Source organism: Rattus norvegicus, chromosome X (assembly GCF_036323735.1).
Source record: "Rattus norvegicus strain BN/NHsdMcwi chromosome X, GRCr8, whole genome shotgun sequence".
Classification (NCBI taxonomy): domain Eukaryota; kingdom Metazoa; phylum Chordata; class Mammalia; order Rodentia; family Muridae; genus Rattus; species Rattus norvegicus.
Window position 1 is genome coordinate 34,069,403 of NC_086039.1, and position 106,265 is coordinate 34,175,667.

The 106,265-nt window shown below is 41.8% G+C and overlaps 1 protein-coding gene, 1 long non-coding RNA gene, 1 other non-coding gene and 2 pseudogenes across 6 annotated transcripts in view; 3 read left to right on the forward strand and 2 right to left on the reverse strand.

Moving 5' to 3' along the window:
* The window catches only part of LOC108349165 (uncharacterized), a 3,338-nt gene extending 2,006 nt beyond the window's left edge, over positions 1 to 1,332 (forward strand). Inside the window, exons 2-3 of the long non-coding RNA XR_001842648.3 lie at positions 193 to 289; positions 1,209 to 1,332. This is a non-coding gene — a long non-coding RNA (uncharacterized LOC108349165). The remainder of the gene's footprint in view (positions 1 to 192; positions 290 to 1,208) is intronic.
* A 16,549-nt stretch (positions 1,333 to 17,881) lies between these two features.
* Appbp2-ps1 (amyloid beta precursor protein binding protein 2, pseudogene 1) lies at positions 17,882 to 19,184 on the reverse strand (annotated as a pseudogene).
* Positions 19,185 to 32,330: 13,146 nt separating this feature from the next.
* On the reverse strand, positions 32,331 to 32,808 carry Pin4-ps2 (peptidylprolyl cis/trans isomerase, NIMA-interacting 4, pseudogene 2; annotated as a pseudogene).
* A 20-nt stretch (positions 32,809 to 32,828) lies between these two features.
* Positions 32,829 to 32,935, forward strand: LOC120099556 (U6 spliceosomal RNA). The gene has a single exon (XR_005498700.1). It is a non-coding gene; the product is annotated as a U6 spliceosomal RNA (small nuclear RNA).
* Positions 32,936 to 37,150: 4,215 nt separating this feature from the next.
* On the forward strand, positions 37,151 to 97,249 carry Car5b (carbonic anhydrase 5B). Of its 4 annotated transcripts, none has more exons than XM_006256859.4 (8): positions 37,151 to 37,300; positions 49,629 to 49,820; positions 60,289 to 60,486; positions 70,292 to 70,410; positions 71,886 to 71,981; positions 74,142 to 74,204; positions 75,204 to 75,359; positions 95,304 to 97,249. In XM_006256859.4, the coding sequence occupies exons 2-8, from the start codon at positions 49,679 to 49,681 to the stop codon at positions 95,481 to 95,483; spliced, it is 954 nt and encodes a 317-aa protein (XP_006256921.1). In that variant the 5' UTR covers positions 37,151 to 37,300; positions 49,629 to 49,678; the 3' UTR covers positions 95,484 to 97,249. The 4 variants fall into 4 exon arrangements, with proteins under 4 accessions (XP_006256921.1, XP_038955585.1, XP_038955584.1 ...); XM_039099656.1 differs by lacking the exon at positions 37,151 to 37,300 and adding an exon at positions 43,395 to 43,535; XM_039099657.1 differs by lacking the exon at positions 71,886 to 71,981.
* The last annotated feature ends 9,016 nt before the right edge of the window (positions 97,250 to 106,265 follow it).

Below are 106,265 nucleotides of genomic sequence, written 5' to 3' on the forward strand. Positions count from 1 at the left end.
CAAGGGAAATGGGTCAGCCTCAATCCATGATGGTGACTTGGCTCAGCCTGCCAAGGGTGTAAGGGAGGAGGTAGCAACTGGACCTTTGAGAGAGTTCAGTGGGCTCTTGCTTTGGACTGTCTCTTTTGGCTTGGAAGAGCTTCATGGAAGAAGCTCCCAGGTAAGAGATCGGGATTTTCTTTGGGCTTGCAGGAACAAGAGAGAAGCATCTGGCAGGACACAGGCGAAACAGGATTCAAGGAAAGACAGCTAAGGAGCCCTCTTGTGTTTGGATGAGCTCAAGAGAAAGGTAGACTAGCTCAGTAGAATGACACTGAAAGATTTCTAAAGAGCTAGCCCATTAGTTCTAGAATCAGGCTTGTAAATAGATATGTTGTATATAGTTAAGAAAATAGTTACCTCGCTGAGCTAGCAGGATTTTACTACCGCTCCTTTTCACGTGTCATTTATTGGTATAAATATTATACAAATTGAAGAAGTTAAGTCTTACACACAGGGTTTTCCCATCAAAGGAGAGTTGTACAACCTGTTATCTGCCCAGAAGGCTAGAAGTGAACATGGTTAATAGCCTGGTGATCTCTGTATTATCTGTGTGTCCCAGACCACATCAGCTTCTCCCCAAGGCCCTTATTGAGAGCTTGTCAATCTATAGAAACTATCTTTATGGAAGGTGTCACATGTGGCAAATCTATAAAGACCAATTTTATGGAAGATGTCACATGTACTTACAGAGTCTCAATGTAGCCATGTCTTAAGATTTATTATGCACATAGGATTGAGTTAATTATCACCAAGAAAATTTTTCACCAAATTGTGCTGTGCTTAAGTATGCCTAAATAAAATACTCAGGGTCAGACTCTTAAAGTTTGAACCAACACCAGCTACTGAATTGTGCTGAACCAAACAACCTTTATGTCTCCTGCAGATTGTTACTCTGCTAGCTGTGGTGGTGGCAGAGACCCCTACAATCAACAAACAATAATAGAAATAATTAGAAACAAAAGAATAATATATAGTTCTTCTAGTTATATATTATGTGAATGGTGCTTTGAATGAGCAATGTCCATTATAGTCTCAGATATTTGATCACTTGGCCCTAGGTATGGTGCATTCGTGGAGGTATATAGAAACTTTAAGAGGGGCAGCCTTTTTGGAGGAAATAGGGTCACTGAGTGGGCTTTGAGCTTTAAACCCTTGCCCTCTTCTAGTTCTCTCTCAGCTTCCTGTGTGACCAGAAATTCTCCTGATTCCACTGCGCACTGCTATGCCTCCTCTGCAATTACGAATTCTCTCACAGGACCTGGAAGTCAAAATAAACTCTTCCTTCTATAAGCTGCTTTTGGTCATGATATTTTATCCTAGCAACACAAAAGTAACTAATACAATGTGCAACTATGACATTTCCATGCTGTTTCTTCTAATGTGAGTACTCAGAGTAGCTCCAAGATTTGCACAAAAAGTAATTTGTTGTCATTTGATATACGGTGTGATGGTTTGATTAGGAATGGCCCCTGTAGGTTCATATGTTTGAATGTTTGGACATTATCGAATAGTGCTACTTGAGAGGGATTAATAGTTGTGACCTTGTTGGAGGAAGCATGTCACTGGCACTGGGCTTTGAAGTTTCAGAAGCTCAAGCTGTAAGGCTCGAAGTGAGTCTTAACTACTGGGAGATTCCACCCCCCCCCCCAAGTGAGACATGAGAAAGGAGTTCGATGCAAACACTAGAGCACTAGAGGTTTATTTTCCGGTGCGTCGGGGTCGACCTTCAATCAGCCCCTCATGGCGAGTGACTAGAAGGTGACTCTGAATGGCTATAACAAGCAGTTTTTATACTTTTTAGAGGTACAGGTTACTTCAGCAAGGTTACAGTTTAAATTTATTGGCTAGCAAGCATATGATATGCATTCGAACTCTTATCTGGGACCAGAGGGTCAGGTGACAGTCAGTACATTCTGTGGTTTTTCAAGAATGTCCCTGCTACTTCTGAGAACCTTGTGGAGAATGGAACTTGGCCTAGCCTTGACCTGAGGCAGGAAGCTGGTACTTGGCCTAATCTTGACCTAAGGCAGTGGATGTAAAGCTGGTGAATGCCCCTAGGGTCCTTCACAGGAACCCCATAACCTACCTACTTTCTATCAGGCCAAGCCTCTTAATAGCTCTTACACTTTAGTAAGGACTAGGGTCCTTCAAAGCCAGGCCCAGTGTCTCTCTTCCTGTTGTGTGCAGATCCAGATTGAAATATAAACTCTAGACTCCTTCTTCAACACCATGTCTACCTGTGTGCCACCATGCTTCCTCCCATGCTTTCCCACCATGCTTCCTCCCATGCTGATAAACCTCTGAAACTATAAGTAAACCCAGGTTAAATGCTTTCCTTTATAAGAGATGCCATGATCATGGTATCTATTTACAATGATAGAACACTAAGACATACGCTTTCATGTAATTCAGGCAGCCCTGAAGTTACTATGTAAGGAGAATAATCTCTGAGTTCTTTCATCCACCGCTGCTGGGATTACAGCAGTACATTCCGTCATTTATTTTATACCAGTGCTGAAGATTAAACCCAAAGCCTCATGCATACTAAGAGAACACTCTTAGCAACTAAGCCACACTTCCAGCTCCTGAGATTTTGTTGTTTTGTTTCCATATAATAAAGTGCAATGTTAACAACGTAAGCAAATACAAAATTTTTATTTTCAAGATGTTAAATATGTATGGCGCAGATGGAGCCACTAGTTGTTTTGTCCAATTATTTTTTAGTCAATAAGTCATATTAACATATACAAATGGCTTCTTTAAGGAGATAACTAAAGAGAAGTAAAAGTGCTTATTCCCTCTCCTTAAGCGTGAGAAGCCTTGGCTTGAAGGTAATGCTCAACAAATTGGCTCCACTGCCATTTGTCATCGGTGGAAAAAGCCAACACTATCCAAGAGATGCTAAGAATCAGGTTCTTGTTTCTGGAAATCAAAAGGACTGAATGGGAGCTGGTTGCTGTTTACAAGCACAAGACTGTTAATTCCCTTAACTTGCTGTGGGTACAAGAGCCTGTTGTTCCTTTGTAGATCACAAGATTCATCCCTAAGTAAATACAGGGGAAGCCCACATTATGTGGCCCACCCCATTTAACTCGGAAAGAGTCTCCACTGCCTTACACTCTTCCCCTCTTACTGAATGGAGGAAATAGGGAAGTCAATGAAAGTTTAAACTTATAGCTCCTACAGAAACCACCTTCAATGTTTTGAAATTCCCATGAAACAATTGTAGGAGATCTTGTTTAAATCTTAACTGTAAATAGGTAAAACAACCTATTTTCTATTGTCTATGTGTGTACACACATATGCAGATGGTGGAGAAGCAACCTCAGGCATCTACCGTGTTTTGAGAGATGGTCTCTCATTTATCAGGTAAACTAGGCTAGCCAGTGAATGCCAGCAATCAACCTGTCCTTCTTCCATTGACTCCTCAGTCCCAGAATTAGAAGGGATACTACTGTGACAGGCTTATTGTCGTATGGGTTCTGGGAATCAAACTCAAGCTAAGCACATTACCAATTAAGCTACCACTCCAGTCCCCCTCCCACGTTGCTGTCTTTAATCTAAAACCTTAGCAAATGTTGAATACTGTGCTGCATCAAAATCAGAGACTTCTACCAAATCATTGTTTTTATCCAGCTTGCATTCTGGTTTTAAGCAAATTGAGCGGATCCAACAAGACGGCTCAGCAGGTAAGAGCATTTGCCACCAAGCCTGATGGCCAGAGTTCGATATCTATGGTCTACAAGGTAGAAGAGAGGACCAACTCCCACTGGCTGTTTTCTAAGCTCCACACGTGCACGTGCCGAAACACCCTCCTCACAGTAAATAAGAAAAATAGCAATTGTGTTTTAAGAAAGAAATTGAGCAAATAAAAAGAAGACAATTGGATATGAAAATTTGTAAGCAGATGCAATGAGTAGAATGCCAGTAATCCTTGGGATGCCAAAGTGGTGAGGTCACTTGAGCCCATGTCTCCAAAGAGGACACACTAGAGAGGAAAACACACACACGCGCGCGCTACTTATTGAATTCAAGGCTAAACTGAGCTATATAAGATGCTATCTAAAATTTTTTAAACATATTACAAAGTGTTGTTAAAATGATCATTTCAACATATTCCCTTCCTAACTAAACTAGCGTCCTTTAGGATCCAGCTATGGTCATTGTAGAAGCCAATAGCTATCCTGAAACAGCCAGGAGCTAATGGTTTCAGACTGCACATATGGTCTCTGGACAACCAGATTCTGTAGGAAAGTCGCCCTAGAAAATCAATAAGACAAATGCCTGAGATGGTATTCCAGCAAAACATTGAGTGTGAAGACTGAAATGAAATTCAGATACTTTACAGATATTACATATCTCTTTGAGCCATTTAAAATATTAAACTATTGCTACCCAGTGAGCACTTGGCCCTCAATCTGTGATACCTACCCATCATTTTAGTCTGTGCTCAGTGGGTAGTATGGAACTGTCTGGAAATAGGACAGATTGGTTACAACTGTGATTCCAACGGCAGCAACACAACTGCCCAGGCTAACCCCCATGTACAGGTGTCTTATGTTCACATATGTTTCTCTTCATATAAGGATAGCAGTTATATTGGACTAGAGTCCAGCCTACTTGAAGTGGAAATTTAAAGGTTCTTTGGAAAGTCAATTGTGTTGGTTGGTGTTTTGCTGGAGCAAATGCATGAAGGAGTGTTTTCCTGACGCAGGCACAGATGAAAGGATGCTTTGCTAAAGCAAGCACATGAAAGGACATGTCTTGAAGGATTCTTCCCTAACAACATGCATGTATTAGTCCACCTTACATTGCATAGTTGAGCTCCATTTGTCAGGACTCCATAGAGAGAAACGCACCGAAAAACATCTGGTGCTGTGCTGGCAGCTTCTTGTCAATTGCAAGGCCTCCATCTGATTGATAGAGTGATGTCAGCTGATCCAGACTCTATTTGAGGTTTGCTACTGGTGTACTGATGCACAACACATGGTAAGACGAGACCCATGAAGGACACCTGATTTTTGGCGGAAGTATAGATAGGACTCAACAGGTTTCAAGAGGGACTTGTTGGTAGAGCTCACTCTGCTATGCTATGCTTCTGGTCTTGCCTCTTAGCTGACCTTCTCTTTGTTGAGAGAGGCACAGCGGAGAATGTCTCTTGGCATCCCTGCTGGTACAGATCCCTCCTGCTGACTCGTGCCAATTTGACTGAGGCCTGACTGTCTCTGTTAGGTAGTTCCACTGCTGCTGCTATCCAGACACTGCTGAACTGGACTGCTAGTGTATCTGTTGAGTGTTTGTGAGTGGATCGAGCTGCCTCTACTGATTCCCGTGAACTGAACTGCTGATTTCAATTAAAGTGTTTAAGAACCGTTATTAAAATTAGGGTTTGAAAAAGTAAACCCTATACTACTGACCACAGTTTTACATTATCTACTCGAAGACCCCAACTTCAAATAGACGCATTCCACTGTACAGAGAATTAGGATTTCAACCTCTAAACTAGGAGGTGAAATAGCTCAGCCTGTAATAGATGCCATCCAGGATGAGTGCTGCCCATGCTGGTACCCCCCCCCAAAAAAATCTCTGAACCACATCTGTATTGGTCAGGCTCTGGCAGAGCCTCTCAGAGGACAGCTATACCAGGCACCTGGCAGCAAGTATGACTTGGCATCAGCAATAGTGACTGGGTTTGGTGTCAGCAGATGGGATGGAGCCCTGGGAGGGGCAGTCTCTGGATGACCTTTCCTTCAGTCTCTGCTCCACTCTTTGTTCCTGCATTTCCTTTAGACAAGAGCAATTATTCTGGATTAATATTTCTGAGATGGGTGGGTGGCCCCATCCCTCAACTGGGGCCAGTGCCTCTCCACTCGATATGGTCTCCACAGGTTCTGTCTCCCCTTTTGTTGGGTATTTCAACTAATGCCATCCCTGTTGGGTCCTGGGAACTTCTTGGGTCCCTGGCATCTGGGACTTTGTAGTGGTTACCCTCAGTGCCCCCTGCCACACTACTACACACCTTTGTTCAATTTCCTGACCCTCTATACTTCTCCCCAACCCCTGTCTCCTCCCCCATCTGAACCTGCCCCCCTTTCCCTCCTCCTCCTCCTCCTCCTCCTCCTCCTCCTCCTCCTCCTCCTCCTCCTCCTCCTCCTCCTCTCTCCCTCCCAGAGCCCTCCCTCCCTCTACTTCCCGAGATTATTTGCTTCTGAGTAGTACTGAAGCATCTGCACTTTGGTCTTCCTTCTTCTTGGGTTTTATATGATCTGTGAGTTGTATCATGAATATTCCAAGCTTATTTTGGCTAATATCCACTCATCAGTGAGTACATACCATCTATGTTCTTTTGTGACTAGGTTACCTCATTCAGGATGATATTTTCAAGTTCCATCCATTTGTCTGCGAATTTCATGAAATGATTGTTTTTAATAAATGAGTAGTACTCCATTTTGTAAATGTACCATAATTTCTGTATCCATTCCTCTGTTGAGGGACATCTGGGTTGTTTCTAGCTTCTGGCTATTATAAATAAGGCTGCTATGAACATAGTGGAGCATGTGTCCTGGTTATATGTTGGAGCATCTTTAGGGTATATGCCCAGCAGTGGGATAGCTGGGTCCTTGGGTAGAACTATTTCCAGTTTCCTGAGGAACCACCAGACTGATTACCAGAGTGGTTGTATCAGCTTGCAATCCCACCAAAACCCAAGGAGTGTTCATCTTTCTCCACATCCTCTCCAGCATCTGTTGTCACCTGAGTTTTCGATCTTAGTCATTCTGACTGGTGTGAGGTGGAATCTCAGGGTCGTTTTGATTTGTATTTCCTGATGACTAAGGATGTTGAACATTTCTTTAGGTACTTCTCAGCCATTCAGCATTCCTCAGCTGAGAATTCTTTGTTTAGCTCTGTACCCCAATTTTAATAGGGTTATTTGGCTCTCTGGAGTCTAACTTCATATATATATATATATATACATATATATATACACATATATATGTATATATATGTGTGCATATATATATATGTGTGTGCATATATAATATATGTATATATATATATGTATATATATATATATTGGATATTAGCCCTCTATTGGATGTAGGATTAGTAAAGATCTTTTCCCAATCTGTTGGTTGCCATTTTGTCCTAAAGATAATGTTGTTTGCCTTACAAAAGCTTTTCAGTTTTGTGAGGTCCTATTTGTTGATTCTTGATATTAGAGGATAAGCCACTGGTGTTCTGTTCAGGAAATTTTCACCTGTGCCAGTGTGTCTGAGGCTCTTTCCCACTTTCTCTTCTATTAATTTCAGTGTATCTTGATCCACTTAGACTTGAGCTTTGTACAAGGAAAAAAGAATGGGTCGATTTGCATTCTTCTATATGCTGACCTCTAGTTGAACCAGCACCATTTGTTGAAAATGCTATCTTTTTTCCTGACCATAGGTGTGTGGGTTCATTTCTGGGTTTTCAATTCTATTCCATTGATCTACCTGCCTGTCTCTGTACCAATATCATGCAGTTTTTTTTTTTTATTAACTTGAGTATTTCTTATATACATTTCGAGTGTTATTCCCTTTCCCGGTTTCCGGGCAAACATCCCCCTCCCCCCTCCCCTTCCTTATGGGTGTTCCCCTCCCAACCCTCCCCCCATTGCCGCCCTCCCCCCATAGACTAGTTCACTGGGGGTTCAGTCTTAGCAGGACCCAGGGCTTCCCCTTCCACTGGTGCTCTTACTAGGATATTCATTGCTACCTATGGGGTCAGAGTCCAGGGTCAGTCCATGTATAGTCTTTAGGTAGTGGCTTAGTCCCTGGAAGCTCTGGTTGCTTGGCATTGTTGTACTTTTGGGGTCTCGAGCCCCTTCAAGCTCTTCCAGTTCTTTCTCTGATTCCTTCAATAGGGGACCTATTCTCAGTTCAGTGGTTTGCTGCTGGCATTCGCCTCTGTATTTGCTGTATTCTGGCTGTGTCTCTCAGGAGCGATCTACATCCGGCTCCTGTCGGTCTGCACTTCTTTGCTTCATCCATCTTGTCTAATTGGGTGGCTGTATATGTATGGGCCACATGTGGGGCAGGCTCTGAATGGGTGTTCCTTCTGTCTCTGTTTTAATCTTTGCCTCTCCCTTCCCTGCCAAGGGTATTCTTTTTCCTCATTTAAAGAAGGAGTGAAGCATTCACATTTTGATCATCCGTCTTGAGTTTCGTTTGTTCTAGGGATCTAGGGTAATTCAAGCATTTGGGCTAATAGCCACTTATCAATGAGTGCATACCATGTATGTCTTTCTGTGATTGGGTTAGCTCACTCAGGATGATATTTTCCAGTTCCAACCATTTGCCTACGAATTTCATAAACTCGTTGTTTTTGATAGCTGAGTAATATTCCATTGTGTAGATGTACCACATTTTCTGTATCCATTCCTCTGTTGAAGGGCATCTGGGTTCTTTCCATATTCTGGCTATTATAAATAAGGCTGCGATGAACATAGTGGAGCACGTGTCTCTTTTATATGTTGAGGCATCTTTTGGGTATATGCCCAAGAGAGGTATAGCTGGATCCTCAGGCAGTTCAATGTCCAATTTTCTGAGGAACCTCCAGACTGATTTCCAGAATGGTTTTAACAGTCTGCAATCCCACCAACAATGGAGGAGTGTTCCTCTTTCTCCACATCCTCGCCAGCATCTGCTGTCACCTGAGTTTTTGATCTTAGCCAATCGCACTGGTGTGAGGTGAAATCTCAGGGTTGTTTTGATTTGCATTTCCCTTATGACTAAAGATGTTGAACATTTCTTTAGGTGTTTCTCCGCCATTCGGCATTCCTCAGCTGTGAATTCTTTGTTTAGCTCTGAACCCCATTTTTTAATAGGGTTATTTGTTTCCCTGCGGTCTAACTTCTTGAGTTCTTTGTATATTTTGGATATAAGGCCTCTATCTGTTGTAGGATTGGTAAAGATCTTTTCCCAATCTGTTGGTTGCCGTTTTGTCCTAACCACAGTGTCCTTTGCCTTACAGAAGCTTTGCAGTTTTATGAGGTCCCATTTGTCGATTCTTGATCTTAGAGCATAAGCCATTGGTGTTTTGTTCAGGAAATTTTTTCCAGTGCCCATGTGTTCCAGATGCTTCCCTAGTTTTTCTTCTATTAGTTTGAGTGTGTCTGGTTTGATGTGGAGGTCCTTGATCCACTTGGACTTAAGCTTTGTACAGGGTGATAAGGATGGATCGATCTGCATTCTTCTACATGTTGCCCTCCAGTTGAACCAGCACCATTTGCTGAAAATGCTATCTTTTTTCCATTGGATGGTTTTGGCTCCTTTGTCAAAAATCAAGTGACCATAGGTGTGTGGGTTCATTTCTGGGTCTTCAATTCTATTCCATTGGTCTATCTGTCTGTCTCTGTACCAATACCATGCAGTTTTTATCACTATTGCTCTGTAATACTGCTTGAGTTCAGGGATAGTGATTCCCCCTGAAGTCCTTTTATTGTTGAGGATAGCTTTAGCTATCCTGGGTTTTTTGTTATTCCAGATGAATTTGCAAATTGTTCTGTCTAACTCTTTGAAGAATTGGATTGGTATTTTGATGGGGATTGCATTGAATCTGTAGATTGCTTTTGGTAAAATGGCCATTTTTACTATATTAATCCTGCCAATCCATGAGCATGGGAGATCTTTCCATCTTCTGAGGTCTTCTTCAATTTCTTTCCTCAGTGTCTTGAAGTTCTTATTGTACAGATCTTTTACTTGCTTGGTTAAAGTCACACCGAGGTACTTTATATTATTTGGGTCTATTATGAAGGGCGTCGTTTCCCTAATTTCTTTCTCGGCTTGTTTCTCTTTTGTATAGAGGAAGGCAACTGATTTATTTGAGTTAATTTTATACCCAGCCACTTTGCTGAAGTTGTTTATCAGCTTTAGTAGTTCTCTGGTGGAACTTTTGGGATCACTTAAATATACTATCATGTCATCTGCAAATAGTGATATTTTGACCTCTTCTTTTCCGATCTGTATCCCTTTGATCTCCTTTTGTTGTCTGATTGCTCTGGCTAGAACTTCAAGAACTATATTGAATAAGTAGGGAGAGAGTGGGCAGCCTTGTCTAGTCCCTGATTTTAGTGGGATTGCTTCAAGTTTCTCTCCATTTAGTTTAATGTTAGCAACTGGTTTGCTGTATATGGCTTTTACTATGTTTAGGTATGGGCCTTGAATTCCTATTCTTTCCAGGACTTTTATCATGAAGGGGTGTTGAATTTTGTCAAATGCTTTCTCAGCATCTAATGAAATGATCATGTGGTTCTGTTCTTTCAGTTTGTTTATATAATGGATCACGTTGATGGTTTTCCGTATATTAAACCATCCCTGCATGCCTGGGATGAAGCCTACTTGATCATGGTGGATGATTGTTTTGATGTGCTCTTGAATTCGGTTTGCCAGAATTATATTGAGTATTTTTGCGTCGATATTCATAAGGGAAATTGGTCTGAAGTTCTCTTTCTTTGTTGGGTCTTTGTGTGGTTTAGGTATAAGAGTAATTGTGGTTTCGTAGAAGGAATTCGGTAGGGCTCCATCTGTTTCAATTTTGTGGAATAGTTTGGATAATATTGGTATGAGGTCTTCTATGAAGGTTTGATAGAATTCTGCACTAAACCCGTCTGGACCTGGGCTCTTTTTGGTTGGGAGACCTTTAATGACTGCTTCTATTTCCTTAGGAGTTATGGGGTTGTTTAACTGGTTTATCTGTTCCTGATTTAACTTCGATACCTGGTATCTGTCTAGGAAATTGTCCATTTCCTGAAGATTTTCAAGTTTTGTTGAATATAGCTTTTTATAGTAAGATCTGATGATTTTTTGAATTTCCTCCGAATCTGTAGTTATGTCTCCCTTTTCATTTCTGATTTTGTTAATTTGGACACACTCTCTGTGTCCTCTCATTAGTCTGGCTAAGGGTTTATCTATCTTGTTGATTTTCTCAAAGAACCAACTTTTGGTTCTGTTGATTCTTTCTATGGTCCTTTTTGTTTCTACTTGGTTGATTTCAGCTCTGAGTTTGATTATTTCCTGCCTTCTACTCCTCCTGGGTGTATTTGCTTCTTTTTGTTCTAGAGCTTTTAGGTGTGCTGTCAAGCTGCTGACATATGCTCTTTCCTGTTTCTTTCTGCAGGCACTCAGCGCTATGAGTTTTCCTCTTAGCACAGCTTTCATTGTGTCCCATAAGTTTGAGTATGTTGTATCTTCATTTTCATTAAATTCTAAAAAGTTTTTAATTTCTTTCTTTATTTCTTCCTTGACCAGGTTATCATTGAGTAGAGCATTGTTCAATTTCCACGTATATGTGGGCATTCTTCCCTTATTGTTATTGAAGACCAGTTTTAGGCCGTGGTGGTCCGATAGCACGCATGGGATTATTTCTATCTTTCTGTACCTGTTGAGGCCCGTTTTTTGACCAATTATATGGTCAATTTTGGAGAAAGTACCATGAGGAGCTGAGAAGAAGGTATATCCTTTTGCTTTAGGATAGAATGTTCTATAAATATCCGTTAAGTCCATTTGGCTCATGACTTCTCTTAGTCTGTCGACATCACTGTTTAATTTCTGTTTCCATGATCTGTCCATTGATGAGAGTGGGGTGTTGAAATCTCCCACTATTATTGTGTGAGGTGCAATGTGTGTTTTGAGCTTTAGTAAGGTTTCTTTTACGTATGTAGGTGCCCTTGTATTTGGGGAATAGATATTTAGGATTGAGAGTTCATCTTGGTTGATTTTTCCTTTGATGAATATGAAGTGTCCTTCCTTATCTTTTTTGATGACTTTTAGTTGGAAATTGATTTCATTTGATATTAGAATGGCTACTCCAGCTTGCTTCTTCTGACCATTTGCTTGGAAAGTTGTTTTCCAGCCTTTCACTCTGAGGTAGTGTCTGTCTTTGTCTCTGAGGTGTGTTTCCTGTAGGCAGCAGAATGCAGGGTCCTCGTTGCGTATCCAGTTTGTTAATCTATGTCTTTTTATTGGGGAGTTGAGGCCATTGATATTGAGAGATATTAAGGAATAGTGATTATTGCTTCCCGTTATATTCATCTTTGGATGTGAGGTTATGTTTGTGTGCTTTCATTCTCTTTGTTTTGTTGCCAAGACGATTAGTTTCTTGCTTCTTCTAGGGTATAGCTTGCCTCCTTATGTTGGGCTTTACCATTTATTATCCTTTGTTGTGCTGGATTTGTAGAAAGATATTGTGTAAATTTGGTTTTGTCATGGAATATCTTGGTTTCTCCATCAATGTTAATTGAGAGTTTTGCTGGATACAGTAATCTGGGCTGGCATTTGTGTTCTCTTAGGGTCTGTATAACATCAGTCCAGGATCTTCTGGCCTTCATAGTTTCTGGCGAGAAGTCTGGTGTGATTCTGATAGGTCTCCCTTTATATGTTACTTGACCTTTTTCCCTTACTGCTTTTAATATTCTTTCTTTATTTTGTGCGTTTGGTGTTTTGACAATTATGTGACGGGAGGTGTTTCTTTTCTGGTCCAATCTATTTGGAGTTCTGTAGGCTTCTTGTATGTCTATGGGTATCTCTTTTTTTAGGTTAGGGAAGTTTTCTTCTATGATTTTGTTGAAGATATTTACTGGTCCTTTGAGCTGGGAGTCTTCACTCTCTTCTATACCTATTATCCTTAGGTTTGATCTTCTCATTGAGTCCTAGATTTCCTGTATGTTTTGGACCAGTAGCTTTTTCTGCTTTACATTATCTTTGACAGTTGAGTCAATGATTTCTATGGAATCTTCTGCTCCTGAGATTCTCTCTTCCATCTCTTGTATTCTGTTGGTGAAGCTTGTATCTACAGCTCCTTGTCTCTTCTTTTGGTTTTCTATATCCAGGGTTGTTTCCATGTGTTCTTTCTTGATTGCTTCTATTTCCATTTTTAATTCCTTCAACTGTTTGATTGTGTTTTCCTGGAATTCTTTCAGGGATTTTTGCGATTCCTCTCTGTAGGCTTCTACTTGTTTATTAATGTTTTCCTGTGTTTCCCTAAGTGTGTTCATGTCTTTCTTGAAGTCCTCCAGCATCATGATCAAATATGATTTTGAAACTAGATCTTGCTTTTCTGGTGTGTTTGGATATTCCATGTTTGTTTTGGTGGGAGAATTGGGCTCCGATGATGGCATGTAGTCTTGGTTTCTGTTGCTTGGGTTCCTGCGCTTGCCTCTCGCCATCAGATTATCTCTAGTGTTACTTTGTTCTGCTATTTCTGACAGTGGCTAGACTGTCCTATAAGCCTGTGTGTCAGGAGTGCTGTAGACCTGTTTTCCTCTCTTTCAGTCAGTTATGGGGACAGAGTGTTCTGCTTTCGGGCGTGTAGTTTTTCCTCTCTACAGGTCTTCAGCTGTTCCTGTGGGCCTGTGTCTTGAGTTCACCAGGCAGCTTTCTTGCAGCAGAAAATTTGGTCTTACCTGTGGTCCCGAGGCTCAGGTTTGCTCGTGGGGTGCTGCCCAGGGGCTCTCTGCAGTGGCAGCAACCAGGAAGACCTTTGCCGCCCCTTCCGGGAGCTTCAGTGCACCAGGGTTCCAGATGGTCTTTGGCTTTTTCCTCTGGCGTCCGAGATGTGTGTGCAGGGAGCAGTCTCTTCTGGTTTCCCAGACTTGTCTGCCTCTCTGAAGGTTTAGCTCTCCCTTCCACGGGATTTGGGTGCAGAGAACTGTTTATCCGGTCTGTTTCCTTCAGGGTCCGGCGGTGTCTCTGGCAGGGGTCCTGCCGCTCCTGGGCCCTCCCCCACGGGAGCCCAGAGGCCTTATACAGTTTCCTCTTGGGCCAGGGATGTGGGCAGGGGTGAGCAGTGTTGGTGGTCTCTTCCGCTCTGCAGCCTCAGGAGTGCCCACCTGACCAGGCGGTTGGGTCTCTCTCTCTCACCGGGTCTGGGACCATGCAGTTTTTTTTTTAATCACTATTTCCTGTAGTATTGCTTGAGGTCAGGGATGGTGATTCCCCCAGAATTTCTTTTATTGTTGAGAATGGTTTTTGCTATCCTAGGTTTTTTTGTTATTCCAGATGAATTTGAGAATTGCTCTTTTTATCTCTGTGAAGTGAGTTGGTATTTTGATGGGGATTGCATTGACTCTGTAGATTGGTTTCAGTAAGATGGCCATTTTTACTGTTATTCCTGCCCATCCATGAGCATGGAGGATCTTTCCATATTTTGAGTTCTTCAGTTTCTTTCTTCAGAGACTTGAAGTTTTTGTCATACAGATCTTTCACTTGCTTGATTAGAGTCACACCAAGGTATTTTATAATGTTTGTGACTATTGCGAAGGGTGTCATTTCCCTAATTTCTTTCTCAGCCTGTTTATCCTTTGAGTAGACTAAGGCTACTGATTTGTTTGAGTTAATTTTATATCCAGACACTTTGCTGAATTTGTTTATCAGCTGTAGGAGTTCTCTCATGGATTTTTTTTTGGTTGCTTATGTATGCTATCATATCATCTGCAAATAGTGATATCTTTACTTCCCCCTTTCCAATTTGTATCCCTTTGATCTTTTATTTCCTAATTACTTTTGATAGAACTTCAAGTACTATGTTAAATAGATAGGGGAAGAGTGGACAGCTTTGTCTTGTCCTTAATTTTAGTGAGATTGCTTCAAGTTTCTCTCCTTTTAGTTTGATGTTGGTTATTGGTTTGCTGTATATAGCTTTTATTTTATTAAATTTAGGTTTGGTCTTGAGTTCCTGATCTCTCTTATATTTTTAACACGAAAGGTTATTGTATGAGAACATTGAACCTCACAAAATAATAGTAGGAGACTTCAACACCCCACTCTTACCAATGGACAGATCATGGAAACAGAATCTAAACAGTTTCCAATGAGATGATTATGTGTTTGTTTTCTTTGAATTTGTTTATATAGTGGATTACAGTGATGGATTTTCATATATTGCACCATGTCTCCATCCCTGAGAGCTGGGTTCTGATGTTGCCAAGTACCATTGGTTTCTGTTGCTTATATTCTTGTGCTTGCATCTCGCCACTAACTGGCCTTGCTGTGTCTGACTGGAGCCTGTCCCTTCTGCGATTCTGGTTGTGTCAGAACTCCTGGGACTCCAGGTGTCTCTGGGATCCTGTGATTCTGGGATCCTATGGTCCTATGATCCTGGTTATGTCAGAGCTCCCGGGAGTCAAGCTTCCTCTGGGTGTTGTAGGAGTAGGTGAGGAGCCAGAGCCCTGGGTCAGCTCTGGGCACAGGTGCAATCCTGAAGGAGGCACCTGTTCTTAAGAGACTTTCAATCCTCTTTTGCTTTATATAGGTACCTTTTCCACAGAAGAGGGTTGATCATGGAGGGCTGTAGCCTCCATGCTGTATGGCAGTGCATGCGAAATGCAGCCCAGTACTTGAACTGCATCTTAAACATTCTGCTTCATTAAGCAGCCCTCATTACTTATCTGCCCCACCCCCACCCCGGCACACACACACCCTTGACAGCAGTGTTGTTGATCTCATAGGACCTGGCAGCATGATCAGTCAGCATGTCTCTCCATCCAGGGCACCCTGCCAAGAGCCAACTTCTCTGCCTAAAGCCTTTACCCCTTGTAGGGTCCATGTTAATTCTGTCTTAGTTTAAATTGATACGCCACAGAGAAGCCATGTTCTGACTAACGAAGAAAGCCCATCATTTCACGTCATTATCAAGTCAGTCAATAGTGATTTTCCTTTGTAACAGACGTTTACTTCCAGTCTCACCACTGGGCTACGGACACCTTGAAGAGAACACCTTAAGGTCACTTAAAACAGCCAATAATCTGCTCCGCTTTGCAATGAGAAATAGTGTGTGCCATAAGCCTAGTGACATCTGTTATTTATGTGACCTATAGTTTGTTGCTTTTTCATTAAAAGGTGAAGAGAGTGGCAAGAGGCTCCATGGCATGGCTTATGAGTCTTTATTCCATGATAATTTCCATTAGCATCTCTCTCTTAGCCACTGTATGTAAATATGAAATCTTGGTGAGCAGAAAGAGTCCCTATAGCCTTTCCAAGTATCAACAAAATCGGTAGCCATCACTGCCTCTCCTCAGCAGTCTCACTGACCATTAAACCCTGAGGGGGTGTTTCATGTGTCACTAATGTCTATTTCACTCAGAGATGGAATTTCTACTATTAGCATATACCCATTGTGCAAAAATGGCTTTCATTAAGATGTTTTCATACATGTACTTCTGTTCATATTCATCCTCTCTCCTGTCCTCTCCCCTCATATTGGTTCCTTCCCTTCCTCTTCACAAATAGTCCCCCTTCTACATTCATCATATGTATGTATTAAATATATTTTATTTTATGCTTATAGGTCTTTTGGTTTGCATGATGGATATTTGTGTACCATGTGCATGCCATCAGTGCCCACAGAGGCCAGAAGCAACCAGATATTCTAGAACTGGAGTTATAGATGTCTGTCACTTGCTACATGGGTTTTGGGACCTGACCCTGGATCCTCTACAAAAGCAGCAAGTGTTCTTAAGCACTGAGACATCTCTCTAGCCTGCCCCCCTATGAGCCATTCAGTTGTGAGGGAAGGCTCAGGGATCTTCACAAGAGTGGGTAGAAAGCTTGCAAGATGAGGAGGTGGGTGATGACTCCAAGATAACAGTGTTTTCTGTGTACAACAGAACAGTTGCACAGATGAACTCATAGAAATCGTGACCACATACCCAAGATCTGAGCAAGTTCAAGCCAGACAAAAATCCCAGCATGGAGGGGGAGGAGATGGGCCCACATGCCCAGCCTTAGTGGGGAACGATTGCCTTTTGTTAGCTGCTGGGAGAGGGAGAGTCAGTTATTGAAGGGTGTGACCCCTGGTAGTTTATGCACTGGGGCAGGCTCCATGCCCAAGAGGATTTGGGCAATAACATGAGTTTGTTGGGTTTTGTTTTTGTTTTTAAGGTGAGAGAACATTGGGTAGGTAAGGAAGTGGAAATTGATCTGGAATGAGGAATTAGGGGAAGTGGGTGAATATGATCAAAATACATTTTTTGAGATAAGGTCTCTTTACACCGCTCTCGTTGTCTTTGAACTCACCCTGTAGGCCTGGCTGGCCCCAAACTTACAGAATTCCACTTGCTTCTGCCTCCCAAATGCTGAGATTAAAGGCATGTATCACCGGACCCAGCCTTGTATGAACTTGTTGAAGAATTAAGAGTAATACTTTCCAAAGAAAGGAGTAAAGATATTGAGCATGTTTTCCTGTATTTGTTACCTATTTAGATTTCATCTTTTGAGAATTCTCCATGCATTTATTGTCATGTGATAGTTCCTGGGGCAATATAAAGAAATGTCTGTTACCTCTACATAGAGAGGGCACAGACAGACCAAAGAAAGGATTCTAAGTCCAGATTGGTGAACCAGTGAGTTTATTGCATGATCCATAGGCAGTTTTACCACTGAGGAGGTTCCCCGAGAAGCTTACACAATCAGCCATATGCAAGCAAGAATGTGTTTCCCCACTTGTTCCCCTCCACATCACAAAATTGTTTATCTCTTCCATTATCTTGATCATAATCCTCATTATGATTTCATGGAGGAGGCTGGAAAGACGACTCAGCACTTGCTGCTCTTGCAGAGGGCTGGAGATCTAGTTCTCAGAGGCCATATAGGCTCTCAACTGCCTATAACTCTAGTCCTCTTCTGCCCTCCACAGGCAGCCCACACACATGGTATCTACTCAACATAGACACATACACATAAATAAAAATTAATGATCAAAATGGTTTTATGAAGGCTCTTGGGAGTCTTGCCCCTCCCTTCATGAAAACATGTTAATAGGCCAGATATCAAAAGGGTCTCCCACATGTGACTGCAGCTGCTCTGACCTAGTCATATGCTTCCGGAAGCAGCATCTGCTCCAGCTCCTTGTTATGACAGTCAATTGCAATCTCCTCTGAAATAAGTGCTTTCACCCTCTTTGAAGAAGCCAAAAGAAGATGATCTTCAGGTAGGATATGGGTAACGATCCAATGGCTGTTTCGGCATGAAATAGCACATTATCGAATTTTCCAGAGCCGTACTGGTGACCATATGAAGAGTAAGCCAGGTCTTCATGAACTGTCGCTACATGAATATTTTTGTCACTAAATGCTAACTGTCCAATGTGGAAGGCTCCCTGGTAAATTGCAACAGACTGGCAGATATTGTCTACAATGAAGAAGTAGAACCCATAATCTTAGCAGCGTGTCAGAGTATTTTGGGTGTTTGGATCCAAAATGATCTCCTGCCAATACACTACATGTTTAATTAACTGTTCTGCCTTCTTAAATTCATGCTCGACTACACAAGCCTTAGAAGTTCGTCTTAAAACACCCACCACAACTTTGACTGGTAAGCCTGCTGTAATTTCCTCCACTGCCTGAACACACCATTTGTATGCCTCGTCATACTGGCTTTCTGCAAACAGGAGCGCCCATAGTTCTCCGTAGAGAGCAGCTCTATTTGCTTGCTGGCCATGTTTTGACAGCTTATCCATGTATGTCTGAGCTAATTTAAATGTTTCTTCACCTAGATGATCTTTGCAATTTCCATTTTGCACACGAAGTAACCTCAAGCAAGGGAGCATCCTGTAGAGTACACAACTGAAAGCAGGACAGAAAAACTTTCGCAGCATCAGCGTACCAGCCTGCATCGGGAAGAAAGCCACCTAAGACAAAGCCAACCTGGATGGCTTTCTCCTTTACTGCAGCATCTGAGCCTGCTATGTAAGAGCACTGTCTACTGAAGGAGTAGGCCAAGACAGAAGAAACCTTAAACACCATGGTCCATCAGAGCCTGAAAGCAATGGTGGAGCAAGTGTCTTTCACCCAAAGCTCTCACAACTTTAGCAAAAATTCCCAATTCACAGAATTCACTGCCCAGTTGACATACGCATCCCTGTTGGTAAAGCTTGTAGTAAACTTCAAACTGGATATTCTTAGTCAAGGAGTGGATGTTGAGGCGCGAGCGGATGTAGTTGTCCTTCACGGTGGAGATGGCAGTGTTGTACAGAGCTTCTGGGATCCACTCGACTCCATGGCCGCCATCTTCCCTGGCTCCTCTTCTGCCTCCTCTTGCAGCCCTCCACCGTCCTTCATAGTGAACTCCTGTGAGGCTTCTGAGGGGTGAGACCAGACTCTGTGTCTTCATACAGACAGAGGACAGAAGGTGGTGGTATAGGATATCAGGATGAACACAGAGCACCACAAAACTAAGAGCCTTACATTCCCAGCAGGCACTCCTTTTTTAAAAACAAACAAACAAACAAACAAACAACCCAAAAACCAAACCAAACCAAACCAAACAAAACGGAGTCTGGTGTGACCCAGGCTGAACCTTAAACTTATTACATTACCAAGGATGGCTTTCTTCCCGATGCACGCTGGTCCAGTGATGCTGCGAAGGTTTTTCTGTCCTGCTTTCAGGTTTGTGTACTCTACAGGATGCTCCACTGGTTTTGAGCATTGAGTGTTGTGCGAGGTTACTTCATGTGTGAAATGAAAATTGCAAAGATCATCTAGGTGAAAAAACATTTAAATTAGCTCAGACATACATGGATAAGCTGTCAAAACATGGCCAGCGAGCAAATAGAGCTGCTCTCTACGGAGAACTATGGGCGCTCCTGTTTGCAGAAAGCCAGTAGGATGAGGCATACTTCTGATCCTCCTGCCTTAGCCTCTTGAGTGCTGGAATTCCAGGCATGTACCACCAAACCCAGTATATGTAGTTTTAGGAACTGAACTCAGCTTCATTCATGTTAGGCAAGCATTGTTAACTGATATATCCCCAGACTGTTAAATCCTCATTTTAGTGACTAATTTTAAGGTTTCCTTTACTTAAAACCACGTTGACAAAATAAGGAAAAATCGATTGGACTTTCACTCTCTCCCTTTTTCCTATCCCCACTAAAGGAGCAAAAATATAGCAAGACCTGAAATCTATAATCTAGGTGTCCTCGTTAGCCTTCACTGTCACATCCTAGAGTCACCTGAGTGTAAACCCCAGTTGAGGGATTATCCAGAGGAAATTGGCCTATCAGCATGCCTGTGGTGGATTTGATTAATGTAGGAGGGTCCAGCTCACTGTGGGCAGCACCATTCCCTAGGCAGGAGATCATGACCTGTATAGGAAAGCTAGGTAAAGATAAGCCTGAAAGCGAATCAGCAAAGAGCACTCCTCCATGGTTTCTGCTTCAAATTCCTGCCTTGAGTTCCTACCCTGACCTCCCTTAGTGATGGACTGTGACTCAGAAGTGTAAACTGAGTAAACTCTTTCCCCTCTAAGTTGTTTTTGGCTGTGGTGTTTCTCCCAGCAACAGATTGAAACTAGAACATTTAGAAATCAGAAGACCATTGTTGATCAGTAGGGCTCATATGCTGTTCATAAAAAAGTCCCCTTGACAAAATGCAGAGGTGGAAGACGTGTGTGGTTGAGAACAGAAGGGAGTAAAGATGAAGATGTCAGCCATCTCTTGTCAGAACAGATTTAAATTGTTTTTTGAATATTAGGATTTCTTTCCTGGTCCCCTGTCTTGTCATAGGTTTATTCAATCCAATAACATGAGTTGTCTGGTGATCTGTAGGAGTCCTGTTTTGTTTCACAGAATACAACCCAAGCTACTGAAATCACAGCACAGTTAAGAGTCTGGGGATGGGTCTCCTGCCAGTGGAACCAACTTATCTTGCATAAATGTAAGAGGTTTGAAAGCTTATGTGCTGGAGGTAGTGTTTTCTACTAGAAATCTTAAATGGATCATGAAGCACGGAACATATGGACTATGGAGAAAACATAATGTTTAGAAGATAAGAGGAAAGAGATGCTAAAACTAAATGCACGACTTGCAGTTCTACTCTCAAATAAGGAGTTTCTTAAGGGTTCTTAAGAAGACAATGGGGGAAATATGTACATACAATTACTCATAGCAGCCCAGTCGCTTACCACATTTGCCACTAGTGGCTATTCAGTAAGTGCATAGAATGGAATTAAACAGCTTTACATTCCATGTATGACTTTACTAGCCAAGTGACAGTATTTGTCATTAATTCAGATGTCTATTTTGCAATATAGATTGAATACTTGAAGACAGGTATGAGAGATGGTACAGCAGTTAGGCGTACTGGCTGCTCTTGCGAAATGCTTGGATTTGATTCCAAGTATCCATGTGGTGGCTCACAACTGTCTATACCTCTAGTTCCAGGTTATCTAACACCTCCTCTGGCCTCCTCCAGCATCAGGCATCCATTTGGTGCACAGACATACATACATACAGGCAAAACACCCATACACATTTTTAAAAATGAAAAAGTAAATACTTGAAGCACAGTCATTGTATTAAGCATTTCTATTTTAATCTGGTACTCCTATAAAACATGGGATGGAATTCTTTTACGAGAAATTTATGTTTCTATTCTTTTTTTTTTTTTTTCGGAGCTGGGGACCGAACCCAGAGCCTTGCACTTGCTAGGCAAGTTCTCTACCACTGAGCCAAATCCCCAACCCGCAAGAAATTTAAAAATCATTTATTCATGTGTGTTTGTGTGTGTGTGTGTGTGTGTGTGTGAGAGAGAGAGAGAGAGAGAGAGAGAGAGAGAGAGAGAGAGAGAGAGAAAGAGAGATGTGTTTGGGTGCCCATGGAAGCCAGAGAAGGATAACAAATTCCCTGAAGTTTTAGTTATAGGTGTACGCTAACCCATTGTGGGTCTTGGGAATTCAAATAAGTCCTCTAATCCCTTAGGAATAATCTATTCATGCGTAAGATAACAGTAAGAACGAAAGAACATCCAAATCCATAGCTGTTTAAAAACTGCTTGTAACCTCAGCTCCAGGGGATCTGACACTCTTCTCTGGAGTCTATATGCACTTGTACTTACGTATTTTTAATAAAAAAATTATGCAATAGGGCTCATTAATAAAGTCCAATGTTATTAAAAGCATGTAAAATTGAACAGGCAGAAATCCTGCCTACTTCTTTATCTCCCAAAGCTGACCTGACCAAAGTCTTACTTTAAAAGCATTTTCTCGTAAAGGACTGTCCAGAGCCATAATGGGACAAGCTAATAACTAGCAGGTGATCTCTCTGAGATGGCCTGCTTCAGATTACTATATAATCTGCAAAGGTTGGCCCTTATTAAGCATGGCTGTAAGGGAATTCATTTTAGGAAAGAATCCTGCTATTAGTATGCTTTTCCCCTTTGGAGCAGATCTCTGCAGATCTACAAAGATGTACTGTCTTGTAGTGATGCTATAGATGTCTATGTAAATAGATGACTTCTTAAATCTTAATGATATCCTATAAGAATTCCTAAAATTATAACGGTGATTATTAAGCTCTTTTATAGTGGGACTGCGATTAGGTCCTTTTTCTGGTAGTCAAACTGCAGTGAGAACTCTGCTAGTCTGCCAAGTGTCACCAGTTAATTGCTCTTAGATGGTAACCAGACTTTCTCCTACTCAGAGCACATTCCTAGAGGTTGTAAAACAATTAACCAAAGGTCCTAAAATGGAACTAATGATTTATTATAGGTGATAGGACAGAAGATAAAATATTGACTCGGTTTATCTATACAAATCTTCACTAATAACAGTTATGGTTTTAACCCTTCAGTGAACCTGTGGAGCTGAGACAGGTGATGGATGTTTAGCCAGATAATTACTCCTGGGGGGTATGCATGCAAACATTCTCTGTTGGAAACTTCTATTTCAATTTATGATTTGATTTTTTGTGTGAACTTGTGATGAAATTTGTAACATGTAATCATGTATTTTGAAAGATGTGTAAGTCCTGAGGACAAAGAGTGAGAGAGGGCATGGAGAGATGGCTCAGCAGTTAAGAGCACTGGCTGTTCTTCCAGAGGTCCTGAGTTCAACTCCCAGCAACCACATGGTGGCTCACAACCATCTGTAATGGGATCTGATGCCCTCTTCTGGTGTGTCTGAAGGCAGCTACAGTGTACTCACATACATAAAATAGATCTTAAAAAAAAAAAAGATATGAGTGAGAGATAGAAGGAACTTTTTTGCCTTAGGAGAATTTTTTGCCTTTCCTCGCTTAGAGTAGAAACTTTTTCTTTTTCTCCACTTAGAACTTTTCCCTTTCCCCACTTACGATCTTTCCGCTTTGCCCCTTAGATAGCTTTCATAGGAAGCTTTTTACGACTTAGTAATAAACGCTGCAATCACTTTTCAAAATATCCCTTTCTCTTCCTGCGACCCCCTACTAGCAGGCTAAAAGCCCAGCAGTTCCTGCTGAGATAGAACAAAGGCTATTCATCCTTTGCTATTTTAGGAAGAGGTGCTAAGTGCCAGAGATTGCAGTTTCTGGCCTCAGGGGGAGAGAGAAGACAGGTCAGCTACAGTAGCATAGTAACTTAGACTTAGATAAGTAAACTTTTTATTATACAGCAAACTTAAATATCTCGGAAGATAAAGTCTTACCCTCTCCAGACACTCTTCCCCCTCCGAAGCCTCAAGAAGAACCAACAAGAATAAAAAATAAAAAATAAAAAACCCTGCAGGGGCAAAGGACCTGACTTAGGTCATCCCTAGAGTTCAACAGTAAAAGTCTATGTATGTATATACATACATGTATATACCTTTAATCCTAGCACTTGGGAGGTAGATGCAGATGGATCTCTGAGTTTGGTCCAGCCTGGTGTATGTTATGGGGGAGTGGAGGAATCCCCTAGTAAATGTGTGTTGAACACAGTCATGTCAAGAACCTTAGTGTCTCAGGTCCATGGGAATAGGAAAGTCTTCCCGAGGTGAGGCACAGAGGGATGGCAAAGCTGCCTTCTGGTCTGAGTGTCATAGATACAAATACTAATAATGTCAACCATGACTTTTTCCTCCCTGAGGCCTGTGCCTTGAGAACGTTCCCTTATAGATACCTCCTATTGAGATTAGTTAAGCTTGCCTCCTTGTAGAGCTGTATATATGAACCTGCCTTCTTCATTAGATGTATAAAATAAATGCACTGAGTTTCCTGCTTGCTGTTGGTGGTACATCTCCATCAGAGAGCACATGGCCCACCAGATCCTGGCTCTGCTCTAAGAATTCATTTGTCCTTTCTTCATTGCCTTGTTTCCCCAGTTAAGTCCCCAAGCAACACAAGACATAGCACCACATAACAAGTTCCAGGCCAGTCATGGCTACACTACATAGTGAGACCTTATCTCAGCTCTTATCTCAATCCTCCAATCCTCTCAAAAGTCAAAGAACAATGTTGTGCAATAGAACTTTCTGCAGTGATGTAATGTTCTGTGTCTGAAATATCCAGCATTGTTGCCAGTAGAAAGAAGTGAATACTGAACACTAAAAAGAGCTGCAGATAACAAAGTATACCAGAGACAATGAGATCTAATACTTAACACAGCTAAAGTGAACAGAAAAGAAATCTATAATTAAATGGCCCCAAGCATTACTAAGAATTGACCTTCACTCATGTTATATGGTTTGATTGGTCTTCTTTTCCTCTTCCTCCTTCCTTTAGTTTTTTGAAAGAGGACCTTACTATGTAGCCCAGAGGCTGGCCTGCCTCTGTCTCCCTGTTGTTGTTTTGATTATGGGCATATGTTGCCATGACTTTCAGTTTAATTTTCATTTCTAAAGTCACAAAAAGGTCACAGGCCCAAATTTCAAGTCTTCGTATGTCTAGACATTAGAAGAAATAAATCCTTTAAACCAAAGGCTCACACATAAGACTCTTCGCCTATTTCTGTTTCTTGTTGATAGAGTTCAACATTCCCAATAGTCGCCAGAAAAGAAATGAACAGGAAAACGTGTTGGTTGAAACACAAGGCATACAGGAAAAATAACTAACCTCCACTTAAAGCAGGCTTGGGATGTAAAGTGAATAAATAAATTAATGGGAAAAAGAAAAAGCTGAGTCTTCTCTGGGGGAGTTTCTTGGCATAAAGTTTGTCCTTTGCTACCAAACTATCTGGTTCATTTAAGGGCTCTCCAACTTGGGAAGCACATGCCATTGCTTTCCGTCACTCATGAGGAAAGGACAAGTGGTCCAGGATGTCCTCATTTGTGTCCCATTGGGAAGGTCAACATCCTGAGGCAGCTCCATCTTCAGACAAAGGGGCTTGTTTATTTTGTCTGCTTTGTGTGTTTAGTGTGTGTGTATGTGTGTGGTGTGTGTGTGTGTGTGCATGCCCACTGGGGATGTAGGTCTGTGTTTGTGTGTGTGTAAGCATGTCATGCTACAGGTGTACAGGTCAAAAGAGAACTTGGGTGAGTCAGATCTCCCCTTCTACCATGTAGGTCACAGAGATTGAACTCAGGCATGGGGTAAGTGTTTTTGGTTTTGTAATTGTTCTATTGAAGCAGGATCTTACTATGTAGCTCCAGGCTGGCCTAGAAGCTACTTAGTAGCCTAGGCTGGACTTAAACTCCTAGCAATTTTTCTACCTCAGTTCCCTGAGTATTGGGATTGCAGATATGAACCACCATGCCCAGGCAAAGGAGATGTTTTTGTTTATCTCCAAAGACTGGTAGTTGTCTAAAATCAAAATTAATAAAATGGAGTCATGCATAATGGTAATTCTATTTGTGCTGTCCCAGTCTGGTGACTAATAGATGACTACTGAGCATGTTTTAAGGTTGTTGGGAGCAATGGCATGAGGAGAATGTCCCTTTCCCAGCTACCCTGACTTACCTGGAACCTTGTTACCAAAACTGAAATCACAACCAACCTCTGAGCTGCTCTGAGATCTAAGATAGTGGGATTATGAGCTCTCCCCCAGTGGGCATTCCATCAACCGTGGCAGTGGGAGTGCCCTGGGGTCTATGCCTGGGCTTTCCTCCCTCCCCCATGGCACGTCCTTCCTGGAAAGTCGTGAGTGGGGAGATGAACTTGGATGGCTCTGAGGTTAAGTAGGACATTTAGGTTTTGAAGCAACAAGGAGGAAGCTATGAGCAGGGACACATCTGTTCCACTTCGAGAGACACGGTGGGGGCAGGATATTGTTGGAGACGGCTCTTTCTCCACCCACTCGAGGAAGGCTTTTACCATCTCCTCCACCTTGGCACCGAGGTCACTGAGAGAAGAAAAGCTGTCCCAGAGGAAGAGGCAGCCAAGCCAGCCCAGCCATTCTAGCAATGACACTGTTAAATGCAATGGAAATTTCCCAAAGGAAAGAGCTGACCTAATTCCCGGAAAAAAAAAGAGAGAGAGAGAGAGACTAGATGAGAAGGAAAAGACAATACACACAGAGAGATAAGGATTTAGTCAAGGCACAGTGGCGTGTTACTGACATGCTGTTCACATTTCTAAAGTCCCAGCCCTTTCGAGGCAGGAGGATCAAGAGTTCAGGGCTAATGCAGGCTGTGTCCTGAGGGCAAGGCCAGTCTCAGCTATCGATAGTGAGACCATTCAAAAACTAAAGGGAGGGAATCACTTTGCTTTCTTCATTCTTATAAATATTCTAGGTTCAGATAAATTTTCACACATTTTGATGAGTGTTTTTGATAATACATTTAAACTAGAGAGTGTCCCGATATGCAAAAAAGTAAGATTTTAATCTGTTCACTTTTTTCAAAAGGGATATATCAACATACACATTGTTTGTGGTATATGAGTGTCCATTTTCCCTCACCAGATGTTACCAGTCCTCAGATCCTAAATTCTAGCAAAGCCATGGTATAGTAATATATGAATTGTTCACTGATTTGGACTCTCTGTTTCACAATAATGTTGAATATCACTATGTATTGAAGGGTAATGGTTATTTCCTTTGTATACATTGTGTAACTTATCTCTTGCTCCACCCCCCTCATGACAAGTTCCTTGTCCTCAGTGTTATGGGTGAGTACAGACATTCTTTGCATGTTCCTAGATCACTTTTCAATTTGTCATATGGTCATTGCCCTGATTTTTATGTCTTCTATAAGTACCTTAAAATTTCTTTCCTTTTCAGGGTTGGAAAGATGGCTCAATGGTTAAAAGCACTGGCTGTTCTTCTGGAGGACTCAGTTCATTTCCCAGCCCCCACGCGGAACTTTTCAATTGTCTGTTAACTCCAGTTCCAGGGGGTCTGATGCTCTCACATATGCATGTAAGCAAAACACCAATGCGCATAAAAGAAAACTAAATAAATCATTTTGGGGTGGGTGGTGAGGTGGCTCAGTAGCTAAGAGCACTGGCTGCAATTTTTAGAGGTCCTGAGTTCAATTCCCAGCAACCACATGCTGGCTCACAACCATCTTTTAAAAAGAATCTGATGCCTCTTCTGGCATGTAGGTGTACATGTAGATAAAGTACTCATACAATAAAAAATCACCTCATTCAACACTAATAGCTAGTCACTAAGACTTTTGTTCTTTTGTTCATCATTTGTTGTTGTGTGTAGATTTTGAGACAATGTTTGACTCAATAGTCCAGACTAGTCTTGAATTTATAGTGATTTCTCCTGCTTCAGCATCTTGAGAGTCTGGGTTATAGTAAGTAAAACTAATTTAGATTTAGTGTTTTGTTTAACTGGAGTAACCACTACCATTAAACGATGACATTTTTCTTAGTGTGTGTGTGTGTGTGTGTGTGTGTGCGCGCGCGCCCGCCTGTGCAGGTGCCCATGCCCATGCCTGTACCATGTCTGTACATGTACATTAGAGTACTGGTACAAGCCAGAAGAGGGCATCAGATACCCTGGAACTGGAGCCATCTGATGTGGGTGCTAAGAACTGAACCCCAGTCCTCTGCCAGAGCAAAAAGTACTCTTAACCACTAGGTCATCTCTTCAATTACTATTTTTTGGGCAGGGCAGGGGCTTGTTTTAAGTCACAGTTTCACATATGTATGTATGTATGTATGTATGTATGCATGCATGCATGTGTGTTTGGATGTATCCCTGGCTGGCTGCTACCTCACTATGTAGATCAGGCTGGGCTTAAACCCACAGAGATCCACTTGTCTGGGTCTCCTGAGTACTGGGACCAAAGGTATGTGCCACCACTCCTGGCTTCATTTTTCTTATTCTAATGGGAAAGTTTCCATTCCACAGAATCTGGTGAATCACGATTTAAAAAAAAAAAAGAGATGTGTATTGGCTGAGCATGTCACAAAAACTCAGACAGCTGATGCAGGAAGATCTCAGTGTGAACTCTAGCCTGAGTTATATAGGCAGATCTGATCTTAAAAGTACACAAACACACATATATGCATATGTGACATATGCTTTGATTAAAATATCCTTTTATTACTACTTCACTTAAATTATTATTATAAATAATTGATTTTTAAGCTATGCATGGTATTGCATACTTTTTAATCCCAGCACTCTGGAGGCAGAGGCAGGTAGATCTCTGTGAAGTTGAGGCCAGCCTGGTCTACACAGCAAGTTCTAGGCTAGCCAGGGCTACATAGTCAGATGCTGCCCTGAGAAAAAGTATAAGTATAGATAGGTTCCTCGTTATTTATGTGTTCATGCTGACTTGTTTGCCATACCCTTACATTTCTTCAGGTCTGAAGTAAAGTCAAGGCTAATAATCATAATCATAGTGAGCCTCCATGGATTACAGTATGTTGTTTGGTACAACTTATTTTTTTATTTTATTTTTTTTTCTTTTGATACAGGTTCTCACATATCCCAGTCTGGATTCGAAGTTGTTCTCTAGCCAAGGATGACCTTGAACTCCTCATCTTCATCCTCCTGCTTCCACGGTTTCAGTTCTGGTATTGTAGACATGTACTAGTATGCACAGTTTTCACAGTATTGGGGTAGAATAGAACACAGTAATTAGTAATGGCAGCATGTGTATATGTGGCAGGAGGCACAAACCAAGAAATTTTGACAAGGTGAATCTGCAGGGCTTCTAAGCCACTGAGAGTGGAGGGGAGGCAGCAGATAAGAACCATTAGGGATTCTGGCTGAGGGAAACCTGGTGGACAGTAGTAACCCTGTTCTCTTCATGGAAAGTAATGGAGTCATGTCAGCTGAGGACATGGCTCAGTTACAAGACATGGCAGGGCAGCAGGGCTGGAGGAGGCTGCAGAGAGGTCCAGCTCTTACTATGGCCCTGTGGCCCTGGTATTCACTCATCTATTCCAAATGAAAAGTACAATGAGATTTCATCTTATGCAGTTAGAAGAGACATTTTCAAAATGCTGATAGAGCTGATGAGAAAAGGGAACCCGAGCTTTATACACTGCTGAAAGGGATGTAAATGAATGAAGACACCAGGGGAAACAAAGTGGAGGCTCCTCAAAAAACTAAGGCCAGAATTTTCCTGTGATCTAGCCATACCACTCTCGGCTATGAAGGAGATGAAATTGGTATGTGAAGTTCACATCGGCCCTGCCGTGATCTACTGCAACACTATACATAGTAGTTGTCTTAGTCACTGTTCTATTGCCGTGAAGAGACACCATGACCAAAGCAACTTATAGCAAAAAGCCTTTAATGGGGTGCTTGCTTACAGTTTCACAGCTTCAGCTGGTTAATCCATCATCACCATGACAAGGAGCATGTCAGCAGACTGGCAGGCAGGCATAACCAATATGAACTTTGATATTTCTCCCCCACAGACTAACTTTTTTTGTTTACTTCATGGAAAGTTAATCACTACTCCTTGGAAATAAAAATTAACCCAGACAAACTGGGTGTAATTTTTGCCAACATTATATTCTGTAAAGTTAGTTTGTATGTTTTCATATGGGTATGGGTGATTTGCCTACCTGTTGGTCTGTGCAACATTTGCATGCAGTGCCTTCAGACACAGAGGAGGGCATAGGATACCCTAGAACTGGAGTTGCAGTTTTGAGCCACAAGATGGGTGCTGGGAATTGAACCCAAGTCTTCTGGCAAAGGACAGCCGATGCTCTCTTAACCTCTGAGCCATTTCTCATCCCCCAACACTATATTCTTTAATTTTTTTGAGACAAGAGCTCTCTACACAGCATTGACTGTTATTAGAACTCACCAGACTGACCTTAAACTTACAGAGCTCAGCCTGCTGAGCAATGGGGTTTAAAGGCATATGCCCACCATACTGAACGTACTGGCTAGTTTTATGTCAACTTGGCACAAGCTATAGCCATCATGAGAGGAAGGGATCTCAGTTAAGAAAATGCCTCTAGGAGATTGTGCTGTGGCCTATAGGGCATGTTCTTAATAAGTCATTGATGGGGGAGGGTCCAGTGTACTGTGGATAGTACCACCCTGGGCTGGTGGTCCTGAGTTCTATAAGAAATCAGGCTGAGCAAGTCAGTAAGTAGCACCCCTCCCATGGCCTCTGCATTAGCTCCTGCCTCCATTTTCTTGACCTATTTGAGTTCTTGTCCTGACTTCCTTTGATGACGAGTAATGATGTGGAAGTGTAAACCAAATAAACCATTTCCTGCCCAAGGTACTTTTAGTCATGGTGCTTCATTAGAGTGATAGTAACTCTAACTAGGACATCCAGCTTTTCTTTTTGGTGAGCCTTTTGAATACGATAGTTTCATATGATTTTTCTCTTCTTCACATCATTCCCAATAACTTTTAGGCTTTGTAGGATTCCAGTTTACAATTAGAATTAGTTGATCATACTCAACCATCAAATAATCATAGGATCTGAGAAATATAAAAATGCACAAAATTTTAGGCCCTGCTTTCCAGGAAATTTCAGTTCATTCTATCAAGAGAGGAATGTTAAGGGTGTGAAAAAATGCTAGGGACACCTATGAGGGTAAGAATCCAAAGCTGTGGACTGTCACTCTAAAAAAGCAATAGAATGGTTTCTCACAGGAGGGGCTAATCACAAGAGAACTCAAGAATGTCAATTCACAAGAAACTGAAAATAAGTACCCATAGAGGCAGGACATGGACATGGCCAACTCAAGGAACTGGCTGGCTCAGAGGAACATGGGAAGGGGTGGGGTTGGTGTAGGTACTCTCATGAACCAAGCCAGGTTGGGTTCAGCTCTTAGAGAACAGAGTGGATTGTCTAACACTGGCCTTGGGGTGCAGGGTGAGTGAAAGTATGGATGTGGAAATGGCTTCAGTATAAATGACATGGGAAAAGACCATAGAAGTCACAGAGATCTACCTGCCTCTACCTCCTTAGTGCTAGGATTAAAGGCATGCGCCAATATGCCCAGCTCAACTTTATATTCTTAAAGTGAGACTTTAAGAAATCTGTAAGTTCTTATTTGTGGGTCTCAGCCTATGAATGAGCATTGTCATAGAGAGTTATATACATTAATAACCATACTGAACTTTTGTTAATTCTGGGACATTATGTTGAAATTTTTAGGTGCTATTGACATGTTATGCTTGCTTGTCTAAAATTCTCACATCTGTGCGTGGAAGTGGGAGGCAGGGACTTTTGTCTACAATTACTAATTTGACAGACTGTTGGAGTTTACTCCAAAATGTTTTTGCCATGCCCATCCAAACTTCCTTTGCCTTCATAAAGAAGTGTTGGGTACATTAGGGCATGTGGTGGCTTGAATGAGAATGGGATCCATACATTTATGTTTGAATGCTTGGTTCCCAGTTTGTGAAAGCGTTTGGAAAGGGTTAAGAGGTGTGGCCTTGTTGGAGGAGGTTTATCACTAGAGGTGGTCTTTGAGGTTTCAGAAGCCTGTACCTTTCCTAGTTAGCTCAAAATGTAAGCTCTCAGCTATGGCTCCAGTGCCATGCCTGTCTGCCTGCTGCCATGCTCCCCAGCATGGTGGTCATGGACTCACCCTCTGAAACTGTAAGCAGGCTCCCAATTAAACTCTTCTATAAGTTGCCTAAGTTATGGTGTCTCTTCACAGCAATAGAAAAGTAACTAAGACAGGCCAAATATTTTTTGTTTACCTTCTGTCATTTTCATAACAGAACCTTAAATTACTCCCCAATACATAAAGCATATAAATTATTCAGTACACCCACCCTCGCATATTAGCTATTGTTGATGTTGAGCTCTCTGCCATGGTGCAGCTGTCAACAGCCGAATGCCGAGAAGTGCTTTTGAGAACTGCAAAAGATGTTATATAAGATTTCTGTTGCTACAAATCTGAAATGCCAGACCGGTTGTTTCATGCACCTACTCAGCCATCCAGTGGCCAGTAGACATTGTTAATCAGTCACAGAACTTTTTCCTTCTGAGAATAGACTCACAGAATTTCATAGCAAATCTCACTCAGGCAGCCACTCTGAACAGATCAAAGTTGAAATGTGAATTGAAACCTACTTGCCATCCACAGGACAATAATCGAAATGCTCCCATGGTTAAGACGGCCCATTCTGGAACTGTGCACTCTACTTAATTAGCACAACCATTCGAAGAGTACAGAGAATTAGCTAACTGTAGTATGCTTCCTGATTATAACAGTGGTGTACTTGGAAGGAACCTGTGGCAGTTCCTTTGAGAGTCAGCTCTGTCCTTCCTCCATGAGTTCTAGGGATCGAGTTGGTGCTGTGATTCTTTAGGATACATATTTGCGCTTAGCTCACAATATCATCCTCATTAGAATTTGAGACTTTTCTTTGTACTACATTTTTTTCAGTCTTTCATGTAATTTTATTTTCTCCCTTTAACCATAATAATATGATATCCAAATTTTGCCTTAACTGGTGGGTCTCTAAACACAAGCTTATCCATCCCACTTATAGGCAAGGCAAAGGCTGCTTCTTGAATGGCCTCACCAAGTCACCCCCTTGTCTGGCTTTATTTTCACTATATTGGTTGGCCACTTCAGTGAATCTCATCCCAGACTTTAACTTTTCCATGGCTTCCATGATTTTTCCCATGTTTTTCACATAGAATGTGTCTGACCTTTACTGAATTGCCACCACCTTTAGGACCCTAAGACTTCTTGTCGTGCTCGCTTCGGCAGCACATATACTAAAATTGGAACGATGCAGAGAAGATTAGCATGGCCCCTGCGCAAGGATGACACGCAAATTCGTGAAGCGTTCCATATTTTTCGGGAAAGGAAATAACACTCGAAATGTATATAAGAAATACTCAAGTTAATAAAAAAAAAACAACAACAACGGAAAAAAAAAAAGACTTCTTGTCAGCACTGTCACTCCCAAAGGTTGCACCTCCTTTTCCCTCTTTTCCAGAACCACTTTTCCCCTCCGGCTGCATCTCTTGAGCTTGCGGTTGAAGTCTTCTGTACTAAAATTTAAGAAGCACTATACTTTAGAAAATCAATTGAACAAATTGTATTGGGTGCTTTCACTGTTTTTTTTTTTTTAACCATAGTATCTGATGGAAATAGCTTAAGAGAGGAGAGATTTATTTTCCCTCACAGTTCCAGAGGGCTCTTTCCACCATGGCAGGAACGGTGTGGCAGTGCAAAATAGTTCATAACATGGCGAGCCAGGAAACAGACAGATGAGGAATTCCACTTGTTTTGGTTTCCTCTCTGTTATGATGATAAGACGCGCTGGCCAAAACAACTTAGAAGAGGAAAGGATCTATTTGGTTTATACTTCCAGGTCACGTCCATCATTGAAGGAGCTCAAGCAGGAACTTGAAGCCAGGACTACTTTCTGTTCCACCTTCAACCCAAGGAAGTAATTTATAGCCAAAGAAATACAGCAGAAACCATGGAGGAACATCTTGGGTGGGCTTAATTGCAGACTCATGCATAGCTGGCTTATTGTATATAACCCAGGACCACATGCCTAGGGATTTGTGCAGCCCATAGTGGGTTTGGCCATCTACATCAACTAATAAGGAAGTTCCTCGCAATCATGTTCACTGGCCAATATGAACTGGACAAGCTTAATGGAGACGGCCTTCTTAGGTGACTCTAGGTCCATAAAATTGACAGTTAAACTAATTAGGCCACCAAGTTCTTGGCTTGCTTTCTACTCTGCTCTTTTTATTCAGTGTAGATCACCAGCCCATGGTATAGTGCTGTGTATATTCAGGGTGGGTCTTCCCAGTCTTCTCCTATGTGATTTTACATTCACCTACACAGGTATGTTTTAACATCTTCTATGTGATTTTACATTCAGTCAAGCTAACAAACCACAATGGTGGTTTTAATCTTTGAATACTAGAAGGATATTAAAATTGCCATCATACCCTTGATAGGAACAGATGGAATGCAGAGTCAATCTGTCAGCCCATTTTTAATAAGGATTTTTTTCCCATTGTGTTCAGAAACCTGATTTTTTTCCCCCTTAGTTTAAAATCGTGTTACTGACTACATTGTTTTCTATTTTAAAACGCTTATGGACGTTTTGCCTGCATGTATGCCTGTGCATCATGTGTGCACCTGGTGCCCGAGGAAACCAGAAGAGGGCATTGGCTTTACTGGAATTGGAGTTACATATGGTTGTGTTCTATCGTGTGGGTGCTGATAACCAAGTCAGGATTCTGTGTAAGAGTAGGAAGTCCTCTTAACTGATTAGCCATCTCTCCAGCTCTCAGAATTATTTTTGACCAAATAGCTGGACGCTGTGTTGCAGCCAAGTTATTAAAGTTATAACCATTACATGGGAAATTATGCCAAAGGACTTGACCTCTTTAAAACTCTTTGTTTTTCTATTATTTTCTATTCTCTCCCAGAACAAAATCTGACTTTCTCACAACTGTCTGCTTTCTCCCACAATTTCCCACTACCTGCTAACCCCCTATACCTTTTGGGAGACAAGGTCTCACCATGTATCCCTGACTGGCCCATAGACCATAGACCAGAGTGGCTTCAAACTTGCAGAAACCTACCTGCTTTTGCTAGAATTAAAGGTACATGCCATTGCGTTAGGCTTCATTTTCTTCTTATTTAACAATTAATTTTTCTCCCACAAGTCCTCATTTACTAATAATATTCTTCATTCTCACTCTTCTCTAATTACCTACCCAGACAACTTTCCTCTCTACCCAACAATTCCTCATTATGTTCTGAAGCTCTTTCTCTTACATAGTTGTAATAAAAGCATGTCACAAATGAGGCCAGGATGAGGTTAATCAAGAGTTCTGTTGTAATGTGTTCTTTTCGCTGTGTTCCTTTGAGGACAACATTTTGACGGCTCTCACCATCTTTAAGTCAGAAATGTAATGGAAGGAGAGGAAGCAAGAAAGAACTGATGTGCAATCCTAATGTTTTTATTATTGGGATGGGAAGGAGGACAGCCAGCCAGTAAATCCTATAGCTACGAGAGCAGAAATTGTGTCTTTGTGTACATTTGAAAAGGTGGGTACTCGCTAAAGATTTATGGGGGGTTTGTTGTATGAACAAGTGTACTAAGTACTATAAAATGTCCTTCTGTGTTCGCTACCCAGTAATATTCTTCCTAATGGGATAGAGAAGACCTGTGATGTGAGAAATTCAACGCATGTTACTGTATATGCACTTTATGTTACCTAAACTATGATTTGAGATAGTACATATGTGCTTGTACTATGAACAGAAAGCAATAGATGTTCGGTTTTATTATGTGCTGCTCTATTTGTAAGCAAAGTTGCTTTAAGAAGTAATTATAGGGGTTGGGGATTTAGCTCAGTGGTAGAGCGCTTGCCTAGGAAGCACAAGGCCCTGGGTTTGGTCCCCAGCTCTGAAAAAAAGAACCAAAAAAAAAAGAAGTAATTATAATTAGCAGTGGGTTATACATTTGATACTTGCTATTTTTCTAAAGATAAACTAGTTTGCCTCTTGTGTGAGATACCTGAAAGCTTTTTTAAAGAGATGTATTTTTAGGGGCTGGAGAGATGGCACAGAGGTTAAGATCACTTCCTGCTCTGGCAGAACATGAGGGTTTGGTTCCCAGCACCAACATGGCAGCTCATAACCATCCATACTTCCAGTTCCAGGGATCCAACACTCTCTTCTCTTCTCCATGGGCACGCATATGGTATATATATATATATATATATATATATATATATATATATATATATATATATATATGTTTACAAAACGCTCAAGCATATGAAGAAATTTTTTTACCTGAAAAAATTGTTTTAAGGAAAAAAGTGCATATTCATGGAATTGAAGAGAAGGACTTGTGACTATTAAATCCTTTCTACCTATCAACTCCTTGCTACATCTTTCTTTTCGATTTTTTTTGGGGGAGAGGAGTCATCACATCCCAACCTGAGTTGGGGTAACATCTAACCATCAGCACCTTGAGGTTCGTCTTGTTTGCCAGAAGAGGATCAACACCATAAATGTGATTTGAATGAATAAGTCAAAGATTTAAGTACAAGAGCAGCAAGCTAGTTGTAACTTCTCCACTTTTCTTTCGGGGCAGGGGACTGGAAGGGGGAAGGATAACTGAATGCATACTCTCAGAGCACTGAGTCACAACCAGAGTTTCAGTTTAATGTCAAAACAACCAGTCTCGATATAGTAAGAAGGTGCTTGTCACCTAAGAAAAATCATCTGTAAGAGACTACAGGAAAGACTTGAGCCTGTCTGTTTGCTGCCTCTGCCTCTGCCTTGCATTTAAAGTTAGATAAGGCCAGTGTACTAGAACACAATGCCATGGTCCTGCCTTTTTAAGTTAGGTTTTTATAATTTATTTTTATTTTTAAAGTTTATTGGTGTTTTGTCTGCACGTGTGTCTTGTATGAGGGTGTCAAAAGCCCTGGAACTGGAGTTAGACGGGTAGGAGAGCTGCCAAGTGGATGCTTGGGAGTTAAACCCAGGTCCTCGGGAAGAAGAGTCAATTTTCTTTTCCACTGAGCCATCTCTCCAGCTCCTTTCTCGTTTTAAAAGGATATACAAACCGGCTGGAAGAACCATGAACCTACAGTTCAAGTTCAGAGGATGTTTAGAAACTTGGGTAAGTTGAGCTGAATGGTAATGGGAAAGAAAGCATCCAGCATTTCTTTCCCTAGTGATGTCGCCTCTCCCTAGCATGTCAAAATCATGATATTCTAAAATGGATGAAACTTGAGGAAAGACACTTTTTAGACCAGGCTTTTAGGCCAGCATTCTGATTTTATCCAAGAAATGTTGCTTTTATCCCAGAAACGTTGCCTGTGGCAGGCAGAGAAGGGAGCAAGCAGGGTTGACCCGGGTTGGGAAGTTCTCCTTCCCCCCTCCCCTTCTGAAGGAACTCAGAGGCGTGGCTCGGGCTGTGGGGCGTGGCTTAAGTAGAAGCGGTCTGTTAAGCCAGAGTAGAGGCACGCCAGGTCTAAATGGGGCGGGATTAGGGCGGTCCCTAATGGCTCTTGCAATGCTAGAAGTGCCGGGGGCGTGGCTTCTGGGAGGCGTGGCGCGGGTGCCAAGGGGCGAGGCCTTGATGGACAGTAGCCAGTCGCAGCTCCTGGGAAGCTAACTTGCGGGTGGCACTTGTTAAGGACTGTTGGACAAACGGAGAAACGTCCAGGTAAGGATGGGCAGCCTAACGGAGTGGGAACCTCAGGGAGGTTGAAAAGACTCAGAGAGGACCGCAACTCTACTCCCGACAAATTCGGCAGTGACAGCTGTTGGTTCTGCTAGTCGTGCCTCAGTTCCAGCGAGGCTGACTGGGCTTCATCCTCTCTGCCCTAACCCCTTTTCTTTACTATTGGGAGTCACCAGAATCCTCCACATTTTTTTTTCACTTGAGAGAATTTGGGGGGTGGGGCACAGGAGGAGCAGTCCCTTGTGAGGGCATGTTGCCAGAGTTGGTTGAACCTAAGTAAAAATGTTCATCCTGTTTAAAAAACAGCTGGGAGACATGGGTAATTGCTATCAGTTCCGAGGTTGCATAGAAACTGAGGCACAGTTAAGACTCTGGTGTTTTCTTCTTCATCCCCACCCCCACTTAGCCCGGAGCTGGTGACAGGCTCACAGCCATCCCTAAACTGTGGAGCACTATCACAGCACTGCTTGCAAAAATCAGAAACTTTTTCACTGTAGCCTTAACTTTTTATGCCACGCCCTAGACCTAGAGGAGAGCTACCTCAAAAATATAGAATGGTTGGTAGCTGTTATTGTTTGCAACATTCCTTGTTAAGTATTTCTGCCCTGGGGCTGGTGGCAGCTTTTCGATATTAATTTCAGTGCCCTCCCTTTATATGTTTGAGAAACATTTGGCGCTAATGGGCACACCTTAGTTCTGGACAATGCGTGCCTTCTTAGCCGTTAAAAACTACATTGCTCTCTGCTTCCTGGTCTCCTTTGTCGGTAATCTGGTGTCTTTACATGTTCAAAGGCTTGGCTAGATTATGAACAGAACAGAAGTAAGCTCCATTTTTTTCTTGTGGGTGAAACTGCCATGGATCTCTGAGCAATCCCTGCACAATACCCAGAGTAGCTGATGTTCACAGGACATAGAAATTTTTTTCTTATTCTTAGGAGTTTGTCCTTAATTCACAACTTTTAAAATCAGGCTAGAATGCCTTGAGAGCCCAAAGCAGCAAGGTACCACTCTCAGATGGGAGTCATGCTCCCAGGGAAAAAGTGGGTGAGAGGAGGAAACTGGGCTTGCCAATCTCAAGATTTGGCAAGATAATCTCTAATTCAGATTTGAGGAGTTGCAAAAGGCCTGCTTCCTTTTGAAATCAGGAGTCAATCTAATGAGAAATGCACAGTTTCTTTCCATGTGATTGTAACCTTTATTCAGAGTACATTTTCTTTCTGTCTGCTTTTCACAGAGAAAGTTAAATCAGGCAGAGTTCACATGACTTATCACAGTAAATACACAGTTCATCAATGATTCTTTAGTACCTTTTCACACTTTCTCCTCTATACATTTCTAAGTCTACAAAACATCAGACATGTCAATAAAATCCAAGGGTTTACATGAAGAATCAGTGCTAGCAAAGGGCACATCTGTGTGGAAAACTTAGCTTCCCCATGGCACATTGGTACATCTCTCTGAGCAAATGGAGACATGGGTGACTTTTCATGAAACACAGTAATATGTTGTGGTAGATCATGTGATATGTTTGGTAGTTAAACTTTATTTACTGTTTAACAAGATTGGACAGTATGAGTTCAATAAGTAAGTTATAAATAACTCTCAAGAAATTTACTTTCAGTTTAACAGAAAGGATTGACCGTAGATCAAGAATTGTTATAGGTAGTGTAGCCTAGCAGTAATTAAACTGAATTTCTACTTACTTCGATTTTCTTCAAACTCTGTTCATGCCTGACCATCAACTTTCAGTTCTGTCTGGATTCATTATTCCTTTGTGGGCAGGTGCACCCTTAATTGTCCCTTTCTGCCAGCCTTCCTTGGTACACCTGTAACTCTTGGAGGGAGTTGATTTGTGTGTGTGTGTGTGTGTGTGTGTGTGTGTGTGTGTGTGTGTGTGTGTGTGTGTGTAGTTTTGTTAACTTCTCCTGGGCACCAGAAATGCATTGCCAACTACCTTGGAGCTTTCCTCTTGGCTCTCCCCTTGGTGTCTCCAATTGGGTATAATAGATGGTAAGACCGCCATGTTTCCTCGTTTCTCATGCCAGGTTCTGTTTCTCTGTTCAAGGATTAATTTTTATTCTGCCAGCTGTACACTCTTGATGCCTTCTTCTATTTGTTCATTGAGTGTGAGCCCTACTCCCTTCCTTTTAATATCAAACTAGCATTCTACCACTGAGCTACATTCCCAGCACTCTCAGGGCCATTTTGTGGCTGTTGTTCATTTGCTTTTTTGGTTTGTTTTTCTCTGACTGGCCTGGAATTTGCTCTGCAGCCAAGGCTGATGACAAACTCATCATGATCCTCCTGCCTCAGCTCCCCAAGTTCAGGGATTATAGATGTGTAACATATGCAGCTCCAAGGCAACTTTTAGTATGTAATAGTAAGTAATTATTCATTCATATATATCATACATATACATAATATATATCATATATCACATATATATCATATATATTCCTTTGGTCAAAAAATCCTCATTTTGCCCTCATTTTCCTGAGAATACTGTTCTCAGCCTGGGACAACTTTTTTCACCAGGTAACATCTGGCAATGTACAGAGATAATTTTGTTTTTCCAACTCTGGTGTAGGTGCTAGTAGTTTCTAACTGAAGCCTAAGATAGTAGGAATGCAAATAAACACCCCACCATTCACAAGACAGTCCCTAGAAACCAGAAGTCTTCTAGTTAACAATGCCAATTTTGATCAGCCTCGATTTAGAGAAAGAGCCCATTATTATGGTCAAGAAATCTACAGTATGTGACATCTGCCTCTGGATCTCATTGGCTCCTTGTTTTTTTCCTGATCACTTTGCTTTGGCCTTATTAGCCTCCTTACTGCCCCTTTAATATGGCCAGTGTGTTCTTACTTTTGGATCTTGCACAAACATTTTGTTTACTTAGAATTCCCCTTCTTGAAGCTATTTAATAAAAGGGGTATTTAACAGTACCCCTTTCAGTCCATATCTCAAATGTCACCTTGTCAGTTAGGCCAAATATAACACTCCCAGTCCGGTGGCACTCCAGATTTACTATGTCCTGATCTATAGTTCATTGAACATACTTGAATAGAATCTATAACTGACTACTCCATAACTACTTGTTTACTATCTGTTTCTTCCTATTAAAACCTAAGCTTCACATCTTTGCTTTGTTCCCCTGAGCCTAGAAGAGTGTCTGGCATTTAACAGATGTTCAGTTGCTATATTGAAGAAACTAAAAACGAACAAAGGGTGACTGAAATAATCACATTCTCCTTGACTTCTCTGGCTCCCCTCTGCCTGCTGCTACCTGTCCTGTGCTCTGCTGCCAGAGCCACCAGAAATCATCCATTACATGGAAGGACATCCAAAACGCTTCTAGCCACTTGGACACTTGTGTTCTCCCAATTGAATCTCAGATCCTCATCCAGCCCTGCCTTCCACTGTAAGCCCTGCTATCTCCTAGGCCAGTGCAATTTTAGGTATTCATAGAAGACTTGGGGTGCTGGAAAGGAGGTTCAGATATCTTTTCACCTAGTTTCAAGAAAGAGATTTTGAATTAAGTATATTTAATAGTAATATATAAATATATCTGTGGCCTCGTGCAATATATGTGTGTGTGTATATGTGTTTGTATGTATGCGTATGTGTATGTATGTGCACATAAACGCCTGTGTGTGTGTGTGTGTGTGTGTGTGTGTGTGTGTGTGTGTGATATAACCCAGGCTGGACTTGAACTCCCTACATAGCTCTAAGGATGACTTTAAAGTTCTCCTGCCTCTACTTCCTGAGTTCTGAGAACTAGGACAATAGGCCTGAGCCACCATGTGCTGTTTGTGGGGTGCTATTGATCAAACACAGGGCTTCATACATTTTAGGCAAGCACAGCACCAGCTGAGCCGCACCCTCAGTCCTGTTGTTTGTTTTTTTCCCCATAGAACACAACAGTCTGAAGAGTCAGGGCCCCGTACAGGGATATCAGCAACAGAGGTACAGATTTCCAGAATACTGCAGGTCCTTCTGGAGAATTACAAAGAGTGTAAGGGTAACCTTAGGTCTTCTTAAGCCTTCCTGACCCCTACCCCTAAGAAAGCCAGTCTTGATCTGCATAGGCCTTGCTTCTGGGACAGGACCATGAGCCTGTCACATGACATACAACCCTGTTACCTGACAGGGTGATTGTTGAGTGTGAGGCATTCAGCAAGGTGTCCTAAAGGCCTTTTGTTCATTCTCTGCTTGCCAAATAACCCAGCCTTACGTCAGGGGTTTCCTGATGACTGAGTGAAGGGATGAAGCCATAGGCAAGACTTTTCTTGGAAGCATGCTAACAGGTCTAAGGTCCCCAGAGTGTACCTGTGCAGAACCTTGTGCTCTGGCCATGTGTATGGCCATGCATGTGTTTGTTCAGTTCTTGTGCCCAGCCACTGTACCCTTGGCCTTGTCTTATCACAACCTTCCATTTGAAGGCTGAGCTAGCATACTCCTTCTCTTGAGTACACACTGTACCTGGTATTATGTTTCCTGAACGTTACTAAGTCTCCCACTTACACGGTTAGCAAGAAAGGAGTCAGTTTGTCTGTGGAGCCTTTGCCTATGTACCCAACACTGCCATTGCTCGAGGGATAAAGCTAAGTTCTGCCCATTTCCACATCAATTGCCCTCCTTGGCTTTGGTGCCTAATCACCCACCCTCCTCGTGTCACCACTCTGTCGGAAACGTTCCTTGTCCTTCTCTTTACTCTCACCCCTCCTGTTGAATCCTCTCTGATGCCTCTACCCTGAAACTTAGAACCCCTGCCTCTTGTGGTCTCATTGCACTAAGCTGTGGCTGTCATTGCATCTAGGCTTAATGAAGAGATTCCTGTTCTATTACACTGGCCACAAAGGAAGAAACAGACACATAGTCTAGAGATGAGCAAGGGGTGGGGAGGAGGTATTACTTAATAAGTACAGAGTTTACACTGGCGATGAAGAAATTGGTTTGAGCACAGATAGGAGTGATGGCAACATAGCTTTATGAATGCTTTTGAATTTGTAGAACTGAAATTGGTTAAAATGGTAATTATGCATGTTTTATCATACATTTTTAGAGGTAGGAAGAAACTAAAGTATTTGGTTTTCCTCATAGAGTGCAAGTTTTGGGGGTGGGGAGCTGGCATATTCCTTCGTCAGTGTGGAAGTACACTGCTGTCCACTGTGGCTTCAGTGTGGGAATGCAACTCAATTCAGAGAAAGCACAGAGCTGAGCAAGTTTCCCTTATATTTCCTGATAGTTTTGAAATTCCACATTAGTTTCAAATCAGTTTTATAGAGGAAATACAGAGTGGTTGCAGTTGTTTGGTATTACTGGCTTTTAAAAATGACATTTAAAATCATCCCGAACTGCTGGCTGTAGCACTGCAGGCCTAGACCCCAACACTAGGGACAAAGGAGCAAAGATTCCCTGTAGGTTCAAGACCAGCCTGGGCTGCCTAGTGAGTTCCGGCCTGAACAGGGCAACAGAGTGAGACTTGGTCTCAAAAAAAAAAACCTAAAGTGAGGGGAAGCCAGGCATGGCTATGCATGTTTTTAATCCCAGTACTTGGAAGGCAGAGGCAGGTAGATCTCTCTGAGTTCAAGGTCACAGTGGTGTATGTAGCCAGTTCCGGGCCTGCCAGGGCTACCAAGTGAGTTAGACATTCTCAAAAAACAAAAACAAAAGAAAACAACAACAACAACAACAACCACACATACACACACACATACACACACATACATACACACACATACACACACACATACATACACATACACACACACACACACACACACACACACACACACACACACACACACACACATATGCAGAAAGCCCCAAAATAACAATCCAAAACTGATATCTTCTTAGTTTTCGGGCTGATATCATGAATAGCATTTTGGCTTTGGATCATACTAGCATTTGTAGTATTTATGTAATGCTAAAGTTTTCAGAGTTTCTTCTCATTATTTGCACTGTTTGAACTCATGGTGTTATTGAACAAATGTGCTTCCTGTTCCTCTAGTTCTGAATTCTTGCTTAACTTGCTCCCCCTCCCCGCCCCCGATCCCACCCCTAGCCAGGGTAGCCTTAGATATCTTGGAACTAGTTCTGCAGACCCAGGCTAGCCTCAGATTTACAGAGCTCCACATCCTCCTGCCTCCAGAGTGCGAGGATTAAGAGTGCTTGCTATGGCCGCCTGGCTGATTCTTGCTTAAGTGTAAGGGTAAGTCCTAACCTCGCGCTCTTCAATTCACATAATCATTTTATTCAACCTCAGTGCAGCCGAACAGTATACAGTTTCAGGCTAAACATAGATTTCCAAGTAAGAAAGTAAAGTTTTTAATCTGAATTCTCACCCAACCTTAAGATGTTTACTCTAAGGTTGATACTGAGCTCTATAGGATTAATGGGCTTTGTGCTAGTTTTCTTAATGTTTTGAAAATTTGATAGTTTTCATGTCCTCTTATTCACACCATCAGAGGTGATTCTATTTACTTTTTTTTTTATTGTGAAACAGGATTTTTTTCCTATGAAAATACAGCCACAGGGCAAATTAATAAGATATCTGAGCTTTGCTTTAAAATAACTCAGAGAGGGGCTGGAGGGAGAGCTCAGCAGTTGAGAGCTCTTAGTGCTGATTCGGAACACCAAGGTTCAGGTCACAGAATCCACGCCAGGTGCTCACACTTCAAATAACTCAAGCTTGGTGGTGGTGGTGGTGGTGGTGGTGGTGGTGGTGGTGGTGGTGGTGGTGGTGATAGGGATCTGACACCCACTTCTGGCCTCTGATGCTCCTACATGCATGTGGTACACACATACACATACACATAATCTACACAAGTAAACTTTAAAAATCTTTAATAGGACCCAAGAGGAAGTGGAAGTTTTAATAAAATCATGATTATTAGTGGATAGGTAATTGTTGAAATAGAATGTTGGATCTGTAGCTGGGTTTAATACAGTATTTCCCATTATACAGTCATCCTTTAATATTCATGGGGAATGATGGTATGAAATACTCAGAAACCAAAATCTGAAGATGCTCAACTTTTTTATATAAAATGATATACTCAACATATATACATATATTGAAATATCTTATAGTCCTCTGTAAATGTGCTTAATTTTAAGTACTTATTATGTTAAATATTTTCATTTATTTTTTTGTTGTCCCCTTTTTGTAAAGAGTCTTACTAGATAGCCGAGACTAGTCTCAAATTAGAAATCTTCTTACGTCAGCCTCTCAAGTGCTGTCACTATAGGTTTGTGCCCTGGCACCCAGTGAAAAACAAATTTAAATTATAAAATAATTCAAACCGAATAGAAGTGTTATGTGTCCAACACAGGTGCAATTCTTTTAAAAATATTTTTGATTCATGTTTGGCTGAATCCATGCATGCAAGTACAGCGGCCCCACTATATGAAATTGAAGTTTTCCATAATAAAAGACTAAGAAAAGAAAACAGAATCAGTTGATGAATTGAGGTGGTGAGTGGGCTATTGTTCTGTAAGGCTGCTCAGTTAATTCAGTTAAAGAATATATTTGAAAACAAGCTATTATGTTAAGACACTCTCAAGATAGTGTGTGTATCTTCCTCAGTTATCCTTTTTTTTTAAAGACAAGGTTGGGAGACCTTGAACTGAGAGTTCACAAGTTGACTAGATTAGCTGACCAACAAGCTGTAGAGATTCTCTGCTTACCTCGCCCTGAGATTACAGGCCTGCTCTGCAACCCCCACCTTTTTACACAGATGCTGGAGATTGGCTCAGAACCTTACACATGCACACCAGCTGATTTACGGGCTGAGCGGTCTCCCCACCCCTAGCATGCCAATCTTTTTATAGTTTCTTACAAGATTATGTTCAAATACTGAATCAGGCTTGGTATATGTGCTTTATCCAAATATATATACATTCAAAATCATGATAATATAAAAAAATTGAGTAACTTTGGTTTGAGAATTTGAAATACCTTTTGAGCTAACTTACACACAGTTTAGAAATCGCTTGCGTAAAACCCCTAGGACGAGAGTCAGGACTAAAAATGAGGACTCTCACTGGCTTTCACAAACTTATTTCTCTTCTTGTTTGAGGGACGCCCTTTGCTGCTCCAGGATGTGCATTTGACAAAGTGATGCTCACTGCATGCTGGCCACTGGGTGAGAGGCTGCCTAGGGCGTTGGTTTGTTGACATTTAACTGTTCTGCTTGGAGCCTTTGACTACCCCTTGTAGAGTAACTATGGGAAGTAACTCTGCTCTTGTTTTTACTGGACACCGCTGTGGTTGCTGGTGACTTCTCTCTCCTTTTACTTAAGGTTCCCCACCTTCCTCCCTCATAGATGGAAAGGAGCAAGATTAGGGATAGCAGTACAGAGGGCAACAGCCAGCTTCTGGCTACTGGTTAGCAGGGATGCGCTTGAAGAGGAGAGGGGAATAGAATCGCATCCTTTGCTTCCGTGCTTTGTCACTGGAGGGAGGGGGTCAGGAGGCCAGTTTTCTGCATGTGTAATTTTCATTTTTTTCATCTTACATTCTTCCTGGGAAGAACACTTCAAGTCTGTATTGAAATACTCCTGGAGACTCTTCCAATTTCTTTCTCTCTCTCTGTCTCTCTCTGTCTCTCTGTCTCTCTGTCTCTCTCTGTCTCTCTGTCTCTGTCTCTCTGTCTCTGTCTCTGTCTCTGTCTCTGTCTCTGTCTCTCTCTCTCTCTCTCTCTCTCTCTCTGTGTGTGTGTGTGTGTGTGTGTGTGTGCACGCACACCTGTGTGCCTTTGCTCCCTAGGCAAGCTCAAACCGTTGAGGGCTGCCTTTTCCATCACCAGCTGAAACTGTGCTGTTGTAAATGGTAAACACCATCCTGTGAAATGGTTTGCTGCATCTTTCTCTGGTTCTTGGCTGTATAAAAATACAAACGTTGAGATAAAAAGTCCCAACTTCTTTAAGTGAAAAATTCAGTGGCACTTAAACTCTTCACAGTTTTGGCCAACCATCACCTCTATTTAGTTCCAAGATATTCCATCACCTCCAAAACAACCCCTTGCCCACTAAGTGTCCCGTTACTGCTTCCTTCTCGCTCACGTCCTAGCAGCCATCAGCCTCTGTGGACAGTTTCCTTTTCTCAGCACTACTGGGGGTTGGCTCAACCTCATATAAGACAGCGCAGACCTCATGGTAAGACCATGCATTTTACTTTACAACATATGAGAAATTCTGCCCACTCTGTTTCAGCTGTGACATGTACAGGATGTTAGGTTGTATTTTGGTAGTCATTCTGAGCAAGACTATTTTAAATTCATATTTATTATTATTTTGATGCATGGGTGGGTATGTATACATGTGTCAGTGAGAGGACAAGTTCTGCAACTTTCCAGACATGAGCTTTGTCTTTCCACCATGGGGATCAAACTCAAGTCCCCAGGCTTCTATGGCCTTGACCTTTACCCACAGAGCTCTCTCGTGCTCTCCCATGTCCCTTTTTGACATAGGGTTTTATGTAGCTCAGGGTGGCCTCAAACTAACTATGTAACCAAGGATAGTTTTGAATTTCTGATCCTACTGCCTCCATTTTCAAAGTATTGGGATTATAGGCACATAGCATTACACTGGCTTTGATCAACATTTTTCCATCTTTAAAACACTCGGGTCCCAAAAGATGTTTAGCATGTCCCACCAGTTAACAAGTCTGGTGTAGATTGCATTTGAAGTAGAAATGACAAAGCCATTGACTTTTTTTAAAAGGTATTTGTTCACCACAATATCCTCGTTTAAAACAAACAGGTACTAATGGCATATTTTCTTGTTTATGTTTTAGTCAGCAGTGGTGGTAAAGACTAATGTGTAAATGTGAGTTTGTCCTAGTTAGCATTACCTGTCAACTCTGTTATGTCTGTATCTATAAGGGATTGTCTTGACTATTAACTGATGTCAGAGGGCCCAGCCCACTGTGGGCAGCACCATTCCCTGGGCCATCCCTGGGTCCTGGGCTATATAAGAAAGCTAGCTGAGCTTGAGCCAGAGCATGCCATCAAGCAAGCGAGCCATCATGCAGCATTCTTTCATGGTTATCTGCTTCAAGCTCATGCTTCAGTTCCTGCCCTGATCCACTTAATGATGGACTGTGACCTGGAAGTGTAAGCTGAAATATACAGCAACAGAGAGGAAACAGGCTTTTTCCCTCTAGCAGAATAACATAAAATCATGTATCAGGATTTACTATCTTTGTATGACTTTTGTCACTCTGAATCACAATATCCAACACAGTATCTGGAACAAAGGAAATGATATGATAATAAATGTTGAAACAGCAACAAAAAGCGTTGAGAGAATTCCCACCTTGAGTGCCTAGGTTGGAGTCACACTCTGGGATTTTCTTATTAGATTAGCAAGACTTAGTGGATCTTTTAGGTCCTAGAAGAAGAGATATGAGATGCTCCTCTGAAAGGGTATATCAAAAATATAAACAATGCGGTCTGGGGGTATAACTGTGGTAAAGAACTTGCCTGGCATACTTGAGACCCTGGGATAGTTAACACTGCAATAAATAAAACAAAACAATACAAAACAAAACAAAATCCTAGGAAAGACCATTAGTACTGTTCCAAATGTCTCAGTCCTCAGTTCTTAAAATTGGTATCAACAACTTTACCAACTATAAGGAAACCTTCTCAAATCCTCAAATCCATGTTTTATTATTATTTTTTGATGTTATGTTGTATATAGGTATTTTATCTGCATGTATGTCTGTGTACTACTACATGCTTATAGAGCCTATGGAGACCAGAAAGAGGGCTTTGGATCCCCGAGAACTGGAGTGACAGATAGTTGTGAGCCACCATGTGGGTCCTGGGAATCCAATCCAAGTGTTCTGGAATAGCAGCCCATGCTGTTAACTGCTCTCCAGTCCCCAAACCCATGCTTTGTAAGGCACTGCCCCCAAGAGATGCAGCTCTGACCAAGAAAGATACAACTTCTCCCACTTGGGGCTTAGGCTCTGGGTAGAATGGAATTGTAAACTGCATTTCTCATTAGCTACTTAGTGCGGCTGTGATAAGTACCAAGAAGAGGATGTTAGGCTAACATGGTGAGCACAGGGTCAGGGGAAGCATTAAGGAAGTGGCTCTGTAATCACTCACAAAGGTAAGAAGGGATTGACCAGGCACAAAAGGCAGAAGAGTGGCTTTAGGAATGGATGTGGTTTTGAAAGAGGTCATTCTTTTTTTTTAATTTCAGAACTTGTTTGTTCACTTGTTACAAGCGTTTTCAGGAGAAGTTAGTGAAGCAATAGTGGGCCAGGGGTGAGGGACTGCTGGAAGGGAACCCTTCCGAGTTGATGTCACCAGAAACTGTGGACCGTGTAGTGAATACCTTGCAAAGCATTGCCTTTGAGACATTCACAGTGGATGTGTGAGTGGTAGACACAAAGTTCAAGACTTAACATTGTCCATGTCTCCTGCGTTCCAGGGCCAGTTTTACATGAAAAACTGGCAAGAGTCACAGGTTATACTTAAGCTTAGATTTCAAAACCACCGGCAACTAATTTGGCAGGATGTATTTACTGTTGGTTTTCTTTTTAAGATTTCTTTATTTATGTAGGTGAGCACTCTACATGTATGCCCTTATGACAGAAGAGTATGAGACAGAAGAGGGCATCTGATCCCATTACATGGCAGTGAGCCATCATGTGTTCTCTGAGAATTGAACTCAGGACCTCTGGATCAGCAGCTAATGCTATTAGCTACTGAGCCATCTCTCCAGCCCTTGCTGTTGTTGTTTTTGTGGAGTTTTTTATTTATTTATTTTTTGTTTTGTTTTTTTAAAGCAAGCTCCTTTCAGGCAGCCTGAATAAGAAAATAAATCATTTCTTTCTGGCTATTTTTTTTAAGGAAGCCAGAAAGAAATGATTTATTTTCTTATTCAGGCTGCCTGAAAGGAGCATTAATCATTGAACTCTTCCCATATATAAATACCATACTGGATAACTAATTACGACTTGAGACAATACATTTTCTTTTAATTTGAAGGAATGGTAGGAACCACAGTCTTTATTTATATGTATGAAGAAGAATCTTTTCTCTGGGCCTCTAACGTTTGCCAACTCTGAGGGAACTGCCAAGCTCTTGAGTCAGTCCTCCCTCAGAGCCCTGCATGCCACCAAGGCACTCAGTTTGAAAAAGAAGAGTGAATGAACTATCACCTCTCCTTGCCCCTCCCCCACATCAGGATGGGAACCAGCCTTCCCAGTGTTGTTCTCTCCCAGGTTTCCTTGTGCTTTTCGCTGCTTGTCACCTTTAGCTTTCCTTCCTCTGTCCTCCTCCAGGTTTTAGGCTCCTGAGCTGTTTAGTCATTGCTGAGTGTTCCAAGCTAAAGATGACAGTGATGAGTCACCTGAGAGTGAGTCTACAAGTCTCTTCGTGCACGCTGCTGTGGAGACGGTTCCGGGTTCCGAGGTTGGTGCCACTGAGGTCCTGCAGTCTGTATACCTGCACATACAGAACCAGGAATCGAGCCTGTGAGTACTCCACTCCTTTAAGAGAGTAAAAAGGTTGGTTGCTAATCACCTGTAGACATTCCAGTGTGGGCTCCTACACCTTAAGAACTGTGAAGGTGACTGTAAAGACAGCAGACATGGAAAGTCCTTTTCCACCTGTTTTAGCGTGCTAAATGATAGCATGCTGAAAGGGAACAAGGGCTGTGAAGATGGTGAAATGTCTTCAAGTCTGGTATCTTATCTCATTCCCTTTGACTAAGGTTGACTTACAAACTACAAATTGTTGCAGTGGATTGATTGTCAGTCAGTTAGTCAGTCAGTCTGTCTGTCTGTCTTTTGAGACACAGTCTCTCTGTAGCCCTGGCTACCCTGGAACTCTCTCCGTAGACCAGAGTAGCCTCAAGTTCACAGAGATCTGCCTGCCTCTGCGTCCTGGGTGCTGGGACTAAAGGCGTGCACCACCACTGCCCAGGTGTTGCATTTCATCTTACGTTTATAGAATTTGCATATTAGGTTTTGCAAGTGAGCCATTGTGTTCATGCTCCAAAATATCCCGTGTGGCGTTATAAATCCAGGAGTTAATTCTAGCTGACCGTATTGCCAGTGTGTGCTCTGCTGTAACCATAGGAGATGAAATGAGGCTGCGTATATTCTTCCTTCAGTGCCCTGCTGCTCGCCTGAGTTATTGCCCATGTCATGGTGTTGCAGGGATTGTCTACCTTAGCACGGGTGCAGGGCTGTGGGGGAATATATTTACTCCCTTCATCCCAGGCTCCCATCAGCCCCCCCCCCCCCCCAGTCTTAAAACCCAAAAGTAGACAGTTCTCAATGAATTCTAGGGAACAAAATTGCCCTCTGGAGAAGAACCGACCATTGAGATGAGGAGAAAGAATGCTGTGTACATTTGTGACACGGTTCATTTGAGTTTATGGGCAGATGAGGTCGCTAACTATTAGCACTGAAGAGGAAATTTCCACTCCCAGAAAACAAAACAACTCAACAAAGCACCATACAAACGTTTTGAATGCTGGTTTGCAGTGAGACCTAAGTTTCTCCCTGACTCCAGATGTAAAAGATAGGTAAAAGAAAAACATTTGCCAATGACAGTGTTAATCTCACTTAAGCCTGGGATTCTGAAACTGCTCTATAAATCTATGTTAACTGAAAGTTCCATTACTTTCAACCCTGGGTGTCTTCTCATTAAAACAAACTGGCCTGAGTCATAAAAAATTTCTGCTCGTTGGGTGTGGCTTCCTACAAGTATGCCCACATACTAGCCAGAGTGGCTTTCTGTGTATTCAGTACTTTGTGGTCTATGGCCTGAGGTGGAAAACATTAGTTATACCCATCCAGCTACTAAAGTTTTCTTCTTTTATTTTTTAGCAGAAGGTTAAAAGTTACACATCTAAAATCCCGTGTGCTGTGACGTTAGGACAGTATTTGCAGCAGATGGTAGTGACAGAGAGGGCCAACCTTCCTTGATTAAGACTCAGACATGTTGTTGTTTCTGAGTTTGTGGGGAAAACTGGGCAGTTTCCTTTTGTTTGACCCTTGGCACATAACAGCATCCCAACCCTTTTTTGGGCAGGAGAATATCTTTGCTGCCCCACTGATCATATTTCCCTGTCTGCAGACCTATATCCTACCCCTGCATAGTCGGAAAGACAATACTCATTGTTCCTGACAACTCAATAGCCTGCCAGAAGGCTGGCTACTCTGAGACAGGAAAGGATGTTAAAGATTAGAAATTCAGTTCTGGCTGCTTCTTTTTAGTGTCATAATCATTCTTATCTTCATCCTGTTTGTCATCTTCATAGATTCGGTACTTGTGTCAGAGGTCAAATCTGACCATTTTATCCACTGTTTGTCTGCTCTTACGTAGCTTCTGACTCCTATAGAGCCCAGGATGGTCTTGAGAAATTTTGGTTTTTGTTTTACATTTATTAATCTATCTATCTATCTATCTATCTATCTATCTATCTATCTATCTATCTATCATGTATACAGTGTTCTGTCTGCATGTATGCTGTATGCCAGAAGAGGCCATCGGATCCTGTTACAGATGGTCACGAGCCACGATGTGGTTGCTGGAAATTGAACTCAAGACCTCTGTGCCATCTCTTTAGCCTTAGGCTGGCTTTGAAATTTGGATAATCTTCTTGCCTTAGTCTCTGGGTGTGCCAGTGTGACAGTCACACATCTGTACACCCAGCTTCCAATCTGACCTTTATAACATAAAACAGACCAAGGAATAAAGGAAGTAGGAGATTGTGGAAAATGCAGAAGCTCATCGCCATTCACCTTCTTTCCCTGCCAGTAATCATGGCTGTCTATTCAAATTTCGGTTTACTGTTTTCCTGAGATGTAATCAGGAACTCTTAAAGACTTAATAGACTGCATACCTATTGCCAGAGATGAAAATAAAATTAGTTTCTCTCAGAGTGCCATTTACCTTAATTGTTACATTAAAAAATTAGGCATAAGATGCTAAAACACAGGAAAATGAATTTGATGACTTAGTGATGTTTAATTAATGAAAGGCATAAAGAAGATGATGAACAATAAAAATGGGACAGATTTGTTATTACATTAGTGTTACTTAATGGTCTCCATCTTTCTCTAGTTATTTCTTTAGTCATTTGGATTTCGCTCTTTTTGAGACAGGGTTTCATATACTCCAGATCGGCCTCAGACTTTCTGTGTAGTTGAGTTTGCCTTTAAATTTCTGATTCTCCTGTCTCTATTTCTTGAGTGCTGGGATTACAGCTGTGTATCACATCTGCCTTCTTTTATACAAGGCAGAGGAACATTAAAATTATTGACCTGCACTATATCAAATACAGCCATTAAAAAAAACATGAAATTACAAAGATAAAACAAAAGAAGAAACAAATGACAAAAAGGAACAGAAAGAAATGTCACTAGTCTCATGTATTTACATGTCAATTTAAATTCATTAATATTTTAGAACCCTGTGTGCATAATAGTTGGCCATACTCGAAGTTTCCATCCTCAAAAGAAATTCTACTGAATGTTTCTGTATGGAGTTTTCACAACATTGTTTTATTTATGATGCTTGCTCAGGGGGCTACAGAGATTGCTTAACTAAGCTGCTCTTGCAGAAGACCAACACCCATGTTGGACAGCTCAAGCCCCAGAGGACCTGTCACCACCTTCTGGCCTCCTTAGGCACACATACCATACAGAGACACAAGAATAAAAATACATACATACGTATGTATGTACATAGATACATATATAATCTGATGGGGGAGAACAGCTTATTTAGGTAACTCTCTTTAAGAAGCTCATACTTGGGTATGTCTTGTTCTAGCCTTGTTTTTTTTTAATTGTAACTTCCATCCATAAAATTCTATATTAAACCAGTAGCAGTGGCACATGCCTTTAATCCCAGCACTTGGGAGGCAGAGGTACCAAATCTCTGTGAGTTCCAGACACACAGTAAGACCTTGTCTCCAAAAAAAAAAAAAAAAAAACCTACATTAAAAATGTCTTTTAACTTGAAGGGGCTCAAGACCCCATATGAACAACAATGCCAAGCAACCAGAGCTTCCAGGGACTAAGCCACTACCTAAAGACTATACATGGACTGACCCTGGACTCTGACCTCATAGGTAGCAATGAATATCCTAGTAAGAGCACCAGTGGAAGGGGAAGCCCTTGGTCCTGCCAAGACTGAACCCCCAGTGAATGTGATTGTTGGGGGGAGGGCGGCAATGGGGGGAGGATGGGGAGGGGAACACCCATATAGAAGGGGAGGGGGAGGGGTTAGGGGGATGTTGGCCCGGAAACCGGGAAGGGGAATAACAATCAAAATGTAAATAAGAAATACTCAAGTTAATAAAGAAAAAAAATTTTAAAAAAAGAAAGTAAAACTAAAAAAAGTGTCTTTTAATAATCTCCAGTTCTGTTAATAATCTCAGTTTAGCTGGGCGTGGTGGATGGTGGCTAAAGCTGTATACGGTAATCCCAGCATCAACAAACAAACATAATTAAACAGACAAAAATAAATCAATAAGCACATTTAAGACTTTGTTCTTTTATACATTTAATTTCATTATATTGATTCGTGTGTGTGTGTGTGTGTGTGTGTGTGTGTGTGTGTGTGTGCGCGTGCGTGCGCGTGCCACATGTGTGTGGGTGCCCTCTGGGGCCACAAGAGGGAATGAGATCTAATGGAACTGGAGTTACAGGTGGCTGTGCGTTTCCATGTTGGTGGTGGAAACCATGTTTGAGTCATCTGCAAGAAGGCAGGTGCTCTCCAACCTATTTAACGGTCCTTTGGTCGGTTGGTTGACATTGCCTTTTTATGTTTGATATGGCAGACAATGCTTGTGATTCCAACACAGGTATTCAGAAATGTAAAGCAGGAGGAGTGTGGATCCAGGCCAGCCCGTGTTACAGAGTGAGAACCTGTCTCAAAACTAAACCAAACCAAAACGACATTGTTGGGATGGAAATTGCGGACAAACCACACCAGGCCAACATGGAGAGGTTTATTGGGAGGGTGGGGACCTGGGGCAGGGGCCGAGAAGGAGAAGAAAGAGAAAGAAAAGAGGGGCAAGATAGGTCTGCCTTTTATTTGAAATGACAGAACCGCTCCCAGGTGAAGGTGGGAGCTGAACCAAAGGTATGCTGGGAATGTATGGCTGTTGCCATGGCAACAGATGTATAGGTGACCTGGTGATGTCACTGCTGGAGATGAAAGCAATTCCTGACAGCAACACACATTGATAACTCCTTGATGATAAATGCCCCGGATGTTTCAATTTGTATTTAAGACTGGGAGTTCACTGGAATTTCTTGAGTTTAAGGCCATCTCTGGCTCCTAGGAACTAACAGGAAGCCCTGGAGCTAGACACAGGGAATGCAGGCTTTATTTTCTGAGGTAACAATGCCATGTGATTCCACTGGTTGGTCAGTTCAGCTTCTGGGTTTCCCCCATAAGCCTGATAGTCCAGCAAAGCCATTTGTGCTTCTGTGACTGTCGGTAAAGCTTTAATGAGAGCCTGTGTACTCTGTTGTTCATACCCTGTCTTAAGGCCAAAACCTACTACGAAAGTCTTTGATTCTGTGGGAAAAGCACACTCCTCATGAAAAAGACAGGATAGAGAGGCAGTGTGGGTTAGAAAACAGAAAAGGAAATTAGTTTGGTGATGTATTTTTTTAATCCACTGTATTCTGGATGTTGATGTATTTAACAGGTAATTAGTGTAAAAATTATTCATAAATGGTGCTGCATAATAAATGAGTAACACGAACCATATGTGAGTCATGTAAGTAATTCTGTTTTCTAGTGACTTCACTTTTTTAAGTACAAATAAATGATTCAGTGGTTAATAACATTGACTGCTCTTCAAGAGGACCGAGGTTCAATTCCTAGCACCAGAGTTTGTAACTCTAGTCCCAGGCCACCTGATGTCTGATCTCTGCAAGCTCTAGGCATGCACACATTGCACAGACATAAATGTAGACAAAACCACATATATGTGGGCAAAGTACCCATATATAATTAATCAATCAATCAATAATAATTTAAAAGTACAAATTAGATAAGTTAATTCTAATATATTTTAGTTAACCTAGTGTATCAAAGATATTATACTTCTAACATGAAACCACTCTAAGAACTGTAAGTGAGTTTTTTGCATGATTTTGTGGTAAGCCTTTTGTGAAAGACCTTAGTGTCATTCATTTATAGCACATCTCCGTTTTACAGCAGCCTCTTGAGCTAAGCCAATATCACACTGAAAAGCTCCGGTGCAGAGAGGAACCAGAGCAATACTCTGAGCTATTCTAAATTCAGTGACAAAGTGCCCAAGGATGGGAGGGCAGAGAGGTGGGAGGAGCGGGGAGAACGGCATGTCTTTACAGGCTGTCTTCCTGTCCCAAAGCTGTATGTGTGTCAGGTAGCCCTGTTCCTTTCACTGAAATTCCATGTAGGTTCCATATCAACCACATAACTTCCTCCTCGTGTTGTCATTATATAAATACTCTGGGTTTCTAGAGCTTCCTCGTTTCAGTGGACTGCAGCAACTTGGGCCTGGACTGCTTTCTTTCTGGCCAACATCTGTAATGCTCGCCCCTGAATTTTCTTTAAGATTTGAGGTTATGATATAGTTACATTATTTTCCCCTTGCCTTTATTCCTCCCAAACCCTCCCATATATTCCTCTATTCCTCCTTGCTATTTTTCAAATTCATGGCCACACACACACACACACACACACACACACACACACAGAGTCTTAAATATGTAAGTACAACCTGCTCAGTCTGTATATTGTTACTTCCGTGTATGATTTCAGGGATGACCATTGGTATTGGATAGTCACTTGGTGTGCTCTTTCCTGGGGAAGACCATTTCTCCTGCTCTCAAGATTCCTCGGTCACCTGTACCTTTGTCTAGGGTTGAGTCCTTGTAATCTTTCCCCTGTCCACCATAGCACATCTGTTGCTGTGGTCCTTGTTTGGGTCATGTTTAGGCAGTCATGTTGCTGAGATTTTGTGTTTTGTTTTAACTAAAATTTTAAGAGTAAAGTTTTGTTTCAACAAGAGAGTGAGTGGAGGTGAGTAAGAGCAGACAAGTTGGGGGTGACAGAGCTTTCAGTGGGGGCTTAAACCAATCTACCTGGTGAATTTTTTTTTCTTTTGAGACATACTCACTATGAGAATCTCCATCGGAGATTCTCCATTCGGAGATGACCTTGAACTTTTGATCCTCCTGCTTCCATTTCCAGAGTGTTGGGGTTACAGGCATGCACCACCACACGTCATTTATGAGGTGCTGGGGATTGAAGCTACATGAATAAGAGTTAAGAGCAAATGTATGCTTAACATGGAATCTAAAGTTTAGAGGGGAGGAAGAGGTGCATTAGTACAGCCAGCCATGCAGGCAAAACAACCACATTCATAAAAGTAAAAAAAAAATCAATCTTAAGACAAATAAGTATTGGTGTTTATCAGCTGTAGAATCTTTTATTATAATAATAACTATATAATAAGTATCATTTGCAGTCCTGGGGATCGAACTTAGGGTACAATACCTGGGAGATGAACACGATACCACTGAACCACCACCACAGTGATTACAGATTCTCATGGACAAGCTCAGTCTACCAAGTTGAGCTGTAGTTGACCCAAACATTGCTGTTTTATTTACTATGAGAAATGTGAAGATAAGACCTCTTAGAACACAACACAATCCTCCTCTCTCAAGGGAGAAGAGTGCCAGGAACTCAGTTCCATCTGCTTTTTTGTTTAAAAGGAGAAAGCAAGGGAGAGGGGGAATTAAAAAAATGTAAGAGCTTAAGTTCCCGATGTCCCAATGAAATCTTTATCAAGGATGACAGAGGACCTTATTTTAGGGACTTGCTGACCAGCATTCCAGTTCTTCCGTCATCTTCACAGGAGATTCTCACTTGTTGGCTTTTGAATGGTCTTCTCAGGTATATTAGTGACTATCATAGGGACAAGAACAGGAGGTTTCCTTGGGTCGGGGAGCTTTGAAACTGAGTGGGCTGGGAATCAAACTTTGAGTTCATGTATAGTTGTGGGCTCTACATGAAAGCTTCTCAATTCTGGCCCTGCGGACATTTCCAGCAGTATAATCTTTGCCTCTCCTGTGTAGGGAAGGGTGTTTACCTGGCCTTTGTCCAGTAGGTGTCAGTAGAACCCTACTCCGAAGCACGGGCAATGGTCTCTTGGGGGCCTGATTCTTTCGCGTTGAGAACAGCTGGTCTACATGCTCAGGGATACTCAGTATACATACTGCTGGGGCACTTAAAAAAAACATCAGGCAAACAAAAAACTTAAAGCTAAAGTTAGGCGAATTTAGCTCTGGGCGGGTACTAAAAGGAGGTGAAATATCTTCTCCATAATAGCGAAGCAACGATAGGATTCTGTCCTTGTGTTACTAGGATGAGGATGGTACCAACGTATATGGGAGATTTTCCTGGCTAGCGGCACAGCTGTCGTAGACAAGGTGCACAGGACATTGGTACTAACTTCTGTCCATCTGTGTTAGCTCCCGCTTCTTAAAAAGGTTTTATTTGATTTTTATTTACGTATACTTTTATGTGTAATTTGTTATGTATGTATGTTTATGTACTTGAGGAAGTTCCTACAGGGGCCACAAGAGGGCGACAGATCCTCTCGAGCTGGAGTTACATGTGGCTGGAGCCCATTATGTGGGTACCTGGAACCAAATTCAGATATTCTGGACCCATGTCTGCAGCCTTCCTCTCTGGTTGGCCTTAAATCTGTCCATTCTTGGTGCTTCTATTTGTTTTCCTTTTATTGAAAATATTTTTTTTTGCCAGGAGATGATGGTGAACAGTTTCAATCCCAGTACTCTGGAGGCAGAAGGAGGTGGATCTCAGTGAGTTTGAGGGCAGCCTGGTCTACAGTGGGAGTTCCAAAACAGCCAGAGAGCCATGTTTCTGTCTCTCAGTAGAAAACAAAGAAGCTTCTATAATTGTTGGTGTTGTTGCTGCTGATGTTTTTGAGACAGGGCTATATAACCCCTATATAACCCTGGCTGTCCTGGATCTCACTACATAGACCAGGCTGGCATTGACTTCAGAGATCCATTTACCTCTGCCTCCTGGGTGCTGGGATTAAAGGTGTGCACTACCACCGTGCCTGGCATTTTTAATTAATTATTATCATTATTATTAGTTTTTATTTTCCAGGGCCTATTTAGCCTTGGCTGCCCTGTAACTCATTCTATGGATCAGGCTAGAAAACAGGCTTCTAAAATTATAATAAAATAATAAAAACTAACACATTGGAATAGGACGAAACACACAGAAGGAAAAGAGCAGAAGGCATAAAAACAAAACAGATGTAGATACAGCAGCCCAATCATTCACATACTTAGAACTCCCATAAAAACAATAAACTGTAAGCCATAATATATACACAAAGGACTTACAGGAGGAAAATGGAATATATATATATATATATATATATATATATATCATGTATATATAACATGTACATGTATATGTGTGTATATATACATATAGAGAAAGAGTTGGATATATATATGTATACATACATACTTACATATATATATATGTGTGTGTATGTAAGGCTACTCTTATAAGGACAACATTTAACTGGGTCTGGCTTAGAGGTTCAGAGGTTCAGTCCATTATCATCAAGGCAGGAACATGGCAGCATCCAGGCAGACATGGTGCAGGAGGAGCTGAGAGTTCTACATCTTCATCTGAAGGCTGCTAGCAGAATACTGACATCCAGAAAGGTAGAACTAGGGTATTAAAGCTCATGCCCACAATGACACACCCACTCCAACATGGCCACACCTCCAAATAGTGCCACTCTCTGGGCCAAGCATCTGCAACCCATCTCAGGTGTCTTTTGCCTCACAGAAGCTTTTTAGTTTCATAAGGTCCCATTTATTAGTTGTTGATCTCAGTGACTGTGGTAATGGCGTTCTGTTGAGAACATGTTTTCCTGTGCCAATGCATTCAAGGCCATTCCCCACTTCCTTTTCTCTCAGGTTCAGTGTATCCTGTTTTATGTTCAGGTCTTTGATCCATTTGGACTCGAGTTTTGTGTGGAGTGATATAGATCTACTTGGATTCTTCTGGGTGCAGCTATTCAGTTTGGCAAGGGAGACCACCCCAAACTGATAGGTGTGGGTTCCGTTCATCATTTCTGTGTCATTGAATAGGCTTCTATGTGTTCTTATCAGGAAGTCTGCGATATATTACTGCCAAAACCTCGGCTTGACTTTATGGAAGAAGGCATGGGCCAGATAGCCAGTAGGTGTTTTGGACAAACTGTATGTGTATACCTTAAGAGATAGTGTGCACATTCTTGTGGAAAAATGTGAACTTTGGGGACTTCAGCAATGCTGGTATTCACCCAGGTCTTAGAAGGTGGCTGCTTAGTCCTCACAGATGTTTATAGAGGCTAATGAAGCATGCACACTTATGTGACACAGTCATTGCCTAAGGGGCAGGCTACACCAGCCGAACAACCGACGATACTGAACTAAAGGGTGCTTCCAACAGTTTTAACCCTGTTTCCTTTGTTGAGATAAAGTCCCTTATTGAAGGTTCACTTGACTTTGTTTAGGTGGTTGGAGGTCAAGGAATTGCAATGAAACAAAGAACACCATTTGTGAAAACTCTTTCTATACTCTACTCTCCAGATATTGTGCCGATTCCTCAGAACAATGGCACTGGCTTCAGATCACATTAGCAGACAGGCTGAGATGAGTTGGTTTTCTGAGGTGACAGAATGAACACTCCCCCACAAGGTGTTCTCTGACCTGCCATGATCTGCTTTCTTTACACAGTTGATTAAGGCCCCAAATAACTAATTTCTGAGACTGTGAACTGTCTTTGCCCTTTGGGGTCTTCCCAAATGGGATGGTCTTATGTGTAGTACTAGGTAGCAGTTGCTTTTGCTAATTGCCTGGACTTGCTCTTTCCTAGTACCTCCACTCTGGGAGAACTTGGACCTTGTTCCTGCTGGTGATCGGCAGTCACCCATCAACATCCGATGGAGGGACAGTGTTTATGACCCTGGCTTAAAACCACTCACCATTTCTTATGACCCAGCCACCTGCCTCCACATCTGGAACAATGGGTACTCCTTTCTTGTGGAATTTGAAGATACTACAGATAAATCAGGTAAAGGAAAGATCTGGGAGTCATTTGTATAGTGAAAAGAACTACATTATATCAAAATAGAGCACATCTGGAGCTGGAGAGATGGCTTAGAGGGTATGAACAGTGACTGCTCTTCCAAAGATCTTGACCATCTATAATGAGATTTGCTGCCCTCTTCTGGCATGAGGCATATATGCAGGCAGAATACTGTATACATAATAAATAAATCTGAAAAAAAATACATCATGTATTCTCTATCTCCATGGTACTAGTGACCTTTTTATTAACAGTGGCATGAAACAAACTCACGTTTACTTTTTCAATACATGTAAAATGTTTTTATAATCATTTGTTTCCATCCAATTTAAGTGATATTTTATTGCTTACATATGCATTCTATGTCCACTATAAAAGAGAATATGTGAAATTTAACTTTGCTAGAAATTTATTTTCTATGTATATATTCAATATGTACAACTTTCCCTCTGCTTTCTGACTTTACATGAATCATCATATTAAATAGAAATATTAATCACATTTAACGTATCAGATTGCAATTTGCCTGAAATGGGGCAAAAAATAATATTTATGTATTTGCTAGATTATGGTTTTAAATAGTTAAGACACGTCACATATTAGAGAAGGAAGAAACTTACATTGTGCTAGTTTTGTTAAAGTGTATTACTTAGGTCTGCCAGGTGTGGTGACATACACCTTTACTCCCAGTACTTGGGCACAGAAGCCGGTGGATCTGTGCGTTCAAGGCCAGTCTGGTCTCCATAGTGATAACCAGGCTAGCCATGGCTACATGGTAAGATCCAATTCAGACAAAACAAAACAACAACAGAACACTGTGGATTTGATGATGTCTACTAACTACTACTCTGAAACAATTATTATTCAAAATAGTATAGCTAATAGAGTGGTTGTCAATTAGGGGCAGTTTGGACACCATCCTCCGATTGCTTCACTCCTCCCCAGGTCCCTGGACTGGGGATTCTTGGAAAACTCTGTAGGCATTTTGAGTATTCCAACTAGTAGCAAAGGAGAACAAAGGTAGCATTTAGTGATTCAGGACCAGGGATGGTACTCAATGTCCTACAAGGCACACAGACCACCATTCATGAAGATTAGCAGACACCAGATACCATTCAAACTGATGTTGACAGCTCCTGAGCTCAGAGAAAATGGCTTTCTTGGGCTGGAGAGATGGCTCAGTGGTTAAGAGCACTGACTGCTCTTCCAGAGGTCCTGAGTTCAATTCCCAGCAACCACATGGTGGCTCACAACCATCTGTAATGAGATCTGATGCCCTCTTCTGGTATGTCTGAAGACAGCTTCAGTGTACTTATATATAATATATAAATAAATAAATCTTTAGAAAATGGCTTTCTTTCATGAATATGAGGCGATTCTATTACAGTGATGCTGGATAAATTAAAAAAGTGTAACTTAAAAAACATACACATAATTAATTGGCGTGCAGATCTCAGCTACTCCTTTGTTTATTTGCATTTGCTTGTAATTCTTTGGTGTTTAGATATGGTGCTCTGGTCCTTTTGGCTCCATGGAGAGCAAAAAGACCTCTCTTCTAGGTCTCCCTGTCTCTATCTCTTCTTTCTAGCATCCTTCTCTGCTATGATTTAGGAAGTATCTAAACCTGTCTTTTTGGACTAAAATGTCCATACACACACTCTTCTCTGTTTTGCTCTGTGTAGGTACATGTGTGTGCGCTATGTGTATAGTAGTATACGCAGGCATGTGTAATATATGTAGATATGGGTACCTGTGTACATGCATACAGAGACCAGGAAAGGATGGTAGTGGCTTCCTCTATTGGTAGCCACCTTATTCCCTCCACATGGGGGTCTTTCACTGAAGCCAGTGCTTTCATTTCAGCAGACTGGCCAGCCATTGGACTGGTGAGACCTTCTTTCTCTCATCAGTGCTAGGGTTACAAGCAAGCCTAGCTATGCCCAGGTTTTTTTTAATGGATGCTATCTAGGGTTTAAAACCTGGGTCTTAATGCTTGCACAGTAACTCCTTTTACCCACTGAGCCATCTTTCCACCCTGCCCTGCTTTTTTCTTTAGAGTAGACACAGCCCTGTGCCCCAATCCTGAATGTGTTACTTATCATGCCTCAAACTAAGAAGGAATTTGCTTCTTTTCCTTACAGATTTATGGACTTTGTTTTCATAATGTCCACCAAACTCTAGAGTCTGTTGCCATTTACCTGGAAGTCTATTACCCCCCCATGTGTAAGAATTCCAGAAAATTTCAAAACAGCAAACTAAATCTCGATGTCCCCTGGGACTATACTGGAGCTCCAGTGTCATCTCTGTCAGAGCAGTTGTGGGTGTCTATCCTTATAGTTCACTCTGGGTACACTACAAAGTCCCTTCAGAGCTGAGTCTATCACAGTTCCTGGTAGTCTGTCTTTTCTTCTGCAGGTTCTAGGGTATTGGTGAGCTGCGAAAGCCCTTGGTAGACCTAGCGTGTGGACAGTTGTCATGCTGCATTGAGTGGGGAATCTTAAGAAGCTGGTCAATAGGTTTTCTTAACAAAATGAGTTAAAGCCAAAAGCGTTCAGAGTTAAATAGCTGTGACTCAGTTTTGTTTTGTTTTTTAGACTGGATCTCATGTACTTGAAAGTAGCCTCCAACTTTCTATGTAGCCAAGGATAATCTTGAACTCCATGTCCTCCAACCTCTGCCTCTCAGGTGTGCCACAACTTGGCTTCAATGGCTGTTTTTTTTTTTTTAAATTTAAGTTTGTCCTTTTCTTTCAAATTGTAGATTTAAAAAGTTGTATTCTGTTCATTTGCGTGTGTTGTGTCAGGTGGAGACAAATGACTCATGTTTCTCTTGCAATAGGTAATCAGGGACTATAGAGCTGCCTGACTAAGACCCCTCAGGTCCTGCCTCCCTGACTGAGTGGATGTGTAAAAGTTGGTCCTATGGTTTGGTCATATTTGTTTTTATAAGCATGCAAGAAAATTTCTAAAAAAGTTACTTATTTTTCACTTTCTTGGAGAAGGCTAAAAAATGTCACCTCTTTTTATAGTGTTTGATTATTATTTCCTATAGAATACCATCAATCTCTAGTAATTACCTGACTTTCTGTCTCCCTCTTTTTTTTCCTTTCAGTGACTGACTGCCTCTTAAATTCCTGCTTATTCTTCATTGTTATTTCTTCAACCTGTTTCAAAAACAATCCATAGCACTTAAAGAGGGAAAAGTTAGAGCCAATGAGCAAACAATAAAGAAAACAATGAAAGGAAGCAAAGACATCCTAGAAATGATGAAAAGCAAGAAACAGTTCTAGAAGGAGCACCTACCTTATGGATATCAAAATAGTATATAAACGAAAATGCCCCACGACATGCTGCTGCTGCAGAGTATGTTGTAAGATCCGGAGTAAAGTGGAGGAGAAGGAGCCAGGGAAGTTATGGAGCAGAAACACCTTGGCAGCCCTTACAGGATGCAGCTGGAGGAGCATTTGGAGGGAAGACGTAGATGAAAAGGTCCATAGCAGAGAGGAGCATTGTCCCATCACTAAACTTTCCTTCCCACCCTAGGACATTGCAACAGAAGAGGAAATTAAACCCAAAGCAAGAAAGAAGGACATGATAACAAATTGAACGGAAAATCAATGGGACAATTTCCAAAGTGGGTCTTTGGAGGGCCAAGCGAGACTTGAGAGAAGACCACTAAAATCTGGGATGACAAAAGGGCCTGCTCTTTTCCTGGGAGCAGGGGCCAAAGTAGGGGTTGCCTCCTATCTCTGTTAGACAGGCATTTTTCTTTAATTCTCCTTTATTCGTTGGACGTAACATTAGGTTTCATAAAGATAACTTAAAAGGATATCATATATTTTAAGCATAGGGACCCGGTATCCCACTCCTTCTCCATCTTCCCTCTTGCTACTTTTCCCCTTCCATATATGTATATTTACATGGTTTTATATATCTATAAAAATAGTATCCACAAATAATTACTTATCCTTCTGAGTCTGGCTTATTTCAAGATTCACGCCCATTATTTTCCAGCAAATGACACAATTTTCTTACTCTTTGTAGCTGAAAATGCGCTCTCTCTCTCTCTCTCGCTCTCTCTCTCCCTCTCCCTTTTCAAGGACATTTTAATTTAAAATTTATTATTTTATGTGTATGGGTGTTCAGCCTATGTCTGTCTCTGCAATGTGTGAGTTCAGTGCCTACACAGGTCCTAAGAGGGCATCGGATCTGGAAGTGGAGTTACAGATGGTTGTGAACCACCATATCGGTACTGAGAATCAAACCTTGGTCCTCTGGAAGAGCAGTCAGTGCTCTTAACCACTGAGCCATCTCTCTAGCCCCTTAAGGTCAAATATTGCTACTTTTGAGTTCATTTGGGGGCAAGAGTGCTTATTTGTTTGAGGTAGGGTCTCATGTAGCCTTGAATTCCTGATTCTTCTGTTTTAAACTGGTGAGTGCTAAGATTATAGGCATGCACCACCATGCCTGCTGTGTTGTTGACGTTTATACAAGGTAAAAGGGATCTACTTCCATTCTCCTGTGTGTGGATATTTTCCCAGCCCCATTTGTTGAAGAAGCTATGGAGAGAGTTTTTATTTAAATTTGAGTCAAGTTTGTGTGTGTGTAAGATCCCATTCTAGGCCTTCCAAAGTTCTTTTTCTCTAACTGACTGAAGGGGAGTGCACAAATGTTTTCTTTGAGAATGTCTCTTCTACAAGGGCTTCAGCACGGGGTCAAAGTTATCCAGGCACTCAAAAGAGAAACAGGAAGAAGGTTTGACTCCTGCCTTACGGAGTTTATAGTACAGTGAAAGGGGTACTGCTACTGTACAGAAGTAAGAGCTGTGACATATATATATATGTCCTGGAAGAGGTGACACATAGGGGATTTCCACATTAACAGAGGTGTGAGGCTGTGTGATGTTTGTAGTGTGTGTCAGTTATAGGCAGGAGGTGGTATCAGGGCAAGTTAATAGGTATGGCAGGGGCTGGTTAGGGGAGGGTTGTATATACCATGCACACAGACTAAAAATCTGGACACAGCTTAGCTGGGTGCTCTTCACCTGATTTTCTCACAAGGCTGTAAGCACGTATCATTATATCTCCATTTTTATCTCAAGGTTCCGTAGGCAAAGGATTCTTTTGCAAACTCACTCAAATGGTGATAGCTAGAGACCACCTCATTTTCTTGTCCTGAAGACTTTCTCATAGGACCACTTATCACGTGACAGGGGGCTCCATCAAGCTTTGCAAACAAGCATATGAGAAAAGTCAGGGAGGGCAAGTAGGATGACAGGCAGTCTTTTTTATAACCCAATCCCCAAAGAGACATCCTGTCAATTCCTTATTTAGAAACATGTGGTGAGTCTCAGTTAACACCCAGGGGAGGGGATCATACAACTGTATGAATACCCAGGGATGGGGATGACTGGCCATCAAGTTATAGGTTGACAGCACAGGTGGCAAATGATGCTGCTGGGTAAGGCTTCTCCTTGGTTCTTGTCTTTGAAAAGGAAAGAATTCAGGTGAAATGTAGACAGTTCAAGCAGAAGCTTATTTAAGTGAAGTAAAGCAAGCCGTACACTCAGAAGAGAATGAGGCAAACCAAGATGGACTGAAGGTCGGGTACCAGCACTACATTGAATTTTAAAGACATTTTAATCAATATTTATGAGGTGGGTGCCATATTCATATAAGTAAGGTGACAATTAGTCCCCTCTCAAATCATGGTAGGCCAGATCTCCCTTTTAGGGTATTTCTTCCCATGATCCTCTTAAAAGGGAGCATCAAAACTACCATGTGTGACTGGAGCCATGGCTCATTGAGTACTTACTGTCTTTCCAGAAGATCTGGGTTCAGTTCCCAGCACCTCCATGGTGATTCTCAACCACCCGTAACTCCAGTTTCAAGGCATCTGACACCCTCCTCTAAACACCACGGGCAGCAAGTACTCATGTGCTTTACATCCATACATGCAGGCAACACACTCATCCACATAAAATAAAAATGACTCTTTTTCTAAAAACTCGCAGTGCAAGTGATCCTGTGTGAATCCCGGAGCTTGTAAGCAGACTCTTTGCTAGTGAGCACGTCTGGCAACTGAGGAAATTCACCAGGCATTGCAAACAAGCAAGCCAGCAAGGTGGAAGCCAGTCCCTTTGTTTTCTGTGGCCTGGGTTTCTGATATATGGGGACAAACCTAACTGTAGCTTTAAGAATATTTAGCTCCAAAGGGGCATTCAGAACCATAGGAGGTTGGCTCCCAATGTGCAGGTTCAGTTCATTGGTTTCCTCCCATCTCTCCTACTTCCCAACACACAATACACAATTCCCAGCATACAGCTGCTGTTTCTTTGGTTACCTCATATCTAACTCCTTGCCTATCATGGGTCTCAGTGACAGGTAGACAACTAGTTCACACCACACTTCTTTTCCTTCAGAGTGCACCCTGCCAATCATATTATGTGGTAGAACACTTCCTGCCTTGCTTCTCCCAATTGTACAGTTGACATAGATCTGATGCTAAGCACACAAAGTGCCAGAGATAATTTTGGTCCTCAAACCTCTTTGGGCCCAGGGATCACAAACATGGTTAAATCTACAGGCCATGGAGCCAATGAGAATTAATGAGGCTGGCAGAGTTTGAGGAACACGTCAACCAAGGAGAATATGTAAGTCTACTTCAAGGGGGCAGCTTTTTCACTCACCCAACATGATGTCCAGTGAGATTGTGTACCCATCATGGCCAGGGGAGTTTCACTGATGTAAGTCAGGATGAAAATGTGTATTTTTGTATGAATTTATCTGGCTTTAACTTATTTTTCCCATTTCCATGTTTTGTGTATGTGTATGGTGTGAGGGATTTTGTTGTTGTTTGTTTTTGTATACTCGTGGTAGCACATGTACATGTGGAAGCCTAAGGTTGATGTCAGAGGTCATCCCCAATCATTCTTCCTCCCTTTTGATTGGTCTCTCAATTAAAATGAGAGCCTGCTACTAATGCTAGTCTTGCTAGCTAGCTTGTTCTGGGGATCTCCTGTCTATGCCTTCCTAGGCTGGAATTACAGCTAGGTCATACTGTCACCGAAACAGGCCTGACACACATGGGGAATCTCAGCACTTAGGCAGTGGGGGCAGAAGGATCAAAAGTTCATAGTCATCCTCTGCTATGTAGTGAGTTGCAAGCCAGCCTCTACTACATAAAACCCTATTTCCAGAAAAAAATGATTGTTTTCTTTTTTTAGGAGGAGTGTTTTTATTTCAGTTCATTATAATATTGTGCTCCTATTAAATTAAAGATTTGGGTCACTAATTACCTCACCCCTGCCCTCCAAAGAAAACTTATCCTTGGTAACTTTACCTGCTTAATGAAAATGTCTCCCCCTCCCACCTCCCATGTTTTTTTCAGATAGGGTTTTAACTATGTAGATTCCCAGAGATCCACCTGCCTCTGCCTCCTGAGTGTTAGGATTAAAGGTGCATGCCTACCACACTTGACCTCAAATTTTTTCAATTTTATTAATAATTTTATTTTGTTTTTACTTCTTTCTCTCTTTTCTAATTGGATGTTTTACTTGTTTACATTTCAAATGTTATCTTCTTTCCTCCTTTCCCCTCCACAACCCCCCATTCCATCCCCTCTTCCCCTGCTTCTATGAGGGTGCTCACCAACCCACCCACTCTCACCTCTCTGCCCTGGCATTCCCCTACACTGGGGCATAGAGCCTCCACAGGAACAAGGGCCTCTCCTCCCAGTGATGCCAGATAAAGGCATCCTCTGCTACATATGCATCTAGAGCCACCTCCATATGTACTCTTTGGATGGTGGTTTAGTCCCTGGGAGTGGGGGCTCTCAGGGGTGGGGGCTTCGGTTGGTTGATTTTGTTCTTCCTATGGGGTTGCAAACCCCTTTAGCTTCTTCAGTCCTTTCCCTAACTCTTCTACTGGGGTCCCCATGCTCAGTCTGATGGTTGGTTGTGAGCATCTGCATCTGTATTTGACATGCTCTGGCAGAGCCTCTCAAGAGACAGCTATATCTGGTTCTTGTCAGCATGCACTTCTTGGCATCAGCAATAGTATCTGGGTTTGGGATCTACAGATGGGCTGGATCCCCAGGTGGGGCAGTCTCTGGATGGCCTTTCCTTCAGTCTCTGCTCCATTCTTTGTCCGTGTATTTCCTTTAGACAGGAGCAATTCTAGGTTAAAAATTTGGAGATGAGTGGGTGGCCCCATCCACCAACCAGGGGCCTTGCCTAACCTCAGGATATGGTCTCTACAGTTCTCCCTCCCCTTTGTTGGCTATTTCAGCTAATCGCATCCTTGTTGGGTCCCGGAAGTGTCCTGCTTTCCTGGCATCTGGGACTTTCTGGTGGCTACCCCCAGTTCTCCATTCCCCAATTTTTGAGGAAGAAAGCATGTGAGAAATTTTGAGAGGCCAGTGGGATCCAGAGCTAACCACTGCATAATACATCAGTGTATTTGGTCCTAGGGATTGCCAGACTCCATTATTTGTGGACATAAGTAGCAATATTGAATATTTTTACATTGTATTGATTCCACTGGTGCCCAGAAAAAAATAATTTCAACAAAACATCCTTTGTTTATTATTCATCACTAAAGACAGTGGCAAATGGTGTGATGGCTCCCATGGTTTATTCTACCTGAAGGGAGCTGGGTGGTAATTGTTATGTTTCTTATTTTATTGACAATAACAATATATGCCGATGAGATACAGTGTGGTATTTGGTGTATGTAGATATTGTTGAATGAGGATATTGAGTTAGTTAACATACCCATCACCTCACATGCTATTTATTTGTAGTGAGAGCATTTAGAATATATTCATTTACAACATTTGGAATTGATGCTACTACTCACTACGGGTACCATGCTGTGTAGTAGGTCTTGAAAATGTAACTCACTTATCTAACTGAAACTGTGTACTCTTTGGCCACATTTCCCTGGTGGTAAGTTTTGACTTGCAAACTTCCTATTCCATTTCAACAAAAGTGAAAAAGAAAAACACTAGTATGTTCAAATCTTGGGGAGAGGGGCTGGAGGGTACTCAGCAGTTAAGAACACTGGTTCTTCTAGAGGAAGTAGGTTTGATTTATAGCATCTATTTGATGGCTCACAATTATATGTAAATCCATTTTGAAGGGATCTGATACCCTCTTCTGGCCTCCATAAGTACTGGGAACACAAGTGGTGCACAGACAAATATGCAGACAAAACGCCCATTCACATAAAACAACCTTTTAATCTGAAAAAAGTAGTCAAACCAAAACCAAACAACCAAAAAGAACCCCAAAGTTGAAAAGAGCCAGACATGGCGATGCCTGCCCTTAATCCATGCATTCAGAGGCAGAGGCAGGTGGATCTCTTCCAGTCTGAGGCCAGCCTGCTCTACAGAGTAAGTTCCAGGCCACCCAGGGCAACATAATGAGACCCTGTCTCAAACAACCCTGAAAGTTGAAAAGGAAGGTGTTAGTGTATAAAGAAAGAAAAAGAGCGGGGCTGGTGAGATGGCTTAGCTGGTAAACACGCTCTCTGCCAAGAGAATACCGTACATGTTTACAGTATCTTTTGTCTGCAGAGTTTACATTCCTCCAATTGAATTGGGTAAATCCACCAAGAGAAATTTGCATTGTATTCCACACAGTGGAAAACCTGAGGCCAAAATCTACAGAAGCAAAAATTAGTGAAGCTGTGTAAAGTGAACTTTATCTATGTTATATCATACTCCGAATTATTCAAGGGCAAGGCCCACCTTTTCCGGGTGTTCCCTGAATTGATGGGTGTGTCTTTCAGTAATTGAGGGAGGACCCCTGGAACATAACTACCGACTGAAGCAGTTTCATTTTCACTGGGGGGCCATCGACGCTTGGGGCTCCGAGCACACTGTGGACAGCAAATGCTACCCAGCAGAGGTATGTTTCTTTTCCTTCTATTCTTTTCTTTCTTTTTTGTTTTGAGACAGGGTATTCTTGTAATCTTGGCTGTCCTGGAGGTCACTATGGAGACCAAGTTGGTTTTGAACTCACCGAGATTTCTCCTGCCCCTGCCTCCCCTGTGCTGCAATTAAAGGTGTTCACACCTGGGTTGAACAGCAAAGGTTTTAAAAGGTCCTAAAGGCAATGGATGTGGAAAGATGGGGGATTGTTCTGAGGTTTCTAGTTCAAATAAATTATCAGCAAGTCTCAGGCGATGCTTTAAATCCGATTTAGCTTGTTTGGGGACATACTTCAGTCTTCCCATCTTAGACATGTAAAAATTATATCCATTCTAAATAGCATACATGAAATAAACCACAAGAAGATAAAACTGAGTTCTGGGGCAGGAGAAATAGGTCAGCAGTTAGGAAGAGCCCTTGTCCTCTGACCTGAATTCAGTTCCCAACATGCACCTGGTACCTCAACCATTTATAACTCCAGTCCCGGATGATCTGATGCCTTTTTCTGGCGCTAACAGGCAGCAGGCATATATTCATGTTACACAGCCATAGATGCAGGCAAAAGAGTCATCTACATAAAATAAAATAAATAAATATTTAAAGTTACAACTGAATTCTTTCCGAATTCTGAGTTAAGTGCAATTATTCCTAGAGACATGAGCTACGTAGAGCTGTAAGGCTGGATTTATCCAAGAGGGAAATAGTGGGAGCCTAAGTGACTGACAGCGATGGCAAAAGAAAGAGAGAGAAACAGGAAAAGTAACAAAAGGTTCTGAAATCAAAAGACCAAAGCACCAGAACATACAGATGCGCTCCTTTTCAGGAGAGGGGGAAGCTAACTAGGGCCTTGCAGGGGCTCACTTGGGAGGCCAGGCGATGATGAAGCTGTGGTTTGAGAATGGTGGTGAAGAATAATTGCTATGGAAACGCACGCTGAGCACAAACAAATAGAATTTCTCCATGCAACTTTTCCCATAATTTAGTTTCAAATGTGATGCTAAAAGGGAAAACATTCTAAGTGATCGTCCCTCCAAGAAGAAATTTGTCTTTAGTTCCCATCTAATTTTCACAGGGAGAGTGCATTTCTCTTAATATAAACTTCTTCTCTCCTTTAGATGCAAATGGATTTGGGATATTAGTATTTCATGCAAATCAGGATGGGAATGAAGAAATATTGATCCCTCTCTGCAAAGTTACTTTCCTATGTGAATTTTATTTTTTCTCCGTTAACAAACCCTCTTCTTCCAAAGTAATATTGCTCTTCTTGCCACAAAGCCTTCTTCTCATTCTTTATGTTGTTCTTAGTTCACACCAGACTGTCATATACATCTCAGTGGCTCTATTTTGGCTGATGAAACAAGATTAAATGTTTCATGTTGGATGGGGTTGTCATTTTGGACCAATCCTACACGGTCATGTATAAAGCCATTTCTTTTTTTACTCTTGTTTCAGCTGCACTTGGTACATTGGAATGCAGTCAAATTTGAAAGTTTTGAGGATGCAGCACTGGAAGAAAATGGCTTGGCTGTGATAGGTGTATTTTTAAAGGTAAAAACAAAAATTCAAGCTGGATGTGGTGGTGCACCTTTAATCCCAGCACTTGGGAGGCAGAGGCAGGCAGATCTCTGAGTTCAAGGCCAGCCTGCTCTACATAATGAGTTCTGGGACATCTAAGACTGTAGAGAGAGACCCTGTCCCAAACAAACAAACAAACAAACAAACAAACAAAAACTCATCTTTACCAAGTTCAAATGATATATTGTATCACTGAAAAGATAAAACATTCTAAGTTATTTATTTGAAAAAAAATTAGAATTAAGAGAAAAAATCTGTAGAGATTGCTTAGTAGTTAAGAATAATTGCTATTCACATAGAGGACCCAGTTCAGTTACCAGCATACATATCCACCAACTTATGACTGCCTATAACTCTGCCTCCAGGGGTATTGAATGCCTTCATTCGTATGTACATCAACCTTCTCGTCTCGTCTCGTCTCGTCTCTTCTCTTCTCTTCTCTTCTCTTCTCTTCTCTTCTCTTCTCTTCTCTCCTCTTCCCTTCTCTCTCTCTCTCATACACACACATTCTCATTCTCTCTCTCTCATACACACACACTCTCTCTCTCTCATACACACACATTCTCATTCTCTCTCTCATACACACACTCTCTCTCGCTCTCTCATACACACACATACTCTCTCTCTCATACACACACACATTCTCATTCTCTCTCTCTCATACACACACATTCTCTCATACACACACATTCTCATTCTCTCTCTCTCTCTCGCTCTCTCTCATACACACACTCTCTCTCACACATACATACACACATTCTCTCTCTCTCTCTCTCTCTCTCACACACACACACACACACACACACTAAAAATAAAAACAAAAATAATGAAATAAAGAAATCTTTTTCAACAAAGAACATTGGGCTAGGTATAGTGGCACAGGCCTTTAATCCCAGCACTTGGGAGGCAGAGGCAGAGGCAGGTGAGTTCAAAGACAGCCTGCTCTACAGAGCCAATTCCAGACCATCCAGGGCAAAACAGAGAGACTCTGTCTCAAAAAAGAACATTGAGATCAATAGGAAAGAGGAAGAGGAGAAGGGAGGGAGGGAGGGGAAAGAGGAGTGGATATTATTAAAGTATATGATATACGTATATGTATGGAAAATCACAATAAAATTTATTATTATATATAATTAGTATTTTTAAAAGATTATTAGTACCAGGCCATGTATGGTAGCACACTCCTTTAATTTCAGTACTTAGGAGGCACATGCAGGTGGATCTCTGTGAATTTGAGGCCAGCCAGGACTACAAAATGAAACTCTTAAGTGTACATGCATGTTTTCCATGTATATGGTAAAAATAGTCATTAAAATAAAAAAAACTCTTATGAATATATTTCAAATGGTTTATAAATATAGGCCAGGGGCTAGAGAGATGGCTCAGCAGTTTAAAGTGCTTGCTGATCTTGTAGAAGAGCCTGATACTTAGTTCCCAGCATGGGTATCAGGCTACTCACGGCTGCCTGGAACTCCAGCTTCAGTGGCTTTAGCATCCTCTTCTGACCTCCATGAACATCTGCCCACACATGTATATATCCCTACACATACACACATACATAGAAAAAGAAAATCAACCTTTAAAAAATACACAGCCAAGCACAGTAGACATGAGCCACGTCAGGCAAGTGAGGTTGAGGCAGGAGGATCAAGAGTTCGAGACCAGCCCAGGCTACAAGGTAAGACCGTATCTTGGGGGAGGGGGTTGGTCTTCTAGAGGACCTAGGTTCGATTCCCAGCACCCATGTGGCAGTTCACACCTGTCTGTAACTCCAGCTCCAGAGCTTCTGGCACCCTCACACACACATACATGCAGGCAAAACAAGGATGAACATAAAATAAAATAAATTTGAAAACACTAAAAAAAAAATCAGTGTAAGGTGATACTTAATGGGAGCAGGAGGCACTTTTTTCTAGACACGCTGCTCTTGTCAGCAAACAGCCTGTTCATCGTGTTCTGTGCCTAATTTAATTTAGTGATGTCTATAATATTTGTAATTACCAGCCGGAGTCTAGTTTTTGTCCTGTGGTTTGTTTATATGTAACCACCAGGTGGTTAATTTTGATTCGCATTCTATTTGGATTTCTACAGTGAGGGGCCATTGTGTATAACAGTTCTTCTTTTTTCTTTTAGCTAGGTAAACATCATAAAGAACTGCAGAAATTGGTGGACACTTTGCCATCAATTAAGCACAAGGTAATTTCCCCCTTACATCGCCTGAAGTATGTTTTATATTTAAATCTTGGAGTAGACAACACACTTTGAAGCAGGAAGACAAATTAAATGGACTGTTTGTGGGTCTCTTTCAACAGTGCCGCGGGAGACCTGGTGCAGGTGGTGGTGTATTGGTGGTGGTTACCGTGTTAAAACCCTGCCTGATCATAGAAGAGTTGCATTAGTGGAGCTTTCCGAGTCTGCTGAGCAGTTGCTGACTGAGGCACCCACTCTGCTCCTGATACCAGCTCGTTCTCCATCTTTGTAGAAACACTCAGAGCAACCTTCTTTCCTCTAGCTACCTCCCACCAGTAGGCAGGGAGAAAAACATTCACAGAGACGTGACTTCTCCAGAAGTGAAGAATTCCAGATCCTTAGTCCAGCTCCCCAGATGAATTCTTCAATATTCAGAATCCCATAGGGGCTGCTTCCGGGATATCACTACAGCATTCCTCTGTTCTCTGCCTTTGGTCCTCTCCCTCCCTCCCTTCCTGTCTCCCTCTTTCTTTCCTTCTCCTTTGTCCAGGCTTCTGGCATTTACTTCCTTCTTGCCTTCCTTTTTCCCTCCCTTTCTCTTTCACTGCGGTGCAGGTGATTCAGGGTTTGAGCATGCCAGGCAAGCTGTCTCCCACGGAGCCACACCCTTAGCTCTGTACTAGTTTTAAAAGGACAAATTTGTATTCGTCTCTCTTGAAGCAGAGAAGCCTGTCTGTTTATGAACAGCCACTACCTAACACCACCCCCCAAGAGAATTGAAGAACCTTTTCTGTTTTCCTAGAGAAAACTGTCAGAAATACACGGCGTGTTTTGTGTTACGTCTTGATGATTGTTTCAGAAATTGTCTTAACCTCCCCTTAACCTTAACCTCCCTTAACCTCTCCTGGACCATTTTTTGGTCCCTGGATACTCCAGGAGATTCACTGCCTGATAACCAAGTCTTTCACCATATCTAATAACTCAGAAACTCCTTTTTTTGGACAGGATACCCTGGTGAAATTTGGATCATTTGACCCTTCCTGTCTGATGCCTACTTGCCCAGATTACTGGACCTATTCTGGATCTCTCACTACGCCTCCCCTCTCAGAGTCTGTTACCTGGATCATTAAGAAGCAGCCAGTTGAGGTCGACCATGATCAGGTATTCCCTGTACATTTTCCGTCTGAGGAGTGCTAATCTGCCTGTTCAAGCTGGGCTCAATTCATCACATCATCCTTTCTTGTTCGCTTGCTTGTTTCTTTTGGGAGAAGTAGGGTCTCATGTAACCTAGGCTGGCCTAGAACTTTGCATGAACGGTTTGTGTGCTTGCTTTATTGTTTTGTGGTGATGGGGATTGAACTCAGGGGTTTGCACACACGAGGCAAGCATTTGGGACTATATTCCCACTCTTAGATAGGAAAAAGAATTAAAGCGTAGAAGGACATATGCTATTTGCTTCTATGTTTGCTTAGAAATTGTGGGCTTCCTCAGTAACTGTGAATCTCTATTTAAAATAAAGACCCAGGTGAAGGCCGAGGATAGAGAGACTCTAACAATGACTGTGAGGAAATTTTAATATTTCTTCATAATAAATAATAAACCTATGGTCTAATATTTCCTTAGAGAGATGGTTAAAGTGACAATTACTATACCTATAACGCAGTCTTGTTTAGTTTACGATTGAAGTGGAATAATATTTACTCATGGGCTTGGAGTCTAGCTTAGTCCCAGTTCAACTCCCAGCAACCCCTGCTCCAAACAGATAGTTCCTAATATTTTCTCATACTTGCTATGTGGGACGCATATTGATTTCAAAGCATTGCCACAAGAAACAAACAAAACCTTCTAAGCTCTGTTTTTGAAGGCAAGCTAACTGACAATACACTATTGCTCCTAGCAAAGTAAATTTTAGACTGATAGATACATAAGGATAAAGGAAGGTGAAATAGAACATTAGAAACAGAACCCAGCTCTAGAGCAGAAGCAGAAGGATGCTTGTAACTGTTCATTTCTGTTTTCTTTTTGGTTTTTGGAAACAAGGTTTCTCTGTGTAGCCCTGGTTGTCCTGGAACTTGCTATATAGACCAGGCTGGCTCTCAAACTTACAAAGCTCTCCCTACCTCTGCCCCTGCCTCTAGAAAGCTGGGATGAAAGGTGTGCATCACCACTGCCCAGCTCTATTTTGTCCTTAATAAGTTTTAATAAAATACAGAGGAATAGAGACTTCCTTAACATGGCCAAGTGATCTTTATTCAAAAGTATATACAGGGGCTAGGGAGGTGGCCCAGCTGTTAGGAGCACTTGCTCTTCCAGAAGACGGGTGTTCAGATCCAAGCACTCAGTAGCGCACACAGCCACCTCTAACTTCAGCTCCAGGGGATCCCACACCCTCCTTGGCCCTTCTGGCCTCCATAGGCACACCACACACACACACACACACACACACACACACACACACACACACACACACCACACTTTCATAAACAAAAAGTCAAATTGCTATATTTTCAAAAGTAAATACAGTCATCCATTGGTTGCTGCGGAAGACTTGTTTCAGAACCACAAATATACAAAGCATGCAGCTGCTCAAGGACCTTACATGGAACTGCATAAGACTTTAAAATTTGCATATAGACTACACACATCTTTAAATCAGATCTATATTTTATACATCTTCCAATACACTTTAAATCACATCTATATTACTTTTTTAAAAGATTATATTGCCCTACAGTGTAAATGCTATGTAAATAATTTTCTTACTATATTGGTTAGGGAATAATGACAAGAAAAATATCAGTACATGTTTAATAGAAGCAGTTTCCGGGCAGACTTAGAATTCACTATTAGACCAAACTGGCCTTGAAATTACAATGTCCTCCTGCTTCTCCCTCCTGAGTGCCAACAGTATTTTTCTAATATTTATGTGTAAACCCAAGGATACAGAGTACCAATAATTGTGTTTAATCTGGAAGTGCTTTTTTTGGGTCTCATATGGCCTCCAGCTCACTGTGTAGTTAAAGATGACTGCTGTAGGGTTGTGGGTCCAGAGTCTACTCTACCATAGGGCCTGGCCACTAGGCCAGGTTGGATGAGGGAAGTTTGACTGCACTTACTCCATGCTGGGCAAGTGTTGGGCCATAGGGAAGCCCCAGGACACTGCTCCAGGGATAGTGAAGCACAATCTGAAATGGGGACAGCCGAGGGTGGGGTGGTGGGGGGCATCCCAGAGCCAAAGAGGCTAGGGCCCTGGAGTTCTCAGGCTCAAGGACACTCGGGTGCCACTAGAAGTCGCAGTAGAGCTGAGAACAGAACCTGGGCAGGAGGGCTGGATCTAGCCTGGGGCCTGAGGGAGGCGGGTGTGGGAAGGGGAGCACTCTCTCTGGCTGCTCCCACCAGGAGAGTCCTTGGCTTGACAGCAGGCTGCAGGCTTGGTTTGGTGACTTGTGACTGGGAGTGCAAAGAGGACATCTATGGGAAATTAAACAGTGGCTCTGTAGGCAAAGGCCTTCTCCATGGCTCCCACTGCTCATCCTGATGGAAGGAGACAGTCCTTGATTCCAAATCATTTATTGCCATGGTGGAAAGTGGACCTGAGGTTAAATACCTTTTGTGGGGAGGCATGTCTGGGAAGGAAAGCTTATTGGGTAAGTCCTCCAGACCTCCAGGTATCTCATTAGCATGGAGATCTCTGTCTTGAGCCTACATGACCTTTAGGGATGCTTCATCCACATGTGGAAAGGCTTGGAGTGTTGCCCTTATGTGACTAATGGCCACAAATCTATGGGGGGAGGCTGCAGTTAGTGACAGGGGCATAGCTCCTGGGAGCAGGCAAAGTCCTACCATCCCTTCAGGGTCTCTGGGACTCCTAGCCTTAGCTCAACCAGGTACCAGGTTACCTCTCATGGTCTCCTGCCCCACAACTTGGAACTCTTAATCTTCCCACCTTTATCTCCAAAATGATGGGACTATAGGTACATAACACCAGGCCCACTGGAAATGACTATCACCATATTAAATGGTATATTAAATTATATTCTAGAATTTTCTATGTGCTATGCATGCCTACAGTCTTAGCTACTTAGAAGGCTCAGGCAAAAGAATTACTTGAGGCTAGCTATTCAAAAGTGGGCTGAGCAATATACCGACTTTTCCCTCCTAAAAAATATGTTATAGAGCTGGGTGAAGTGGCACATGCCTTCAATCCCTGTTTCAAAAACCAGAATGAAAAAATGTTATAGAAATTGCCAATATGATCAGATCAGAAAATAAAATTAATGAGGGAATCAGTTTAGAAAATAGCACAAAATAAGGTAATTTAGCAATTGGTGGGTTATATATAATACTAATGTATAGAAATAAAATATATATTAAATATATGTCAAAGATATAATGATACAAAAATATAATGGAAGGAAGGCCTAGATATGATCAGAATAAAACTATAAAATACCTTTGAGTTGTTTAACACAAGAAGTGTTAACAATAAAACTTAAATCTTCTGGGACACTGAAGAAGACTTAATTAAATTCATACTCTATTACTGGCTAGAGAGACATCATAAAGATGCCAGGTTTTTTCTAAAATTGTTGTATTTTCCATGAATTGTTTATTCTCCATAATTTAATTTAGCTCCTATAAGTATGTCAATAGGATTTAAAGTAAATAAATCACTTTTAAAAGGTTTACTTCTGGGGCTGGAGAGATGGCTCAGCGGTTAAGAGCACTGTCTGCTCTTCCAGAGGTCCTGAGTTCAATTCCCAGCAACCACATGGTGGCTCATAACCATCTGTAATGGGATCTGATGACCTCTTCTGGTGTGTCTGAAGACAGCTACAGTGTATTTATATGTAAGAAGTAAATAAATCTTTAAAAAATATTGTAGGGCTGGAGAGATGGCTCAGCGGTTAAGAGCACTGACTGCTCTTCCAGAGGTCCTGAGTTCAAATCCCAGCAACCACATGGTGGCTCACAACCATCTGTAATGGGATCTGATGCCCTCTTCTGGTGTGTCTGAAGACAACTACAGTGTACTTATATATAATAAATAAATTTAAAAAAATATTGTAAAAGGTTTAGTTGTGTTTATTTTTATTTTATATATACGAATGTTTGCCTCCATGCATGTGAGTATATCTCATCTGAGCCTAGTGTTCAGGAAGACTGGAAGAAAGTGTTAGATCCCTTGAAACTGGGCTTAGGGATGGTTAAGAGCCTCAATGTGGGTGCCCAGGGCCTTGCGCTTGCTAGGCAAGCGCTCTACCACTGAGCTAAATCCCCAACCGCAACAGCAAGTTCTCTTAACCACTGGACCATCTCTTCAACATTTTATTCTGTTTTTAATTGTGTATATGCACACACTCATGTGTGTGGGTGCTCCCAGAAACCAGGCAGAGGGTGTCAGCTACAGCTGAATTAGAGGCTGTTATGAGTTGCTTCGAGTGGGTCCTGAGAACCAAACTCATCTTCTGTAAGAATAGCAAATACCATTAACTACCGCTCCATCTCTCCAGCCCCCAGACATAAAAATCTGAGTCCAAAATATGCATAAATAGCCAGGGAGATTTCTAAAAAAGCAAAGGAGTGATTAGTTTCACAAAGGTATAAAGCTTCAAAAACTAAATGCCCTGGTACTGGCACAGAAATAACAAAAAAAAAATCAAGAAGAGTGTGTGTTTAGACACAGAGATGCATAGCCAATGAGAGATAGTGAGACAAAGAGAGAGAGAGAGACAGAGTGGAGAGAGAGAAAAGGAGAAAGGAAGAGGGAGAGTAGGAGAGAGGACAAGAAGGAGGAGGGGAGAAAGAGGGATGAATTAAAATGGCTTCTCCTGAGCCAGGCTTCTCTTGCTCCTGTGATTATGGAGCTGACAGAGCTGGTTTTCTGTCTCCAACCTGAAGTGTACCCAAGAGGTGAAAGCTCAAAGGCTTTAAAGCTGGAAAGCCAGTGGTGTGTGTTCTGATCTTGGCTTTAAGGTCTGAGAACTTGGAGCTCCCAGGGCAGAGGCAGATGGATGCTGGCTCGGGTCAAAAGCAGTCAAGCCAGATACGGTGGGGCTTGTAAAACATAGAAAAGGAGACAGAACAATCAGAAAATAAGCCACAACCAAAAAGCATCAAGTTATCCCTTTCTTGTGACAGGATTATGGCAGAGGAATGTTTATTAGGACACCAATTGAAATGGCCTCTTTGGGATTTAGCTGTTAAATTTCACTAATCTCTATTCCTCAGGAAGTCAGATAAACAGTTTAGTTTCCTCTTGGTGAAATGTAAGTCTAGTAGGACTCCAACTCCATCTTTCTTTCTTGTTCTGAAACAGGGTCTGATTATGTATGTAGGCTGTATGAATGTATGTATGTATGTATGTATGTATGTATGTATGTATGTATGTAGCCCTGCTGACCAGGCTGGTCTCAACTTCCAGAATTCTGCTTGCCTCTGTCTCTCAAGTGCTTGTGCTGAGGAGCCACCCCCCCCCCCCAGCTCCTGCCTCTTAATTTTTATGTTGGTCTATTGGAACCTCAGGCAGGAACTTAATCCAAACCAGTAGGTTCTCTAATTCCACACAAACCAGGTGTGGTGGTACAGCCTGTAAACACCAGAGCTTGGGAGGTAGCCACCGGAAGATTAGTTATTCAAGGCCACCTTCAGTTACATGGCAGTTCCAGGCCAGCCTAGGCTATTTAAGATTCTCAAAACAAACCACAAAACAGTCAGCAGAGAGAAAAGTGAGCCCTCTACTTTTGGGAGGCTATTCAGGCTCTCCACAGTGGCTGATACCCTCTCCTAGAAGAAAACCATCTGCTTCACTCAGCCTCCCAGTCCAAATCTCTTCAGGGAAGCACCCTCACAGACACACTCAGAGATCAGTTAGCCAGCTATCTGCACACACCCAGTCCAGCTGGCAGAGAAAAAGTAGCCTTGGCAAGAAGAAAGTAGTAAGTTTAAAACTGTGTCCAGCCTATAAGAGAATTTACTTATGATGAAGAGGGCATCTCAGCTCAGTGAGGACAAAGGACAGGGCATTCCATAAAGTGTGGTAAGGGCGATGCTGGGTGGTAAAAGGATTTAGCATTCAAACTTTATACAGGAATATGTACAAAAATAGCACAGTTGGAGCCGGGGATACAGCTAAGTGGTAAACTGCTTACTGAGCACACACGAGGGCCCCACATTAACCTTCAGCACTGCAGAAGAGAAGCCACCCTTTGTCGGACTTCTGGGAGTAGCCACACACTGTAAACCAGGAAAGCACCATAAAAATCAGCACAGGGAAATCCTTTCATAGTGCAAAATGAATGGGGCTCTTTTAACTAGGAGAGAAAACCGGAGGTCTGAAGGAATCCAAGTAGTTTATAAGACTACGTTGAAGCATTTCTTTATGGTCAGACTTACAATCACGGAGAAATGAGAGTCCAGAGCTGAACCCCTCATAAGCCTGGTCTTTTTAACCTACACATTCAGTCCGCCATACTGCCTATCCTTCATATTTATTTATTTCTGAGACATGATTTCTCTCTGTAAAGTGCTAAGATTAAAGGCATGCACTACCATGCCTGGTTTACCCTTCGTGTTTAAAAAAAATTGATATAACACTGAAAAGTAAGCTGGAGCGCCAGTGGCTTATGTAAAGAATGTTCAATAAACTTTTAACATAGTAAGGAAAGGGTTTATTTTATTTTTTACAGCTTACTATCCTTCATTAAGAGAAGTCAGGAAGGAGCTGGAGAGATGGTTCAGTGGTTAAGAGTACTTTCTACAGGTCCTGAGTTCAGTTCCTGACAGCCACCTATGGTGACTCACAACCATCTACAATGAAATTTAGTGCCCTCTTCTGGCATGCAAGTGTTTATGTAGACAGAACACTCATACCTGAAATACATAAGCAAATATTTAAGCAAAAAAGAAGGTCAGGAAAGAGGAAGAGATATTTTCCTCAGTAGCTTAGCCACTGGTAAGGTGCTCACCCTCCTGTAAGTGACCCTAAAGAAACTCATTGGGTCATATAGTATTTTTGAAGACATGAAAGTAGTTATGAAGAAGGATCATGTTAGATTTTTGAAGCATAGAGTAATGCAACAGGAGGCCGGAAGGAGATCAGAGTTTGACCTCAACAGAGGAGATTGTTTATTTCAAACAGCAACAGGCAGGGGATAGAGGTCCTGTGAAGGGAACGAGTTAGCTAGAGCCCTTTAAGAGATGGGTGATGGGTTTGGGAATGAGGACGTTGATGTGGTTTTGGGGGGCTGTGTGTGGTCTGTAGACTCTCCTTCCTGAATTCGTTTGCCCAAGCCAGATTATCTAGGGAGATAGATGGTCCCAGAAAATAGTTCTTCTCTGGGTTTTGTATGTCTGATCAGGACAAACAAGGCCATCTGGAATTTCATGCAAACCCTGTTTTTAAATCCAGACCCTCTGTCTTTCCCGACAGTGAAGCATAGAAAGAAGTGGGGACAGGGCCATCAATTCTGTCTTAACTGGTTTGTGTTTGAGGACTCACTGTAAGGGGGAGAGAAGCGGATTTTTTTCTAGGTCTTTTGACTTAATAAAAGTATCTTGGTTCCTCAAGACCATATATTGGCTTTGTGGGATCATCTGCTTCTAGGACTCTGAGGGGTTGGTGGTCCTTGGTCAGGAGCTGAGTGATAGTTGACATAAGGGCTTAAACTCATTGCTGCAACAGACTAGAGAGGAATTTTAAAACACAAAGCCTGAAAATAGAGCTAGAACTATCAAGATTAAGGGCTCAATATAAAGAGGGTTATTCTTGTTCCCCCAAATACCCACAAACCTGTCCAGCCTGATGGGTGGTATCTGGCTTGCGATTCTATTCTTTCTTTTAGCTTTCTGGCATCATTCTTTATGACACCAGATAATTTCATGTAGAAACAATATTCCTCCACTCACACAGCTCAGATTTCTCCCTTCTCTGCCAGGATGAGATCTAATCCTTATCTATTTTGTAATACCATGGCTGCCAGAAAGTCCAACTATGTCTGCAGTGGCTTTTTGTTTGTTCGTTTGTTTGTTTTTTAAAAGATTTATTTATGTATTTTGTCTGCATATACATCTTGCACACCAGAAGCGTTGGACCCCATGGGATGATGGTTATAGGCAATTGTGAACTGTCATGTGGGTGCTGGGAATTGAACTCAGGACCTCCGAAAGAGCAGCTGCTGCTTTTAGCCACTGAGCTTCAACCCCAACTCTAGAGTTGTTTTTTTTTTTTTTTGATGCTGTCATGTACCAATGTTAGATAAGCCTTGATTTGTTGAGCAACTTGGTTGTGTTGAACTTGTTGGAGTACAATGGTAATTGCTCTGAGGCTCACAGTCCCTGCCATGGTTACTTTCAATGCCATCCCTTTTGGTTTTTGGGGGTTTTTTGTTTGTTTGTTTGTTTGTTTGTTTGTTTGTTTGTTTGTTTGTTTTTGTTTTTTTTTCTGTTTTTTTTACTCCTGCCATGTATTTTACTGATATTCACCATTATGACTGGGGTAAAATGAAATATAAAAGAAGTTTTAATTTTCATTTCCCTGATGGCTAAAGTTATTGAACAGGTTTTTTTATTTTTTATTTTTTATTTTTTATTTTTTTTAAATTTAGAGAATACTTTATTAGTTTTTGTAATCAAACCCACGTAGATAAGACCTTACATATTTAATACAGTGTGTTACCCCTGTACAAATGGAAAAAACTTAAGTTCAACATTTCTAGACCAATATGGCTGTTAATTTCTGTACAGTGCCAACTCAACACAGTAAACAGGGATACTTTTTTCCAAAGTTGACAGCACAGCTAAAGTTTCAAAAAATTCAAATTATATATCTGTATATATATATTTATATTTATATAAAAAGACCAATAATAGCAGTGTGTTATGCATCAACAGCAGCAACAGCTTTTCCAGGTTCTGCAGTCATCTGAACAAAACTGTAGAGACATCCAGCACACTCCATTAAAAAAAAAAGTAAAAAAACAAAACCCGAGAAAACAGCACAGTTCTGTTACTCTTGTGGTACCTGGCACCATTTTTTTTAAATTAGCTTCTCAATCATCATCTGGAAAGAAAACATTCTGAGCAACATCATTAAAAACAGCTCTGATAAAGCACGGTCACTACTACGTATCATAAAGCAGGTACAAGCTATTTTACATCCACAGAGGTATGATACAATACTGTCCTACATCTATAATACTAGAGGATACAATTTAAAAGGCATTATTTGAGACTTGATTCTACTTTTCCAGCAGAGGGCCCAAAGGATGGTGTGACACAGCTTTGTAAAGAAACATACTCTAGACAGGATTTCCTTTCACTAGTGGCACAGTTCTAAGGATTCATTCTCTCCATGAATGTCAGCTAAAACCGTTATTAAAAAAATGAAATATCCCTAGAACAAAACCGTATAACCACCGGATTCACATGAAGATGACCTAGTGGAGACAAGCTGGACCTCACCTTACCAACAAGCTATCAAATCTGTTATGTTTAAACAGTGAGACCCCCAAGGAAGGAGATGCCAAGTAGTGCTTCAAAGCTTCAGACCACAATCAAACACAGCATCCTTTTCAACAGAAGCAGAAGCTCATCTGAATATGCTCAAGGATGCTGACATCAACATTTAATCATCTCCTCACTCATCCAGGAAGAAGGGGAGATCAGTTACTACTGTACTTTATTGTGTTCAACCAAATCACCATGTTACAAAAATAGCAAGATGCCATAATAAAAAATAAGGCTCCTCTATCCAGCACCAGATAGCATCATTTTACTTTCAAGCCTAGAAATTGCACACTTGTCTATAAACCAATCGAAGATGAGGATTGAGAGTTCATCTTGGTGGATTTTTCCTTTGATGAATAGGAAGTGTCCTTCCTTAGCTTTTTTGATGATTTTAATTGAAAATTGATTTTATTTGATATTAGAATGGCTACTCCAGCTTGCTTCTTCTGACCATTTGCTTGGAAAGTTGTTTTCCAGCCTTTCACTCTGAGGTAGTGTCTGTCTTTGTCTCTGAGGTGTGTTTCCTGTAGGCAGCAGAATGCAGGGTCCTCATTGCGTATCCAGTTTGTTAATCTATGTCTTTTTATTGGGGAGTTGAGTCCATTTATGTTGAGAGATATTAAGGAATAGTGATTATTGCTTCCTGTTATATTCATAGTTGGATGTGAGGTTATGTTTGTGTGCTTTTCTTCTCTTTGTTTTGTTGCCAAGATGATTAGTTTCTTGCTTCTTCTAGGGTATAGCTTGCCTCCTTATGTTGGGCTTTACCCTTTATTATCCTTTGTAGTGCTGGATTTGTAGAAAGATATTGTATAAATTTGGTTTTGTCATGGAATATCTTGGTTTCTCCATCTATGTTAATTGAGAGTTTTGCAGGATACAGTAACCTGGGCTGGCAGTTGTGTTCTCTTAGGGTCTGTATGACATCTGTCCAGGATCTTCTGGCCTTCATAGTTTCTGGCGAAAAGTCTGGTGTGATTCTGATAGGTCTGCCTTTATATGTTACTTGACCTTTTTCCCTTACTGCTTTTAATATTCTTTCTTTATTTTGTGCGTTTGGTGTTTTGACTATTATGTGACGGGAGGTGTTTCTTTTCTGGTCCAATCTATTTGGAGTTCTGTAGGCTTCTTGTATGCCTATGGGTATCTCTTTCTTTAGGTTAGGGAAGTTTTCTTCTATGATTTTGTTGAAGATATTTACTGGTCCTTTGAGCTGGGAGTCTTCACTCTCTTCTATACCTATTATCCTTAGGTTTGATCTTCTCATTGAGTCCTGGATTTCCTGTATGTTTTGGACCAGTAGCTTTTTCTGCTTTACATTATCTTTGACAGTTGAGTCAATGATTTCTATGGAATCTTCTGCTCCTGAAATTCTCTCTTCCATCTCTTGTATTCTGTTGGTGAAGCTTGTATCTACAGCTCCTTGTCTTTTCTTTTGATTTTCTATGTCCAGGGTTGTTTCCATGTGTTCTTTCTTGATTGCTTCTATTTCCATTTTTAATTCCTTCAACTGTTTGATTGTGTTTTCCTGGAATTCTTTCAGGGATTTTTGTGTCTCCTCTCTATGGGTTTCTACTCATTTATTTATGTTTTCCTGGAATTCTTTCAGGCATTTTTGCGATTCCTCTCTGTAGGCTTCTACTTGTTCTCTAAGGGAGTTCTCCACGTCTCTCTTGAAGTCCTCCAGCATCATGATCAAATATGATTTTGAAACTAGATCTTGCTTTTCTGGTGTGTTTGGATATTCCATGTTTATTTTGGTGGGAGAATTGGGCTCCGATGATGCCATGTAGTCTTGGTTTCTGTTGCTTGGGTTCCTGCGATTGCCTCTCGCCATCAGATTATCTCTAGTGTTACTTTGTTCTGCTATTTCTGACCGTGGCTAGACTGTCCTATAAGCCTATGTGTCAGGAGTGCTGTACACCTGTTTTCCTGTTTTCTTTCAGCCAGTTATGGGGACAGAGTGTTCTGCTTTCGGGCGTGTAGTTTTTCCTCTCTACAGGTCTTCAGCTGTTCCTGTGGGCCTGTGTCTTGAGTTCACCAGGCAGGTTTCTTGCAGGGAAAAAGTTGGTCCTACCTGTGGTTCCAAGGCTCAAGTTTGCTCGTGGGGTACTGCCTAAGTCCTCTCCGAGGCGGCAGCAAACGGGAAGATCTGCGCCGCTCTTTCTGGGAGCCTCCGTGCACCAGGGTTCCAGATGGCATTTGGTGTTTTCCTCTGGCGTCTGGATGTGCACAGAGAGCAGTCTCTTCTGGTTTCCCAGGCTTGTCTGCCTCTCTGAAGGTTTAGCTCTCCCTCCCACGGGATTTGGGTGCAGAGAACTGTTTATCCGGTCGTTTCCTTCAGGTTCCGGCGGTGTCTCAGGCAGGGGTCCTGCCGCTCCTGGGCCCTCCCCTAAGGGAACCCAGAGGCCTTATACAGTTGCCTCTTGGGCCAGGGATGTGGGCAGGGGTGGGCAGTGTTGGTGGTCTCCTCCGCTCTGCAGCCTCAGGGGTGCCCACCTGATCAGGCGGTGAGGTCTCTCTCCCACGGGGTTTGGGAGCAGAGAGCTGCTGCGGGCCGGGATCCGCGGGTGTGGGACTTCCGGTAAACACAGGAAGTGCCCGGTCCTAGAGGAATTTTGCCTCTGTGTGTCCTGAGTTCACCAGGCAGGTTTCTTGCAGGGGAAAAGTTGGTCCTACCTGCGGTTCCAAGGCTCAAGTTTGCTCGTGGGGTACTGCCTAAGTCCTCTCCGCTGTGGCAGCAAACGGGAAGATCTACTCCGCTCTTTCCGGGAGCCTCCGTGCACCACGGTTCCAGATGGCATTTGGTGTTTTCCTCTGGCGTCTGGATGTGCACAGAGTGCAGTCTCTTCTGGTTTCCCAGGCGTGTCCGCCTCTCTGAAGGTTTAGCTCTCCCTCCTATGGGATTTGGGTGCAGAGAACTGTTTATCCGGTCTGTTTCCTTCATGTTCCGGCGGTGTCTCAGGCAGGGGTCCTGCCGCTCCTGGGCCCTCCCCTACGGGAACCCAGAGGCCTTATACAGTTGCCTCTTGGGCCAGGGATGTGGGCAGGGGTGAGCAGTGTTGGTGGTCTCCTCCGCTCTGCAGCCTCAGGAGTGCCCACCTGATCAGGCGGTGAGGTCTCTCTCCCACGGGGTTTGGGCATTTTTTACTTTTTTAATTTTTATTTTTTTTAACTAGAGTATTTCTTTTTTTTATTTTTTATTTTTTATTAACTTGAGTATTTCTTATATACATTTCGAGTGTTATTCCCTTTCCCGGTATCCGGGCAAACATCCCCCTCCCCCTCCCCTTCCTTATGGGTGTTCCCCTCCCCATGCTCCCCCCATTGCCACCCTCCCCCCAACAATCAAGTTCACTGGGGGTTCAGTCTTAGCAGGACCCAGGGCTTCCCCTTCCACTGGTGCTCTTACTAGGATATTCATTGCTACCTATGAGGTCAGAGTCCAGAGTCAGTCCATGTATAGTCCTTAGGTAGTGGCTTAGTCCCTGGAAGCTCTGGTTGCTTGGCATTGTTCATAAGGGGTCTCGAGCTCCTTCAAGCTCTTCCAGTTCTTTCTCTGATTCCTTCAACGGGGGTCCCATTCTCAGTTCAGTGGTTTGCTGCTGGCATTCGCCTCTGTATTTGCCGTATTCTGGCTGTGTCTCTCAGGAGCGATCTACATCCGGCTCCTGTCGGTCTGCACTTCTTTGCTTCATCCATCTTGTCTAATTGTGTGGCTGTATATGTATGGGCCACATGTGGGGCAGGCTCTGAATGGGTGTTCCTTCTGTGTCTGTTTTAATCTTTGCCTCTCTCTTCCCTGCCAAGGGTATTCTTGTTCCTCTTTTAAAGAAGGAGTGAAGCATTCACATTTTGATCATCCGTCTTGAGTTTCATTTGTTCTAGGCATCTAGGGTAATTCAAGCATTTGGGCTAATAGCCACTTATCAATGAGTGCATACCATGTGTATTTTTCTGTGATTGGATTACCTCACTCAGGATGATATTTTCCAGTTCCAACCATTTGCCTACGAATTTCATAAAGTCATTGTTTTTGATAGGTGAACAGTATTCCATTGTGTAGATGTACCACATTTTCTCTATCCATTCCTCTGTTGAAGGGCATCTGGGTTCTTTCCAGCTTCTGGCTATTATAAATAAGGCTGCTACAAACATATTGGAGCACGTGTCTTTTTTATATGTTGGGGCATCTTTTGGGTATATGCCCAAGAGAGGTATAGCTGGATCCTCAGGCAGTTCAATGTCCAATTTTCTGAGGAACCTCCAGACTGATTTCCAGAGTGGTTGTACCAGTCTGCAATCCCACCAACAATGGAGGAGTGTTCCTCTTTCTCCACATCCTCGCCAGCATCTGCTGTCACCTGAGTTTTTGATCTTAGCCATTCTCACTGGTGTGAGGTGAAATCTCAGGGTTTTTTTTGATTTGCATTTCCCTTATGACTAAAGATGTTGAACATTTCTTTAGGTGTTTCTCAGCCATTCGGCATTCCTCAGCTGTAAATTCTTTGTGTAGCTCTGAACCCCATTTTTTAATAGGGTTATTTGTCTCCCTGTGGTCTTACTTCTTGAGTTCTTTGTATATTTTGGATATAAGGCCTCTATCTGTTGTAGGATTGGTAAAGATCTTTTCCCAATCTGTTGGTTGCCGTTTTGTCCTAACCACAGTGTCCTTTGCCTTACAGAAGCTTTGCAGTTTTATGAGATCCCATTTGTCGATTCTTGATCTTAGAGCGTAAGCCATTGGTGTTTTGTTCAGGAAATTTTTTCCGGTGCCCATGTGTTCCAGATATTTCCCTAGTTTTTCTTCTATTAGTTTGAGTGTATCTGGTTTGATGTGGAGGTCCTTGATCCACTTGGACTTAAGCTTTGTACAGGGTGATAAGCATGGATCGATCTGCATTCTTCTACATGTTGACCTCCAGTTGAACCAGCACCATTTGCTGAAAATGCTATCTTTTTTTCCATTTGATGGTTTTGGCTCCTTTGTCAAAAATCAAGTGCCCATAGGTGTGTGGGTTCATTTCTGTGTCTTCAATTCTGTTCCACTGGTCTATCTGTCTGTCTCTGTACCAATACCATGCAGTTTTTATCACTATTGCTCTGTAATACTGCTTGAGTTCAGGGAGAGTGATTCCCCCTGAAGTCCTTTTATTGTTGAGCATAGTTTTAACTATCCTGGGTTTTTTGTTATTCCAGATGAATTTGGAAATTGTTCTGTCTAACTCTTTGAAGAATGGGATTGGTATTTTGATGGGGATTGCATTGAATCTGTAGATTGCTTTTGGTAAAATGCCAATCCATGAGCATGGGAGATCTTTCCATCTTCTGAGATCTTCTTCAATTTCTTTCTTCAGAGTCGAAGTCCTCATTGTACAGATCTTTTACTTGCTTGGTTAAAGTCACACCGAGGTACTTTATATTATTTGGGTCTATTATGAAGGGTGTCGTTTCCCTAATTTCATTCTCGGCTTGTTTCTCTTTTGTGTAGAGGAAGGCTACTGATTTATTTGAGTTAATTTTATACCCAGCCACTTTGCTGAAGTTGTTTATCAGCTTTAGTAGTTCTCTGGTGGAACTTTTGGGATCACTTAAATATACTATCATATCATCTGCAAAAAGTGATATTTTGACTTCTTCTTTTCCGATCTGTATCCCCTTGACCTCCTTTTGTTGTCTGATTGCTCTGGCTAGAACTTCAAGAACTATATTGAATAAGTAGGGAGAGATTCGGCAACCTTGTCTAGTCCCTGATTTTAGTGGGATTGCTTCAAGTCTCTCTCCATTTAGTTTAATGTTAGCAACTGGTTTGCTGTATATGGCTTTTACTATGTTTAGGTATGGGCCTTGAATTCCTGAATTCCTATTCTTTCCAGGACTTTTATCATGAAGGGGTGTTGAATTTTGTCAAATGCTTTCTCAGCATCTAATGAGATGATCATGTGGTTTTGTTCTTTCAGTTTGTTTATATAGTGGATCACATTGATGGTTTTCCGTATATTAAACCATCCCTACATGCCTGGGATGAAGCCTACTTGATGATTGTTTTGATGTGCTCTTGGATTCGGTTTGCCAGAATTTTATTGAGTATTTTTGCATCGATATTCATAAGGGAAATTAGTCTGAAGTTCTCTTTCGTTGTTGGGTCTTTGTGTGGTTTAGGTATAAGAGTAATTGTGGCTTCATAGAAGGAATTCGGAAGTGCTCCATCTGTTTCAATTTTGTGGAATAGTTTGGATAATATTGGTATGAGGCCTTCTATGAAGGTCTGATAGAATTCTGCACTAAAGCTGTCTGGACCTGGGCTCTTTTTGGTTGGGAGACCTTTAATGACTGCTTCTATTTTCTTAGGAGTTATGGGGTTGTTTAACTGGTTTATCTGTTCCTGATTTAATTTCGGTACCTGGTATCTGTCTAGGAAATTGTCCATTTCCTGCAGATTTTCAAGTTTTGTTGAATATAGGCTTTTATAGTAAGATCTGATGATTTTTTGAATTTCCTCTGAATCTATAGTCATGTCTCCCTTTTCATTTCTGATTTTGTTAATTTGGACACACTCTCTGTGTCCTCGCATTAGTCTGGCTAAGGGTTTATCTATCTTGTTGATTTTCTCAAAGAACCAACTTTTGGTTCTGTTGATTCTTTCTATGGTCCTTTTTGTTTCTACTTGGTTGATTTCAGCTCTGAGTTTGATTACTTCCTGCCTTCTACTCCTCCTGGGTGTATTTGCTTCTTTTTGTTCTAGAGCTTTTAGGTGTGCTGTCAAGCTGGTGACATATGCTCTTTCCTGTTTCTTTCTTCAGGCACTCAGCGCTATGAGTTTTCCTCTTAGCACAGCTTTCATTGTGTCCCATAAGTTTGGGTATGTTGTACCTTCATTTTCATTAAATTCTAAAAAGTCTTTAATTTCTTTCTTCATTTCTTCCTTGACCACATTATCGTTGACTAGAGCATTGTTCAACTTCCACATATATGTGGGCGTTCTTCCCTTATTGTTATTGAAGACCAGCTTTAGGTTGTGGTGGTCTGATAGCATGCATGGGATTATTCCTGTCTTTCTGTACCTGTTGAGGCCCGTTTTTTGACCAATTATATGGTCAATTTTGGAGAAAGTATCATGATGACCTGAGAAGAAGGTATATCCTTTTGCTTTAGGATAGAATGTTCTATAAATATCTGTTAAGTCCATTTGGCTCATGACTTCTCTTAGTCTGTCTACGTCTCTGTTTAATTTCTGTTTCCATGATCTGTCCATTGATGAGAGTGGGGTGTTGAAATCTCCTACTATTATTGTGTGAGGTACAATGTGTGCTTTGAGCTTTAGTAAGGTTTCTTTTATGTATGTAGATGCCCTTGTATTTGGGGCATAGATATTTAGGATTAAGAGTTCATCTTGGTGGATTTTTCCTTTGATGAATATGAAGTGTACTTCCTTATCTTTTTTGATGACTTTTAGTTGAAAATTGATTTTATTTGATATTAGAATGGCTACTCCAACTTGCTTCTTCTGACCATTTGCTTGGAAAGTTGTTTTCCAGCCTTTCACTCTGAGGTAGTGTCTGTCTTTGTCTCTGAGGTGTGTTTCCTGTAGGCAGCAGAATGCAGGGTCCTCGTTGCGTATCCAGTTTGTTAATCTATGTCTTTTTATTGGGGAGTTGAGTCCATTTATGTTGAGAGATATTAAGGAATAGTGATTATTGCTTCCTGTTATATTCATAGTTGGATGTGAGGTTATGTTTGTGTGCTTTTCTTCTCTTTGTTTTGTTGCCAAGACAATTACTTTCTTGCTTCTTCTAGGGTATAGCTTGCCTCCTTATGTTGGGCTTTACCCTTTATTATCCTTTGTAGTGCTGGATTTGTAGAAAGATATTGTGTAAATTTGGTTTTGTCATGGAATATCTTGGTTTCTCCATCTATGTCAATTGAGAGTTTTGCAGGATACAGTAACCTGGGCTGGCAGTTGTGTTCTCTTAGGGTCTGTATGACATCTGTCCAGGATCTTCTGGCCTTCATAGTTTCTGGCGAAAAGTCTGGTGTGATTCTGATAGGTCTGACTTTATATGTTACTTGACCTTTTTCCCTTATTGCTTTTAATATTCTTTCTTTATTTTGTGCGTTTGGTGTTTTTACTATTATGTGAGGCGAGGTGTTTCTTTTCTGGTCCAATCTATTTGGAGTTCTGTAGGCTTCTTGTATGCCTATGGGTATCTCTTTCTTTAGGTTAAGGAAGTTTTCTTCTATGATTTTGTTGAAGATATTTACTGGTCCTTTGAGCTGGGAGTCTTCACTCTCTTCTATACCTATTATCCTTAGGTTTGATCTTCTCATTGAATTCTGGATTTCCTGTATGTTTTGGACCAGCAGCTTTTTCTGCTTTACATTATCTTTGACAGTTGAGTCAATGATTTCTATGGAATCTTCTGCTCCTGAGATTCTCTCTTCCATCTCGTGTGTTCTGTTGGTGAAGCTTGTATCTACAGCTCCTTGTCTCTTCTTTTGGTTTTCTATATCCAGGGTTGTTTCCATGTGTTCTTTCTTGATTGCCTCTATTTCCATTTTTAATTCCTTCAACTGTTTGATTGTGTTTTCCTGGAATTCTTTCAGGGATTTTTGAGATTCCTCTCTGTAGGCTTCTACTTGTTTATTTATGTTTTCCTGTGTTTCTCTAAGGGAGTTCTTCACGTCTTTCTTGAAGTCCTCCAGCATCATGATCAAATATGATTTTGAAACTAGATCTTGCTTTTCTGGTGTGTTTGGATATTCCGTGTTTGCTTTGGTGGGAGAATTAGGCTCCGATGATGCCATCCAGTCTTGTTTTCTGTTGCTTGGATTCCTGTGTTTGCCTCCCGCCACCAGATTATCTCTAGTGTTACTTTGTTCTTCTATTTCTGACAGTGGCTAGACTGTCCTATAAGCCTGTGTGTCAGGGGTGCTGTAGACATGTTTTCCTGTTTTCTTTCAGCCAGTTATGGGGACAGAGTGTTCTGCTTTCGGGCGTGTAGTTTTTCCTATCTACAGGTCTTCAGCTGTTCCTGTGGGCCTGTGTCCTGAGTTCACTAGGCAGGTTGCTTGGAGTAGGAAGGTTTGTCTTACCTGTGGTCTCGAGGCTCAAGTTTGCTTGTGGGGTGTTGCTTATGAGCTCTCCCCGGTGGCAGCAACCAGGAAGATCTGCGCTGCCCTTTCCGGGAGCTTCCGTGCACTAGGGTTCCAGATGGTGTTTGGTGTTTTCCTCTGGAGTCAGAGATGTGTGCAGAGTGCAGTCTCTTCTGGTTTCCCAGGCGTGTTTGCCTCTCTGAAGGTTTAGCTCTCCCTCCCATGGGATTTGGGTGCAGAGAACTGTTTATCCGGTCGGTCCCTTCAGGTTCCAGTGGTGTCTCAGATGCAGCGGACCTGCTGCTCCTGGGCCCTCCTCTACGGGAACCCAGAGGCCGTATCCTTTTTGGTTTTGATAGGTGTGGGCTAGTCCTTTATTTTAAAAAGGATCTGCAGGAGTAGAAGTAGAAGATAATGGGGATGGGGGCAGCAATGAATAGGATCAAATATATTATTTGTAAGAAAATTTTATAGACTGGAGAGATGGCTCAGTGGTTAAGAACACTGACTGCTCCTTCTTTCTTTCTTTTTTTTTTTTCAGAGCTGGGGACCGAACCCAGGGCCTTGTGCTTGCTTAGGCAAGCACTCTACCACTGAGCTAAATCCCCAACCCCAAACTGACTGCTCTTTCAAAGGTCCTGAGCAACCACATAGTGGCTCACAACCATCTGTAATGGGATTCGATGCCCTCTTCTGGTGTGTCTGAAGACAGCTACAGTGTACACACACACACACACACACACACACACACACACACACACTCACTCACACACCATATATATCTCTTTAAAAGAAGAATTGCCACAGTCATGGTATCTTTAAAAAAAAGAAGATTTCATAGTGAAACCCATTATAGTATACAATTCATATATGCTAATGAAACAATTAAAATGTTATCTTACATTTATAATCTTAATCACTGGGGTCATTTTATCACTCAACATTATTAACTATTTGGGCAAATCCTTCTGATTTTGTAATATATAATCTTATGACAGAGTGGAATCATTTTGTACATAGCATTTTTCTAGTCTTTTCTCTCTACTGACATACCTCAGAATCAAGGAGATGGTGTAACTCACCTTTGGCAAACAGCTAATATGTGGGGACAAGGGCCTTTGTCCCTAATCTTCAGATTCCAAAAGCTTGGCCTTTTCACTACTTCCTGCTGCTGTCACACAACCATGCCAACAACATAAGCATTTAAGCCCTTATCAAGGGGGTAAAGACGCCTCTCTCAGAAATAAGTTCTCTTTCTGAATCCAATTTGAGACGAAGTATTGTAGAATTATATAAATGAAAGCAAATAGGTGTGGTGTGGTGCTTGTCTGTAACTCCATTATTTAGGAAAGAGAAGCAGGTGGATCGCCAGGAGTTGGAAGCCAACCTGGTCTAAATATTGAGATCTAAGGGTCACACAGTGAGACTCACGACAAACAAAATGAAATTTTATCCCTATACTAAAGCTTGGTTTTGATTGATATTTGTAATGTTTTCTGTTTGCAGCTTGAACAGTTTCGGACCCTGCTTTTCACATCTGAGGGAGAGAAAGAGAAAAGAATGGTGGACAACTTCCGCCCACTTCAACCTCTGATGAATCGCACTGTCCGTTCATCCTTCCGCCATGACTATGTGCTCAATATACAAGTGAAGCCCGAGCCGACTGCCAGCGAAGTCTCCCCCTAAGACAGCATATTTAGGCAGCATCTTGTTTTAATGCATATTAGCTTAAAATTTCAACTAGATGATTTTAAAACGGCATTTAATAATACTTATATGTATACATTTCTGGTTTTTTTTCTTCTAATTTTTTGTAAAAACATTTCAAAATTCCTCTTCTTATAAAGCAAAGACAAAGAGACAAAACAAGAAAAACAAAAACCTGTAACAAAACAACATCAAATTACCTAAGGTCACCCTTTCTCATGACAGGATTAAGGCAGAGGAATCTTCATTAACAGTTAAATCTCTTGAATCTATTTCTCAGAAAGTCAGATGAACAGTTTAGTTTCCCCTTGGTTAAATGGAAGCTTAGTGTGAGTGTCTGATCTTGATTTTTCTGTTTGGGCCTAATTCAGGATCTTAACCCACAAGGAGAGGTTCTTGGGAATTTTACTTAACAATAACTCCCTTTTGCTCAAACTGTAAATTGTCTCATCTTTCAGTGTTAGTCCCACTCTTAGGAGGCGAATGGCTTTCAAAGGTTAGGCATACACTTACTGGTTTTAATTTGTGTCTTTTTTTTGTTTTTTTTTTTTGTTTTTTAAAGATAAGGTCATACTATTTAGCCCTGACTATCCTGGAAATCACTATGCAAACCAGTCCAGACTTGAACTCACAGAGGTCTGTCTGTCTTTGCCTCCTAAGTGCTGGGATTAAAGGCTTGTGCCACCACAGCCAGCTTTCATTTGTCTTATCAAATATATTTGCTCTTTGACTTATGATACTGTCATTGGAATATTAACAGATCATGCAAGGTGTGCTTATAGCAACCTGTTGGTAATTGTGTTGTGTTTTTATACCTGACATTGTGTGTCTGTGTGTGTGTGTGTGTGTGTGTGTGTGTGTGTGTATGAGAGAGAGAGAGAGAGAGAGAGAGAGAGAGAGAGAGAGAGAGAGAGTGAGTTCTGAGACAGTGTCCCACTCTGTAGTCCAGGCTGGCCTGGAACTCATAGTAATCCTTGTGCTTCAGTCTCCCCAGCATGAGGAGTACAGGTACCAGGTCCCACACTCTACTAGTATACTTGACACATTTGGCTATCATTTTTATTTGGGAAACAAGGGATCCTTTAGCTCAGATTGTACTAGAATGTGCTATGTAGCAGAAGCTGGTCTGAAACTTCAGATTCTCCGGCCTCCACCTCCCAACTACTAGGATTACAAGTGCGCGCCACTCCACTCAGCTTTCTCTGTCTTCTAGTGTCTATAGTTGTATAGAATTATAAGTAGGGATTATAGTCAAGATGCTAACAGCTCCCAATGGTATTGCTACTGGCCACACAAAGCCTAGGCTTCTCAGAAAACATTTGTATGGGCCCAGCCTGGCAAGCCCTAGCTGAACATTGGTCATAGTTTGAGGTACATTTTGTTTGAAAACTTGGCTGTGAGTTTTTGGATTTAGATTTCTCAGTGAGTATGTCTGTACTAATAATCTTTAGTTGTTATTACTAGCATATGATATGCCTAATTATTATCGATTCAGTATATAGAAAATACTTTTTGTAATCATGGGCTAGCTCAGTGGGTAAAGACACTTGTCATGTAAACCTAGTGATCTAAGCTTGATCCCCAGAGCTCTCGTAAAGGTGGAAGAAAAAAAAAACTAACCCCACAAAATTGCTGTCTGACCAAGCATGTTTTATTGCTTACACACAACACCATACACATTATAAATGCACACAATAATAAATAAAACTTTAAAAGAATAAAAAAGATATATTTTGTAATCACAAGCAAACAAGGACTTATTGTATCTAGAATTTCTTTTGCATTTTTGAAAGTCAGCTGTTTTACCCTGGAGCCTGGGTCATATAGAAAGCATGTCTTAGGGTTACTATTGCTGTGAGGAAGCATCATGATCAAAGAAACCTGGGGAGAAAGAGCGTTGCTTGGTTTATTCTTCCATAGCCCTGTTCATCACCAAGGAAGTCAGGACAGGAACTCAAGCAGGGCAGGAACCTGGAGGCAGGGGCTGATGCAGAGACCACGGAGGGGGCTGATTACTGCCTTGTCCCGTATGGCTTGCTCAGCTGCTTTTTTTTTTTTTAAATAGAACTCAGGACCACGTGCCCACTGGTAGCATCACCCACAAGGGACTGGGCCCTCCCCTATTGATCACTAATTAAGAAATGTATGACAGCTGGATCTTATGGAGGCATTTTGTCAATTGAGTTTCCTTCCTTTCAGACGACTCGAGCTTGTGTCAAGGTGACGCAAAACTAGGCAGGACAAGGCATATACAGAATGTTCTAATGATTGAAATGCTAGAATACAGCAATATTTCATGCTGGATTTACAGAAATACACCTCAAAAACTAATCATCTAGTATTCAGTCATTTGTAACATTAGTTTGCATTGTTCATACAGTTACATAGAGTACAAAGGCATTTCAATAATATCTTTCCTTTATGTAGATGGGTATTTTGCCTGCATGTATGTCTGTACACCACATACAGCTAGGTGCCCAATGAGGCCAGAAGAGGGTGTTGGATCGCCTGTAACTGGAGTTATAATACAGATGGTTATTAGCTGTCTTGTGGGTTTCTCTTCAAGAGTATCAAGTTCTCTAAACTTATGAGCCATCTTTTCATTACCCTTTAATATTTTATAAAATTGATTTTATTTACTTATTAGCCAAGGTGTGTGGGAGGCAGAAAAGACATGCTGCTGAAGTTCTTTATAAGACAGGTGCCTGATTTCAACCTCCTGATTTATACAGCGTTTTAGAAGACTTGTTATATGAACACAGAGAGAAATTCGTCACTGTGAAACCTAGATGATTATTTTGAAGAATCCACAACACTGTTGTGCTTCTTGTAGATATCTTAGAATGTTTCTTGTTGTCTCCAAACTTGTGCTTCAAATATAAGAAGTATTTTATTTAGCCTACAAAACAAGATTGAAGTAATATAAGCTTATAAATTCTCATCACAAGAAGCAACCAGCAAAGTGTAAAAACTATAAAATGGGAACAGATAATCACAAATCACATGTATGATAAGAGCTTAATATCCATAACACACTAAAGAACTTCAATAACTGAGGAATAAAAACCCCCAATAGCCCAATTTTAAAATGAGGCAAGGACTTGAACAGACAGTTCTCCAAAGCAGATACACAGGGGGCCAATAAACACACAAAAATCTACTCAACGATGCTAAGTATCAGGACAATGTACAGCAAAGCAACAATGAGCTATCACAGCATGACCATCATGATATCACTACCAGACAAGAAAAAAATAGAATACAATGATGTGAGGATGCCAAGAAGTGTCAAGGTACATCCACTAAAAGCAGATTTACGATATCATCCAGAAATCCCACCTCTGGGTAGAGAATCAGAAGAATCCAAAGCAGGATCTCAGAGAGATAACTTGCTCACTCTTTCTCATGGCATTATTTCCAATACTCAAGAGGTGGAAGCAACGTAAATGGCCAAGGGCAGATAAATTAATAAAGGGAATGTGATACAGTGGAAGATTAGCTTTGAAGAAGAAAACCCTGCTGCATGTTCGATATGGATGAAGGTAGCAGCCATTCTGCTAAGTAAAATAAGCCAGTTCCAGGACACACAATATACGATTCCATTCCTACAATGTGTCTAAAGCCATTAAAACCATGGGGATAGAAATTAGACAGTTGCTAAGGGTTAAAGAGGGGTGGAAGGAGAATTGTGTGTAGTGATACAATGGTTAATCTTGTCAACTTGTTTTGGTTCAGAGGCTCACAGGAGTTTATACTGAGAACCCATGAAAGTTTCCAGAGATGACTAGATCATTAACCATCTAGTGTGATCAATAGTTTAATCTAATGATGGACTCACAATTTGAATAGATTATTGAGATGGAGTAGAAGTGTAGAAGGTGTGGCCTGGCTGGAGGAAGTAGAACTTTGAGAATGTGTCTTTGGGCATTTTGTTCTATCATGGTTGGGTTCTGTTCCTGTTCTGTTTCCTGGTTGTTTATAGGAAGAGTTTTACTCCGCCAACCTCCTCTCTGATGATGTACTACTTCACTTGAGGTCCAGACACATAGAACCAGCTACCATGGACGAAAACCTATTAGACTCAGACCAGATTTCTGGCTAGACCACAATACTTGTAATAGTCATCCTCATCTTCCCAGCGCCACCGATACAAACAGGCAACCTATTGAGATAGTCAATTCTGTGAATATCTAGCTAACAGACTCCCAAGTGTCTTAATTTCTCACTTGGGGAGTTTTCAGGCTCAGATACATCAAAGGGATATGGATGGCTACCAGTGGTACACACCACCCTCCTCATCCCTTTCCTGCCATCTTCTGGGGATCAGAAAGTCTGGTTGAAGGCTCATGCCCTACATCTTTTCTATTTCCTCAGAAAACTGTAAGAAGGAACCCTGACTCCTGTCTTGACCCAGTTTCTCTTCAGAGTCTCCATCACGTCCAGAGTCTATCTGTGGTGTTGGGGCCAGAAATCCTGAGCCACAGCCATGTGACTGTTTGTGTCTGTCCATGGAATTAATGACTTCGAATACATTTCTTAACTCCAACAATCTGTCTCAGTGTTCCCCTTAACTTCCATATACAAAACTTTTAAATTGTTAGTCCAAAATGAACATTTCCTTCTTCAAACTGTTCCTCTTTTTTCAACTATTTGTTATAGTGACACAAAGTCTAACACAAATAGTGTTAGTGTTACAGGATGAAAATGTTCGAAAGACTTGTGGAATATGAGTATATCTAGCATTATTGAACTTAGAGAGACTTAGGATGACTAATATTAAAAATGGTTAAAATGGTAAAATTTTACATGTATTTTACCACAGAGATAAAAAACAAATTCAGTTTTAAAGAAAGGTAAGTTTGGAGATAAACATGCAGATCTTGGGGATATATCTTCTCTAAACAAAAGGTGGAAGCATATTTTTACACGTATGTCTTAGAACCAGCAAAAGATGCTTATGTTTGATTTCAGACACCAGGACAAGAGACTGAGGTGCATATTTTACATATCAAAGCAGACCTGGCCTCTAGGTTCTCCCAGCACACCTTAGCACCTTAGTTCCTACCTGGCTTACCCTATCTCCAACTCCTGAACTTTCCAGCCCAGGGGCTGGGCTGCCCTTCCCCCAGAGGCTCCTCCCTACATAATCCAGACATTATGCTTGTTCTCTCTCTCTCTCTCTCTCTCTCTCTCTCTCTCTCTCTCTCTCTCTTTCTCTCTCTCTCTCTCCCCTACCTCCACCCCATCCCCATGGCGACTCCCCTGGCCTCAGTCCTTGGGACCAGTAAACTCACCAGAGAGCAGCTTCCGAATAAACCTGCCTTTAATATAATCTAATCTGGCTTGAATTGGCTCATTTCACCTTGGAGAAATAATCTATTAGTTTAAAGTGATTAAATGGGGGTGTGATGGTTAGTTCTAATGGTCAACTTGACACAACTTAGAGTTTCCTGGAAAGAGAGTTTTAATGAGGAATTATGTAGAGCAAATTAGCCTGCGTATATGTCTTTGAAGGGTTATCTTGTTACTTGATGTGGGGAAACCTAGCTCACTTGGGTGGCACCATTCCCTAGGCAAGGAAGTTCTGGATTGTATAACCGTAGAGAGCAAGCTGAGCATTAACAAGAATGCATGCATTCTCTCTGCTCTTGACTGTGGCTATTTCAAGTTCCTGCCACCTTGACTTCCCCACAATGATAGACTGTAACCTGGAATTGTGAACTAAAATAGACCCTTTCCCCTTTAAGATAGTTCTGCCAGGGTATTTTATTGCCGCAAACAGAAACGAAACTAAAACAGGGAGAAGGTACAGGGAGATAGATTAGTTGTTAAAACTGTGTAGGTCTAACATGAATTCCAATCCCTGGAACTCACATTAACACACACACACACACACACACACACACACACACACACACACACACACACACACATACCCTAGAGAGAGGCAGAGAGAGACAGATAAGACAGGCAGACAGACAGACACATGCACACACACACACACACACACACACACACACACAGAGAGAGAGAGAGAGAGGGGGGGGTGGTTAGTTGTAGAGTGTTGTGCCTAGCATGTACAAGGCCAATTTCCATTACCACAAAAATAAACATCTTAAAAATTAATTCTGTTAATTAACTTTATGTACTTTGAACTCTGTGTTTTGCTAAGAGCAAACACAAAATATTCATTTTTCAGGGTACATGAGCTCCTCTCCTACCTCTCCTAGCCTCTTACACACCTTGCAGCAACTCTTCCAGATTAGAACAAGAACCAATGTAAAGAATAACTGACTTGGGGGCTGGAGAGATGGATCATCGGCTAAGAGCCCTGGCTGCTCTTCCAGAGGTCCTGAGTTCAATTCCCAGCAACCACAACATGGTGGTTCACAACCATCTTTAGGGAGATCTGATGCCCTCTTCAGGCAGGCAGATACATATGCAGTAGAGCACTCATACATAAAATAAAAGAATAAAAGTAAGGGCTTTCCTATGCCCATCCTTGCTCTCAATAATGACACAGGCACCTTTATGTTTATTAAAAACGTCAAGCACCATAGCTAGGCAGATTCTGAGCCATTCTAACTGAACAATGCTTACCTGGCCTATTTCCCAGACAAGCGACCTGTTATCTGTCATCTTAGATCTTAGTCTCTCCTGGATCTTCCTTCTTCAGTGCTGTCCTGATGGCAACTCCACTTGGTCCACACCTGAGAAACACACCGCCCTTGTCTTTCTCTCCCCCACTCCCTGGAAGTCACGCCTTTTCCTCTCCTACCCAGCTATAGGCTGTTCAGCCCTTTACTTTTACCAATCAGAAGGCAATGGAGTACAATGTTTACAAAATACCGAGTCAGGAGATGCTTCATAATAATGGGAATACCAAAGTCCAGACCGCAACAGGATCTCTGGATACAGAAATCAGCATTTGAATACACAGTGCCCCATACAAAAATATGCCCCAACATTTCTCAGAGATACAAATCCATCTTTCCTTCCCTCTTCATCCCCTTTCCATTTACCCATTCCTTCTTTCTGTTAAATAGAATTAAATAATAAAATAGCAGATGTTAGAGAAAAAGGACACTGACACAATTCTCAGAAGATACAATTTATGGGAGAAAGGACCTTCAGGTGAGAGGAAGAACATTAGACAGAAAAATTGCAATATATGTAGATCTAAACATGACCTTAAAGGAAAGAAGAGATGTCCTCTATGCTGGGGTGAAACACCATGGCCAAAAGCAACTTGGGGAGGAAAGAGTTTATTTGGCTTATACTTCCACATCACTGTTCATCATTGAAGGAAGTCAGGACAGAAACTCAAATAGGGCAGGAACTTGGAGGCAGGAGCTAATTCAGAGTTTATGAAGGGGTGGTGCTTCCTGTCTTAGTCCTCTTGGCTTGCTTAGCCTGTTTTCTTATAGAACCCAGGATCACCAGCCCAGGGTTGGTACCACCCATGAGCTGGGCCCTCCTGCCATCAATCACTAACTAAGAAAATACCCTACAAACTTACCTGCAGCCAGATCTTATGGAGGCATTTTCTCAGTTGAGGTTCCCACCCCTCCTCTCTCTTTTGACTCTAGCTTGTGTCAAGTTGACACAAAACTAGCCAGTACAAGTCTTCACTTTAAACCACGAAGAAGAGTTACCTTAAGAGTTATCATCCTGAGACCACACATGGTATGTACTCACTGATAAGGAGATATTAGGGGGAAAGCTGGGAATACCCAGGATACAACTCACAGATCATATGAAGCTCAAGATGGAAGGCCAGAGTGTGGATGCTTCAGTCCTTCTTAGAAGGGGAAACAAAATAATCATGGAAGGTAGAGAGGGTGGGAGGAACTTGGGAGGAATAGAAGAGGGGAAGGGGAAAAGGGGGGGGGAAGAATAAGTTGTGGGGGGAGGCAGGGAGAGGGGGGAGATGTACAGAGGGTCAGGAAATTGAACAGAAGTGTGCAGCAAAGGGGGATGGGAAACTGGGGGTAGCCACTAGAAAGTCCCAGATGCCAGGAAAGCAAGAGGCTCTCGGGACCCAACGGGGGTGAGATTACCTGAAATACCCAACAAATGGAGGAGAGAACCTGTAGAGACCATATCCAGAGGTTAGGCATGGCCCCCAGTTGAGGGATGGGGCCACCCAACCATCTCAAAAATTTTAACCCAGCATTGCTTCTGTCTAAAGGAAATACAGGGACAAAGAGTGGAGCAGAGACTGAAGGAAAGGCCATCCAGAGACTGCCCCATCCGGGGATCTATCCTATACACAAACACCAGACCCAGACACTGTTGCTGATACCAAGAAGTGCTTGCTGACAGGAGCCTTGTGTAGCTGTCTCCTGAGAGGCTCTGCCACAGCCTTACTACAGATGCTTGCATCCAACCATTGGGCTGAGCATGGGAACTCCAATGGAGGAGTTAAGGGAAGGACTGAAGGAGCTGAAGGGGTTTGCAACCCCAAAGGAAGAACAACAATATCAACCAACCAGAGCTCCCAGGGACTAAACCACCCACCAAGAATACACATGGAGGGACCCATGACTCCAGCTGCATATGTAGCAGAGGATGGTCTTATCTGGCATCACTGGAAGGAAAGGCCCTTGGTCCTGTGAAGGCTTTGTGCCCCAGTGTAGGAGAATGCCAGAGAGGTGAGACAGGAATGGGTGGGTGTGTGGGGCAGGACCCTCATAGAAGCAGGAAAAAAAATCAATAAATAAAATAACCAATAAAAAAGAGTTAGAATAAGGAGGTGTTAGTTAAGAGCACTCAGTGTTCTTGCAGAGGACCCAAGTTTAGTTTCCAGCACTAATACAGACACAATCACCTGTAATTCCAGTTTCCGTGGGATCTAATGCCTTCTTCTGGCCTTCAAGAGCTTCTCCACACATATGCTACACATAAACTCATGCACGTGCACAGAAAAAAAATTAAAAGTGAAAATGTGTGTGTGTGTGTGTGTGTTTGTGTGTATGTGTGTGCTCATGCGCATGCACACCAAATCCTTTACCATGTCCCCTAATCCCTACCAAGTTACACTATACCCAGGAAAATGTAGATCTTATTAGGACCAAGTGCTCTGGTTGCTATCATATGCCTTAGAGTTTTTTTTTTTATTAATCATTCCATTTGTTTACATCTCAAATGATATCCCCCTTCCTGGCTACCCCTCCACAAACCCCCCATCACACATCTGCCCTCTCCTCCCTCCCCTTTGCCTCTATGAGGGTGCTCCCTCATGCCCCACAGCTCCAACATTTCCCTATGCTCCACAGGACCAAGGGCCTCTCCTCCTATTGATGTCAGACAAGGCCACCCTCTGCTACCTATATGTCTGGAGGCATGGATCTCTCCCTGAACACTCCTTGGTTGGTGGTCTAGTCCATGGAAGCATTGGGTGGTCTGGCCAGCTGCTGTTGTTCTTCCTATGGGGTTGCGATCTGCCTCAGCTCCTCCAGTCCTTCTGCCAGCCCTCCCACCAGGTTCACTGTGCAGACATTCCCAACTCATCTAAGGGTAGCATGTACTTCCTACTACCCCTCTTTAAGCTCAGGACAGACTGCACTACCACCTCCTCCCAAGTTCCCTTGGAGCTGCAGATGAAAAACACACACACACACACACACACACACACACACACACACACACACACACACTAACACATTTTTTGATATGCTTTATCTCAATGGCCAGCTCTTTCAAACCTTCCTTGGCTATTGTGCCCTTCTTTTCACTCCCAGCTGAGCGCCCTAAATCTGCCCTCAACTTTAGCTCAGGCCCCTAAATCTGCCCTCAGTTTAGTTATGTTTCTAACCTCCCACCCGCTATCCCAGGCCCACTCCACCCTAGATCTCACATGGCTGGTGGTTCTTTCTTCCTCCAAAACATGGTGAATCTCTTCTCCTCTCCTGCAGCTGCTAGCCTACCTGCAGGAAAACTGGATGCAGCTCATTGGCCACTAGCATCTTTATTGATTGAGCAAGAACTAATTTGAGAACAGGACCTTCAGTGTTCACATACAGATTCCGATCAAAGCATCAGAACCACTACCCTCTACGTGTAAGTGGTAAAACAAAACATGTGTATGTGGAAGTTTGTCAAAGCAGATATTTTTCTCACAAGTAGATATAAGGCATAAGTGAATCTTTGGATCATTTGTGATCTGATTCTTCAAAGCTTCCTGAGGCAGATAAAGTCTGGACTGTGTCTGCTTTACTTCTACCACACTTGAGGAACCCCCCACCCCAACCCACCAAAGATTTCTGTGTCCAAGTTGTATACCTCATGGGCTGTGAGACTTACTGAGCGAAATTTGAAGGTCATTGTGCTTTAAATGGAGTGGAATGAACTTTGGGTTGTCCAGAGCAGTTCCTCCCTAATCCAAAATAGGAGATTCAGAGAAGGGCAGGATGGGCAGGAAAAGGGTCCAGGCTGTTTTGTGCAGGCCATGCCTTGCCAGAAGATTTTACAATTATTCTAAAGAAGTATAGGTAAGTCATGAGGGAGAACTGAGTAGGCTCAAAGTCACCAGAGAGCTATCCTGTACACGTGTTAGGATAAAGTTTCTATTCTAAAACTAGGCATTGCTTCCCCCAAAGTTTACGAAGACATCTTTCTTTATTGAATTCAAATGACAGTAATTTCAGTTTAGAAATGGAATTGGCTCTCAGAGTTCCTTCTGCAAAGAAATTAACTTGAGCAATTCAAGCTTGTTTTCTGAAAATGAATTCAGTAGTTAACTTGAAAATAAATGTCTTA

Excerpts from the sequence above, each read along its gene's own strand:
- Car5b (XM_006256859.4), top strand. The coding sequence starts at position 49,679 with ATGACAGTGATGAGTCACCTGAGAGTGAGTCTACAAGTCTCTTCGTGC. Across the intron at positions 60,487-70,291 it reads AGATACTACAGATAAATCAG|TAATTGAGGGAGGACCCCTG; the intron begins GTAAAGGAAAGA and ends TGTGTCTTTCAG. Across the intron at positions 74,205-75,203 it reads TGCCATCAATTAAGCACAAG|GATACCCTGGTGAAATTTGG; the intron begins GTAATTTCCCCC and ends TTTTTTGGACAG.